The 142,867-nt window shown below is 44.0% G+C and overlaps 14 protein-coding genes across 14 annotated transcripts in view; 7 read left to right on the forward strand and 7 right to left on the reverse strand.

Annotated features, from left to right (window-relative positions):
* Window positions 1–3,198: 3,198 nt before the first annotated feature.
* LOC131294083 (leucine-rich repeat-containing protein let-4-like) lies at window positions 3,199–49,194 on the reverse strand. Its single transcript, XM_058322130.1, has 4 exons — window positions 48,382–49,194; window positions 43,721–44,309; window positions 35,054–35,220; window positions 3,199–3,204 (listed from the first exon to the last, which is right to left on the reverse strand). The coding sequence occupies exons 1-4, from the start codon at window positions 49,192–49,194 to the stop codon at window positions 3,199–3,201; spliced, it is 1,575 nt and encodes a 524-aa protein (XP_058178113.1).
* A 9,075-nt stretch (window positions 49,195–58,269) lies between these two features.
* Window positions 58,270–58,965, reverse strand: LOC131294084 (vasorin-like). The gene has a single exon (XM_058322131.1). It carries the CDS (start codon window positions 58,963–58,965, stop codon window positions 58,270–58,272), a length of 696 nt encoding a protein of 231 aa, XP_058178114.1.
* A 948-nt stretch (window positions 58,966–59,913) lies between these two features.
* LOC131294085 (leucine-rich repeat and death domain-containing protein 1-like) lies at window positions 59,914–61,020 on the reverse strand. The gene has a single exon (XM_058322132.1). It carries the CDS (start codon window positions 61,018–61,020, stop codon window positions 59,914–59,916), a length of 1,107 nt encoding a protein of 368 aa, XP_058178115.1.
* A 1,473-nt stretch (window positions 61,021–62,493) lies between these two features.
* Window positions 62,494–66,862, forward strand: LOC131281861 (uncharacterized). The gene is made up of 4 exons (XM_058311218.1): window positions 62,494–62,539; window positions 65,644–65,769; window positions 65,840–66,109; window positions 66,831–66,862. Exons 1-4 carry the CDS (start codon window positions 62,494–62,496, stop codon window positions 66,860–66,862), a joined length of 474 nt encoding a protein of 157 aa, XP_058167201.1.
* A 5,261-nt stretch (window positions 66,863–72,123) lies between these two features.
* Window positions 72,124–75,779, forward strand: LOC131294086 (inactive histone-lysine N-methyltransferase 2E-like). Its single transcript, XM_058322133.1, has 4 exons — window positions 72,124–72,157; window positions 73,457–73,726; window positions 73,807–75,666; window positions 75,733–75,779. Exons 1-4 carry the CDS (start codon window positions 72,124–72,126, stop codon window positions 75,777–75,779), a joined length of 2,211 nt encoding a protein of 736 aa, XP_058178116.1.
* A 2,709-nt stretch (window positions 75,780–78,488) lies between these two features.
* On the forward strand, window positions 78,489–94,167 carry LOC131292226 (tight junction-associated protein 1). Its single transcript, XM_058320794.1, has 4 exons — window positions 78,489–78,509; window positions 83,570–83,905; window positions 93,584–93,667; window positions 93,961–94,167. Exons 1-4 carry the CDS (start codon window positions 78,489–78,491, stop codon window positions 94,165–94,167), a joined length of 648 nt encoding a protein of 215 aa, XP_058176777.1.
* A 3,192-nt stretch (window positions 94,168–97,359) lies between these two features.
* On the forward strand, window positions 97,360–102,158 carry LOC131294087 (nuclear pore complex protein DDB_G0274915-like). The gene is made up of 3 exons (XM_058322134.1): window positions 97,360–97,376; window positions 98,908–100,315; window positions 100,377–102,158. Exons 1-3 carry the CDS (start codon window positions 97,360–97,362, stop codon window positions 102,156–102,158), a joined length of 3,207 nt encoding a protein of 1,068 aa, XP_058178117.1.
* A 16,393-nt stretch (window positions 102,159–118,551) lies between these two features.
* On the forward strand, window positions 118,552–120,588 carry LOC131294088 (calphotin-like). The gene has a single exon (XM_058322135.1). The coding sequence runs from the start codon at window positions 118,552–118,554 to the stop codon at window positions 120,586–120,588; it is 2,037 nt and encodes a 678-aa protein (XP_058178118.1).
* Window positions 120,589–126,979: 6,391 nt separating this feature from the next.
* On the reverse strand, window positions 126,980–127,996 carry LOC131280950 (nicotinamide riboside kinase 2). The gene has a single exon (XM_058310195.1). The coding sequence runs from the start codon at window positions 127,983–127,985 to the stop codon at window positions 127,179–127,181; it is 807 nt and encodes a 268-aa protein (XP_058166178.1). The 5' UTR covers window positions 127,986–127,996; the 3' UTR covers window positions 126,980–127,178.
* Window positions 127,997–128,400: 404 nt separating this feature from the next.
* Window positions 128,401–129,195, reverse strand: LOC131282084 (uncharacterized). Its single transcript, XM_058311478.1, has 3 exons — window positions 129,104–129,195; window positions 128,897–129,014; window positions 128,401–128,542 (listed from the first exon to the last, which is right to left on the reverse strand). The coding sequence occupies exons 2-3, from the start codon at window positions 129,009–129,011 to the stop codon at window positions 128,406–128,408; spliced, it is 252 nt and encodes an 83-aa protein (XP_058167461.1). The 5' UTR covers window positions 129,012–129,014; window positions 129,104–129,195; the 3' UTR covers window positions 128,401–128,405.
* Window positions 129,196–131,461: 2,266 nt separating this feature from the next.
* Window positions 131,462–131,958, forward strand: LOC131294090 (ninjurin-A-like). Its single transcript, XM_058322136.1, has 2 exons — window positions 131,462–131,503; window positions 131,584–131,958. The coding sequence occupies exons 1-2, from the start codon at window positions 131,462–131,464 to the stop codon at window positions 131,956–131,958; spliced, it is 417 nt and encodes a 138-aa protein (XP_058178119.1).
* A 1,751-nt stretch (window positions 131,959–133,709) lies between these two features.
* Window positions 133,710–136,542, forward strand: LOC131294091 (ninjurin-A-like). Its single transcript, XM_058322137.1, has 3 exons — window positions 133,710–133,892; window positions 135,635–135,949; window positions 136,162–136,542. Exons 1-3 carry the CDS (start codon window positions 133,710–133,712, stop codon window positions 136,540–136,542), a joined length of 879 nt encoding a protein of 292 aa, XP_058178120.1.
* Window positions 136,543–137,410: 868 nt separating this feature from the next.
* Window positions 137,411–139,012, reverse strand: LOC131294092 (calpain-A-like). The gene is made up of 2 exons (XM_058322138.1): window positions 138,965–139,012; window positions 137,411–138,886 (listed from the first exon to the last, which is right to left on the reverse strand). The coding sequence occupies exons 1-2, from the start codon at window positions 139,010–139,012 to the stop codon at window positions 137,411–137,413; spliced, it is 1,524 nt and encodes a 507-aa protein (XP_058178121.1).
* A 2,884-nt stretch (window positions 139,013–141,896) lies between these two features.
* LOC131294093 (calpain-A-like) overlaps window positions 141,897–142,867 on the reverse strand; it is a 1,644-nt gene continuing 673 nt past the window's right edge. Inside the window, exon 2 of the mRNA XM_058322140.1 lies at window positions 141,897–142,867. This exon is cut by the window's right edge and continues 490 nt beyond it. Coding sequence (XP_058178123.1) covers window positions 141,897–142,867 — 971 coding nt within the window.

A 142,867-nucleotide genomic window follows, 5' to 3' on the forward strand; every position in this document is an offset into this window, starting at 1 on the left:
TCCTGAACCACATCGATGTCTATTTATCTCCTAAAAAGAAGTAAGCTCGCGAGCGCAAGACACGAAGCGCTCGAACTGCGAAACTAGGTCGGCCAGCGGATGGTGGATCCGGGCGAAGAAAGAGAAACGGCAAACGATGGTGACGACACTGGACGACCAATTTCAATCCATCTCCAACCCGTCCGTACGATCTCAATGACCCTCAACCGGGTGCATAAATAAATAAACTAGATTCCAATTTGTTTATTTCGTGACCGGCGAGCGTTTTCGGCCGCATCGTAGCACTTTGCGACTGCAGCAAAATTGTCCAGTCGGATGCCGTTTGCAGCAGCGCGAAGAAGATGGTAAAAGAAACCGACCGACATTAACGTTACGCCGCAACAGTTGGGACCGTCGCTGTTGTGACCATCCAAAGGCAACTCTAGATTCCATCGAACCGATAGTGCGGCTCGGTGGGAGTATCTAAGCGGTTCAAACGGACCGCCATCACAGTGACATGTTGGTGTGGTTTCGTGAAACTAACGCATCCCACTGCAGCATGGAAATGTATCCATCCATTTGGCAAACCCTAGATCGAGAAGTCTGTCCTTCCTGGACCGCTAAGTACCTGCCGCCATTTGGGCAGTGGCAGATCGGAATTTAGATACAGAGATGCCGTACCGAGGCGACGCAAGTGACGTTCAGTAGTGACGTGGAAAGGTCTGGGAGTCACCAAAGACGGGCGATGTGGATAAGGTCAAGAGATGGAACGAGCCGCAAAGGTTTCGTTTGCAGACGAAAAGGGAGAAGTGATCGTTAAATGTCAGTTCTTAAAGGGTGAGACCATTTCGTCTAGCGATCTTTTTTATATTTGACAAATCAAGCCTTCTAAAATATGCTAGCCAGCTTTTCAATACTTGAAAGTAATTACAGAATAATTAGCAACGCGCCCCGTGCAATTTTTATCAAAGAATACGATGCACTATGTTCATTTAGTGTTTGCATAACATTTACTACAAAATAAACTAATCATTTTCACTAAAAACCTCAAAATCCCAGCGTGAAATATGATTTCAAGCACGCCATGCGCATCATTTTGACAAATTGAACCGTGCAGCCATTTTTATCGCACACAGCAAAGTCGCCTGGAATAGACACTACCGCGATTTCCATTTAACCATGACCCTTTTGGAAATCGAGAGTGACGAACGCCAAACGGACCAGTACCGGATGGCGATTGCATTGGAAATGAATATGCAACATGCTGGCATTATGGTTTCAGGATAAGAAGTGTTAAGCGGAGGTTGGCTGAGCGATGGCATGTCTGCGAAGAGAGTGCATTGATAGATTTAAGGCCCTCAGGCCTAAATTGCCTCATGGTGGGTTGAAGGATTTCAATCAGACAGAAAAAAGAGGGATCCATCGGATGAAATCACTTCTTATTTGATACGACACACTAACATCACTGTTTGATGCGGTTTTGTCTTCAAAAACAGGAAGGAACGGACAAAAGCCAATCTTTTCGTCGCGCATAGACGGGGTTCCGGGTACTGTTCGTTATTAATCCACTCGGTCGTATATTTGTGTGTCGTTAATGAGTTGAACCAGAAACGAAATAAGACCGACATGATGCCGTGCAATCTGAACCTCCCAAAATCTGGGGCCGCGGCTCTTTTGCGTTCGAAATAAGATTACGGAGCGACAGTTGAGCCATCAAACGACCAACTGCGAAATGGCCGTCACACGGGCGCATCCCCCTCCGCACCGGAAACCGTGTTCGGGTTTCGGGTATGGAAGGTATTTCAAGATGTGTCACCCGCCGGACGCGATGGTCATAAAACGGGCGATTTAACGATCGTCCGGATGGGGACGCCCGCGAGCTAAAACGTTCGTATATCCAACGAATCGCTGCGATGTTTTTTCCTCCACTTTGCTTTTATCAACTGCATCCATTTAACGACTGGAGTGGTTGGGATTTTATTTCTTGTGACTCCGGGTTGTAAATTATCGAGGAGTTTGTGTTTCTGAGCTTGGTCTTACCTGTGAGCTGGACGGAATTCCCGGGGGTGGGCGTTTTGCCCGGCCGGAACGGGTGCGTGGTGGAAGCCGGGATATAACCGCGCGGATCATCCATTAGCACGCTGTAATCACGCGGACTTCCGGTTGCCGAAGGTGGAGCGGGCGATGGCGCAGCAGGCAGTGATGAAGTCGATGTGGGAGATGATCCAGCAGCACCAGAACCACCACCAGCAACAGCAGCAGCAGCAGCAGCACCGGCACCAACATCGGGAGGGTTCTGGCCAACGTGCGTCCCATTTACGCCGGAGTTCCGGTCCGGTGGGGTGGTGTTATGGTGAAGCTGATCGGAGAAGTTCGTCGCACCGTCGAGCGCCGCCTGGCTGCTGTTGAACTCCTTGAACCGCCGATAGAACTCGACGTCCACGGCGTCCACCTGGACGTGGGATCGCTTCCGGGGCGCCTTGCCATAGCGCGATGCGTTCAGGTGGTTGCGCAGGTAGTGGCGCATGGCCGTCAGGGTGAGGTTGAATAGGTCGGGCCGGTTCTCCTCCACGGAGTCCGCCCCGGGGGCGCTTCCGAGGGCTGCGTCAGCTCTCCGGTGGCCATGTTGCTGTTTCTGCTGCTGCTGCTGCTGCTGGTCGAGCAAAGATGGCGCTGCTGCTGCTGCTGCTGGATGCTGCTGAACGATGGTGGTGGATGATGTTGGCGGCGACCAGACGAGACCGTGTTGATCGCCGGTGGATTCGAAGTGTTTCTGTGCCCCCGATGGCACCGCTAGGGAACTCGCCGACGAGAGCAGTGAAGTCAGCAGCATCAGTATGAGCCCGTACGCTCGGCTGGCCCCCGCGGCACCACTGGACACATTCTGGGGGGCCACTGCGACGACCGGTGTTCACCGCGATGGTGACCCACTACCACCACAGCTACCCGCTGAGGCAACGATGCACAACACCATATCGCCCCGCGCACACCCCGCACACACCGCACCACACTCTGGACAATTTCTTCACACTTTCTTTCTCTTCACTTCGTAACTTCCAATAACTTTCCCAAATGAACTTCCAACTATGATCGAATATCTAAGCTCACTACTTTTCGAATCTACTCCAGTGACGAGTTGACTAAAAATTTTCTCGGGTCATGTAACACATACACACACACACACACCGCCTACGCTTGTTTTTCGCACTTGTTGTGCCCTTAAACCTGCAAAAAATCAAATAGAGTGAAAAACGGGTTAATTAATTGAACAACATGAAAGAAAACAATCAGGAAACATTTTCTGAAGTAACTAAAGTTGTGTAATTCATATTCAGATTCATGAATCTGAATGATTCTTTGCATTTTGGAGATTCATGAATCTTTTGATGAGAGATCCCAAAGAAACAAAGATGCATCCTAAAGAAACATCAACCGATGAACATTTATGAGCACAAAATGGGTTAAAGGACAACTTTTTTTTGGATTCGTGACAGATCCTGGAGAGATTCATGAAGATTCATTAAGGTTTCGAAAGATTCATAAACGTTTGAAGATCGCATAAGATTCATGAATCCATTTGAATGAATCTTAGGAGAAAGATGTATATGAATGAATCTCGCCAAAAGATTCATAAGGCACAACACTAGAACTAACATATGTTTCAACCTAGTAGAAAATTGATTGATATAAATCCCATAATATTGAAACACTATAGAGTCAACTTTAAAAACTTCAATAGAAATGGAAAAAGGAAGAAAGATTTTTTATTTTATTTCTACAATGTTACACTGGCAAACACCGAAATTGAAAACAGTTGATTCAAAAGCAAAATTGATTGAAATATAAATATTAATGTAAACATAAACCTAGATGAATTTGGATTTTTAAGGTTTTCCATATTTTGAAACTAAATGATCTACTTTTGATTCAACTCAATCAGTGCTCTAATATGAAGATGATTTGCATTTCTAGAAATTAAGAAATAATTAACGCTACATGATGTATCCATAAATTTAAAAAAATATCAGCCACTAAGCTAAGGCAGAGGATTTTGTGGAGTTTCTAAAATGTCATTGATTTTCCTCAAAACCACGTCCCCCGCTCGATCAGCTTTTCCACCAACGGACGCCTACCACGTTTCGATCGGTTTCAATTATAGCAACGCCCTATCGCGTTGATCGAAACTGGTCTCGTTCCGTTCCCGTTTGGATTTTCTTTTTCCTTATCCTCCTGTCACCAAACCCTTGGGGGAGGGGTTGGGGGCGCGGGAAATCAAGCACTTAAAATACCACTTGTACGTTTGATTTACTACCAACTTAGTGGTCACTACACGCCGGGGAAGAAACGCAAACACACACATTTCCTCTCGAGCGACCAGAACGTTTCCCGAAGCGCTTGTTGGCGTTGAAGCGCGGGAAAAGCAAAGAAAAAAAACCCTAACCCACCAATGCTCGACCTATCAACTATCCTAGGTTCGGTGCCGCCAGGCTGGCCGAAAATTCGCATCGGCACCTCATCATAATCGTGTCGGCCGGCCGACTTTCGATCGACGGCAGGCCGCCGGACGGATTCGGACCATTTTTCGGACAGTAAAGAAGGTAGAAGGTGGGGGGAGGGAGGAAGTCGCGTCGTACAAGAAAATATATATTTATATTTAGCTCTCATTTTTCTCTGAGTGATGACATTTGCAGGATATTGTGAATCTTTTTTTCCTTCGGCTCTTTTTTTAAATTTTGTGCTAAAGTCACCGAGACGGTGAAGGGAGCGGTTGCGCGAGGGGGAAAGCGACACACCGTGAATCGAAGGATCGAGGGACGGTCGAGGATGTGTGCCAACCGAACCGGATACATAATTATGACTTCGGTTCGCTTCCATCGCCGGCCGAGTCGCCGCTAAAACTGTCCGGCCGGTGAAATGTCGAAATTGATTGAGATCCCGCGCGCTGCTCGGCGCGTAAGGTTACTTGCACGGATCTCTGCTTCTACATCGCGTTGGGTGGACTTTTATTTTCTTTTTCGGCTAGCTTCATTTTTTATTTATTTTTTTCACGAAATGAGACGAAAGTGTAACACGTGCAGCGTGGTATGGAAGCTGGGTATGTGTTTTTCTTTTCTTGTTATGCTGCCGCAACAGAAAGGGCAGAGAGAGGGAAAGGGAACGAGAGAGCGAAGAGAGGTTTCAGAAGATTTCCCGATGCCGCTCGACACGTTCGGCTACGCACTATCAGCCGGCCGATTGTCTCCCATCGTCTGGTCCGGGTCTCGGCTGCTGGCTGGTGAATCCCGTCAAAACAAACGCAACTGCGCATGTGCACAGCAACAAAAAAAAAGGGAAAAACATCATACACACACCGACGAAAACAACCAGCACCAGATTCCACGAGAAAGGCGAGATGAAATGAAAAAGAGCCCATACGAAAAACAACAAAATCTTTAAAATAAAAGATCAGTGCCACAACTTTGGTGAGATTTTTGAACGACCTTTTTTTTTAAATCTTTCTCCCCCGTCCGTCTTATTCCTTCCATTGGTTCCATTTTACCACCCCTTGCCCTGGCCGTTATGTTTCGGCGACCATTTTTTGCTCGTTTCTAGGTGAAAATAATATGAAAGAGAATTTTTCTGTAAATCCTCCTTGAGGGAAAAATAACGTTCTTTAAATAGACCGGACTGGTTGGCGCGTCGATCTCGCTTGGTGGTGAGAAAGGAGAGAAGCTCGCCCAGTGAGCGTTGCGCCTCGGGAGGAATGCAATGGTGGGGACGGGCGAAGTGAAAGCGGGCGGCTTCCCTCTTTCTCCACGCTGTCTCCCCGTAACGCTACCAGCCCAGTTGTTGGAGTTGGAGCCCTAGGGGCGACCCCAGCACGCGGCACTCTCCGTTGCTAGGGTGCGGAAAATTCTCTAGCTCCAGCACGAGCAGCTCGCCGGGCGATCGGAGAGTGTGTGTGAATGTTCCCGCGAGTTTCCCCGACCCAAGTGTGTCTGGCAGTGTTTGTTTTCCCCGCAGGTTTCTGCGATTTGAAAGATGGTTATATTTCGAAAACTTACCTTGAAGCTCTATCGCAAGTGGAGTGTCGGAAAGAAAGCAAAATTAAACACACACTTCCGCACGACGAACAGAGATAGGGTTAGGTTTGTTTGTCACCTTCTAGCTTCCTTCTGTCACCGGTGAGGATTTGATAAACACTGCTCGCCGCAAGCATACCCTCACCGTAACCAATTGTAACGCGCCACGTAGGCCACAAAAATAAATGAACAATTCACCCTCAAAAAAACTGCCATCCCGCGACACACGCCGGACACACACTCTCACACGAAGCGCATCGGTACGGTGTGGCGACAACGAGCTGCAAATGCAACGAGCGACCACGACAACTACGCCGACGATGGTGGCGGTAACGCACGGAATCTGCTGCAGTCGATTCAACTGGCCGCGCAACCGGTGCAAGTGCATCCACTATTTTGCATATGAAATGCGAATTATAGCCTTCCGCTCCGGCTGCCGCTCGCTACGGGCCGCCCGGTCCCCGGCGAATGATGCAAACGCACCGCTACGTACACTCACTTGGTACCGTAACAGCCCCACACTGGGACCGTTGTGTTGCCCGCTGCTGTTGGGGCCGCTTTTTCGGCATTTTCACAAGACTCACGAGGTCTAATAATAAACCGCGACTCGACAAAGATGGCAACTCGCGACAACTCGCACGACGATGGCAACACAGAAATGGCCCTGTCGGTTCCCGTTCCCTCCCGAAGTTGGGGTTTCCGGCGGCGCCACGTTAAATCCTTACTGCCCGCCGGTTGGCGCGGGAAAACCCGGGCGCGGATCGAATCGATCCTTCCGGATCCGTTGGCCGCTGGTGGCGGTACTTTCTCACACACAAAAACCGAACCCGTTTTGCTTCTGTCGGCACCGAAAAGGAAACACCCCGCGACGGTAGGAGTAAACCCAACCGAACCGATTTCATATCACCTCGATACTGGCGCGGAAAAGCACATGTGTAGGATAACTGCGTGTTGCGTGTGCTCGCGTGTGTTTGTGTGTGTGTTTGGATTTGAGCGTATTGGGGAACTATGGTAGTGCGAAGATGCAGTAGTGAGAGCAATCTCATCCCACGGCTAGCATCGCGAAAACACGCGGTTGTGAGACGTGAGACGTGACCAACTCGCACGCACACAACCGCCGCACGCCGCTATTCGCGCCCTACTCACACACGCGACGAACGCACGTCAAATAGTCATGGCCGCCGTCGCACAGCATCCACTACCCACGGTACAGGACGTCAGTAAGCACTCCCCGCGTCCCGCCCATCACCGTCTCGAAACGAACCGACCGTTATGTTGTGTCCTCACGCAACCGTTAGCTCCGCACTACTGATCGTCTAGTGCTGGCGGACGCTCTCGCTGCACTCATCCACGCACTATAGGCAAACGGCGGGGTGAAAAGTCAAAAGGTCAACTTTGTTTACGAACTAAATCTATAGAAAATATGTTTTCTCTTGCTGCAGTATGAAACTAACAAATAATATGAAATAATATGTATAGGTAAAGTAAAGATTTATGAAAGTCTATGCTGATATTTGTAGAAAACAGCTAATGAGTACAATTTAAAACATTGGTTGGTGTTGTAGGGATTAAGAGGGATATGAAGAGGGACAGAGGTAGATAGAAAGAAAAAGAGAGGGAAGTATGATGTATGTATGATCAAGCTTTGAAGAAAAATAAATTAGTCAGTTGAGTTAGAACTGTCAGCTAGAACACCTATAAAGTTAGAGTGCGACGTTTTAAATTAGTCCGAAAATCGAATTCCCTTCCGCCGGTCACTACATATATGATCGATTTGAAAAGCCATTTTTTGTTTAATCCTGGAAAAACTTTTGAAATAATTGCCTGCAATTAAAAATACCTCTTAACTTTTTCAATATTCTTAACCATCTGCCAATCATACAATACGCCCAACATTAATGGTTTATGGTTAACATTAAGTTATGTTATAACATTTTAAGAAATTTTGAAACAAAAGGTTTGCTATGAAAATAGTACGAATGCAATTGTTTTATCAGGTTTAATTTAGTATGGTAAATGATAAACACACTTGGCGTCTCCATTATGTTGACGCACTGGTGACTTTGATTGTAAAATGAATCATAAAACATAATAAATTCCAAGTATTGCAGAAACGTTTATTAACCGCAACCCTTCAGCATCGTTCATTCTATATCAGTGACCGACAAAGTTTCTCCATTACCACCAGGCGCCTCCATCAAAAACTACTATCTCCTATATTTCTAATGCTTTAACATGGTTCACCTTTAGAAAAGCCATAAGTTGATTGAAAATTGTCAGTATTTGATAATTGCATTCAGATGAACACAAAATAAGGTAACTTATAGCTTACGCGAAGGCCGAACGCGAATCACTTGTAATCAAATTGAAAGTTAAAAACAAAATTTTACTCTTTACCAATGTGCGGGAAAATCAAAAAACCTTATTTTATTGCATTCATTAAAATTCGAAAAAGATGTTGGAACGGTTAGAGTGAGAATTGTTGGATTTGGTTCATGTCACTGATGGCCTCTGTTCTACCCATAGTGTAACGCCATCGCGATGGTACCAATTTTATTACGCGCTGCGTGTTGATGTTTATTTTTATTTATTCGCTTCATTAATATTTCACTCTACTCTGGTAACGGTTTGCGAAAGTTTGTTGCTGATGTGAGAGTGGACTCTTCGCGATCGAGGACTTAGTGGAAGGATTTGCTGCAATTGTTTTACAAAGTTTTCGACGATGCGATACAACCGCTTCTATTTGTCTCAACCAACTATGGTTTGATCAAATTAGAAGCATAATTATTGTTCTCGAAGTTAAAGCATTAAAAGCGTTTTTCGAAAATTTTATTTTAAGTTTATACCCTTCAAAGCAAAATACTATTTTTTCTAAAATAGAGAGCGCAGCATAGCGCCGAAAGTGAGAAAGCGAATGGACAGCCCATCTCACCGGCTGTTTCTCATGCTCTTAGCTCTGCTCACTGCGAATGGAATTTCCCACTTCCCGATCATTCAGATCTCGCTGCTGAACCATTCGTGTATTATTCCGTTATCTTTAAACTATCAACTCGTAGCTCCTTGCGGATGTGATGTTCCTTCGCTCACACACTTCTATAATTTAACTATCGTTTGTCGGGACATAGCTACTGATTAGGACCCAAAAGTTAAGCCACAATTATGACACATGTGTTTACGGTGGTCTTATTTAGTACCGACCAGCACGAGTTCGTTAAATTTGAATCCCTTGCAGCATACCTATCCTGATCCATTGGCAAACGCACAAATCGGACTTTTCTGATCGTTCTGGTTGAACCTCAATTTGCTACAATTCTTTTTCATGTCTTTATACTTATCATTCTGCTTAGTGGTTGTCAATCAGGCTACATACTAAGTATCCCTCCGGTCGATAACATGTTAGCAAGAATTTTCAGTCCAACCTCTATCATCCACTAACAAAACACTTTCCATCAACATCAAAATAACACCTTTGTATCAATATGTCGTTTAGAAGAACGTAGATACAAATAACTTTCTTTCTACAAACCCATTTTACATGAACACATACATGAACACAAATGTTATTTTTGAAAACTAGAAACTGAACATTTATGTCAGAATTACCAGAACATAGTTTTGAAATGCGTTACAAGAATATTTTAAATATATAAAGAGGTACTTTATTATTGACATGCAAGTGTCTTTGTAATGTATATCAAAGTTCAAATTAAATGTATAGAAACGTCTTGAACGCATTCAATATCACTCATGCTTTAGTCACGAATAGCTAAAGTAACATTTCCCCCATAATTCAATATCCACTGCACAACTGGATCTACTTTCCATGTGGACGAATTACATGGCCGGCAATAATTTCCCAGTGGAAACCTGTGCACCATGACCTCATCTGCGTTAGACCGCTGCGTTCGGAAAGCCGTCCAAAAGATGATTATTCTGGCGGTTCAAAACCGCAACATGCCCGACAAAACCAAAACCACATTAGGCAGCTCCAGTCTGGTGTGTCTGTGCGTTCCCAGCTATCCTGAGGTGGGGGCGGAAAGGAACCATGGTGAGAGGTAAAATTGATTATTGCCAGCTCGTGACAGGCCCATGACGAAGATAGCTGCACCGCGTGTCGGCCGGAGAGGATGGGGAGGTGGCCCGGCAGAGTCGGCATAAAGCAGCTGACGACCGCCAAAACCGGTCGTACGCGATGGAAACCGGGAAATGGCAGGACCAACGATGGTCGCGTTGTGGCACTGGTGGACAGGGAGGCGGAGACGGTTGACGGTCACGAGCCACGAGGCAGTTGACGTTTCGAGGCATGTCTAGCCGCTGTCTAGACGCCGAGATACTTCACGGTGCACGTCGCTGCTCACTGCCTACGCCCTGTCGTCTTACCGCGTTTGCATGCTTGTTTTGGCCATTGTTCAGGGCACACAAACACACATACACATGCATATACATCAACCGTGGTTCAACCGAAGGGAAAGGCTCGTCTCGGCCGTGTCTCGCATGCAGTTGACGCTAGACACGGTGTTCGTGTCCCCATGCTAGGCGTACGAACAGTTGAAGCCTACAAGCGCTTGCCAAGTCTATTCGAGCTCAGTGGGCTGCACAACTGCACCAAGTCCTACCCCATCCGTCCCAGCGGAATGTCCCACAGGGCTGTGTCTGGTGTGCATATCAATGTCACCGCAGCAGTGGCAGAATTCGGATCTGGGAGGCGATTGTTTACTATCCTGGCGGCGTAGTTCCTAGCCTACAAACGTTTTTCGATGACGATGTTGCCGACGAGTTTGGATGCTTTTCACTTACATCCTCGCACTTGCTGAACCGTAAGATATCCTACCCGTGGCCTTGGAAGAATCCCCAAAGCGGATATGGCTTACGTTTCCTCCAGGTTGTTGATGTTGCCGGCAGGACTTTCGTGAACCCGAGCAAATGCGCACACCAGAATGCAGATTGCAAATTGCACTCGTAAGTTTGGCCTTGCAGACCAGACTCCATGGAGCTTGTAGGCTTCGCACCAACGCACACCGGTTTTGGGGCCGAACAAGACATGTAAAATATGGGCATTGTCGAGACAAGCTATCGGAGTCATTACTCACGCGTACACGTGCAATGGGCACCGGTTTTTCCGAACGACGTAAAAAAAGTAAACCGAGCAGCCCTGAGACAACCTAACAAATTGTGTAGGTTTTACCATCGTCCTGCAGCCAACGCGATACACCGTCCTCAGTCTGCCTTAGACCGCCACGAGATCCTACCCCGAGACCCAGCAGACGGCTTGACGCCGGTCTGGAAAAATTCCCGAAGTTACCGACGCCCGGCGTTGGCAAGGACGCATTATTGATATTGTTTGCTATCCGTGTTTCCGTGTGGCCAGGGCGAAGGGAAGTTATGCGTCGTACCCGGAACCCACGCACGTTTGCCACACGCGTACACACTTTGGTACGCGTGGGACGGCGGCCGAATTGGTAACGGAATGAAGCCATTTCGTTGTGCACTTGTGGACGTCTGCTTTCTTGAAAAGGGGATAGGGGTGAGGAAATATGTTCACGACCCAAAGTTCCACCGGTTCGCGGTGCGGGTGCTTAATGGAGCAATTTGTCGTGCGAGCAGTTTTTCGGGTGGTATTTTATCGACGACGCATTTGCGACCTTTCGGATGTATTAAAAATGACTCAGCGTGAGTGCGTGCCTGGACGCAAAAGAAAAGAAACTTCTCCACGATTCAGCAATCGGACAACGGGTTTCTGTACATTGCAAAAGTTTTTATAGCTCTTTCCAGTCATTGATGACCATCGCCAACCAGTTTAATGTATTTGGCCTAGTAGGTGGACAATAATGCATGATTTGGGAATCCGTTTTAGTGGAAAAGTGAAACTCTTTTTACTCATTACGTCAAGGGTCAAATATCACATGAATAATACCCCCCCCCCCCCCCCCCCCACCAACACCGCCCCTAAATCAAAATCGTTTTTCCATCTTTTGTAGGAAGATGTACCTAAAAGTATGCAAAGGATGATACAAATTCCGTTAGGTGAACCGTTTGAATTTGATGACTCCAGGTCTTTGACTACATTTGATGTTGACTACAGATTATGGTTGTACTGGATACATGAAGTCTCTCATGCATAACTCACATGAGGTTAAGAAAATTCGGCTACGCAATTAACTAACGGGTAAAAGGGGGGCTCACGGGCCTTCACAAATTTATACCAAAGAACGCTGTGCTCGCTGCGGGCGCACCTCCGTTTCATACTCATTTCTTCAGTCGAGTGCATTGGTTTATGCTGTCCATCTTGTGCAGTTTAACCGATTAGTTCAAACTACTACAGCTTCTAACGGAAATTCTAAGATATTCAAATTGAATAGATGTGTCATCTTCATCAAAGATTGCATGATCTTCAGGTACAAACGTAGAAAAATATGGTGACGATGCGATGGGGAGGATGCCTAATTTGAGAATTTACCTGAAATCGCCATTTATACCCTAATTAGACGAGGAATGTATCCGATTTTCTTTCGACTGGAATTTATATGTCAAAGTGGCGATTTGTTTACTTATTGCTTTGTTGTTTGCAACGGATTTTGTTCGTTACTCAAGGATGAACAATAAGCTAAATTCAAACATGAAAATGATCAAATAACTGCAAAACCCTTTTTATGGAACTTTACGTTATTACACGAGCGGACATTATTTTTATGTCCAACGCCCTGCCAGAGCCTACTTTGGCAGTAAAAGTCTGGAAAAATATGGCAGATAAATTCCTTGTCTAATAAGGGTATTTGAAGAAAGATGAAGAAAATTTTCTAGAATGTATGTACGATAACATTCAAGATCAACTGTAGGGGAACGTAGCGCATGTTGCATACCTTTAGGCGTTTACCACAAAGCACCGATTTTCGTTGAGTTTGTTTAACCGCTTTCATAAAAATTGGTTTACAATGAATTGGAATGGTTTGCAGCTTTGAAAGTGAAAGTAATATGTTCTAAATCTATTTGATAAACCTTACGATACACCATCTTGGTAAGTTTTAGCTTTGTACCCTATCCTGAATGAGTTTGTTCATCATCTTTACACCACCTGGAGTTTTCGTTGATTTTCCCCGAATGGCGACGATCAAAGCTTCACAATTCGCTCAGATTCACATCTACATAATCATAATAATTGTGTACGTTCCATCCTAACGACGTCCGGGTGTGCAGCACATCCACAGTCGGCCGAGACGTTAGGTCGAAAGTTAATTTCCTCTGTGTTTCGATAGCGTCTCGGCGGACGTGCCGTTCGGGCCGACTCCATCCAGTTTCCAACCCAAACCTGAAATTTGATTAAAACAATCCATTAGCCGACCGTTACACGTTTAGCATTCTCGGCATGTTTGCACCGTTTCGCCAGACGCGAAACGTTTTCCCAATCCGGAGCCAGGTGTTTCCGGTGCCAGACGAACGCGGCCAGTCGGAGATTGTTCCAGTCTTCCACCCACGGAACCTGTCCAGGATGATGCTTGCGTTGCCAGACGGATGGTCTCTCGGTGGGTGTTCCACCGGCATTCCGTAACGTTTGGGTCCTCTGCGTATGTGTGTGTGTGTTTGTGTGTGTTTGTCTGTCTCCCAACCTCGTCGCATCCGTGGCGTTGGCTTTCCATCGAAATCAATTGTCTTCGATGGTAGACTTTACTTTCGCCGTCCTTTACTCGCATGCTCACCTCGACCTCGGTTTTCTGCACATCGCAGCCTGGCTAACGGATGGATTTGAGGCAAATGTCTAGTCACGATAAATTTTCACTCGAAAATCCGCGCGTCTCAACGCCACTGGAAGTTGCGCATCTCGTCTTGCATTCATACACACCAAAGACAATCAAAACATTGGGAGATAAATAAACGTTCCATCGACTAGCGTAAGGATGGCGAACAATTTCTCCGCAGCACAGCATTCCATTTGGAAAATTATTCGGCGAATCGTATCAAGCTGCGCCTCTCCGGATGGGACCCCGCGTATAGTAGTTTTCCCATTCAACAGATGTTTTGATTCTACTGTAGAAGTAGAAGCGAAAGTATCGGGAAAACCAGACAACGTGATGATCTTTCAATGAAGACTGGTAGCTCTACCTTTTTCAGACAGAAAACAGAAGACACCCGTCTGAATCGTGTAGAGGTGAAAATCTCCAGGGATTTCCATTTGTAATCAATCGTCTATTTGGTTTGTCCTGGCGAGTGGCACGGGATTTGAATATTAAGCTCTAGTGCGAGGCGGTCTTTAGCGAATCAAAACATCCGTTTAATTGATTGGCGTGCAATGGAAGTGTGTGTTTCTTTTGTAAAAGGAAAACAAGGTATATTCAATTACGTAAGACTACTGAATGAAAATGAAAGAAACATTTTTAACCACTTTGAAATAAGCTACTCACCTTAGTTTTTTTTAAGTTCATTTTGTAAGAAAATACTATTTGCATAGCATCACTTTTTCAACCCATAATCATTGCCTCCAATTGTAAAAATAGCGGCATATAGATACAAATTATTTTGAAGTGAAATTTAAAACTCTATGAACTAAATTTCGGGGCAATGTTATGCAAAGGTATCTCACTCGGGAAAATAGAATAACTGATATTCAAAAATGATACGTCTAAGCAATGGAATGTTGAATTCTCTTCAATACCATAATAAAATTTAACTAGAACAAAGAAGAGATATTAAACTACACGTAGTTACATAAACTAAGAATTATTTCACAGACACAGACAAACAGACAATACAAAAATCTCATTCATGCATTATTGAAAACGTCTTTGTAACAGCATACTTCCAAGTGACCATCCAGACTTGAACGAATATTTCAAAACACTTTTAATCATGGTTTATCTATGTTGTCCAAGATGTCCACGATTGACCTTGAACTATCTGCCTAATGTGCAATTAAAAGAGGACCGGTAGCCGTTGGGTTCGACAGATCCTTCCCACCAAGTCCTCAATGTCGAGTTGTGAGTTCACAACCCCTTGATTGTTTTGTGTGTATCATCGTAACATGGGCAGCACAGCATCATCTGGAAACTTTCTACTGCCGATGGCTGCATGCTATGTTGCTTGAATGTACTCTTCATCTCGCTGACTCCTTTCTTCCGTTTCGTTCACCGGCAAAGTTCATGTCGTCTGCCATTATTTATTTACCTCCGACGGTCGGGCGAAGGACGATCCGAGGTCGGGCCGTGGGCATCAGCAGCTCGATTGGCATGGTTCTAACACCAGCACGCCCATCTCGGCGGTCGTAACGTCACTGAACGAAGGTCTTGCTAGCTCAGGCCACTGCCACCGAGAGACAAGAGCGTTCTCGCGCCGTGCTGGATTGCCGGGACATTTACATCATTACGCCGTCGAGCGAATATAAATGGCAGCATTATACACCGCAAAGCGCCAGGCAATGAATCGGATGAAGCGAAACCCGGCATGGGATCGTCACACTTTCCCGCAACAGCCAGCCAAGCGCCTGAAATCATCGTTCACGCTTCGCTGCAGCTGTCGAAGCAGCGTAAGAACCGAGAAAAGAGCATTCGACCGTTCCGGCAGGCTAAGCAACCACCTAAGCAGCTAAGCTCTCCATCATAACTCACCGGTATCATCTGCCGACCCACCATGCTTCGATTGGCCCATCCACCCAGCACTCCTCACCATCGGTTGGTGGTGGAGTGACTTTTCTGCGAAACTGAAGGATCATTCGTACGAACCCCGGGAAAGTAGTCCCAAGGCAGCCCAGAAATGTGTCCCTCGCAGAGCTTCTTCACCAGCCGTAATGGTGACGCGCAAGGAGAAGCACGTAAAGATGGATAGGACCCCCGAGGAAGGGGGCTGGTGTGTAATCGACATATGCGAGTCACATGTGCATTTGACAGGCCAGGTGGTCGATTCGTGGGAGGACTTTATGGGATTACACTTTCACTCGCTGGTGTCGCTTGAATGAGTTCATCGCGAACTTCGGAATGGATTTCTGCTATATTTGTACGACCAAATCGTCTGTATCGTTGCTAATAAACAGATATCTACATAAGTGGCTGGTATCTATTTCTGATACTTCTCGAATCTCTAAATATGCGACACCAATAAGGCAACACTTAAACGACTTCCAGTTCTACTCTCAGCGACATGTATTTATTAAAAACCTCCAGAATTGGTAAAGGAAAAAAATACCGAAGCTAACAAAAATATGTTCCAGAGAAGCAGAGGCCGCGGAGACTCAGAGAATCTTAGACATAATAAACTACCGAAATAATAAGTCACTTATATTTTTCATTTATGGATATGGACAGCCAGCAAGATTAAACAAGGTCTTTAGTTAGATTTTTGGTATACTTTAATAGTGCTAAACATTGCTAAATTTCAAACATATTTCAAACATATTGCGCGACCTTGCAAAATCAAAAGGCCCATGGTATATTTTTGCACTTTATATAAAATATTCTTTACTTTCAAAAGGATAGATTTGACCGCGAAAAACAACGAAGAAAATAATGAATTTATTGATGAAAATGATTAAAAACGAAGTTTCCATTACAAAATTAATATGCCGTCTAGGTTTAAGATTCGGGGGCCGTAATGAACAGCATGATTTGGATAGTTGGAGAAATGTATTTACTTGTTTGAATGACTTTGGTGAATATGATGTATAAAAGCTACATACATAAAACCATGCAAATAGCGTTATAGAAAATAACTTTGGGTAATGGAATATTAACTAATGATTCAAAATCACTATATGAGTTATCTGTTAATTATATCGTACAGAAGTGGTTTTGTAAGTTAAGAAAAATCAATCAATTGTTTGCCCTTCACGAATCACGCATTTGCCCTTGAAGACAATCGTTTCACCATTACGAAGGCAAGTTAATCTAAAACGGCTTCATACTCAAATGATCTTCAATCGAGATCAAATGTCGTTAGGCCTGGAAACTTCTCCCACACCGCCAATCATCATTTATCTTCTGTGGGCGAGCCAAAGTCCTCCTGGCAACACAATAATTGTTGACCCAGCGCAGGGACAAAGAAAGCGTGTTTCTTATTCAGTTCTTGCTTGGCCTGCTGCTCTGGAAACCCAAACTCGTTCTTGTGGTTGTTAAATCATGGTGGCTGCTTTGGCAGGGGCTCTACTCTGGATTTGGCGATCGAGCGACAGAGCTAAATGCCGAAAACTATAAACCGCGCCGCCCACGGCGTAGAGGATGGTCAGTTACTAAGCCCACCAACGATCTGTAGCTCCGATAGACAGTTCCGTTACATCTACAAACGTGAATCGCTACAACAGTTAACCCTTGAGTGCCGTAAGCACAGATATCCCTGAAGTGCGAGTAGAAAATAATGTTTGACATTTTGAAACTATTTCAAAGCGACACGTGGGTACTTTATGATGGTTACCATACGAGTAACAATTCATTTTTTTTACAAGTAGACTTCTCAATTGCGCAACGTTGCGTATGAAAGGAAATTTTTTGCGAGTATACCCATACAAAAAAAAAGTCTTTATAATGAGTATAATAAAACATGCTTCTAATTTTCACATCTCTCGAATTAGCTAAACTTAAATGAACCTCCTAGAATCACACATCTAAATTAATCTGTTTATTTTTTTTTGTGATCGAGTAATATTTTTTTTTAAACAAACATTCCATTCAACATCTTGTTTCCATCAGTTTTATGGCTGGACGATGTGTAAACTCATGTAATATCTTTAATACGTTAAACAGTAACCTTGTATACGTAAACCTTTAGAAATAATGTGTCTGATACCGTCTATTATTCAAGAATGTTGACACTAAAAGATCTGATGCCTTCAGTTTCCCCCATCCAATTTTACAGATGTCTATGTCTATTTGACGCAGCAAACCTTCGACCAGCTGTTAATTTGTATAAAGCTTTCATGTTCCTGACACGATGTGCCACTCCAAACGGTACTTAGCATCAGTGTACCATTGAATAGTTGTTTCTTAAATTTCATCGCATTGTCACAGCTTGTTGGGTTGCCGGCCATCATTAACCCTACCGTAGGAAAGAGTTGAAACACGTTCGAAGGCACGCTGGTCAGTCGGTTATTTCCCAGAGAAATGGAACGTAAACTCGGAAAGGTACATCCTGTGAAATTCACCTTAACAAGCTCATTGTCGTTAACATGCAGTACTCTTAGCGCATCGTGCTTGAGCGGACTTGAGGACGATAGGGATGCGATCATATTATGATCCAAACTCAAATAGCCTAACTTCTTCGCTTGCCGTATGGAAGACAGATCCACGCGCGTTAATTTATTCGCTCCTAAATCCAGTGTCTCCAGTGAAGGATAGTTGGTGAAATTTTGTGGAATGGAGGATAAATTATTACTTCGCAAGGAAAACGCATGGAGCACAGGAAACAACACCGCTTGTGGTTGAAAAGATGTCAGACGGTTGTTGCTTAACATCAACTCCTCCAGTGCCAATAACTTTACTTGGGTTGTACTTTCAACCCATATGATTTGATTGTTAATCAAGTACAACACGGAAAGATTTGCTATTTGAACAAAGAATGACATATCCACGGTGGTAAGTCGATTATTTGCAATATTAAGAGTTTTAATGCTAACAGTATGGTTTGTGCCGACTAGAAGATTGATTTTGTTGTCGCTTAAGTCCATGCGTGAGATCCTCTGTGTACTGGAGAACGATGCAAGTGTAAATTGAGTGAACTGATTTTCCGGAGCTTGTAGCCAATTTAGTTTTGCAAGGTATTTCAATCCATGAGGAATCTCTCTTAGAGGAGATTTGGATATGTACAATTTCTGTAAGTGGTTATTAGGCTGGATCAGGATCTCCTCCAGCACGGGCGCATCCGCAATGACAACAGATTCGGCTTCATCATTTCGAGATATGTAGAATGCTCGATCGTAGTACTTCTGGAATCTCAATTCGGCTGTGAAGCTAGACATTATTTGCACAAACGATGCCATCGCACCTATATAGACAGGAAGTGTCACTTTTTGGATGATGATCATTGTGTTTTTCTGTTCCAATGCCGAAACGATACTATGCGCCCATCCGTTTTGTGTTGTGTTGAGTCGTGAAATTGTAGAAGTCAACCCACCATAATTACCAAACAACTCGCCATCAACTTGCGGAAAGAATACATCAATTGATACACAATACCAGAAATATAAGTGCCACACTGTGGAAAATGACAAATATTAAGTAGTTCTAGTCAAAAAACACATAACGTAGATTGCGAAGAGAGTCTTACCACTGAAACTTATTGGAGATTTATACCCCATATTTTCTGTGTATCTGCAGACTGAATGGGGATCGTTAGTGCTTTTATACCCAACCATCCAGTCAATTTTTATAAACGTGACGCATTGGCCAGTTTATAAAATGTCATTAGATAATACTCATCTAATGAATCATTCGGAATAGAATGGTGAATGGTGTTTTAATACCCACAAGGCCATCAGGGACTTGCTTTTCTGTTTGCATGTTTAGACTTTCCGCTATTTAAAGAACAGAATACTTTTTTAAGCGCAGGATTTCGTATTTTTTTCGACAGTTTTCAGGACAAAATGTTCTGCTCCGTTTCACCATTTCAATGTATTTGTATTGATGAGCGATACTTTTCTCGGCGCCGTAATTTAACCAAGCGCGTTCATTTATTCTTCCCTAAATCCAGTAGCTCGAGTGCAGGGATGTTTGCAAGGTATCGCGAAATGGAGGTTCAAATCATCCTCCACAAACAAAGTGTTTGCAGGACAGGAAACATTACCAGATTCAGAAAGAACAGATTAACTATTTATCCTAAAAATGTCATATCCACGGTGGTAAGATGATTATTTCCAATATCAAAATTTTCAATGCCGAATTATGTCGATCAAAAGATTTGATCTTGTTTTCGTTGACGTCGACTGCCACGCTTATTTTGGTCGTTTTTGCCTGCAGACCAAGTTGTTTCTTCGCTGATGATCGTTAAACATATAAAAATGCTTATAAAATGTTTCATTACGCAGTTATTTTAAAACCAACCACAAATTAAGCTATACAAGAGATGAAACTTTGATGAACTACCAAAGGATTTGTACTTAAGAGTTTTCATTTCAAAGATATAGTACTTCATGTGTACGTGGATAGTCAGTCCTTTCGTACAGGGAAGGGTCCGGCCTCGGATGGGGTTCGATCCCACGCCGTCGAGATGGTGAGCCCCAGCGCCCATGGGCCGATTTTTAAACGGACCCCCAAAAATCCTAGTTATAGGATTATAATAGTTTACGTTGCATACTGTTCAGACGTTACTGTTGTTGTACAGGCATCAATAAATAAAACAAATTCTGCCAATTATTTTGCTATGTCTGTTCGTTATTTATTCATTTGAAAATGAATTCAATCTTCAATCAACCAATTAGTAGAACCTTTTCTTTTACGAAATTCAAAATTCGAATGATAAGCTCAATAGTACATTGCAGGAACAATAGAGGAAATGAACACAATACTTGTGTTTTGCGTTGGTTGAACAAATCATTGTTACAGGGTTTTCCATTTGATAGCACAAAATAATAAGATGATACCACAAACGCAGTACATGATTCCACAAACGTGACAGATGACAAGCCAAGTGTGGCATGTATACAACAATCGTGGCAGATGATATCACAATTGTGGGAGATGATAGCACGAGCCAGTACGATGGAGTCAGTGAAGTACAAAATCGCGCGTATAAACGCAAGTCAACGCGGGTCTACAAGTCTGTCGAATCGCTGTGGATTCGTTTATACGCGCGATTGACAGACCATCCGTACCGGCTTGTGCTATCATCTCCTACAATTGTGATATCATCTGCCACGATTGTTGTATACATGCCTCACTTGGCTTGTCGTCTGTCACGTTTGTGGAATCATCTACTGCGTTTGTGGTATCATCTGATTATTTTGTGCTATTAAATGGAAAATCCTGTATCGAGGTTTCTAACTAGATTTTATTCAAGTTATGCTATGTGATGCAGGCGGTTTGATTGAGTAATATGTGTAAACTCGTGTGATATTCTATCTGCGACATGCAGTAACATTGTATATGTAAACGCTGAGAATGAATTTGTCCCTTCTGTATAAACAGGATCACTTCGTGTTGTTCCACCAACTAAGTCGAAAGCCTTTTATTTTACGTTGCCTTCTGTTAGCCTTCCTTACTGACGCCTTCTGATTTTCTGATCATCAGCAACTTAAGTGAGCTAAAATTGATGAGTTTATCCCCATCCTACTTTACAGATGTCTATGTTTATTTGACGCAGCAAACCTTCGACCAGGTGTTAATTTCAATTAGGCTTTCATGTTCTCGACAGGATCCTCCTCTCCCAACCTTGTTTAGCATCAGTGTACCATTGAATAGTTGTTTCTTAAATGTCATCGCACTATCACAGCTTGTTGGGTTGCTTTCAATCATTAGAACTACCGTTGGAAAGAGTTGAAACACGTTCGAAGGCACGCTGGTCAGTCGGTTATATCCCAGAGAGATGGAACGTAAACTCGGAAAGGTACATCCTGTGAAATTCACCTTAACAAGCTCATTGTCGTTAACACTCAGTACGCTTAGCGCATCGTGCTTGACTGGGCTTGAGGTCGATAGGGATATGATCTTATTACGATCCAAATTCAAATAGCCTAACTTCTTCGCTTGCCGTATGGACGACAGATCCACGCGCGTTAATTGATTCTCTCCCAAATTCAGTATTTCCAGTGTAGGATAGTTGACGAGATTTCGCGGGATGGAGGATAAATTATTTCTTCCCAAGGAAAGCGTATTCAGCACAGGAAACGACACCGCTTGGGGTTGAAACGAGGTCAGTCGATTGTTGCTTAACATCAACTGCTTCAGTGCCGGAAACTTTACAGGAATCGTACTATCAACTCGTACGATTTGATTGTAATCCAGATACAGAACGGAGAGATTTGCTATTTGACCAAAGAATGACATATCCACGGTGGTCATTCGGTTAACTGCCAAATCGAGAGTTTCAATGCTAACAGTATGGTTTGTGCCGACTAGAAGATTGATTTTGTTGTCGCTTAAGTTGATGCGTGAGATCCTCTGTGTACTGGAGAACGATGCGAGTGTAAATTGAGTGAACTGATTTTTCGAAGCATACAGAACTTTAAGTCTTGCCAGGTTTTTCAATCCTTGAGGGAATTGGCTCAGGCCAGTGTTGCGAATGCTCAAATCATGTATGTGACTATTTGGCTGGATCTGGATGTCCTGCAGCACAGGGGCATCGACCAAAACAATTGTTTGTATCTCGGTATCTCGGGGTGTGTAGAATACTCGCTCATAGTACTTGCGGAATGTCAATTCGGCTGTGAAACCAGACATTATTTGCACAAATGACGCCACCGCACCTGGAGCATCCGGAAGTGTCACATTTTGGATGATGACCGTCGACTGTGCCTGTTCAATAGCCGAAACAATACTGCGCGCCCATCCGTTTTGCGTCGTGTTGAGTCGCGGAATCGTGCAAAGCCCCCATCCACACACTTGACCATCAACTAGCGAATAGAGTTCTATTGATACACAACACCAGAGATACACGTGCCACACTATTATCGGAAATATTGAAAACAAACAAAAGACAAATTACTGTTAAAGAACAAAAGGTTAATTGATTGAGAAATTTTTAAAGTCCTACCTCTGACACATTTTGAACCTTGTAACTGCATGCTTGAATATTAAAAAAACAAAAAATCTCTGCCCTGTCTTTTATAGTCCATCACGCCACGTTCTAATGCATGTTTAATATGGTAAAGTTATCTGATATAATTAACCATCATTATTTAGTAATTCTCGATCACGTGACTTCCGTTGTTAACCAGCATGAAAGGTTGTTGTTTATCTGTAAGTAACATAAGAACACTTGCCCAGATAAAGCTTTGACAAAGCAATGGGAATGGACATTTCTCTCAAATAAAATTTATGCACAATCGAATAACATTCTAGACTATGTTTAGGCGTGTTGTATTTTCTAGACAATCTACTACATATTTTAGCTTTTTTATGTATGGAGTTCTGTGTACACTAAAAACTCGACCAATACTGAACCGTCGCTTCTGAAACTTTTCACACATTAAGCTTAAGTGTTGAATATTTCCTTAAATTTCATACTGTTTGTGCCAATGAAGATTGTCAAACTCCAATAAATGTTCCACCAGTGGATTCTTGGATGGTAGTAAAACAATTTTGTTTTGGGTATTAAATTGACAGATCAGCATAACAGTTCAGGAAATGGAGTAAGCAGCACATTAGACAACCATTTTTATTATTGTAGTATTTTTATGATAATGTATGAGATATTGTGTTGAACACCAGGTTCAGTAATTAGTTTTATTGATCTCCAGATTAGCGCAAAATGTTCACTAGATATCATCAACCAGAAATAATAAGCCATCGCTGTCATATAAAGTAATGTAGAAAAAATATCTGAGTAAAAACATGTATTTAATTGGTTAGTAACCAATCAGAACTTCTTCGACATGTTTCAAATAATCTGATACCACCACTGATGGAACTGCATTCATCCAGATAATTCAATAGCTGCTAAAACCATCATTTACGAGCCAAAAGTTTCTTGACTATGCAACGCCATGAATATGGAACATTAAAAACGTATTACTTGAAAAAGCGGGTAAAGTTCTTGCAAAGTTGTTTAGGAAACAGTGTCGTTTTGTAAAAATAGGAGACGTAAAAGGGAAAACAAGTTTGAGTCACGAATCCATTGTCATTACACGATCTATATCTTTTTTCTATCTTCTCTGTACGTTTACGCTGATGACCTAATACTAATTGTATAAATTGCACATGTTTTGAATAAAGAGCTTTTTTCTTCTTGTTTTAAATTAATTTCAGAATGGATGGACCTACGTTAACCGACTGTATAGAAAGATGTTCGATTGATTCAATTTCACATCCCTCGCATTTACGATTTTCTCTAATAATTTAGAAACATGCTGCTTTTAGTAGCGAGTGCCCCGTATACAAAAAACAGGCATCAAAGATTGCTAACCATTCCCAATAGCAGCGATTGCTGGGGATAGGGCAGCGATATGAAATCATGTATTGCAATGCCGCTGGCCTGTCGTCTAGCTATGTTCTGTTACGCGACTCGGTAGAAATGATGCAACCTGCGTTGGTCCTTCTATCTGAGACGCATATAACGGAGTGCGAAGCATTTGATCAGTTTAGTATACCGGGGTACAGGGCCGTATCCTGTTTATCCCACTCACGACACAGTTGCAGTTTATGCTGGGAACTCGGTTGTCTTGAAGGTGATTCTAAACGAGTCACTGGAAGGCAACTGGTTTTTAAGGGTTTACTGTGACTCGAGGCATGGCGGCTGCAAACTATGGCGTTCTGTATCACTCACCTAGTTCAAGTGACCCACGATTTGTCGAAATTCTGGAGGCCTGGTTAGACAGGTTTCTAGATTTTGGCAAGCGTAATGTCTTGGTTGGGGACTTCAATATTGATTTGTTCAATGATGCGAGGTCCGAAAAATTGAAGAAGCTTATGGCCTCGATGTGCCTGAAGCAGAAGGTTAGTGCAGCTACTCGTATTACGAATAATAGCAGGACATTGATTGACCATGTGTACTGCAACACAGACTCAATTAGCGTGGTAGCAGATGCTTGTGCAAAATTATCTGATCACGAAACTTTGCTTTTAAACTTGAATGATGAACGTTTCAGGACAGTTCAAAAACAAGTTAAATGCTGGAATAGGTACTCTAAAGAGGGTCTTTGTCAGGCGGTCACTTTGGGACTACAGAGGGAAACTACAAATTTCCAGGAAGCTGCAGATCTATTGAAGGATACACTAGATAGTGCTATGAATAGTTTAGTTTATGAAAGGACCATGGAGACTAGATACTCTGGCAGATGGTATACGTTGGCTCTGGAACGTCTAAAGCGGAAAAGAGACAAAGTGTATAAAAAGTTTGTTCAGACTAATCTGGCTTCACATTGGTGTGAGTACACTAAGCTACGAAACGAGTACAGTAGGTCTTTAAAAACTACTCGTGAGGAATACTTCAGTAGGGAAATTAGCAAGCATCAGGGTAATAGTAGGGAACTTTGAAAACTTCTTAAAAGCATGTTGAAACCCGACGAGAATACCGCTTCATGCGTGAAATTCGATAACTGTTTCGAGTCCGATGAGGCGGTGATCGCAGCATGGTTCAACAACTTTTTTGTGAATAACGTCACACTTGTTAACAGCAACATTCCGACGGTAGACGAATCAGTCGAGCTGAGACAAGTTGATACTCCCAGGCATAGATTTTCTTTTCAACCAATAGACATGAGCAAGCTTAGGCAGATATGTTTTGACCTGACCAAAACGGCAGGAATAGGAAATGTAAATGCAAAAACTTTGCAGGATTGCTTTCATGGGGCAGGGGAGACGCTCCTGGATTTGATTAACCAATCGATGGAGAGGGGTGTTGGAAGGACCAATATCGAGACCCTTGTTGCTCACAACACTTAAACGATTCGGTATTGAGGGGAGGGAACTCAGTTGGTTCAGCGATTATCTGACAGGTAGATCCCAGAGGACAATTTTCAAAAAATCTGTTTCAGATCCCATTGAAAACACCCTTGGGGTTCCACAAGAAAGTGTTCTTGGACCAATTTTGTTTATCATGTACATAAATGACATGAAGCAGGTCTTACGTTCCTGCAAGATAAATCTGTTTTCTGATGACACAGTAATATTTATATCGCGAAAGGACGTGAAACAGGCAGAGTCCCTTTTAAATGCAGACTTGGTGGCTCTGGATGGCTGGTTGAAATACAAGAAATTCACATTAAACATTGGTAAAATACACTACATGGTGATGTCGTGGATCGGCCAGCTTTCCATTGCCATCAACACGGAACCAATTGACCGAGTCTCCCAGGTCAAATATTTGGGAGTCATTCTTGACGACGGACTTACATTCAGTGCGCATATTGATGGGGTCATCGCTAAGGTGGCAAAGAAGTGTGGTGTGATAAGTAGACTGGGGAACAACCAAAATTTTTTTGGGAAAGTTCACCTCTACAAAGCAATTATATCATCACATTTTGATTTTTGTCCACCAATATTGTTCCTCGGCAATCGGACACAGCTCAAAAGGTTGCAAAAAGTGAAAAATAGGGTAATGAGGTTAGTGTTGTGTTGTAGTCGGTACACGCCGTCTGCTGTTATGCTGGATGTCCTGCAATGGATGTCGGTAGAGCAGCGGATAGTGTATCAGACTATGATACTAATATTCAAACTCCTGAGGGGCTTGTTACCGGGGTATCTTGGAGAAAGAGTAGTTAGGGGTTCTGACGTTCACCGGTACAACACTCGTAGGGCTCATGATCCCAGGACGTCGAACTTTTCGTCAGTATTTGCCAGGAATTCACTATTTTGTAAAGGTATACAATGGTACAACAGCATGCCAAGAGAGATTGCCGAGGCTGCAAACGTTCGCGAGTTCAAGCGCTTGTGTGCCGTGTACGTTAAGCAGGTTGTTAAGTAGAACCCTGTAGAATGTGTAATGTCTCAAAGTTGTATTTTGTGAAATTTAATGTTTGTAAGCATCGCATTTGTCATCACGATCTCACAGATGATGATGATGAGATTTTTGTTTTGCAAATTTAAATGTAAATAAAAAAATGGAACAACATATCTTTGAGCCACGCGCGCGTAAAAGTGGAAATTTGAAGTTGATCTTTCTGTAGGAACTGCATCAGTCGCTCTTGTGCAATCACGTGACAGGCGCCTCGAATTCATCCATTGATGATTTTTTCGACGCGACCAATTGTCTCACGGATAAGGTTTGCTTAATTTGCAAATCCTGGAAAGTGGTAACTCCCCTCCATATGTTGGACAAGGAAGATACCGGCTACACGAATAGGAGATAGATTTCTATCTTTTGGAAGTTGTGTTAATCGCTGTACGCAAGGAAAAGAGAGCTGAGTAGTCTTTTTCGTGAAGGGTCACTTTGATCCCACCACTTCGTGATCGTCAAATATCTTAAGATAACCGCCATTCTCAAACCTGTGTTGGGGTAAGAGGTGGGACTCATTATCATCATTTAACTGCATGCTTGAAAGTTGAAAAAACAAGAAATCTACGCTATCTTTTATAGTCAACCACACCACGTTCTAATGCATCTTTAATATGGTAATTAAATTATCTGATATAATAAACCATCATTATTTAGTAATTCTCGATCATGTGACTTCCATTGATAACGAACAATGTTACAAACACTCTCTTACGACATGGAATATTTAAAAGAATTCTTAGGAATTTCGGGGTAATGTATAGAAAATCACAAATTTACTTTATATTTCCTGCTGCTTGTTACGGAGTGGACAAGTTGTGTTTGTAACTATTTGATGCTTTTCTTCTTATCCCGTTCTTTTTCCTTTGACAGATGCTGTTGCCAGTGAATGGAAATTATCTTTGAATCCCGAATACCGTCCAGGCGGTAAGAGCTAGCGGGATGGCTTTGAACATTTATAAATTGAGCATAATATGACAAACAAAAAAGTATTTCTGATTCCTAGAAACCACGACAATGCATGCCTTGAAAAGCAAAACAGAAATGTGAATATAGAGTCATTTTTGTTTCTACCGAGACCAGGTGTGAAGAAATGGTGTAAAAATTGGTGTGAAGAAGTGTCCAATAGGTTATTTATTTTCTGATCGCAAAGAGATTAAAATTCTTCTGTCGCCTTCTGATTTTCTGATTTTCAGTGATTTTTGAGAACAGAAAATTAGTTTCCGGTGACCCAACATTAGAGATGTATAAGTCTATTTAACGCAGCAAACATTCGACCAGCTGTTAATTTCTATTGGACTTTCATGTTCCCGACAGGATCTGCCTTTTCCAACGGTATTTAGCGTCAGTGTACTATTAATTAGTTTTTTCTTAAATTTCACCGCACTATCACAGCTTGTTGGGTTGCCGGCCATCATTAACACTACCGTTGGAAAGAGTAGAAACACGTTCGAAGGGACGCTAGCCAGGCGGTTATTATCTAAAACAATGGTAGCTAAACTCGGAAAGATACATCCCGTAAAATTCACCTGAACAAGGTCATTGTCGTTAACACTCAGTACGCTTAGCGCATCGTGCTTGAGCGGACTCGAAGCCGATAGAGATGTGATCTTATTTCCACTGAGATCCAACATGATAAGCTTCCTCGCTTGTCGTATGAAAGATAAATCCACGCGCGTTAAGTTGTTCTTCCCTAAACCCAGCATTTCCAGTGTAGGATAGTTGACGAGGTTTCGCGGAAGGGAGGATAAATTATTATTTACCAAGGAAAGCTCCTGCAGCTTAGGAAATGAAACCGCTTGTGGTAGCAAAGATGTCAGTCGGTTGTTGTTTAACATGATCTCCTTCAGTGCCGGAAACGTTACTGGAATCGTACTATCAACTCGTATGATTTGATTGTTATCCAGATCTAGTAAGGAGAGATTTGCTATTTGACCAAAGAATGACATATCCACGGTGGTGAGTCGATTATTTGCCATATTGAGAGTTTCAATGATAACAGTATGGTTTGTGCCGACTAGAACATTGATTTTGTTGTCGTTTAAGTGCGTAAGTAACAACCTCTGTGTACTGGAGAACGATGCAAGTGTAAATTGAGTGAACTGATTTCTAGGAGCATACAAAACTTTAAGTCTAGTAAGGTATTTCAATCCTTGAGGAAATTGGCTCAGGCCAGTGTTGCGAATGCTCAAATCATGTATGTGACTATTTGGCTGGATCTGAATCTCCTGCAGCACAGGGGCATAGACCAAAACAACTGTTTCTACCTCGGTATCTCGAGGTGTGTAGAATACTCGCTCGTAGTACTTCTGGAATGTCAAGTCCTTTGTGAAAGTAGACATTATTTGAACAAACGACGCCACCGCACCTGGAGCATCCGGAAGTGTCACATTTTCGATTATGACCACTGACTGTGTTTGTTCAATCGCCGAAACAATACTGCGCGCCCATCCGTTTTGTGTTGTGTTGATTAGTGGAATCGTGCAACGCCCCCATCCACATAGTTGACCATCAACTAGCGAAGAGAGTTCTATTGATACACAACACCAAAGATACACGTGCCACACTATTATTGGAAGTATTGAAAACAAACAAACGATAAATTTTCGTTTAAGAACAAAAGGTAAATTGATTGAGAAATATATAAAATCCTACCGTTGACACGTGTCGATCCTTGTAACTGCATGCTAGAAAGTTAAAAAGACAAGAACTCTCTACCCTGTCTTTTATAGTCAACCACGCCACGTTCTAATGCATCTTTAATATGGTAATTAAATTATCTTATATAATAAACCATCATTATACACTAATACTCGAGCATGTGACTTCCATTTATAGCGAGCATTATTACAAACACTCTCTTACGGCATGGAATATTTAAAAGAATTTTCAGGAATTTCGGGGTAATGTATAGAAAATCACAAATTTTTTATTTACTTCCAACTGCTTGCTACAGAGTGCAAAAGTTGTGTTTGTAACTATTTGATGCTTCTCCTCTTATCTTGTTCCTTCTTGACTCATGGGTACGGACTGTCTCTAAAATGCATAAAAGGCATTTGTTTGGCTGCTAGCTGCAAATTTACACTTAACCAAAAAATCTTTGACGAAGCAATGGGTGTGGACATATATCTCAGATCAAATTTGTGCACAATCAAATAACATTCTAGCATACCGATGTTTAGGAAAGTAGCATTTTCCATTCAATATTAAACAATGCGTTAAATTAAACACTCGTTTTGCTAATTATATTGTGTAAATAGTATTTCATGTGTGTTTAATTCAGTGCAAGAATCCTCAATCTAAGATTTTAGATGAAAAATAGATTCGTCATTAAAAAATCGACAGGTTTATCTTATATAATTACATTCGATTGATTCCGGTAAAATGATAAAATCATAATTTTAGCGTTTTAATGCGATTCCATTTTTTATTATTTCAATATTTTTACATTTTAATATTTTTATTTTTAATATTTTTATCAGTATGTGTGAATTTTTTTTAGTGATCATCAGGTTTAGTAGTTGAAATTTTACAATTGTTTTATTAATAACTATTCTTCTTCTTCTTCTTTTTGGCGTAACGACCTCTTTGGTCATCCCTGCCTGTTAAGGGCTTACGAGACTATTTTCCCTGTTGTACGTACGTGGATAGTCAGTCCTCTCGTACAGGGGGGGGTCCGGTCTTGGTTGGGATTCGAACCCACGCCGTCGAGGTGGTGAGCTCTGGCGCTCATGAGGCGCACCGAGTTTGCATCCGTAGTCCTTTTTCCGTCGCGTAGGTCTGGCATGATTGGTCCAAATCGGTTCTACATTTTGGTAACTTTTCGTTGCAATGATACAGAGGGTATAACCTTTTTTTCACGAAATTCTAAAATTCGAATAATATGCTCAACAGTACCTTGCAGGAACATTGGAACAAATGAATTAGCCACAAAACACAAATACATCATAAGTTTAACAAATCGAAGTTATCGAGATTTCTAACTGGTATTTTATTCAGGATGTTTTATATGAAGCAAAACTCACTTAACCTGATATGCTACGACATGATGTCTGCTTATGTCGTTGAGCGACACGCTAATGTATTGGATAATCTGTTTTATTTAGTACAACATACCTTCAACTGGTTGTTGACTTCTACTTTTGCTTCGTTTATCAGACACTCTCTAAAACTCCATTCGAACGCCAATAGCAGTCTACCTCTGGCCACTTGTTGCTTGTATCGCTCCAAATCTTCGCACGTTAAAACATTTCCTGCTAGATTCAGTGAAACTTTAGGAAACTGTTTAAACACATTTGCTGGTACTTTTATTAACATGTTGTAATCTAATAAGATGGTATGAACATTCGGAAAATAACATCCCGTAAAATTCACATTCTTTACGATGTTGCTGCTAAGCCAAATGGCATTGAGTGCATCAAGTGTAATCGGACTGCTTGCGAACACAGAGGTGATCTTATTATAAGATATTATCAACGTTTCAAGATTTTTCATGTTTCGCAGAAATGAGAGATCAATGTACGTTAATTGATTAAATCTTAACGCAAGAGACTTGATCGAACGGCATTTCATAAAACCTCTCGGAAGGGTAGTCAAGCTGTTCCTATCTAAATTGAGTATGGTTAACGCTGGAAAATTATCCACATTTGCTTGGAATGTTGTCAATTGATTACTTGACAAGTACAACTTTTGAAGAGCAGACAGCTTGATCGACGTTGCGCTATCTACTCGTATGATGCGGTTGTTGTCAAGAAAGAGGATAGATAGACCTGATATTTTTTCAAAAACGGCCATATTCACTACTTTGAGATGATTTTGACCGATATTTAGTATTTCGATACTAACGGTATGATTTGAACCAACTAGGAGACTGATTCTGTTCCCACTGACATCTACAGATGATAATTTTTGGGTACTAGAAAAAGAGCCAAGAGCCAACTGGGTGAGGTTACCGAAATTAGCATCCAACACCACCAGGTGTGTCAGGCTCCGTAACCCTTGTGGTAAACGTTTGATATTAGTTCTGATCAGTGTGAGTTGACGCAAGTGACCGTTTGGCTGAATCTGAAACTCCTCTAATAGAAGAGCGTTGTAAATAAATAGAAATTCTACTGCGGTGTCATGCGATATGTAGAATACACGCTCATGATACTTCTGGAATATAAGTTGCTCTGTGAGGCTAGAGATGACTTGGACGAACGATGTCATCGCACCTGGTGAGACGGGAAGCGCTACCTTTTCGATAGAGATCGATGCGCGTCCCTGTTTCAGCGCTGCGACAATACTGCGTGCCCAACCATTTTGCGTAGTGTTGAGTCCAGGAATAGTGCAATAGTCGTAGCTATCATTTTCACATAATTGACAATCAACTAGCGGAGAGCTGATCATTGATACACAAGACCAGAGATATACATGCCACACTATCGAAAATGAAATAGATGAAAGATTCTTGATGAAGAACAATGTAAACACCGAGATTGAATATATACATGAAGAGTCTTACCACTGACACGTGAATACTTAAGCCACATACTTGATGTTTATATCTAGACTGAAATGTGTTGCTCATGGTTTGGTACGCAACCATTGTACGTGGCGAATTGATTGAGTAATAATGCGTCATTAGCTAATATTAGACGCTTGTTGCTTTTGACAAAGAATTAATGGTGTTTTAATCACTCAACTGGTCGAGCCGAGTTTCTACCAGCTCTTGGAACAAATTATATAATGTCCTCAAAGCCTTATTATTCCGAGTCTGATCCCACGCTATCAAGCTAAAAGAACTGGTAAAACTATTCTCTTGTAAAATATCAGAGTTTAAAAAGGGATCACTCAATGATTAATTTATTTCACATGCTATTTCACTTCCACTGACGATGTCTTCATACTAACTGTTTTTTTTTTATTATTATTTAAATATATACTATAAACAACCGTTCGGATGTTTAATTCTACTTTAGTTCCATTTATTCCAAAAGTTCCAACTCTTTGAAGGTCCAAGGATTTATAAATGGCAGTTTTCCTTCCACGTAAATTTATTTTATCGATCTTCGGAAAACAACTTTTTATCCTGAGCATTTTTTTTTACCAAATGGATCAAAACAGAGATCATATTTGTTCTATCCAACTCAGATCGAACATTTAAAACGCGAACACCAATGGTTAAAAAAGAAAGAAAAAAGAAAAACTTTCCTTTGCACGCGAAAACTCAATTATATCAATTCATGAAGGATTGATTGAATTGATCAATTGGTGGATCAGTCCTCTTGATCTTATTAAATTCATAATACGACGCCTTCTGATTTTCTGATCATCAGTGATTTTTGTGAGCAGAAAGTGAGTTTACCCCCATTTATTTTCACAAATGTTTATGTCTATTTGACGCATCAAACATTCGTCCAGCTGTTCATTTCTATTATGCTTTCATGTTCCCGACAGGATCTGCTTTTTCCAACGGTATTTTAATATTTAATAAAGTGTACCATTAATTAGTTTGTTTTTTTTTCTTAAACTTCATCGCACTGTCACATCTTATTGGGTTGCCGGCTATGTTTAACACTACCATAGGAAAGAGTACAAAGTGAAGTGAAATTCACCTGAACAAGCTCGTTGTCGTTAACATTCAGTACTCTTAGCGCATCGTGCTTGAGAGGACTCGAAGCCAATAAGGATGTGACCTTATTTCCATTGAGGTCTATCACGATAAGCTCCTTCGCTTGTCTTATGAACGATAAATCCACGAGCGTTAAGTTGTTCTCCCCTAAGCCCAGTGACTTCAGTGTACGATAATTGACGAGATTTCGCGGAATGGAGGATGGAATTATTTCTTCCCAAGGAAAGTATTTGCAGTACAGGAAATGAAACCGCTTGAGGTTGAAAAGATGTCAGTCGGTTGTTGTTTGACAGCGACTCCTCCAGCAAATTGGATCATCAAACATTCGCAAACGCGGGTGAGTACATTATATTTTCCATTACTGAACGTGAAAGCGCATACGAAACGAAATTGTTCATAATAAGTTTACCCGTACAAATCATAAAATGTTTTAAAGGATATAATAAAATATGCATCTCACTTTCATATCTAGCGAATAAGCGTAACATAAAGGATCTCCCTACCATAACACATCTTCATTTATCTGTTTGCCTCATTTGTGTTTTAGTTGTATGGTTTCTTTTAAAATCAGACATTTCATTCAATATTTTGTTTCCATCACATTTATGGCTGGGGATTTTAATAAATTACGATGTGTAAACTCATGTAGTATCCTTTATAGGTTCAGCAGAAACCATGCATATGTAAACCCTTAGAATTAATTTATCACATTTGCCAAATTCAGGATCACTTGGTGACGAACGTGACGAACGCTTACCGTTTTAGGATGCCTTCTGTTAATCAAGAACTCTGATGCAATAATTTCTTCTGACGCTGTCTAAATGTTTGATCATCAACGACTTTTGTGCGCTGAATGTGAGTTTACCCCATGGGACTTTACAGATGTCTATGTCTATTTGACACAACAAACATTCGACCAGCTGTTAATTTCTATTGGACTTTCATGTTCCCGACAGGATGCTCCTCTCCCAACAGTATTTAGCATCAGTGTATCATTTAATAGTTGTTTCTTAAATTTCACCGCATTGTCACAGCTTGTTGGGTTTCCGTCCATGAATAACCGTACCGAAGGAAACAGCTGAAACACGTACGATGGCACGCTGGTGAGTCGGTTATATTCCAGAGAGATGGTATCTAAACTCGGAAAGGTACATCCTGTGAAATTCACCTGAACAAGTTCGTTCCTGTTGACAGTGAGTATCTTCAGCGTATCGTGCTTGAGCGGACTCGAGGCCGAGAGGGATGTGATCTTATTTCCATCCAGATCTAACATAAAAAGCTCCTTCGCTTGTCGTATAGACGATAGGTCAACGCGTGTTAATTTATTCACTCTCAATTCTAGTAGCTGGAGGGAGGGATAGTTGGCGAGATTTCGCGGAATGGAAGTCAAATTGTTGCCAGTCAAAAAGAGCTTCTGAAGTGCCGGAAAAGACACTGCTTGTGGTTGAAAAGATGTCAGTCGATTGTTGTTCAAGATCAATTGCAGCAGTGCCGGAAACTTTACTGGAATTGTACTTTCAACTCGTATGATTTGATTGTTAACCAGATACAGAACGGAAAGATTTGCTATTTGACCAAAGAATGACATATCCACAGTGGTAAGTCGATTAACTGCCATATTGAGAGTTTCAATGCTAACAGTATGGTTTGTGCCGATTAGAAGACTTATTTTGTTGTCGTTTAACTCCATACGTGTCAACCTCTGTGTACTAGAGAACGATGCAAGTGTAAATTGAGTGAACTGATTCTTCGAAGCATACAGAACATTAAGTCTTGTAAGGTGTTTCAGTCCTTGAGGAAACTGACTCAGACCAGTATTGTAAATGATCAAATCACGTACGTGACTATTTGGCTGGATCTGGATCTCCTGCAGTACATGGGCATCGTATAAAGCAACAGTTTCAACCTCGGTATCCCGAGGTGTGTAGAATACTCGATCGTAGTACTTGCGGATTGTCAAATCCTTTGTGAAAGTAGACATTATTTGCACAAACGACGCCATCGCACCTGGAGCATCCGGAAGTGTCACATTTTGGATGAAGATCATTGACTGTGCCTGTTCAATCGCCGAAACAATTTTGCGCGCCCATCCGTTTTGTGTCGCGTTGAGTCGAGGAATCGTGCAAAGCCCCCATCCACACACTTGACTATCAGCTAGTGGAGTGAGTTCTATTGATACACAACACCAGAGATACACTTGCCACACTGTTGGAAATATTGAAAACGAACAAACATCAAAGTCTTGTTAAATGACAAATCATATTAATTGAGAAATGTTAAGAGTCCTACCACTGACACGTTTCGAACCATGTAACTGCATGCTTGAAAGTTCAAAAACAAGAATTCTCTGCCCTGTCTTTTATAGTCGACCAGGCCACGCTGTAATGCATGTTTAATGTGGTGATTAAAATAATTGGATGTAATAAAATCTCATTATATAGCAATAACCGACCATGTGACTTCCGTTGATAACGAGTATGAAAGTCTGTTGTTTGGCTGTAGATTGTAAATTCACACTTATCCAGACAATCTTTCACCAAATTTGTGTACAATAGTAAAATATTCTAGCATGCCTATGTTTAGGCAAGATGCATTTTCTATTTTATTTTGAAAAAATGCTTTACATAAAATACTATTTATGCCAATAAATATTTTTCAACTGTAACAAACACCCACAATCTGACAATTTAGATAAAAAATAGATTCGCCCCTCAAAAAACCGAAGCTAATTCTTATTCAAATTTTACCAATGGAAGTTAATGTGCATGTGCGTTTCAATGTGCATCGACAGATTAACAATAATTCAATAAATGGAACAAGCAGATCATAAGACAATCTTTTTTACTTTTTTTGTGCTTTTTTTCAATTTGTATGAGATTTTTATTGATCACCAGATGTAATGATTGAAATTTTATACGTTTTTCTTTGAAATAGGTACAATATTTCCAAACAAACTTCAAATCATGTTTATTCGAAGTAGTATCCCTACGGCTAAGGGCCTTTCCACAATACTCAGGCAAATTATAAAGTCTTGGCCAATACAACTGATATCTGTTCTGTGGAAAATTCTTTGCCTGCTTACGATTCGACTGATCACTGTCTTGTTTTCTAAATCTGTATTTGATGTAACACATCTTCAACTGCTTGTTGACTTCTACTTTTGCTTCGTTTATCGGACACTCGTCGAAGCACTAAGGATAAGCTTATGATTGCACCAGGTGTTGCTGTCCTCAATTTTTCAAATTGATGTTTACTGAAAAACAACTCAACCTTTGTAGGTGCGATTTGTTTGTCAAATTTCTATTTACTTACTTGTTTAGTATCGAGTTGATACAAATGCATCACTCAATTTGGCACGTATTTCCAGCATCGACTTATGCTACAGTTGGTTTGGAATAGGAAAGTACCTGGTACCAGAAAAGGATCATATACCTGTGTGCTATCACTCAACTTTTCTTGTATATCTTCAAATCCATACGACGCGGTGCGTTTTGTAACGTATACAGTGTCATGGAACGGTTAGCTGAGTTTGGTACAAAGAAAGTGATCTTACACATCATAAGATGTGATTCTATTGTTATCGAATTGTAACTGCTCCAGGACTGTCACTTGGTTTACCAACTTAAGTCGAGTGACATGTGCACAGTTAGCAGCACATCACTTCCTATTATTTCAATAAAAACCGTATGATTTGAGCCGTTCAAAAGTTGATTTTGTTGTCGCTTAGACCCACAGTCACCAGAGCCTTTGGTTACGAGCAAATGATGCTAGCGAGAACTGAGTGAGTTACAAAGTTGAACAATGTCCACTAGATATGATCAACCAGAAATAGTAAGCTATCGCTGTCAGATAAAGTAGTGTAGAAAAAATATCGGGGTAAGACTGATATTCTGGGTATGGGTAAGACTAGGAAGAATAACTGCTTTCCAATGAGTTCTATATGGAATATGGAACATTCAAAACGTATCACTTGAACAAGCTGGTAGAGTTCTAGTAAAATTGCTCAAGAAACAGAGTATTTTTGTAAAACTAAGAGTCGTTAAAGGGAAAACAAGTTTGGATAACTTTTCGTAGAGCTTTGCTTCCATTGTCACTGCACGATCAATCTCTTTTTTTCCATTTTCTTTGTACGTCTTGCTGATAACTTAATACAAATTGTATAAATTGCACATGTTTTGAATATCAAGCTTTTTTCTTCTTATTTTAAATTAATTTCAGAAAATCATGGAGCGACGTTAACCGTCTGCATGGAAAGATGTTCGATTGATTCAATTTCATATCCCCCTCGCCATCCGCAGCGCCATCTGCGTCCCGTACTCCTCCGAAGATCGAACGTAGCATCTTGCGTTGAAAAATACCGTGTAGATCTCTTTCCAGTAAGGTCTATGTCTCATGTCCATAGAGTATAACAGGCTTTATTAGAGTCCGTTGAAGCGTCAGTTTTGTTCGCCGGGAGACTCGACCGGATCGTAGCCACTTGCGTAGACTACAGAAGGAGCGATTTCTAACGAAGATGAGCCTCCGAATTTTCAAGGACGTGTTAGATTCACATGTGAGGTGCACATAGATGACAGCAACTTTCATTCAACATAAACTCATTCATTCGACTTCCACGTCCATACTCCCAATCATAATATCCCCATTTATTTAGGGGCTCTTCAAAGTGCTACCATTACCTTTCAACCACCTCACCAGAGCTGGTGCAGCGAGAATAATTCCATTCAATTCAGGAGCTTGTTTGTTAAAGTATGGAAATCATGGAAATTTAAACAATCATAAATCCGGTTTGCTTCTATTTGGCGCAGCAAATATTCAGTTTACTGTCAACTTTTATAAAGCTTTCATTTTCCATGCAGAAAGCGCCTCTTCCAACGGTATTCATAGTCAGTGTTCGATTGACCAGTCGTGTCTTAAATCTCTCCGCACTTTCACAGCTTGTTGGGTTCTTGAATAAGTATAATTTCGCCGTAGGAAATAGCTGAAACACGTTCGAAGGGACGCTGGTTAGTCGGTTATGAGCGAGAGAGATGGTATCTAAACTCGGAAAGGTACATCCCGTGAAATTCACCTGAACAAGTTCGTTCCTATCGACAATCAGTATTTGCAGCGCATCGTGCTTGAGCGGACTCGAGGCCGAGAGGGATGTGATCTTATTTCCATCCAGATCTAACTCGGTCAACTTCTTCGCTTGTCGTATCGACGACAGATCAACACGTGTTAATTTATTCCCTGTCAAACCCAGTAGTTCGAGGGAGGGATAGTTGACGAGATTTCGCGGAATGGAAGTCAAATTGTTGCCAGTCAAGAAGAGTTTCTGCAAAGCCGGAAACGACACCGCTTGTGGTTGAAATGATGTCAGTCGGTTGCTGTTTAACATCAACTCCTTCAGCGCTGGGAACCTTACTTGGGTTGTACTTTCAACACGTATGATTTGATTATTGACCAGATACAGAACTAAAAGATTTGCTATTTGTCCGAAAAATGACATATCCAATGATGTGAGTCTGTTACGTGCGATATTGAGAGTTTCAATGCTAACAGTATGGTTTGTGCCGACTAGAACATTGATTTTGTTGTCGCTTAAATCCATGCGTGAAAACCTCTGTGTACTGGAGAACGATGCAAGTGTAAATTGAGTGAACTGATTCGCCGAAGCTTGTAGCCAATTTAATTTTGCAAGATATTTCAATCCTTGAGGAATCTGTCTTAAAGCAGTGTTGGGAATGTAGAAATTCCGTATGTGGTTATTTGGCTGGATCTGAATATCCTCCAGCACAGGCGCTTCCCACATTACAACAGTTTCGACTTCTGCATTTCGAGATATGTAGAATACTCGATCGTAGTACTTCTGGAATGTCAATTCGGCTGTGAAAGTAGACATTATTTGCACAAACGACGCCATCGCACCTGGAGCATCCGGAAGAATCACTTTTTGAATGATGATCATTGTGTTTTTCTGTTCCAATGCCGACTCGATACTACGCGCCCATCTGTTTTGTGTCGTGTTGAGTAGTGGAATCGTGCAAGTTAGCGAACCATCATTACTACACAATTGGCCGTCAACTTCCGGATAAAAATTATTAACAGACAAACAAGACCAGAAATAAAAGTGCCACACTGTGAAAAATAACAAACAACATTCAAACATTCTAGCCAAAAACACACAACATCGATTGAGAAGATGTCTTACCACTGAAACTTATGGGAGATTTAAACGCCATAATTTATGTTTGAATGCAGAGGGAATGCTACACGCGAATGGTTTTATACCCAACCATCCAGCCTTTTTTCGCAATTGTGGCATCTAGGCTAGTTTATAATACGTCTTTAGATAATACTCCTCTCATGATTCATTCGAAGCAGAATAAATGGTGTTTTAATCCTAACAAGTCCATTAGGGACATGTTTTTTTTCTGTTTGCATTACTAGACTTTCCGCTATTTAATGAGCTGAATACTGTTTTAAGCGAAGGTTTTCACTTTGCCCGCACATTTTCGAAACAAAATGTTCTGCTCCGTTTAATATTTTCAATGCATTTGCGTTGATGAGCGATACATCTTTTCATTAAACCAGACAGTTGCAAAAACAGCGAAAACATTAATGGATGGTCTCAAAAAGGAATAATTCGACTTCACACGACTTCTCGTTTATATTATTGAAAATAACCGTCTGGCGACTGATTGCCACTTTTGATTTATTTATTTCGTTTGTCCAGTGGCGTGTCGTCCACCTGAGCAACCTGTGCACTGCACAGTCATGAATTTTTAAAATGAATCACAAAATTATTTGTTAAGTTATGGTATTGTGATTTCCACCCGGAACAGTTGCGTTCAAAATCTACTTAACGCTTTACAGCGCTGCGCTGGGCTTTTCTGCTGGTGCACCGCTGCTACAAACGAGCTTCTTTAATCAAATAAAAACAGTTTTCTTAACCACAGTCTCATATTACAATTCTCATTACGAACGGTGAAGAAGCGGTAGTTTTCGTAATAGCAAGAGTTCCAGTTGGAAAGTCAATCAGTTTTGTTTACGGATGGGGACTTCCGCCAGTGCAGTAGCCAATCGTATATGCACACATTAGTTCTCTCGTGCATGTGTTGAATGCGTCCATGTGAAATTGTCAATGAATAGGTGCCTTTCCCGTGCACATTAGATTGTACCCAGGCCGGACCCGAGGTGAGTCTGACTTGCCAAATAAGAATTTGATTCACAGACATTGACTAACCGCGGATATGTTTATCGAGTAGATATTGGCGTTCGTGAAGTAAATTTGGAAGAAAATAAAACTTTGGAATAAAATCGAGGAAACAAACACGTAAATATAGTCACCAATTGAAAGCTGATTAAAAAATGTCTCAGCAGCCACGCTGGACTGGGTAATACTGCTGGTGCACAGCATTGTTATATTTAGCGTGAAATTACCAGTCCATTTGTGCATCGACACTGACCAGGACATCGTAGATGATCTGTTAAACTCATTTTTCAGGTAGATTCATTTAGTAGCAATTAAAGATTGCAGAACTAAATAGACCATTCACGGTTCCTCAAACTATTCTTTCACTTAACATCCTGACCAAATTCGTCGTCCTGTATCATGCCGTTCTGGTTCTAATAAACCACGTTATAAGGTTTACCTAAGTAGGTATTACTTTTTGCCTTTTGAAGATGCCCACCCATCTCATTTTCTCACGAGACGCCACTGCGTTTGTTACTTCCTGAAAGATCCAAGGGTATCTTCATCTTCTTCCTTTCTGGCCCGCTCACAGTTGAGCACGTGGTGCTAACCTGGTCTGGTCACCATTCATTCTCAAGGTAGCTCGATCCATAGCTGCAGCTCTCCTCCCGGTCGCATCCGATGTCCCTCAGGTTCTGCTCAACTTGTCCATTCACCGAGCTCGCTGAGCTTCTCGTCGTCTTGTGCCGGGTGGGTCGCTGATGAGCACCTTATTGGTGGGGCATCCTCATGACATGTCCCAATCAACGAATAGTGTCGACCTTTGTCACCGTCAAGATGTTCGGCCCGCCATACAGCCCGTCTAGCTTGTGGACCATCCTTTTCCTTCACACGCCCTGCTCACACACACACACCAAAGATAGATCGGAGCACGCACCGCTCCAAAACTACAAGACATAGACGTTTTCCGTAAGCATAAGAGTCCAAGATTCATGCCCATAGAAAACGACCGGCCTTCTGGACCTCAGGAGTTTGTGGAACCCATAGTAGGCACGATTCCCCTGAATAATGTGCCCCCAGATTTCGCAGGTTAAGATAGTGTCGGGGTAGCAAAACTCCTCTACTACCTCAAGTTCGTCACCGTCCACTGATATACTGCTCCCCAGCTTGACTCTGTCACTGTCAGAGCCTCCAACGACCAGGTACTTTGTTTTCGTCGCATTGATCATTAATCTAATCCTGGTAGGGTTCCGCCCGATAATGTCGATGTCATCCGCGAAGCCGAGGAATTGGAGCGAGCCGGTGAAAATCGTGACACGGATGTCGAAGCCCGCGCTCCTCATGACACCTTCCAGAGCGATGTTGATTAGAAGGCAGGAGAGTCCATCACCACTCCATGAGAACCACCGAAGGAGAAAGAAGTAGAAGACGTGAGTTTTAGCATGCGCTAAAACAGTTTTTATTAAAATTAAAATTGAGAATGTGACATTTGTAGCACTTTGGATGGTCAATGTTATAGAGGTTTCTTACTGGTATTTTATCCGAGTTATGCCTTGTGATGCAAAACTCACAACCCCTGTTATTCTACGACATGATGGCAACCTGGCTACATGTTGTTTATCGACACGCTACTGTCTTTGGTCATGCGTTTTATTATACCTGGTTTTTGGCTTCTACTTTTGCTTCGTTTTTCAGACACTCTCCAAAACTCTATTCCAACGTCAATAGCAGTCTACCTCTGGCCACTTGTTGCCTGTAACGTCCCAAATTTTCTCTAGGACTTTAGGGAACGGCTTGCAAACATTTGCTGGTACGTTTGTCAACATATTGTAGTCTAATAAGATGGTATGAATATTCGGAAAATAACATCCCGTAAAATTCCCCGGTATTACGAACGGCTGACGGATGTCTCTTCGGAGAGAGGCCTTGTCCCACTTGGGGATGTCGTACCACATAAAAAAAATCACATTCTTCACACTGTTGCTGCTAAGCCAAATGGCATTGAGTGCATCAAGTTTGATCGGACTGCTTGCGAACGCAGAGGCAATATCTTATTAAGAGATATTATCAAAGTTTTGAGACTTTTCATGTTTCGCACAAATGAGAGATCGACGTACGTCAGTTGATTAAATCGTAATGCAAGAGACTTCGAACGGCATTTGTAAAACCTCTCGGAAGTGTGGTCAAACTAAGGCAGCTTGATCGACGTTGCGCTCTCAACTCGTATGATGCGGTTGTCGTCAAGAAAGAGGATAGATAACTCTGCTCATGAGCGGCCCATGAGCCTCGGCGGCGTGAGTTCGAATCCCAACCGAGACCGAACACTTCCCTGTACGAAAGGACTGACTATCCACGTACAGAAAGGAAAAAAGTCTTGTAAGCCCTTAACGGGCAGGCATGACGCCAAGAAGAAGATACTTCTGGAATTTTAAGTTGCTCTGTGAGGCTAGAGATAACTTGGACGAACGATGACTCACCATCGCACCTTGTTTCAGCACGCGTCGTCGTGACGGTCCGCCAGTTTTAATCTGTTATTTGTTAATTATGTATTTTAACGGGCTAGGATAATAAAGTATTTTTTTATTCCCAAAATACAAAAGTTTCTAAAAATTGAAAATAGAATAAATGAAAGATTCTTGTTTAAAAACAACGTAAATCAACATCGAGATCGAGTAGATATATGAAAAGTCTTACCACTGACACTTGAATACTTATGCCACATACTTGATACAACATCGATACAACAACACTGCTAAATTTACCTTTTTACTTCATTTGTGGTCGAGTGGAATAAAGAATTAAAAATCAAACATTTAATTCAACATCTTCTTTCAATAAGTTTTATGGGTGGAGATTCCAACAAACTAAGGTGTTTAAACTCATGTAACAGCTCTGATACGTTAAATAAGGATCACTTCGGGTTGGTCCGCCAACCGTGACGGGCTCCTTTCGTTTTAGGTTTCTTTCTCTTATTCAAGCCCTCTAACGCTTCAAGATATTCTGACGCCTTGTGATTTTTTGGTTTTTCAACAATTTATGTGATCTAAAATTGAGCTTACAGCGATGTTTATGTCTATTTGACGCAGCAAATTTTCGACCAGCTGTTGATTTCTATTTCGCTTTCATGTTCCCGACAGGATGTATCTCTCAGAACGGTATTTAGCCTCAGTGTACCGTTAACTAGTTGTTTCTTAAATTTCACCGCACTTTCACAGCTTGTTGGGTTGCCGGTCATCATCAACTTTACCACAGGAAAAAGTTGAAACACGTTTGACGGCACGCTGGTTAATCGGTTATATTCCAGAGAGATGGTATCTAAACTCGAAAAGGTACATCCTGTGAAATTGACCTGAACAAGCTCGTTGCTGTTGACGGTGAGTATTTCCAGCGCATCGTGCTTGAGCGGACTCGAAGCCGATAGGGATGTGATCTTATTTTCGTTGAGATCCAACACGATGAGCTTCTTCGCTTGTCGTATGGAAGACAGATCCACGTCCGTTAATTTATTCTTCCCTAAGTCCAGAAACTCCAGCGTAGCATAGTTGACGAGATTTCGTGGAATGGAAGTTAAATTATTACTTCCCAAAGAAAGCATCCGCAACTCAGGAAATGAGACCGCTTGTGGTTGAAACGATGTCAGTCGATTGTTGGTTAAGTACAATTTTTTCAGTGTCAGAAACTTTACCGGGAATGTACTGTCAACTCGTATGATTTGATTGTTATACAGATCAAGAATGGTAAGATTTGCTATTTGTCCAAAGAATGACATATCCAATGATGTGAGTCGATTATATGCCATATTGATTGCTTCAATGCTAACAGTATGGTTTGTGCCGACTAAAAGATTGATTTTGTTGTCGCTTAAGTCCATGCTTGAGAGCCTCTGAGTGCTGGAGAACGATGCGAGTGTAAAATGAGTGAACTGATTTCTCGGAGCATACAAAACTATAAGGCTTGCGAGGTATTTCAATCCTTGAGAAAACTGGCTCAAGGCAGTTTCGTAAATATTTAAATAAAGTATGTGACTATTTTTCTGGATCTGGATCTCCTGCAGCACAGGGGCACCGGCTAAAACAATAGTTTGTACCTCAGTATCTCGAGGTGCGTGGAATACTCGCTCGTAGTACTTGCGGAATGTCAATTCGGCTGTGAAAGCAGACATTATTTGCACAAACGACGCCACCGCACCTGGAGTATCCGGAAGTGTCACATTTTGGATGATGATCTGACAATATGTGGATGACTTAGTCTCTACAATCGCCGAAACAATATTGCGCGCCCATCCGTTTTGTGTCGTGTTGAGTCGTGGAATCGTGCAAAGCCCCCCTTCACACACTTGACCATCGGCTAGCTGAGAGAGTTCTATTGATACACAACACCAGAGATACACGTGCCACACTATTGGAAAGATTGAAAACAAACATACTATTGTTAAATAGCAAAATGTAAATTGATTAAGAAATAATTAAAGTCTTACCAGGGACATGTTTCGAACCTTGTAACTGCATACTTGAAAGTTTAAAAAACATGAATTCTCTGCCCTGTCTTTTATAGTTAGCCATGCCAAGTTCTAATGCTAGTTTAATGTGGTGATTAAAAAAATCTGATATAATAAAGTCTCATTATATACCTATACCTGAACATATGACTTTCGTTGTTAACGAGCATGACAGTTTTTTGGCTTTATTTACAAATTCACACTTATCCAGATAAATTTTTGGAGAAAGCAATGTCCATCCACATTGCTTTCATTCGGATCAAATTTGTAACATTTGAATAACAAGATGGTTGGGCGTGTTACATTTTCTATTCAATATTAAACATTTTTTAAAATAAAATACTGGTTGTGTTTAATACATGTTGTCCAACTCGTACAAATGTTCCTTCAATGGATTCCTGTCTGGTAATAATATAATTATATTGGCGTATTTATTTGAATCGAGAGATTGACATAACAATTTAATAAATGGAACAAGCAGCCCATTATAAAACCATTTTTATTAATATAATATTTTTATAAATATGTATAGTTTTTGTATTGATGGTGCAGTAGCTGATTTTATTGATCCCCAGGTCAGTGCACAATGTCCACTGAATATGATCAACTAAAAATAGTAGTGTTGAAAAATTGTCTGTGCAACAAAAATGTATAATTGGTTTTCAATCCATTCAGCATTTACTGTTACAAGCAGCTTCTGGAGTCGTCATGAATGAAGAATGACCTGATGTTTTATAAATTGGGACGTATCACTTGAAAAAGGTAATATAATTGGTAATATCCAGGTAAAATTGCTGATGAAATAGCGTCTTCTTGTTAAAAAAGAAGGCGTTAAAGGGCAAACAAGTTTGATTAGATTCATCTCGATCTTTGCCTCCATGTGTTTCACACGATCAATCTCTTTTTCTATATTCGCTTGTATGAAAATAGTTTCAGCAAAAGAACTGACCAACGTAAACCGACTACATGGAAAGATGGTGAAGTGACTCAGTTTGATATCCCCTCATTTATAATTTTCTCTTACCACCATAATAATTTTCTCTTTCGATTAAATACAAGATCTTGATTCTTAAAGTATGATATCAGAGAAATTTGAACAATCATCAATCGGGTTTGCTTCTATTCGGCGCTGCAAATATTCAGCGTACTATAACCTTTTCTTAAGTTTTCATTCTTCATTTATTAAGCTTTCATTTTCCAGGCAGAAAGCACTTCTTCCGACGATAGTCATCATCAGTGTTCGATTGACTAGTTGTGTCTTAAATTTCATAAAACTATCACAGTTAGTTGAGTTATCCGATTAGTATGATTTCACCGTAGGAAACAGCTGAAACACATTCGAAGGCACGCTCGTCAGGCGGTTATGAGCCAGAGAGATGGCGCGTATGTTCGGAAAGGTACATCCTGCCGAACTCTACTCGAAGCCAACACGGATGCGATCGTATTTTGATCCAAATTCAAATTGTTTATCATCTTTACATGTCGTATCGATGGCAGTGGTGTACTAACAACTCGTATGTTTTGATTATTAACCAGATTCAGAAAGAACAGATTAGCTATTTGTTCAAAGAATGTCATATCCAAGGTGGTAAGTGGTGGAATGACATCAATCACACTCTTTTGAATAAATAAAACAAATCCTACCAATTCTTTTGCTTTGTCTGTTGGTTATTTATTCATTTGATAATGAATTTAATCTTCAATCGAGAACCGTTTTTTTCACGAAATTACAAAATGCAAATAATATGCTCAACAGGACCTTGCAGGAACCTTGGAGCAAATGCATTAGACACAAATCACAAATACTATATTGGTTAAAAAAATCAATGTTATCGAAGTTTCTAACTGATATTTTATCCGGATTATGTTATGTGATGCAAAACTCACTTAACTTGATATGCTACGACATGATGGCAACCCGGCTCCATGTTGTTTATCGACACGCTACTGTCTTGGGTCATGCGTTTTATTTAGTACAGCACACTTTCATCTGGTTTTTGACTTCTACTTTTGCTTCGTTTATCAGACACTCTCGAAAACTCCATTCGATCGACAAAAGCAGTCTACCTCTAACCACTTGTTGCCTGGAACGTCCCAAATCTTTGCACATTGTCCTACTAGACTCAGTGAAACTTTAGGAAACGGTTTGAAAACATTTGTCGGTTCGTTTGTCAACATGTTGTAGTCTAATAAGGTGGTATGAACATTCGGAAAACAACATCCCGTAAAATTAACATTCCTCACGCTGTTGCTGCTAAGCCAAATGGCATTGAGTGCATCAAGTGTAATCGGACTGCTTGCGAACACAGAGGTGATCTTATCAACGTTTCAAGATTTTTCATGTTTCGCAGAAATGAGAGATCAACGTTCGTTAATTTATTAAATCGTAGCGCAAGAGACTTGATCGGACGGCATTTCATAAAACCTCTCGGAAGGGTGGTCAAGCTGTTTCTACCTATGTTGAGTATGGTTAACGCTGGAAAATTATCCAAATTTGTTTGAAATTGAATTTTCAATTGATTACTTAACAAGTACAACTTTTGAAGAGCAGGCAGCTTGATCGACGATGCGCTCTCTACTCGTATGATGCGGTTGTCGTCAATAAAGAGGATAGATAACTCTGCTAACTGCCCTATTCACTACTTTGAGATGATTTTGACCAATATTTAACATGTTGATACTAACAGTATGATTTGATGCAACTAGGAGACTGATTCTGTTCCCACTGACATCTACTGCTGATAATTTTTGGTACTAGAAAAAGAGCTAATTTTTTTTTCCAGGTGGAATTTTTTCATCCAGGTGAATTTAATTAAATTCATCGCAAACATTTTATTGATGTTTAAAAAACAACATTTTATCTTGAGTTTTTTTTTTCAACAAATGAATCAAAACAAAGTTCACGGATAACTAACGATCATATTTATCGTATCCAACACGGATTGAACATTAAAAACGTGATCTTTGATTTGGTATCATTTCCAAGTCACGTTTTAAAAAACGCGGTTTTTATTCTACGTTACACCAATGGTAAAAAAAAGAAAGAAAAAAGAAAAACTTTCCTCTGCACGCTATAACTCAATTCTATCAACTCATTAATGGCTCAGTCCTATTGCTCTTATTAAATTCATATTACAACGCCTTCTGATTTTCTGATCATCAGTGATTTTTGTGAGCAGAAAGTGAGTTTACCCCCATAAAGTTTCACAGATGTTTACGTCTATTTGACACAACAAACATTCGACGAGCTGTTAACTTCTATTAGTCTTTCATGTTCCCGACAGGATGCGCCTCTCTCAACTATATTTAGCGTCAGTGTACCATCGATTAGTTGTTTGTTAAATTTCACCGCATTATCGCAGCTTGTTGGGTTGCCGGCCATGAATAACCGTAACGTAGGAAAGAGCTGAAACACGTTCGACGGCACGCTGGTCAATCGGTTATATCCTAGAGAGATGTAACGTAAACTCGAAAAGGTACATCCCGTGAAATTCACCTGAACAAGCTCATTATCGTTAGCACTCAGTACCCTTAGCGCATCGTGCTTGAGCGGACTTGAGGACGATAGGGATGTGATCACATTGCGATCCAAATTCAAATTGTCTAACTTCTTCGCTTGCCGTATGGAAGACAGGTCCACGCACGTTAATTTATTCTTGCCTAGGTCCAGTGACTTCAGTGAAGGATAGTTGACGAGATTTCGCGGAATGGAGGATAAATTATTACTTCCCAAGGAAAGCGTATTCAGCACAGGAAACGACACCGGTTGTGGTTGAAATGATGTCAGTCGATTATTGCTTAACATCAACTGCTCCAGTGCCTGTAACTTTACCGGGATTGTACTTTCAACACGTATGATTTGATTATACATCAGATTCAGAACGGAAAGATTTGCTATTTGACCAAAGAATGACATATCCACGGTGGTAAGTCGATTAACTGCCATATTGAGAGTTTCAATGCTAACAGTATGGTTTGTGCCGACTAGAAGATTGATTTTGTTGTCGCTTAAGTCCATGCGTGAGAGCCTCTGAGTACTGGAGAACGATGCGAGTGTGAATTGAGTGAACTGATTTTTCGAAGCATACAGACCATTAAGTCTTGTAAGGTATTTCAATCCTTGAGGAATCTGGCTCAGCCCAGTGTTGTAAATGTTTAAATCACGTATGTGACTATTTGGCTGGATCTGGATCTCCTGCAGCACAGGGGCATCGACCAAAACAATAGTTTGTATCTCGGTATCTCGGGGTGTGTAGAATACTCGCTCGTAGTACTTGCGGAATGTCAATTCGGCTGTGAAAGCAGACATTATTTGCACAAATGACGCCACCGCACCTGGAGCATCCGGAAGTGTCACATTTTGGATGATGACCGTCGACTGTGCCTGTTCAATAGCCGAAACAATTTTGCGCGCCCATCCGTTTTGCGTTGTGTTGAGCCGTGGAATCGTGCAAAGCCCTTCTTCACAAACTTGACCATCAGCTAGCGAAGAGAGTTCCATAGATACACAACACCAGAGATACACAAGCCACACTATTGGAAATATTGAAAACAAGCTTACGATAAACTCTTGTTAAATGACAAAAATCCAAATTGATTGATAAATATATAAAATCTTACCACTGACACGTTTCGAACCTTGTAGCTGCATCCTTGTAAGTAAAATTAAAAAAACAAGAGTTCACAGTCCTGTCTTTTATAGCCAACCATGCCACGCTCTAATGCTATTTTAATATGGTGATGAAAATGATCTGATGTATTAAACCGTCATTATATAGTAATACTCGATCATGTGACATTCATTGATAACGAGCATGAAAGGCTGTTGTTTGGCTTTAAGTTGCGTGTTTAGACTTATCCAGATAAATCTATGTCAAAGCAAGGGGTTTGGACATTTCTCTCAGATCCAATTTGTGCACAATTGAATAACATTCTAGAATACCAATGTTTGCGGAAGATGCATTTTTTGTTCAAAATTAAACGATGCTATAAATAAAATTCTCCGCGACAGCCGAGCGCCTATGGGTGGGTCAACGGCATGGGTTCGTATCCCAACCGAGACTGGACCCACCCGTGTACGAGAGAACTGACTATCCACGTACACATATGGGAAAAGTCTCGTAAGCCCTTAACGGGTAGGCATAACCAACACGGTGGAAATTTTATCTGTGGAAATAAATGTTGCCCAATTGGTGTTTCATGTGCATTTTATTTAACGTAAAACCCCACAGTCCAGCATTTGAGTTGAAAAATAGATACATCATCGGAAAGATGAAAGCTTCATCTTATTGAATTTCCGCAAATGAGTTCCTTTAAGTCAAATTATTAGTAATTTTGGCTTTCAATACGAATCGAAATTATTAATATAAAAATTCAATAAATGGAAGCTCATAAGACAACCATTTTTGCAATTTTGGTACTTTTATCAAAGTATGAATACATTGACATCGAGCAATAAAAGTGTGTCTGGTTAAAATTGTGCATAGCGTATGCTACAATAGGTTGTAGATTTACTTATACAAAAACATGTAAATAGTGGAAAAGCAGATGAGAATTACCTATCACAACATATTGTTTGCAAATTTATAAAAATAATTGGAAATTAAATCTAAATCGAAATCCAAGCGTTATAAATTATAAAACAAATCAAACGTTACAAACTATGAACAAAACAAATAGGCTTCAAACGTTAGCAATTAAATTTTCCTCCTATATCTCCCATGTAGTTCAATTGATATTCGTGGTAAGATTTATATCCGAATTGGCAAAAATAGCAGAATACTTTTTTAGAATTTTTCTGTTGATAAACATAGAAACTATATAGCAGAACTGCAAACATGCATTGTTACGAACGGCTTGTATACACCCTGTAACGACGCAGATAAATGTAACGGGCTGGGCACCTAAATGATTTTTTATCCGTGGATTTCAGTAGCAAAAGGATATTCAAGGGGGCTCTCATATTACCACCTACCCCAAAAATAATAAAAATGCAAAATGGGTATCAATTTCGAGTTATTTATGGTCTCTAAATCGAATGGCTTCACTCTTAATGTTCAATTCTGCCCTCCTCTTTTTCAGCTAAACCATAGCCATGCTCACAAAAAAGTGAATATTCTTATCACATGTATGCAACAGCATTACGCAAAATCTACCAAGTCCATCTGTACTTGGCTGGAATGTAGCTAATTTTTTATTGTTTGGAATGCTCTCCTTCCCTGCCCCCCTTTTGAACAACTATCGCTTGAAATGATGAAAAATAATAATAATTCGTCAATTTTGGAATGGGTTCTTACAACAATTGGACCACATACTATTTTAAAATGTAGCCATCATTTGATAATATTTCATTCATTTGGCGGAAGGAGAGAGGGGGGCTACCATTCTACCTTCTAGCTCAATAATGGTTACAATGCAATATCAGTATAATTTTGGTACAATTTAGGGTCACTAAATCGAATGGTCACAGATTGAGTGCTCAATCTCATGTCTCCTACGTAATAAATATTCTCAATCATACAAAATCAGTCTAATCAATTCAACCAAACATAATTATAAGAAAGCCAATTTTTCAAGTGTGAAATGTCCAACATTCTTATGCCTCCTTGCTGCTTATAATTTTCGATCACCTGAACGATAGAAAGTATCTAAAAAAAAGATGATGCCACCTTACGACAGATGCGACGGATTTAAAAAAGACAATATTTAACACCGTAATTATTGCGAGGTGATGGTAGAAGTGCTCTAAAATAATCGTCGATTATCTGTTGACCTGGTCCATCTGTGGCTTAGGCACAGTTTGTCTCATACTTGCTTTAATGGATTAATTTTAAATGCTGCACTAAGCTGGAAGCACAATGAATGCAAAATGCAATGAATGCAAAATGTATATTTACATGGTTTCGTCGACTAAAGGTAATACACAAATTTTCACCACATAGCAAAATTTAAGATTGTAAAACTGAAAACTGATTCTGAATGCCAACACCCTTCAATTTGGAATTTATTTCTACCCGAATGAAATCGGGTTAATCAGCTAGTATGAGTATAAGATCAATTGTTTGTCCTTCACGAATCACGCATTTGCCCTTGAAGACAGTCGTTTCACCATAACGAAGAGAAGCTAATCTAAAACGGCTTCATACTCAAATGATATTAGAACGAGATCATATGTCATTCTGCCTGAAAACTTCTCCCACTTCTCAATCACTTCAATCATCATTTATCTTCAGTGGGCGAGCCAAAGTCCTCCTGGCAACACAATAATTGTTGACCCAGCGCAGGGACAAAGAAAGCGTGTTTCTTATTCAGTTCTTGCTCGGCCTGCTGCTCTGGAAACCCAAACTCGTTCTTGTGGTTGCTAAATCATGGTGGCTACTTTGGCAGGGGCTCTACTCTGGACTTGACGATCGAGCGACAGAGCTCAATGGCGAAAACGATTAACCGCGCCGCCCACGGCGTAGAGGATGGTCAGTTACTAAGCCCGCCAACGATCTGTAGCTCCGATAGACAGCTTTGTTACATCTACAAACGTGAATCGCTACAACAGTTAACTCTTGAGTGCCATAAGCATAACTGCTCCCGAAGTGCGAGTAGAAAATGATGTTTGACATTTCGAAAATATTACATAGCCACACGTGGGTACTGGATGAAGGTTACCAAGCGAGTAACTATTCCTTTCTTACAAGCAAACTTCTCCATTGCGGAACATTGCGTACGAAAGAAAATTTTTCGTGGGTTTAATCCAAATCAAAAGAAATCAATAATAAAACGCATAGAAGCAGCATAAATCGGCCCATGAGCGCCGGGGCTCACCACCTCGATGGCGTGGGTTCGAAACCCAAACGAGACCCTCCCCTGCACGAGAGGACTGACTTTCCACGTACAACAGGGAAACAAGTCTCGTAAGCCCCTAACGGGCAGGCATGACCAAAAGGTCGTTACGCTAAGAAGAAGAAGAAGAAGAAGAAGCAACATAATTTAAGGCATTTTCATTTATCTGTTTGCTTCCTTTTTTTCGAGCGGTATTTTTTTTTAAATCGAACATTCTTTTTTTTTATGTGGCACGACATCCCCTAGTGGGACAAGGCCTCTCTCCGAAGAGAGTTTGTGTGACCGAAAGACGGTATATTATAGATCGGTGGTCAGCCGTTCGTAATACCGGAGGGTGCCAGACTCGACATTCGATCCCACACCTGTGGTGTGGTGTTTCCTCGCGCTACCGCTGCGCCATGGGCACCTCCAAAAAACATCGAACATTCAATTCGACATATTGTTTCCATCAGTTTTATGGTTTTGGATTTTCATAAAAACTAGCAAAACTAAGGATCTCTTTATGATGGTCCGCACACAGTGACGGACCTTTAGTTTTAGGATACCTTACGCTATTCTAGCTCACTGATGCTTCAACTTCTCCTGATTTTCTGATTTTCAGCAATTTTTGTGAGCTTAAATTGAGTTTGTGCAATCCAAATTTACATAATTTAAGTTTATTTAACGCAGCAAACTTTCGACCAGCTGTTAATTTCTCACGTAAAAACACGTTCGACGGCACGCTGGTCAGTCGGTTATATCCCAGAGAGATGGTACTTAAACTCGGAAAGATAAAACTGGCTCAGGCCAGTATTGTAAATGTTCAAATGACGTATGTGACTATTTGGCTGGATCTTGATCTCCTGCAGCACAGGGGCATCGACCAAAACAACTGTTTCTACCTCGGTATCTCGAGATGTGTATACACAACACCAGAGATACACGTGCCACAAACTATTGGAAGTATTGAAAACAAACAAACGACAAACTATTGTTAAATTACAAAACGTAAATTGATTGACTAATGTTTAAAGTCCTACCAGGGACACGTTTCGATCCTTGTAACTGCATCCTTGAAAGTTAAAAAACAAGAATTCTTTGCTCTGTCTTTTATAGTCAAGTATGCCACGTTGTTATACATGTTTAATGTAGTGATTTAAATGATGCGATTCAATAAAGCCTCATTAAAAAGAAATATCTGATCATGTGACGTCGATTGATAACGAGCATGAAAGACTCTTGTTTGACAGTAGATTATATATTCACACTTATCCAGATAAAAGAGGCAGGTAGGGGCATTTCTCTCAGAGCATATTTGTATACGGATTCAAGAATATTCTAGCATACCGATGTTTGGGCGCGTTGCATTTTTTATTCAATATTGAAACTTGCTTTAAATAAAATACTATTTATGCCAATAAATTTAATTTCTTCCAATTAGAGTCGGAAAAATAATTCTTTGGCGTATATTGCGAATCGAACATATTAACATAACAATTTCATAAATGGAGCAAGCAGCTCATTAGACAACTTTTTTTACAGTTTGACTATTTTTATCAATATGAGAGAGATTTGTTGGTGATCACCTGGTGTAGTAATTGAAACTTTCTTCTTCTTGGCGTAACGACCTCTTGGTCATGCCTGCCCCCGTTAAGGGCTTACGAGACTTGTTTCCCTGTTGTACGTGGATAGTCAGTCCTCTCGTACAGGGGAGGGTCCGGTCTCGGTTGGGATTCGAACCCACGCCCGTCGAGGTGGTGAGCCCCGGCGTGGGCCGATTTTCTAACCGGCGCTACCGCTCGGCTGTCGCGGACCTATTGAAACTTTACAATTGTTTTTACTTTAAATCAAACACAATATTTTCAAACGAAATTCAAAACATATTCAAAGTAGTACCCCTTCAATTATGGACATTTGCCTAAAACTCAGGCAAACTGTTAATTCCTGTCCAATGAAGCTGATATCTGTTGTGTGAAAAATAAATTTGTCTTGTTTTCTGAAGTTGTATTTCGTGTAACACAGCTTGAATGGTCAGCTCGATGCGCCAACGATAAGCTATTGATTGAATTAGCGATGTAAGCTGCCGTTAATCACGTTTATCTCGTCACGTCTTTTCATGTTAACAATTTTTCTGCTACACTGATTGTATGAACTTTATTTGTGGTACGTTAAGTCAATCTTTAAGTCACATCCTTCAATTCAACAAACCTAGCGTCATCCCAGAGAGGTTCCATTACTATTGGGTTCACACCAATTGATTTGTTAGAATGATTTAAATATTACAGCAAACGACCGTTTGGTTGTTGAGTTCTACTTTAGTACCATTTATTTGGCACTCTTCGAAGGTCCATGGATATGCCAGTAGCAGTTTTCCATCGGTCACCTGTTTCTTGAACTTCATCAATTTGTCACAGACTATTGCGTTACTCGCCAAATTCAGTACTCCCGAAGGAGTGTTGAACAGTTTGAACAGGTTCGGAGGTACGCTTGTCAGCCTGTTTTCCGCTAGTGACACCTCTTGGACCTTTTGTGTTCGAGTGGTATAAAAATGAAATGTAAATCTGACATTCCATCCATCGTCTTGTTTCCATCAGTTTTATTCTTGGGATTTTGAACTCACTTAAATTGGATGTGTAAACTCCTGTGATATCTTTTACACGTTAAGTAGTAACCTTGTAAATGTAAACCCTGTCACCTTTATCATAAATGAATTTGTTACTCTTGCCAAAATAAGGATCACTTCGGGCTAGTCCGCCAATCGTCGATGGACCGCTTGTTTTACGATGCCTTATTCAAGCCCTCTGACGCTATAAGGTCTTCCGACGCCTTCTGGTCTTCTGTTTTTCAGCGAATTTTGTGAGCTGAAATTGAGTTTACTCACATCTAACTATACAGATGTCTATGTTTATTTGACGCAGCAAACATTCGACCAGCTGTTAATTTCTATTGGGCTTTCATGCTCTTGACAGGATGCTCCTCTCCCAACGGTATTTAACGAAAGTGTACCATTAACTAGTTGTTTCTTAAACTTCAACGCACTGTCACAGTTTGTTGGATTCCCGTCCATGAATAACCGTAGCGTAGGAAACAGCTGAAACACGTTCGAAGGCACGCTGGTCAATCGGTTATTTTTCATAGAGATGTAACGTAAACTCGGAAAGGTACAGCCAGTGAAATTCACCCGAACAAGCTCATTTCTATTAACATTCAGTACGGTTAGAGCATCGTGCTTGAACGGACTTGAGGCTGATAGCAATGTGATCATATTACGATCTATGTTGAAATTGCCTAACTTCTTCGCTTGCCGTATGGAAGACAGATCCACGCGCGTTATCTTATTTTCCCCTAGGTCCAGTGACTCCAGTGAAGGATAGTTGACGAGATTTCGCGGAATGGAGGTTAAATTATTACTTCGTAAGGAAAGCGTATTCAGCACAGGAAACGATACCGCTTGGGGTTGAAACGATGTCAGTCGATTGTTGCTTAACATCAACTGCTCCAGTGCCCGAAACTTTACAGGGATCTTACTATCAACTCGTATGATTTGATTGTTATCTAGATACAGAACAGAAAGATTTGCTATTTGACCAAAGAATGACATATCCACGGTGGTAAGTCGATTAAGTTCCATGTTAAGGTGTTCAATGCTAACAGTATGGTTTGTGCCGACTAGAAGATTGATTTTGTTGTCGCTTAAGTCCATGCGTAACAACCTCTGTGTACTAGAGAACGATGCTAGTGTGAATTGAGTGAACTGATTTTTCGAAGCATACAGACCATTAAGTCTTGCAAGGTGTTTCAATCCTTGAGGAAACTGACTCAGGCCAGTATTGTAAATGTTTAAATCACGTATGTGACTATTTGGCTGGATCTTGATCTCCTGCAGCACAGGAGCATCGACCAAACCAACAGTTTCAACCTCGGTATCCCGAGGTGTGTAGAATACTCGCTCGTAGTACGTCTGGAATGCCAAGTCCTTTGTGAAAGTAGACATTATTTGAACAAACGACGCCATCGCACCTGGAGCATCCGGAAGTGTCACATTTTCGATTATGACCATTGACTGTGCTTGTTCAATCGCCGAAACAATAGTGCGCGCTCATCCGTTTTGTGTCGTGTTGAGTCGTGGAATCGTGCAACGCCCCCATCCACACAGTTGACCATCTGCTAGCGGAGTGAGTTCCATAGATACACAACACCAAAGATACACGTGCCACACTACTGAAAATATTGAAAACAAACAACGACAAACTATTGTTAAATTACAAAACGTAAATTGATTGAGCAATGTTTAAAGTCCTACCAAGGACACGTGTCGATCCTTGTAACTGCATCCTTGAAAGTTAAAAAAACAAGAATTCTTTGCTCTGTCTTTTATAGTTAAGTATGCCACGTTTTAATGCATGTTTAATGTAGTGCTTTAAATGATTTCACTTGATTGAAATGTGTTTCAATAAAGTCTCATTAAAAAGAAATATCTGATCATGTGACTTCCGTAGATAACGAGCATGAAAGGCTTTTGTTTGGCAGTAGATTATATATTCACACTTATCCAGATAAAAGAAGCAATGGGTGGGGACATCAGAGCAAATTTGTATATAAACCAAGAATATTCTAGCATACCGATGTTTGAGCGCGTTGCATTTTTTATTCAATATTAAACATTGCTATAAATAAAATACTGTTTGTGATAATAAAATTTGTCCTACAAGAATTGACAAAACTTAATTTTTATCTTATTTAATTTCCTCCATTGAGAGTTGACGAAATAATTCTTTGGCGTTTAATGCGAATCGTACATGTTAATATAACAATTTCATAAATGGAGCAAGCAGCTCATTAGACAACCATTTTTGCAGTTTGACTATTTTTATCAATATGTGAGAGATTTGTTAGTGATAACCAGGTGTAGTAATTGAAAATTAACAATCGTTTTTACTTTAAATCAAACACAATATTTTCAAACGAAATTCATATTCGTATAATTCAAACATATTCAAAGTAGTACCCCTTCAATTATGGATATTTTCCCAAAACTCAGGCAAACTGTTAATTCCTGTGTAATGAAGCCGATATCTGTTCGTTGAAAAAAAGTTATATTGTTTTGAGAAGTTGTATTTCGCGTAACACAGCTTGAATGGTCAGCTCGATGCTGCAAAGATACACCATTTTCGAGCCCAGGTAAGCATCGTTCAACTGCTTCTGTATCACTGTTCAACCGTAAGTAAACATTTGACGTATAACTGAAATACTGTTGCTTATCTGTGCATGATCCAAACGTAAATGAATAAAGTTCAATCGCAACGAAACATTCGAATTGTAAGCTATTGATTGAAATAGCGAAGTAAACTGCCTTGAATCACTTTTATCTCGTCACGTTTTTTCACGTTAACAATTTTTCTTCTACAATCAGTGAAATTGTATAAACTATATTTGTGGTACGTTAAGTCAATCTTCCTAATTGGTACAGCTAAATTTACTTCATTACATCTTTCAATTCAACAAACCTAGTGCCATCCCTAGAGAGGTTCTATTACTGTTGGGTTCACACCAATTGATTTGTTAGAATGGTTTAAATATTACAGCAAACGACCGTTTGGTTGTTGAGTTCTACTTTAGTTCCATTTATTTGGCACTCTTCGAAGGTCCATGGATATGCCAGTAGCAGTTTTCCATCGGTCACCTGTTTCTTGAACTTCATCAGTTTGTCACAGACTATTGCGTTTCTCGCCAAATTCAGTACTCCCGAAGGAAACAGTTTGAACAGGTTCGGAGGTACGCTTGTCAGCCTGTTTTCCGCTAGTGACACCTCTTGGATGTTCGGAAAATCGCATCCCGTGAAATTAACCTGCCCAAGGTCATTGTTGTCAATACGGATGCTTTGAAGAGCATCGAGTTTGATCGGGCTGCTAGCCACCACACTTGTGATCTTATTTTCACGCACATCTAAATGAATCAGACCTTTCGCATTCCTCAAGGATGACAGATCAAGGCGCGTTAACTTATTGCGTCCCAATTGTAACGACTCGAGCAGAGGGCACTTCATTAGATTTCTCGGAAGGGTGGTCAAATTGTTTTTATCTATTTTTAGTGTTTTTAACACTGGAAATTCAATTCCTTCTGGCTGGAATGATACCAATTCGTTATTCGATAAGTTTAACTCCGCTAGAGTGACCAGAGTTACCGGGCTTGTGCTCTCTACTCGTATGATGCGATTGCCGTTAAGAGCAATATATGATAGATCACTTATCTGCTCAAAAAAGTCCATATTCAGTACGGTTAGAAGGTTTCCATTTAACATCAGTTTTGCGATGCTGACGGTGTGATTTGAGCGCAGAAGGAGACTGATTTTGTTTTCACTGAAATCCACACGAGCGAGTTTCTGCGTACTAGAGAAGGCCCCAAGCGACAACTGTGTAAGCCGATTTAACATACAATCGAACAACGCCAGCTGTGACAGGTTCCGTAATCCTTTTGGCAAACGACTCAGCTTGGTATCATAAATTATCAGCTCCTGTATATGATCATTTACCTGAATCTCGAATTCTTCCAACTCGTGAGCTTTATAAATCGAGAGTGATTCTGCTACAGTGTTTCGAGATATGTAAAATACACGCTCATAATACTTTGCGAATGCAAGTTGCTCTGTGAGCCTAGAGATAACTTGGACAAACGATGCTATCGCACCTGAAGAGACGGGCAGTGTCACGTTTTGAATGGTGATCACTGAACGTTTTTGTTCCAGCGCCGTAACAATACTGCCTGCCCAACCATTTTGAGTCGTGTCGAGCCGTTTAATCCACAAATATGACGGGGCTCCAGGGACCTCCACTAGGCCTACAGCTGCCGGATAGAGTACAGCTGATAGTAACCAGCAGCGATAGATGCACCACACTATCAAGAACCAAAAACACACGGTATAATGTTACTTTTTTTGTTCATATTATTGAACAATCGATTCCTACCTCTGACACCATGCAGACGCTTTGGTTCCATGCTTCTCACTGTTTTAATACCTGAAAAATCTTTCACTCCTTTTATAGGCCTGGACTAAGGCAAATTACATTTTCTGCCCCCGACAACAGTGCGCAGTTATCGTTGCGCAGTTATATTGGGTTACATTAAAAATGAATTAGATTAACGCAAATGAACATTGGCGGTATTCTTACTTCCCTTTCATTTCTAGTGATTTTATTAGCTGCTTATTATCAGTAGATTATTCCACGCAACAGGCCTTTTCCTGCGAGCCTATGAAGAAACCCCCTTTCGTCGGACAGGGCGCACTGCCCCAAACTGAATTGACGATTATTTTACGATCTTTGAGTTCTTTACTGTAGCTCAAAAGGTCGGCACACGGGAACTGATGTCCCTCCAAATTTATACGTACGCCTGGCAACAGCTGGAAGACGTTCGAGGGAACTACTGTAAACTTGTTGGATCGCACAGCGAGCGTGGTCATGTTGGGAAAATTGCACCCGGAAAAGTTAAGACGCTCGAGCTGATTTTTGTTAAGCAAGATGATCTTCAACCTGTCGTGACTAACTGGGCTCGAGCATATGATGGACGTGATCCTGTTCTCGCCCAGCCAAAGCGAGTCCATGTTCCGGGCTAACCGTATGGAGGCAAGATCTGCTAGTACAATTTTATTCCGATTCAGGTCCAACCGCTGCAGCGCAGGATACTTGGCCAGATTTCTAGGTATGCTTGTTAAATTGTTGCCAGCTAGAAGGAGATCCACTAGGACAGGAAACTCCATGCCCGGTGTTTGGAACGATGACAACTGGTTTTCAGCCATCGAAAGCTGTGCCAAAGAGGCAAACGAGACTGGCTGTGAGCATTCGATTCGAGCGATACGATTAGCCTCCAGGTTGAGGTAGGTAAGATTTTCTATCTGCCGAAAAAATGCCATATCCACGACCGACAGCTCGTTGCCACTCAGTTCGAGCATTCCAATGTTAACAGTATTCCCGATACCGACCAAGGAAGCAACCCTATTGCTCGACAAATCTACGAGGGAGAACCGTTGCGAGGACGATAGTGAGCCGAGGTTAAACTGCGAGAGCTTTCCCGCGCAAACCTGCAGTATCTCTAGATTGGCCATGTTGCGCAATCCACGGGGCAAATATTCGATCGCCGTTTTGTAGATGTACAGCTCACGGATATGCTCATTTGGTTGCACGAACACCTGCCTCAGCTGTGGCGCGCTGAATATGCTCAGCCTTGCCGATGTGGTCGCTCCGGACACGTGGAGCTCACTGTCGTGAAACCTATCGAACTGGAGCCACCCGGCTAGGGTCGATATAGTCTGAACAAATGCAGCCATCGCCATCGGCGACGCCGGAAGTTTCACGTTGGCGATTGCGACCGTGAATCGAGTTCTGTTAACAACGGACGCGATATCCGTTGACCAACTATTTTCAGTTGCGTTCAGTCGCGTAATCAAACAGTAGCTGGTTACTTCTCTTTGGCATTCGAGCCCATTAGCTGATGATTGAAGCAGAACTAACAGAATCCATATGTGGGAGAGATAAAGCCCTACGAAATAGACAGCAAGAGTTAGCAGGATCTTAAGGATTGAGTAGGATTATCAAAGTAATACCTTTTCTGTTGAAACCGCCTTTGGAAGAATAAAACTTTATAGCATCCATTTGTAAACTAACCCAGTCGCATCAAATAGCAGTTCCTTTATAGAGAGTTGTTTACCACATTCGGCATTGTTCGCTAATGAGCTACTAAAGTCATAAAAAGCAATTTCATGCTTCCTTACATTTAATGTGATGTTTCTAAATATGACGTCTGAATAGCACGTAGCTGTTGTGATAGATGATCTATTAAACTCTATCTATTATTAGTAGAAGTCTTATGTATTTTACGGAGTGTGTTGATAACATTGGCCATATTCAGTATAATTATAACAGTCTAATTCTTTTTTATATATTTTGCGAATAGAATCGTGATCGATAATGCCATTAACGTGATCGATAAAGTTTTCGAAAGCACAGCTTCACGTTATTTATTTATAATGGATTTATGTCGTGTTAATGATGTATTTTAATGTCCCTATATTTAAAAGAAATCGTTATGTAGTTTCTTCTATATGATCATACTTCAGTACGATAATAGGAAACTTTCAAGCATGGCGATAGTTTGTGCCTGCATAAAATACCTTTGCCACCGGGGGGTTAATATCGGCACTAGCGAACTAGTACCAACAAACAAAGAAATCAAACGCCAAACTCGATTTCAGAGATACATCCCCTCCCAAACGATTTGGTCGTTTAACATTAGACGCGCGTTTGTGTACGAATCATTTCATTATTTTTTTGTTGCTTTATTTTCTCGCCACTTTCAATCGTCATAAACGTTCCACTTCCGATCGGTCAACCCAAGAACGCTGCCCACTCCGCCGAACAATCGGAACCGCAAACCGCCGCCGATGAATGAATGGCGCGATCGTGGTGGCCTTCTTCTTGGCCGAGTCGCTCGAGTCGCGACCGGACTAAGCGTTCAGTTAACGTCGGTACATCGTTAGCTCCGGACGAGCCGCCGGGCTTCCCTCCCTAGCAGTGCAGAGAACAGTGGTTTGCGCGTGAAGCTCCGATCGGACCGAACACCCCGAAACCGGAACTCCCCGGGTCGCCAGCTCAGTGTCACGGCGACAGAAGTCTGCAGGTGGCGCAGTACGTAATCTCCGTACCCTAATCGGGTTTGAAACGGTTCGGTAACAGACGCTCCGAGGCAACGCAGCCCAGCTCATCTACGCTATCCGTGCTTTTTTCGCCTAACCCCAAACGTGATGGACCGGAGTGGCCGATTCGCGCTAGCCGGGATGCTTTTGGTCGGTGAGTAAATCGAAACATTCAGCTTAGTGATACCACTAGCGAACCTCATTATCTGCTCATTACGTGCGTTATTATTTCGTTATTTTTCTTCGGTTCGGAAGAATAGTGACAAACAGTTTACCGGAGCGTAGTGTACCGGGTATATCAGAATTAAAATTGTAAAGAGTCGACATCAGTTAAATTCTCACAAAGTTGTAGTTAGAGTTCATTTTAATTTATTGAAATTATTTGGAAGCTTCAGCGGTTATACAAAGCACAGTGATTTGCAATATTCCCCTCAATCTAAATGGAACAGCTTAAAAAATATGCTGATCATGCCGCAAATGCCGTAAAACAAGGAACCTGTAGATAGATAGAGTAAAATTGGCCAAAATTCCTCACAAGCGTTCCATACAGCGCCGGGTTAGTTCATATTATTTTTATAAAGCTTTTTACTGCTCTGAAGGGAATTATTAACCATTAACCAAAACTCGCTGTAGCTATCTAAGCAGTTCAAGTAAATCAATAATATGGGAAGTTTAAATTATTTTCTAACAATTGTATAATATCTCGATTTGTTTTAGTGAGTTTGGTTTGAACTGTATGCATGTCCTTGTTGACTTTATATTGACACCAAAACGGAAGCTTTGCATAAGTCGGAAAACGCAAACGAATTAATTCCGAAATTGGTTCAGTTCTTTTGGTGTATGCGCGTTTTCTCATTTGGAAAACCCCCTTGTGCCTCCCCCCAGCTTAACCTCGAGAGCGTACGATACATAATATGCGTGCGACCGTGTGAGCCGAGTACGGCAGCTCGGAAGGTTTTCAATGTGAAGGACCTTCGTCTACGGAGCCAAACGTGCGCCACCACATATGACTCATTTGGTGCGCGATTGTTCCGGATGAGCGACGTGGCCACACGTGCACCGATGTGCTTGTTTGCATACGTGCGCACGGAACCGTGCCACGGCACTGTGTGCGGTGTGCAGCCAGCGTCGCGGGAGAAGGGGACGGAAAATGGCTACGCATCCTCATGTTTTTCACGTCTCGAGCTTTTTGCACGGTTCTACCAACGGCTGGACAGATCCTGCGGCCCTGACAGACGCGTGTCTGCAATGGAGCGAAGTGTTGGCGGTCCATCATTTGAGGTGATGAAACAAGATAACGGATAAAGACCCTGACGTGTTTCTCTTCACCTTGTCGAATGAATTTTTTTACTACTTAAGAGCTATTAACCCTACAGAACTTGTAGGCTTACTCATACTTTCAACGATGGAAACGAAATCTACCTGCACTGTGGAAACCAAATGTTATCAACAGAAGTTGAGTTCATTTTCGCTATTTGTTTTTTTTTCTTAGTACTGCCTGGTCACTGGCCTTGGCCACGATTTTGCTGGCTGCTGAACAATTTTTCACTGCTTCGGTGCAATTTTCTGCCGAACCAGACACTCGTCGAATATCGGTGGTCAATAATTACCGAACGTGATCTGCTTTTGATTCGAGGCTAATTGAATCCGTCTCGTGTTTGTTTTGTTTTTCTTCAACCCCATACCTCTCTTCCTCCCTCTCGTCGGTGTATTTTCTCCCACATTTTCCACATTTCCCCGATAAGAGCAATGCTCCGGCAGCCTCATGCGTATTACCGTACTCCCCAGCCGGATGTAGAGGTAGTTCGTGATTTATCCGCTCCGAAGACGCACGCAGTTGAATCACACCCGAGCCGGTGGGGGTTGTATTTTCCTCAGACGAACGGCAAGCTAAGACATTTGCCTCTAAAAAAACGAAAAACAACCGACAGTCAACTGAAATGACGTATGGTTTCTCTTTTTTCCGATATCTTTTGCTTTGTTTATCGTTGGCGTAGCTAATGATTTCTCTTCGCCCCATCGGGCGAAACTGCAACAGGTTCAAGCACCTTGCGATGGTTGGCCAGTTCTACCTCTCTGATTTGGGTTTTACGGAATGATCAACTCTGGAACGTTCTGTATCCCGAGAAACTGAAGGTTTATATTTCATCTAAACGTTATCTAAATGTAAATGTTTGTTACGAAAAATAAGACCATATTAAAGGTTTTTAACTGTCTCAAAAAGTTTTTCTTGTTTCACTTTCCCATATTTCATTTACATCCGTACATCGAAATATAATTAATTTATGGGCTTTTAGTTTATTTGTTTGAATGACGGATTGTAGCTAAAAAAGAAGCAAATTTTTAAATTTTCAAATTACTTTCCCAATTGTTGGTGGGTTGGAACGTATGGAAACTTAATTTCTCTATCGTTTGTATGGTGGCCTCGCAATAATACCGTTGTGTGATTAGTCATCTGTATGCTGTTGTAATTGTTCGCACCAATCCATTCCGTTATGCAATAGACGAATGCGTCCCAATCGAGCGATTTCCTTTCGTCTATGATCGCAAATAGTCGCAGCCGCACACTGTTTAAAGTCACTAGCAATCCGCTCGCATTAAGTAACAGGTCGCGCGAAACGGTGCAAAATGGAGGCAAACGGCAATGGCTGCCAATATTGACTTGGTGGATCGGCACACGAATCGCCGAGCGGCAGAGGGAAGGTAGCCCATAAATCAACGTTCAAGTTCAAGGAACACGGTGGACGGGCCGCCGAACAACTTCTGCGACTTCAGGCCGCAAGTCATCGTCACGCCGGTGTACACGTGCGCGTTTCGCGAAGTCAATGTCCAGCGGAGACAGCTCGTTTGTCGGCCGGGGGAAGCCAGGCGCGGCCGTTTGTGTGTTAGTCGGTGGAGGTCGATCGGTGGTGCGATTGATTTGAGCCTTTCCGCGATTCGCAATGCCATCATTACCGGTTTATTAGGGGCTCCTCTGGTCTAGGTTGGCTCTTCGGGAGGGAGTTGGTCGGTTTTGTCTTACGTGTCTAGCGCTCGCTAATGGCGTGCTAGAGGTTGGAGGACGGTGGGCCTTGGCGGGCAACGGTTATTAAGGGTGCAATAATATCCGGTGCAATAAGGCCTAAACCCTAACCCGCTCGCCAGCCAGCTAACGGTGCCGGCGAATTGGAGCCCGGATTAATTCTCATAAATACCCACCGCGTGTCTTAAGCTGTGCCCGCGATTGACTTTGAATTATCTCCCTTTACCATCTTCCAGCAACTTTATTGCTGCTGGCGACGCTTCCAGAGTCGAGTCGGGCGGAGGCCACTGCTGGGCGAGTCCGGCGCCAGAGCCCGTGGCTTCACCGGGCCCCGAACACCTTTACGCTGGGCAAGAAATTCGGTATGTAAATCATGGCCACTTCAACCTCACCGAACAACGCACCAATTGAGCTTTCCCGCTACTCCGCCAGCGCGCAACCGACCACTGTCGAGCACGACACTCGCCCTGGAGACGAACACGGCCATTCCGGTGCGGGCCGTCAACCTTCCGCCGGTAAAGCAACAGCCCGTGGCCGAACTTGAGACGGACAGTAAACCCGCTACGAGATCCCGAGCGTTCTACGACTGCATGTCGAGCTGCCTGACCCTGTCGCAGTACAATCCGGTGTGCGGCACCGACCAGACCACCTACCACAACGTGTACAAACTGGAGTGTGCCAATCGGTGCGGAGCTAGTCCAAGTGAGTGAAATAATCTTAGCTCATCCCTAAATTGCTGACCTACTCTTTACCATTTTCAGTCGAAGACTTGCAAGATTTTTTAGAAACATTCGCTTGATTGTTTGCTTATGCCTACTATAAGATCAACGACTTTCAATTATCCAAGTTTGATCCAAGACATCATCAATAATTTAAAAAATTTCATAATTTTTGAAAATCAAAACATTCTTTCTTTCGTATTTTTTAAAATTACTTACTTATCAACAGCTGAATCAGATAACTTTCCTTGTGTCGTGATTTCACGAATTATTTCTCTATTTCAATAGAATTTAACTTCCAAATTCATCTATTAGTTTCATTTTTACTATCCACTCTCATCAATCACAAGACTGATGGTTCAATCCTTTTCGTTTTTCAATGTCTACTTTGTTCCATCTTTTTCCATCTGCAGATCCATCTCGGTTCAGTAGTAGGCCATCGCTCTTCTAATTTTCGTTGCCAATTCATTCGTTTATCAATTCGTTCATTATTACTATTTTTCTAAATATTCATCTAGCTCTTCTCAATCCCTACACCATTTGCATTTTGAAAACAAAATAGAAAAATGTTTTCTAGATATTTGTAACAGTAATCAAGAAACCCGGCTACTTTAACAAGAAAACTATCAACAAGTATTTATCTATCAACCAGACTGTAGTTCAATTATATTTATTTTTTGTTTTCTTTCGCTTTCCTTTCACAGGAGTTTCAATCCACAAGTCGGGCATTTGTTAGGCAAACCATCAAATGCACCGATTTCGAGAAACACAAACCGCCCACTGATGGAACATTTCCTTTTAGATTAGATATTAGTGATTTATACGAAAAAAAGCAGAAGAAAAGTGTTTCGAAGGAAAAAGGGAAATTTATAATTTATTTCTAAACATACGTCTCGGAAAGGGGCGGTGAAAAATGTTAAATAAAATTTGAAGAAAACAAATCTATAAAATCTTTACCACCGTGCCGTCGGTTTTCCCACTCGCCGTAGGATTTTCTTCAGGGCACAAGTGTGTTTTCCGCCTACCTCCATCCACCCCCTTACCAGTCGGGGGCAAACTTTTTTTTAATGAGGAGAAAATTTCAATCTCGACGAATCCAACCGTGTGCTTTTAACGAGATATGACGTGGATCGTGCCGACAGCTTCGGCGCGGGCCCGGGTGACACTCCGGTGTGTCCAACCGAGTTTTCCGGGGGAAGCAGCCAAACGAGAGGAATCACTTGCGCAACCGTCACGTGCATTCACATCCGGCGGCGCACCGGGGTGTGTCGTTGGCGTTATGATTAATTAGTGAAGTTTAAAAGCCCGGAGGCAGGAAAGGTAAACCGTGGGGCAATTTGTTTCGGCCATTTGAGTCGATTTGGGGTGTGGAAAACCTACGTTACGCAATGTGGGCACCCGCGCCGTTCGATCGGTTTGCTTTCGTTCGGATGCTCGATTGCGCCTCGTTGGAGTTAGGGTATCGACGTACGTATCTGGTCGTTTTGTAGGAGATTAAATGAGGTGTGGAACAACCAGTTTTTCTCCAATGGACAAAAACAAAATTTTGCTTCCGATTTCACACCATCAAAATCTCACCCTTTTGATGGTGTGAAATCGGAAGCAAGCAAACATAAAAATAATGTGGTACAAAGAGGAGAAAATAAACATACTAATATTTTCAATGTAGTAATGACAATGACAAGAGATTTTATTCAATGATCTTTGATCGATCCTGATTTAATCGATCGATTATTTTGCAAACCTATAAGAAGAATGAAATATGTTGAAATGCAGATTATTTAGATCTATGCAGTAAAGCCGAAAAACTAAATAAATCCTATGTTCGTTGGCTAGACAAACCAGTTGATGGGGAATGAAACTAAAAGACTTGAATGAATGAAACGAAATACTTTAAGTAAGCTATGGTTTATCTTCCATACCATAAAATGACGTTATGATGTAATTTGTATGCCGTTCTCTAATGCCACAACCTATGTTTCCATGCCAAAAACCCTTTTGCGCGAGCGAACTAGGTCACCACATTGAACCGGATCTCAGATAACTCGAAAATTGTACGTTTCTTGCTCCGCACATTTTCCAACTCTTCGGGCGCCCTACGCCCTCCTCATAAAACGGCGCATATTTTGCACCGGACAAACCCACGGCATGGAATCGGATGCTGCCGCCTACAAGTGACCGGTCGGTGGTGCCGTTAAAAATGCCTCTTTCGCCATCGCCGCGGCGCCAGATCGCGATGACGATCGAAACGGAAGCATTTGATTACCCCCGAAAAAAAAACGCGAACGAACGAAAGAAAACTAATACGAAAGAAATCAACACACCCCCGTACCGGTGGATGAGAGGCCATGAATTATTTCAACCACCGAAGGATGGGTTGAACTTTGGCTCCAACAACAGTGGCACTTTGAAGTTCCAGGGGAAGGGGCGCTTGTGTGGGGACGGTAGGCGGAAAGAGGAGAAAGGAACGCCAAAAATCATGTCAATGCAATTGGGCCAACTCTGGGTTTCTTTCACCATTGAAGGCTCTAGTTTCGATGGGGGAAACATTACTATTGCCCATTTCATCTTTTTTCGCACCTAAGATTCTTTATTTCATCGCAATGTATTGGATTAAGGTAGTTTAATGTCTTTTGTTCAGCATTTTTATGGCCATAAATGTTATGATTTATGATGGGTGGCCTTTAACCGACATTGTAAATTTTCGATTGTTCGACTCTTGTCCTAAATATCTCATTTAAATTGATCACCCTTTCTGTTTCCTGCTTTTAATTTTATCTCTAATCATTTTCATTAACATGGCCACGCGTTTGCAATCTGAGTAAAGATGTACGCTCCAACAATGGCTTTCTAATCTTTCATTTCCATCTAATTTCACGTCGATGGAGAATTATTTTTACGACACCTTTAGCTGGCAACGCATTTCGGCCCAATCAGTGCACGTGAGGACTGCAATATAAGTGCCAGATATGCCTTCTGGCGTTCTGTGTAGCAATCGTGGACCGGCCAATTTGTACACTTTGAAGAAGATTGATTCATCGCCGCAGGCGGCAAAAGGTCGAGACCGGAGGCGTAAGACAAACAACACTCACCCATCAACCCCGAACGGAGGCGTTTATCTCCGATTCCGATCTACATCTTTAAGCGTGTCGGAGCATAATGAGTGCCACATCGTTTGGCCCATCATTCTTGGCGACGCCATGCATTGGAAGTGTTTTGATTTCCGTTCAAGGGGCACATCTTTTCGTTTATGCTTCGCGGAAGAAACGTGGCTCTCGGTCAGAAAAGCCCTGCGGTAGAAAGTGATGTGATCGCATGAGGGAACCCTCGGGAGGCAAGGTGAGGGCAGCTGCATATCTTATTCACTCTTGAACCGCTCGAATCTTCCATTGCGATGCGTACTTTATGAAGGAAAACGAAAGCGCTTCACTACGCAATAAAAATAAAAGCAATTTAAACCATCTTCAAAAAAAATTCGTTGAAGCAAGATGTTGAGCACTGGCCGCACTCGGGTTTGAGTAAACCAATTTAATACTATGCATTGTTTTCAACAATAAACCTATCAAAGATGAACTGATAGAAGTTTAGGTTTTTTTCTCACAATATCGGGGATTATTCCAACAATTTGTTTTACATTAACGGAATATTTTAAACTGCCGAAATTTGATGATACTGTACATCACATGTGGCAAGATTATTACATTTCGAAACCTTTTCCAATACACAAAACCTACACACCTTCTCATGGGGCAATTTCCGTGTGGTTTTCTCTCTTTTTCGGACGGACGTATTTTCCATATGGGGTTATGGAAAGTACATTATACTTTTCCCTGGTGCTTTATTGATCCCTCCGAATGTTTACTATTTTTCTCTCGTTCATAATTAACTCCGGCAGCCGCACATATGTGCGTACGCGCGCAAAGGCAGAGAAAGTGATCGCGTCTGACCTCAAATTTAATTTCGATAATGCACCTGCCCGATCTAGCCTCATCACCAACGTCGTCGTCGTCGTCGTCGTCGTTGTGGTCGACGTCGCCGCCTTCGCTACTCGGCACAAGATATAATTCCACCATCAGGGAAAAACAGCGCCCGGAAAAGCCACCGAACCGGCTGGGTAATGTTTTTCCTTTTTCAATTTCAATTAATTTTGTTTCAACACATCGCGGGCCCATTAAAACCGTTCCGTTCGGCGTGTCCGGGACGAAAGCCGGGACAATTAATGCGCGTTTAACGAGAGAAAAAATAAAACTTAAAAAACCTCAAATACAATTGGCTCCCTGGCTGGGCAGGCTGAACATCAGGCCAACGTAAAGGCTAGAGGATGCGGGTAAAAGAAAACAGCCTACTAAAACAGTGCTTCCATCGAGCACCCGGAAAAGCACGGTGCAAAAGAAAAACGAACCCTTCCGCCGAACTTCGGATGCAATTTCCGACGGCAGATAAAGTTTCATAACAAAACGCAAACATCGCGCGTGTCAATGGCTCTAGGGAGAGATTGTTTTCAGCTGCTAGTGAGTTTCCTTTTTCCGATGCATGGATAAAAACAACCAGATATCACTTTTCCAGCAGCGAAAATGTCAGCCAAGCTTGATAACGGTGTCCGTGAATGTAATTTCCAAGCTTGTGTGGAAATTCACTTTCTACAAGATCTCATCAAGCATTAAATCACATGGTGCACTGCAAAGCCCAACTTAGTTATCCATGGAAAAGCAAGAAACTAATAACAAGAATAAAATAAACCCTGTTGTAATAAAATAAATTCTTAAATAAAATAAAATATAAAAACCTCAACCACCAAAGAAATGGTAAAAATTATGTCAAATTACTAACGATTTTAACAAACCTCAAAAAAGGACCCAATCATTGCCAACTACTGTAATAAATCAATCATCGCGCGGATCATAAAATGTTACTTATTTACACCAACCATATTTTATGAAATGCCCTAGGAAAATAATAAACCGAATGGAGGTAGCATTGTTCGTTCGTTGCGAAACAACAATAAATTGGCGCTGGAAGAAAACACGTGCTGCCACACGAGGGAACGCTCGAACAGGGCCGAAATTCACCTTTAATCAGGTTGCTAATGCATGGTTTGCGCATCTCGTTCCACTCTCATGGCCGGGCTAGCGGATTTTCCCCGGGCGCCTAACGCGTGCTCCAAAATTCACCCCAAATTCGTGGGGAGGGGAAGCGTTGAACGACGCCTGCGGAAAAGCTCCAATAAAGAGCGAAAGAAAGAGGGAGAGAGAGGGAGGAAAAAGGAAACAGTGCGCGAACAGCCGAAGATCAACCGGCGGCGAACGGTGTCAAGAAAGCAGCGATCGAAGCAGGCAGGCCCAAAAACTTGCTATGCATGTATGCGGCCCAGCAACGCACACCAAGCCGAGCCGAGCCGACCCAGTCTACCCCCTTCGCGATGGAAATTGGGGAAAACGAGGGATGCTGGCGCCGCCGCCCGGGGACGTAAGGTTTCAAAATTTTGATCACACCCCGGCCGTTGGTTTATTCACTGGCCAGAGCTTGCCCGGGAAGGTTCGAACATTGTCCCGCAGAACGCGGTGCATGGTGGAATAATCTGTTGGTGTGTAATTTTTAATCCGGTGAATATTTGCCTGTGGACCATCTTGTGTTGTGCAAACTCTCTTTTCATCGCGACACAGCGTGAACATATTCTGTGGCATAATTTGTGAAACACAAACACAAAAGCTTGCTCTCGAGGAGAAGAGGAAAAACAGTGCATCCGTGTGTTGGTGGTTCAGGAAGCGGAATCACAAGTTCCTGCACAAGAACACAGAAACGATTCGTGCGGTGACAGTGAATTAAAATATTTTACCACAAAAGTGTGAAAAAAGCCGAACCAAGAGGGAAAATTAATTTGCACGTGTTAACGCCCCATTCCGATCCGTTGGCCCAGAACGGCCCGTAACGAGAAACGCAAACGACGAGACACAGAAGAAAAAATAACCAGCGACCGAAACTAACGTGGCGGAAAACATGAAGTCATTTTGGGTTTTCCTACTGCTAGCAGGTAAGACAAAACGTTCCCAGACTGTGGTAGTGGGAGCTCGGATGAGGATGTACTCGGATGTCCTGTTCCTGGGTAAAGCAATTTAAAACATACAGACGCGCTAGTTTGTATATTGTCACACTTCCACTTTGGCGATGCAGACTGACGTTGGAGAGCTCATTATTTGCGATTGTTTCATTTAATTCCTTAGTCAACCGCCATGCATCACAATCCGTCTGGATCTGCATTCCAGCTCGTAAAACAGCATATTTTATTAAATCTCTATACAGGATAACGTACAGAACGATGCAGACGTGCGGAAGAGAATTAAAAAAGGAACGGCAGATTGTATTCTTCCATTCTTTTCCATAGTAAATGTTTTCAAAAGTACTCTTAGACGTAAATTGAACCACATGAAACAGAACTTATAAAAATAAATTTGAAGAAAGGATGAACATCCTTGAAAATGTGGACAATTCCTTTCATAATCAACAGCACTCTTTTGGTTTGTATTACATTTGAATGCAAACACTCGTAGCAATTGAAAAATGCTGCTGTAGAAAATATTCCACAAACACTTCAATATTGCTACATTGAGAAGATGCACTTAAAGTGTTTCTAATTGTGCTCATATATCTGTTCTTCTTTGCGCTTATACACGTGAATCAAATGAAACTTATAAAATTTAAGACATTCAAATATTTTCTTTGGAGAAAAAGAGTAATTTTTCCACTAAGATATTGTTGTAGAGTATAAGCACGACTCTAGTGTTTATAACAAAAAATAATGTGTTTATGATTCAAGAAAATACAATACAATTTCAAGAAAAATATCTGAACTCAAGTGACCGGTTACTTCCAATCAATTGTAAATGCAAAAACGGTTGCCCCAGTTTGCTATCCTTTTTGGAAATTGATTTAATTTCGCTCATATGCCGAGACACGATCGATTCTGCGTGCGAGAGAAAGTGGCGTAATTATGTGCAAAAGCTTTCCATCAAACTGCCTTGGCACTGGCAGAGTGCTCTATCGAATGGAACTGTGTTCATCGGAAAAGAATCGCTTCACATCGCTTTTACTCGCCCAAAATAGTTCGTCTTTCTTTGCGTTGAGAAGCGGCAAATCATTTCGATTTCATCGATCTGCAGAGCGCAATTTTCGACATCGACGGCATGGTGGTGGTGAAAGTGGCGCGGTGTCCAATTTTCCTATTACGCTGCCGGACCGTCCTCCGGACCCGTCAGCATTAGGGGTGCTTTTCATCGGTGATAAAAGCCAGCCGCTTTTCAATCGACCATTTTTCTTTTCCCTTTTCGCTAAGCCGTGTCAGTGGTTCTGGCGGAAGAGAGGCAGAAGCCGAAGGTGGTTCACTCCGCGCCGGCGGCTTCAGTTGGGCCGCTGGGCGACAGTGTGGCCAGCCCGACGACCGTGACCGAGTACAAGAAGACCATCATCCGGAAGCCGAAGCGCTCGAACGGGGAAATTCCGCTGCTCATCATCCGGCCGGTGGAGAAGCGGCGCAAGGTGTACTTCAAGGAGCCGACGGTGAAAATTGCGTCCGGCGGTGTGGCCACGTATGGCACGTATCCTGGTACGTAAGCAATCGACTTCGGATTGCGGTGAGGGTGTTGATTGGTATGGCTGAGTCCTTACTTTCGCGTGCATTTTCAGAACTACATACGAGTGACGGGGAGATGTTCACCCTCGAGCACATGCTGCCCATCCTCAGCCTGGAGGGTATGCTGAAGGGTTTCCCCAAGCACGGTGCCCCGGTCAGCCACAACCACTTCGTGCCGTCGCCGCAGTTCAAGCCCTCCGACATCCATCATCTGCTGGCGCCACAGAAAACGAAGGAAGAGTACCACCACCAGCTGGCGTTTGGGAACGACAAGACGCCCTCCGCGCTGAAGCCCAGCCAGCTGCTGTCCGTCTCGCACAAGCCGTCGGAAGCGATCCCGGCCCAGGCGCTCCCATCGCCGCCCCCGCCCAACTACGTACCGGCCGTAAATTCCGAAGTCCAACTACTGAAACTTGGTCAACCACAACCTTCCTTCTCATCCCTGGTTTCACCGCAGGACAAGCCGGCCTTCGTCAAGCCGGAGCAGCTGCCGGCGAGCTTCAACTTCAAGGTGCAGCAGCAGGAGGAGGTCAGCCACTACAAGGTGAACGCGATCCCACTGTCGAAGCCATCGCCGGGCGACCATCACCATCACCACTACCAGGCTCACCATCATTTCCCGTCCGGTGGAGCAACCAGCTACGTCGGCAGTCAGGCCGAGGCGTCCAAGTTCAGCAAACCGCAAGCCGCCCCGGCGGCCTTCCACCATGTGCAGTCGCCGGTGGGCGAACACCAGTGGCACGAGGTGCCCAAGAAGCTACCCCAAGTGTCCGTGTCGACCAACTACTACAACCCGAAGACGATCAATGCCGAGCAGGAGCATGCTCAGAAGCCTTTCGCTAACCAGGCGACACCATCATCTACGCCGACCGTTCAGACGCACCTGAGCTACTACTTCCCCAAGGAAGAGTCCGCTCCACAATCGCACCAGGTCCAGCACTCGCCAACCTCCCATGGCGGACATCCACATCAGGCGACCTCGTACAGCAACGTGCAGGCTGGAGGAACCACTGGTGAGCAGATCGAATATGTCGTCCAAAAGGCTCCGTCCGTGGTGGACTCACCGGCCGAAAAGCCACTCCACAAGACGTACAGCTCGCACATCAAGCAGAAGTACCAGAAGCAGCACCACCACCAGCAACCGCACGTGTTCATCCAGAAGTACTTTGAATTCCCGTCTTCGAAGAACCACCAGAAGAACGTGGTAACCGAGTATCATGGAACAGGGCACAACGATACCACGGGTGATCACCCGCATACCTTACCGGAACCTCAGGCTTACGCAGCCCCACAGTATCTACCTCTGCCACAACCCCAAGCGCTCCAGCAGCCTCAGCAACACGCGGTACCGACGGTGTCGGGTCCTACGGCTCAAACGCTCCACCAAGCGACTGGCCACCAGCACAACGTTCCCCAGTACCATGTAATGCAGCCGCATCATCACCATAACCATCACCATCACCATCCGGGTGCCCAGAGCTACTGGAAGTTTGGACGTCGCAACCAGGACATTGTGAAGCCCGTCGTAGAGAACGTGCACGAGCAGGAACCAGCGCCGGATAGCCAGCATGCCGCGTCCGGAGCAGTGATCCGTCAAGTGAAGCACACAACCGTGCTAGCCACGAGTGTCACCACCGAGACTCCAGTCCCAACGAAGGACTCCAAGGATGCGACGACAGCTCAGGACCGCATCGACGAACCGGTAGGAACGCATCAGCAGACGGCAAACTCTACGGCCAGCACGCCGAACTCCGGTCCGACCAGAACTCCGAAGCAGATTCAGAACAGCTGCGAACGACGCTGCATCCAGAACACGGTGGCAGTCCAAACCAACGAGCCGGTTTGCGGAACCGACGGCGTTACGTACTCCAATCGGGGAAAACTTCGCTGCGCCAGAACCTGCGGAAAAGATGGTACGTCCACGAGAATAACCGCGCACGATCGATCGTTTGAGAAATCCATTTCCTTTTTCTCCACAGATCTTGAAATCCGAGCTTACGGCAAGTGCACACCCGGAAAGGCGTAATTACCGTTTTCGGCCCTTTTTCAGTCCAGCCCAAAACAAACCGCGACGACCTCCGCTCCCCCCGTAACGTGCGGTGGTATCATTTCCGCTTTCACCCATCACACTTGGTTCCACCGATTTTGGTTACCTGATCGGAAATTGTGTAGAAAATTATTATCCGAAATCATTAGACGGTAAGGCGCAGACGGTTTTCCCCGGCGGTGGAAAAACAAAAGCTTCGGTTCGGCCCGATTTCCAACGCTCATCACCGGTCGGTTTGATCGGCTGGAAAAAAAACAATCTTGCGGTCGTTCCGGAGGGAAGGAGAGTTATGCTTTTCTTTCCTTCTTTCTACCTCCCTGTTATGGTCTGATCTCTCTCCTCCTTTTTTCCTTCTACGCTGGCTCATCTTTCCATTGCTCATCCTTCATCTTTCACCTGTAAATCGATCGTGGATCGAGGCAGACCACCTCCCACCATTCGGTCCGCAGCATCCGTAGGTCAAGTAGCGTTAAGTGAACTATTTATTTATTTCTTCGTAAGCTGCACACTTCGCCGTCCGAGCAGGCGGTGGAACGTACTGCCGTGTTGTTGTTACCATTGTTGTGGTTTAGTTTTGTTTTTACTCAACGGCCGACGTCGAATCGACTACTCGAGCACATTCACCTACTCTGCACACACGCCTAGCTGATAAGTTTATTTTAGCAAATACCTCTGGAAAAAAAGACACCTTCCTTCGCCCAGCGTGAAAGGAGATGAAACTAAAGATATACGAAATAAATGGTGATGATAATTTATTTGACGGCGGCAGAAAATTGTATTGGTAGTAGAAAGAAATGTTCTAAACAACGTAAGGCAGTTCAACCGCTTTATAAAGTGTAGCAGCAAACGTTCGTGCCATTTTTAAACCTCAATTGTTATCAAATGTCCGATCTTGTTGGATGATTATTAGATTAATTTCGGATGATTTTATTAAAAATTTATTTTTCTTCCCAACACGGTCAGTTGATAAAATTATTTTAAAAACAACCTGAAATAATTCGAGAAATATTTTAAATCTGCAGTAATTTGAAGGAGGTAGCGACATCTGTAGGATCATTCACGCAACTCTAATTCCGTTATCCAAACCTTGATCTTATTAACCTTGTTCGAAAGCCGACTATTGATTGATCGTTGAACCTATAGTCGATGAATTTTCTTAAACATTACGAAAGATGGAAAAATCGTACTTTGGACAAAGTGCAAAAGCATTGTGTTAAAAAGACCTTTCATTTGAGGTGTCATATGTCCAACCTCAAAAAAGATATTAACGAATTGCACCAAGGATTGAAAAAGCCAAAAATCTCTCTCTCTCTCTCTTCTGTTGGCTCTATCTTTCAAATAATTTTGTAATAAATAAACTAAATTGTTGGTCTTAAAAACCTTTTTAATTGGTTAATAGAAGCTTCTAACACGATATTCGTAAATTTGTTATTTCAGCATTAAACCTCTATCCCGCACAGTTTTCTTTTCAAAAACTAAGATCTTCTTAGTAAAGAAGTAAATCTCGTTCAAACGATGTTGTTAGGCTTGAAGAACGTTAATTACGTTATAAGGAAATTATTTTACAATGATGATTTGGCAGTGAAGGGTGCTCACGGTTGTTTTGTTGTCATTTATTTTCATTTCTTTAAATTTTATTTCGGTATCCACCTTGACAACTGATTTCTAGAACGGATTTTCAAATATATTTGTTCGCTCAAAAGAATCCGTTTGATGAACGGTGGAGAACGAGATTTGTTGAGTAGAAACTTTCTACACTAGAACATTTAGTGCTTTTCAGGGAGAGTAGAAATGGGAATCTCTTTCGCGCAAAATGTTACAATTTCTCTCCCTATCGCACCAGCATGGTGCACTATGGGAAGGAAGTATGTTATAAGTGCTTTAAATTACAATCTTTTCAATCCGAAATGGCATGTAAAACATTAGATACGTATATGAAATGAGCAGCAATGGAAAACATGGATATCGCCACTTTTGAATTTTATTTTCATTTAATATAATGTATTCCACTATTAAAGTGTCCCAATTTTGTCCACTCCTCACTAAATGGTTTGGCTCAATGTGACGATTTCAGCATGGCCTCCGCTCCGAACGATGCTCCATAATCAGTGTTTTCCTTACGCTAGCAAACACCGAGAGAGAGTGAGAGAGAAAAGGGTATGCCGTGTGCGCGCTGATGTCTCTCACGGTCGCGGAAAATCCTGCCAGCGAGAACCACTGTTTTCCATCGTCGTCATTCGTCGGTCGGTCGGTCGGTCGCTTGTTTTGCTGCCCGGAAGCTGCACAGCGAACGCGAGTGAAGTACAAATTTCAACCAGGAAATATTATTTACAACGGTGGCCCCAGCAAAGTGTGCTTGTGCGGGCAAACAAGGTGGCTCGCGGAGAAGCCTTTCGTCAACAGTTGAAATAAGAGCCAATGCAAAAACATACACACTCGCAGCGTAGATAAAAATACGAAAATCAAGTGCACATTGCGCAAAAGATCGCCCGTGACGCGGCGGGGTGTTCCGACGGTCAGTGTCTCCGCCGTGGCTGGTGAACGCGGGGGGGAAATCGTTGCCATTTTCCACCCCTGTGATGCAAGAAAAGTGTGTTCGATAGGTGTGCAGCACGCAACAGCAGCAGCAGCAGCAGAAGAAGCAGCAGTGCGAAGAAAAGCCGACAGGAAGAAAGCAAATCCTGCAAAATGTCGTCCACGAGCGAGCAGGTATTGCGCATCCCGTCGGTGGGGGAAAAAAAATATACGCCCCGTGCTAGAATCAAGGAAAAACCTTCCACCGTCAAGTCGTTCCTGTTTCCGTGTGTCCTTTTGACTTCCCGTCTGATTTTCCGATTCGACGACCATAATGAAGAGGGCGCTCGTGTCTTGTGCGTGTGTTGGATGTGCATGTGTGACCAGTGGGTGTGTGTGTGTATGTTGGTTTTTGTGTGTGCGTGTATGTGTGTTGATTTTTTATCCATGCAGTTGTAGTAGTGTGTGTTGCAACGCAGTCCGCAGTAATAAAACGTGAATTTTCGTCCTTCGTGTAAAAATGTAAATAAAAACTTGTCCGAACCGAATGAGTTCTACGTATTTCGAGAAGAAAAATTGTGGACGGTGTGGAAAAACTGCTCTGACGCCCATCAAACGTGTCCCCAACAGTGTGTGCTTGTGAAAGTGAGGTGCACATCAAAACAAAATCCCGAACCTCACCGCCCAGCGCTCATAGAAATCATCGAAAATGAACAAGGATATCTGTTGATTGAAAACGAGCCAATGTGTTGTGCCATTGCTGTCACACAAGATACCTCCTGCACCGGTGTATTGGTGCGATGTGTCCCTCCAGATTCGAATGACTAATCCATTGGACTCTCCTCCCCGTCGCTGCCGTACCAACCCCCATTTTCCGGAGCCCTATTTTGCTCGTGTGCAGGAAACACCCAGCAGCGATAGCAACAACCCCTACCTCGAAACGATACAAAGTTTCGCAGCGAGCTATCGCTGGCCGATTTAAAGCCGGAGGGTTACCATAAATATTCTCCTCCCCTCAGATCCTCCCCACCCACACCAGTTTGACCCGGCGTTGCAGTTCGAAACCGACACCCCACCCTGCGAACCGTTCCAGGTGACCGCGGAATTTCGCCCGACAGGTTCTTTGTTCGTATATCGTATATGAATTTATCGGTGTCACAGGCGTGGAAGGACGTCCGAGACGAGTTGGCCGAAGAGTGGGCTACAGATCGTTGTCTTCGATTTCACAATACCACAAAGGGCAGAAAAATCGTCTAATCGATTCGAAAAACTACTCAAACAAGAAGGCTTTGGTGGAAAGCCTTCCATCATAATCCTTTAATGGAACGTACTAGTTTGCAAACCCCTTTTCTCCTACGGTAACGACGTACCATTTTCCGATGGTCATTGACACCGCAAAAGTGAACGTTTAAAATGGAGAACACTAACTTTACAGAACACAAAACTCCCCCGTTCGTTTTCGTTTGCATTCGTGACGTAAACCATTGTTGATGATTGGTTGTTCGCCCGAGCGAAAATAGGATAGAAAGTTTTCCCGTTGCGGTGATGTGATTACGTTAATGCACGTTCGCAAATGCAATTTCTGTAGTTTTCTCCCCGCGAGTCCTGCGTGTTTGGGGGAAAACGGTACGGGAACGCGAACACCAGCACTCAATTTCCTCCGATGCACGATGTTCGATTGCAGGTTCCGGTGCATTGGTGCATTGCACTAACACACCTGCATCATACGGTTTCCATGGTCGACGCTCGCTGTCGTCATCGTTTGGCAATGACGTAGCAGGTTCCGGATACAGTGTACACCCCCGCCCTCCTAAGGGCCCCCCCGTCCGACTTGGGCACGTTAGCTTTATTTTTTAATTAATTCTTGTCTCCTGCTGGCGCCCTGCTAGCGAATAGCTTAATTGGTTGTCAGCGGGATTGCAAGGCCGAAGCCGAAGGACACAGGGAGATGGAACCTTCCAGGAGGCTGGCTGGCAACAGGTCGTCCGTCATGGCGTGTTAGATGCAGCCTACCTTTTGGCGATGCTGCCGTGAAGCTGGTGCTGAGGGGGGAATTCAATTACTCCCTGTAATTATTTCACCACACAAACGTAAACTGTTACGGGACATTTCAGCATCCATTTACGATGATTGGATTCTCCCCCGGACGGTGTACTAAATGTTGTTGGTTTCGATTTTTCGGAGATTGGTTTTTCGAGTCGATTAACTTGAACATTTATTTGGCACGTATTCAATTCACCGTGTTGGATTCATCGATTATTATTTGCCGGTAAGGAACAGCATCGTATAGTCTAAAGTTATTCTAGTGTCTGTACTTTCTGAAACAAACAGCCAGAACAGCAAGTCCAAGGTTCATCACTCCACACTGCTTTCGTCAGAGCCAAACACATCAAATTGTTTCAACAACAGCAATCTAAAACAGGAACTAGAAGTCCTATCGCGGCTTGTGGTGATTATTTTACCGACGGCTGCCGATAGTGCACGACCTCCAGCTTAACCTCGCGGCCGGTCTGAGGTTTGGTTACAATCGATCGTACGATGGGTACTACTTTCCAAAAAAAAGCCGGCCCAACCACAAATTCCACTCCGTTAAGCATCATCTCAGACCTCGGGGCGGTTGGAGCTGCCGTTCGATGCTGCGGCTTGGAACTATCTCTCGAAACAACGCCACCGGAACGCGGGCGCCAAACTCGGTCTCATCCCACTCGCCGGATTGCCGACTCTTATCAGCGGTAACATTGAAACACACAAAACCACAAACACACACACACACACACACACGCACACGTGCGACAATCTTCCCAGTCTCCGGAGAATGGCGCGAAGATTGGCGACCGCAGTTGCCACACGCCGTCTTTTGTCTATCGGGACGATGATGGAGTGTCGTGTCTCTTTCATTCGCGTTCGGGTGTGGATTCTACGGAACCGCCAAGACAAGATTACGACCACGGCTGTGGGCCATCGTTGGCAACTATCTCCGGCGCCGCCGAGTGGGAGAATTGAGCAGAAAAGCGTTTTGACGCTAGATTAAACTGTAATAAATAAAATTTAAAGCCGGCGACATGGTTTTCACCGCGCCACCAGTGCCAAGGCGAGGCTTAATAGCGTTGCCGAGACCTTTTACTTTACTTGGCCGAACTTGGCAGGGTAGGGTAATGGGGGGTACAGATGTGTCGTACCTTGTTTTAGAAAATTAAAATCAAATAATTCTCGGCTAATTGTATATATTCAAAAGTTACGCACTACAACAGGGATTGGAGGTGATCTCGTTTAATTTTGAAACACTAAATATCGAACAGGATAAAATTTTTAAAAAAATTAACGCTTCCTAAATAAATTTTATAGCAATCTTTAAACGATATTGAACAAAAAATATTAAGCTGTGACTATTGTACAAAGAATGAGTTAGTCTCAGCCTTACCTCACAAGGCCTCTCTCCGGAGAGAGTTTGGGTGACCGAAAGACGGTATATTATAGATCGGTGGTCAGCCGTTCGTAATACCGGGGGGTGCCAGACTCGAGATTCGATCCCACACCTGTGGTGTGGTGTTTCCTCGCGCTACCGCTGCGCCATGGGCACATCTACATTCTAGGGTTTACCTTTTTCTCGAACTAACAGAATGTAACGAAATTGGAAGTTTAAATTTTTACTAATTCCAAATAAATATTCTCCATTTAAAGGAATCTGAAGGCAACAAACAAAGAATATAAGATAAGGTTTTTTGTTAACGTTATAAAATCATAATGATAAAACTCATTCAAACGTTTGGAAAAGTGTAATTAAAACCACGAAATGAAGAATTTAGATTACACTCAACCTTTGCAAAAAGACAGAAGAATCTCTCTTTAAACGAAGTGAACTGTGAAGAAAGGCATTTCACAATCGGAACCTTTCATTGGATATGGCTGATGTAAATGGAAACACACTATCGGTACGTGCCCCAGCCGGGCATCGAAGTGTTTTACACTCGTGAAACTTTCATTAATCCCGGGTTTAATCTTCATCCCCCCCTATTGCAAACGCTAACGCGGTGGCTACAGATTCGCGCTTCTGGTTGCACAATAACACACCACGTAATCCGCAATATGGAATGTGTCTGCGGCTGGATTTAATGGCCGATCGCAACCAACCAAAATCCAGCCCCGCTTTTCCGGCCGGGAAAGCCCTTTCGCAACGGATAAAAACCCGGCAAACGGCAGACACGTCCACGGTGCTGTGTGTTGAAGCCGTTTCCATTACAATTTGTGACTTTCGAGTGATTATGTTTGTCCGTGCGATGTTTTCTTTTGCTCCCATTGTTGTTATGTTTTCCCCTTCGGGAAAAAAGTGTATCAGTCAAAGGGCATCAAAGGGGTCAAAGGCGGCGCGGGTTGGTTTGAAGCGTGCACCGAAAGGGATATATACAGAACAAAGCGACGAAAGGAACACTGCGCGGCGAAGGACTGACTTTTTCGCTGCCTATTTGCTCTCATTTGTGGTTCGCTCGAGCCGTGGGACTGTTCCGGCATTTCGTGTTCCACAACGCAGAGCAAAAGACGCTGCTCACCAACAATGGCCGCCGGGGCACCGTATGCACATCGCCCGTAACATAGTGCTTCCTCGTGCTTTACATGGTCCATTGGGGATTCGAGAGTTGTGTCATTTTTCTGACTCCACCTTTTCTTTTTTTGTTTTCGTCCTCTCTACTGTTGTGGTATCATTTATGGATGGAAAAATCAGTATTCGGGTAGCCTTCACTCCTGCAACTCCGGCTGACGTAGCTTTGTTATCGTTTTGTATGCTCCATCTGAAGCTGGAATCGTGAAAAAATCTTCCTCCTCGAGAGACCGACAACGTCGACAATCATACGTAAACCACAGCTATGCATAAACAGAAAAAAAACTCTTACACACACAACCCATTTGGTAGCAAGATGGTCGATGCAGAGGCACTCCTCGAACCGCAAACCGTTAGAGTGTTGGAGTGGAATGACAAAGCTGACATTCCGAAAGTCTCTTTTTGCAAGTCCTTCCATTTACCTTTGGCTGCGGCGTTTTTCCACCCGAGCGATGAGTTTTTCCGCCCTTTGTACCTGTAATTCAGCCGAATGATTTCAACTTTTTACATCGTAAAATAAAACCAGAACCCTTCACTCCCATAAAACGTCACACTGGTGGAGTTGGGGGGGAACAAAACAAATCCCGCAAATCGTGCCCAGGACCGAAGGTACTGACGCATTTTCCATCCTCCTTCGTTCCCGGACGAATCTCGGCAGAACTGCGAGGTGCAGCTGGCGGCCGAAATCGAGGTGCTGAAGGGCGCCCTGGCGGACAAACACTCGCAGCTGCTGGCGATGGAGAGCGCCTGCCTGCAGGAGAGCGACCGGCAGGTCGAGCTCGAGGACAGCATCATCGCGTGGCAGGACAAGTACGAGCGGCTGTACGAGTCGCACAAGCGCGTCCAGAAGCTGAACCAGAACCTCGAGGACAAGCTGCTGAAGCTGGTTGACCGGAATTCGGGTGAGCGGGCGCAGCTGACCAGCGACGTGGCCACGCTCAGCGTCCGGTTGGCCCAGGCGAACTACAACATCCAGAGCCTGAAGCGGGAAATCGTAAGTATACGACAATCACTTATTTTTTTATCTTTCAGTATCAAAACTTAAACGATGGGAGCAATGTTTTTGTATGCCTTCGATATATGTATGCCTTCGATATAGATTTATTTTAATTCGATTTTCTCGATGGAGGCGCCCAGTTTCTGATAAAAGTCCGCCCAAGTCCGCCATGAGTGTTTTATTCCGATGGATGGTTCAATGTTGACCACGAAAAAACACCACAAAAGCATTTGTTCCAAATTTTAAACTATTTTTTCCGTGTCGAGGTCATCGATTTTATCCCTGCCGTTCCTCAACCCGTGCCCCCTGTCCGGCCCGCTGCGGACATGATTCGATTACCAATGTTGTCCACGTCCGTGGCACGGCTTTTGCCTCGAGGCTCATCGTTCGAGAGCCGGACAGGCTGGTTGGCTCGTAGTAGTGAGCCTCTGGCGACGTTCGGACCGACTTTCGCATCCCGCCTCACAATCGAGCCAATTATCGCTGAACTTAGACAACGGCTCCGGCTCGGAACGATCGCTCGATGACTCATTGCGGGGAGCACGGGGATGAACGAAAGACCATGGCAAACATACCGCCATGCGAAACATGGCAAACATACCGAGTGGTTGACCCGATTTTCAATTGTGTGCTGAAGTGACATTCATCGGATAACATAATCGAGCACATTGCGAGCGGGTTGGGAAAATCGAATGCACATTAAGTTTTCCCGGTGATGTCATTGCGCTTCGTTTTCGAATGCTGGACCGACGAACTATATTGTATTATCTTTCATCTGTGTGTGTGAATATTGATTGAGACCACAACGAATAAAACAAACTTATGCTAGCCACACTTTTAACTCATCGTTTTTATTCAAAATCAAACCACAGGGAAATCGAATGAAACACATTTTTAAAATGCTGTTTAGAACGTTCTATTCGGAAAATCTATTTTTATTGACCATCAACCCCTGGCGCAGTTCAACCTGTTGCTCGGATAAGTGTTTCGCTCCATATTTCCCGCTCGATTGCGTCTTTAAAACAGCGTTCGTAATGAATCATATTTTCAGCCTTTTTGAAAAAGGGTCATCCAATGTATTTGTGTGGCTGTGTGGATAAGCACCCTTTCAAGGATACTTCCAATATAAACTGGATACCGTTGAATAGATCCTCCCCGCATCATCCAGGAGGTATCGTCCATTTTCCCTCGTTCGCTCCGATTTGTTCGATCATCGCCCTTTCCACAGATTCCCCCTGAGAACCCAATTGGATTGGGCCCGGTTTTCCCGGTTCGTCGAGCCGTCGTGGATGAATGATGGCCTGTGGTGGCGGTTACCGGGCGGTTGGGGGACTGTGTGGAAACTGTACCAAAATAGAACCGCTCGCAGGGTTGCGGTTAGCCATCCGTAGATCATTGCTTGGCACAACAACGACAAAAAAGAGGAGGGGACGCTTATCTTCGGGGTTTTCCAAAGCCCGGTTTTCGAGCTTGGGCTGAGTGACAGCACACTAAATTGATTTATAGGAAGTATTCGGCTTGGAGACGTGAAAACGGTGACACCTAACTGCGGGAGGAAGTTTGGAAAGTAGGATGATCGAACGAAGGTTTAAAGCAGCAATTAAATTATAGACGTTAATACGTTAGAAAGGATGGTTTTTCCTATCCAATAAACGTGGTTAACTTTTTGGGGTACTTGATCCTAAAAGAGTATTAACGGAAAGTTTGTTGTTTTGAATGTTTTAACGGAATGGAACATCTAAAACAATTAATGTTAAGATCTACTACATATTTTAGCTTTTTTTATGTATGGAGTTCTATGTACACTAAAAATTCGACCAATACTGAACCGTCGCTTCTGAAACTTTTCACACATTAAGTTTAAGTACTGCAGATGTTGTTGAAGGTTTGTTTCTTATCTCAGTGGAAGAACGCAACGAACAATTTTCATGAACTGTTGTTCAAACCCTATCGAAAACACCCTTGGGGTTCCACAAGGAAGTGTTCTTGGTCCAGTGTTGTTTATTATGTATATAAACGACATGAAAAAGGTTTTACAGTCATGTGAAATCAATCTTTTTGCGGACGATACAGTCTTGTTTGTCTCGCGGAAAGATTTAAAACAGACCAAGGAGCTTTTGAATGTCGATTTAGATGCCTTAGATCAGGGATGTCAAACATACGGCCCGCGGGCCACATCTGGCCCGCAAGAACATCGGATCCGGCCCGCGGCCCCTTTGAAGCAATACATCGAAAGTTTGGATCTTTGAGTATTAGCTTTGGTTTGAATAGCAAAATGTTTTTTTGTTGAATCGAATGAATTGCAAGAGAACTGAATGAACTTCAATTTAAACCATTTCTATAAGAAAGTGACATACAACTTTGATCCACATTACGCCGATATATCGCAGTTGACAAGAGCAAAGATTTCGCACAGACTTTCGAGACAAGCGAATAAATAGTGTTTATACAAAACAAACATCATGAACTACAAGAGCATTCTGAATAAAATAACAGATATGGAGCAATAAGTTAGCTGTAGTAATAACGCTCATTTACTTTTTTTTAATCTTTACCAAAATGCACAATGGTGTTAAAGAAAATTTATCTTTTACTGAAAGTTGTAAATTTTATAAGAAGTAATATAATATTTACAAAAATTTGAAGGTGTTAAATTTTGACTTTTGGATTGAAAAAAATTGACTGTTTGGAACAAACCACACTGATAGATGACTTTTGGATTGAAAAAAATTGACTGTTTGGAACAAACCACACTGATAAGAACATATTTTCATCAATCCAAGTTTGGCCCGCAAACCTATTTTGGGGCGAAATGTGGCCCACGAGGTCAAACGAGTTTGACACCACTGCCTTAGATGGTTGGTTAAAATACAAGAAATTGGCCTTAAACATCAAGAAGACCAAATTCATGGTATTGTCTTCGAGACAAATTACTGACCAATCAGCTATTGTCATCAATCAGGAACCAATCGACAGAGTCTCCCAGATAAAATATCTGGGAGTTATATTAGACGAAAAACTGTCTTTTGGGCCTCATATTGACAATGTCACCTCAAAAGTGGCAAAAAAGTGTGGTGTGATTAGTAGATTGGGCAACAATCTGAATTTTTTCGGAAAAGTTCAGCTCTACAAATCGTTAATAGCACCGCACTTTGATTTCTGTGCATCAATTTTATTTCTCGGCAATCAAACACAGTTACAGAGACTGCAGAGGTTGCAAAACAGAGTCATGCGAATGATTTTGTGTTGCGGCTGGTATACTCCTTCGGTTGTTATGCTCGACGTCTTACAGTGGATGTCGGTCAAGCAGCGGATAGTGTTCCAAACTGCAGTCTTTGTGTACAAAATTTTGAAAGGCCTGGTACCAACGTATTTGGGGGAAAGGATAGTGGTTGGGTCTGACGTGCATCGGTATAACACTCGTAGTGCCGGTGAGCCGAGACTTCCCAGCTATCTGTCCGGAAAGGCCCGAAATTCGTTGTTTTTTAAAGGAGTACAATGGTACAACAGGATGCCGAGAGAGATTAAACAAGCGCGAAATCTAAGGGAGTTCAAACGCCTTTGCGCCGTATACGTGAAGCAGGTGGTCTGACGCTGTGCTTGTAATGTATTTAGTAAATGTTGTAGTTTTTGAGCCCCGTAGTATTGCATTTGTCAACACGGTCTTTGACTATGGTGATGATGAGTAAAAAAATGAACAGGGACTTTTTATTTTTATTATTTAATTTAACTTAATAGAATGAATGAGTCTACATAGTTTTGAGACACGCGCGCGTAAATGAGGACAATTGGTGGACATGGCTGTACGAAAAGAACTAGTAGTATCTACACATCTCGCTGTAGTTGGGTCCCTTTCTGTTCTTGATAGTGGCACCACATTATCAACCAATGGTAATTGGCGGTGTGAACTACAAACAGAGCAGAAATACCCTTTTACACTCCGGAAGGTGGTGCCTCGTTACCTTGGGGGACTCGGCGATTTGCCTTTTGAGGTGATTGCTCGGGACCGTTGTATGCAAGGAACAAGAACAGGTCCCTTAAGTAGTACTGGTGTGTTTCACCACAACCATTGATAGCTGGCGGTGTTAACCAAATCTGTGCGAAAATACCTGCCCTACTCCGGAAAGTGGTCCCCTTTTGCTAGTTGGGAAATCTAAGATGTACCTCTTTGTGCAATTGATGGCGACCGTTGTATGAATGGAGCAGAGATGGATGCGATTGTTATGGAGAGTAATGCCCCAATGCCCCCTCTCGTTTGATGATTAATATTCAATATCGCAAGATACTTTCGTCCCTCTCAAACCTATGTAGGGGTAAGCGGTGGGACTCATCATCATTTCATCATCATCATTTTGATCACAATTTTGTAATAAAATCATCTAAATTTTACAATTTAAACTCAGTTTTACTAACACAGACACAACAAGCATGTAAACAAATGTCAAAGTGTATCCAACATAGTTTTTTTTTGTTTTATGTGGCACGACATCCCCTAGTGGGACAAGGCCTCTCTCCGAAGAGAGTTTGTGTGACCGAAAGACGGTATATTATAGATCGGTGGTCAGCCGTTCGTAATACCGGGGGGTGCCAGACTCGAGATTCGATCCCACACCTGTGGTGTGGTGTTTCCTCGCGCTACCGCTGCGCCATGGGCACCCCCCATCCAACATAGTTACCCTAAGGTTTATACATCAAGGGGAATTTGATGAAATATCAAACATTTTAAATATGTCGTTATTGTAACTATTAAATTCAAACATATCTTTCAAGTATTAGTCAAAACCATAATACTTTTCTCAATCTCTTCGTCATCGAGCAACGCCGGGGCGTCAAGCTAGTACTAAATATTCCTCACCAACGGTCGGCTCAACAATATAAAAGAATCAACTAGCTTGCAACAACCATTTTTATTATTGTCTTGAGATACGTGTCCAAGGCTCCTGTCACTTACCACAGAATCGTCCCAATAATCTGCTGAGTCCGTTGAAGCAGAATAAGTGTCCCCGGTGTGCGCTCTTTTGCTTCACTGGTCCGAAAAATTGGGACTATCTAGAAAGAGCCAAGTGCAAAAATAAAAAAAAAAACAATCCACCAAATCACCATCCTTTTGCTGGGGGAAACAAAACGGTCACCGAATGGGTGATGTTGACGAACGTGCCGAATTGTAACCGGTGGTTGTTATTTACGCCAAAGGTGGGCCGATATCGGTAATCCGGCATATTCCAACGGTCTGCCTCGATCCGCCAGGCGGTAACGTGTTCCCAAGGGCGGAAGATAGTGACGACGGTAACGAGCAAACTGTCATTCGGTTGAATGGTGCAAAAATATGCGACATTTCGTACGCGACTGCCAAGTGACGACGCTCGCCGGCCCCAAGTAACGAAGCTTTGCTCGCAAGTTCGCTAGCAGACGGGTCAAAAAGCACACCAGTGGAAAACAATTTCCGGCTGGGATGTGCTTTTTATTTATTTCCTCCCATTCGAACGCCTGTCAGGGACGTGATTTTACAGTCGCAATTTTTTTACATTTTTGTTTTTCACCGGGAAACCATCATTTTCCCTCAGACATGTCGCCTTTTGCAAGTCTCGCATAAACCTGGAGTTCTACTTTTTTCCCTACGAAACACAATGGGAATGAAAGCATGCGAGGAAAGATCATGACAAGTTCAAAAACCAAGGCAAACAGATGTTCCGTTTTGTAAAACCTCTGAAAGTCTCGTCCGGAAAACCGATGAGTCACAGTTGAAATCCTCTTGACCTAGATATCAGATTTTCCACCGAAAACCATATCTGAACACTTCTGGCTGTAATGTGCTGAGAACACGAAACGATGTGGCCAATTGAAACGAATTCGGAAACATGTACGCAGACGAGCTGCTTCAACAACACGAACAATGTTATAAGGATCTTGGTTCAAGTGACAGTTTTTTATCGAGCTTGTGATATAAGTTTTAGCTCTGATAAAGAAAGTGGTTTCCCGATTAGTTTGCGATAGAATCAGGAGTAATTTTTAATGATAAATGTGCCCTACATGTTGCTGAGTTGAAATCAAACAAATCAATTCAAAAGGGAGCCCTCCAACAAGAACAGAAAGTTGATCTAAATTGATAGAACCTACCGGATCATTTTGGAAAAGAAGCCCAATTTTAATACCTTTCTGTGAATTCCACGTGAAAATTCTACCAACACCTGCAAAGTAAGCATTCTTTTAAAGAAGTTGCTGTTCTGCTTATTTTTCCTATTTTCCCACCCTCGTTAAACGAAACCTTTAACATCGGGGTCGAGCGAAAGTCGCGCCCAACAATAACGGGGAAGAAATATGCCGAAACCCCACACTTCTCGCGGGAGGAAGTGAAGTGATAATCCTTCGTCCTCCCCCGGGATGGGGCGGACGTCCTTCTTTATTCGGGAGCGTCGGAAAGGAAAAAGGTCAGGTCATGCGGTGATCGGTTTCCGTGTTTACGAATATTTGGCCAACCGAGCGAGTATCATTTTCCCCGCGACCGCTTCTTGTTGCACCGATTATCGGAATGGGGAGTGTACGTGGCGGAGTGGCGCGTGAACAGAAGGGCACCAGCCAAAGGATGGAACGGTTTATTTGATAACCGACCACTCGATGGATTACGTTTCTTTTCTTCACTCCACCACACCCCCCCTTTCGGCCGCATTGTATTGTAATCCCCTGGGGATGTTGGTAACCGTGCGTGAAAAAACTTCTTCAGCGAGTTCTTGTGGAGATTTTTCCACCAGAACGCTGGATCAAACCCACCCTCACCTGTTCTGGTCGTTGGGCGATGGATTGGGCGGTAAATTGCTGGAACGTTTCTTGTGCGCCGGAATCCAAAGATGGGGCGGTTTCAAAGAAAAGTCCCGGCTCGCAGGGTATCTCTTCCAACGCGAAGAAGGTATGTGAATAATGGATAGGATAAACCCTTCCAGTGACATTCTCTCTCTCTCTCTCTCTCTCTGTTTCTCTCTGTCTTATGAAATTGAGTTCGTTCGTGGGCCTTTCCTTCCCCGTCCTGTCGAATGGAGTAATAAAGGATGTCGCTTCGTCAGCCTGCGTAACTGGGTGTCTTATTTCTGTTATTAAGGACACTCCGGGTCCTTTCAGTCGAACAACATCTTTTTACATTTGCTTATTTTGTTTCGCCTTACATTTTTCCAGCAACGAGGCGGAGAAAAAAAAACAGTTTCTCTCAAAATGAATGTCACTGATTCCTCGGCGGTAAGTGTGGAGAAATCCCACCCAGACCAGCACCCCCTTCACAATGACCTGCGGGAATGGTGGAAAATTGTTTCCTACATAATTAACCGACGAAACACGGGAAGCGAGCAGTGCGATAGTGTGAGTGCAAAAGAGATTAGATTTAAGGCTGTAATGAACGGCTTAAAACGACGGCACGGCCCGTGCGGCTGATGGAAATTAAAGAAGTGCCTGTCAAGATGAAATGATTATGCTGATTGCCGCGAAGAGCTCGCCGAGAAGTGGCGAGACACGTGTCAAGGACGACGAATTTGCCAACTGCCAGCACACTGTCAGCAATTCAAATGAGTTCACCAGGGTTACGGTGACGAGAGCGTACTAACCTAAAGTTTATAAATTGTTAAAGGATGCCATTCCACCGGAGAAGAAATAAACAGTTGAAGTGTTGTTGAGCTTGGCTTGTTCTGAAAAATGATATTGTTTACTCCCGTTTTTGTATCTGCGAGATATTCTTAGGGCTATTCCGAACTATTTCTTCAAAATTTTCGTTGCAAAAATGAATACAAACACACTCAACACTCATCGTTCGCGGCGAACGCATACATCATACTCCAAACTCGAGTAATCCTCCAGCATCGGTCGTTAGCGGGCCGTAATTGAACTCGGACAAATATACCACTGATGAATCTCATCACTCATGCCACCAAACTACCGTCTAGAACCACCAGATCCACGAAACGTAATTTCATATCCTTGCCGGCGGTGCAACCTCTCCTTAGAGCCGGCGGAAAACGCAGTCCCCGGTGGCCACCCGGAACCATTTGCCGTGCGGAGCGTAACGGCGTGTGTACATAATTAAATTTTTCCATTCTTCACGGGATTGCTGCTCCGGGGCGGAAAACGTCCTTTCCGGCAGCGATATTGCAGCATTTTTTCTCGAGACTGTGCCGGGGAAAGAAATATTCCCATTAATCTTCTTCCATCATTGAACGCATGGTTGGAAAAGTGCGAACAAGTAACCCCGGGATGGAGGAAAATACTACTTCAACCATCCGGCTGCGTACGCATCGGACGCAGAAAAGTATGTTTGAGGATATTGTTTTGGAAGTGTGGGCGCTCCTGCGCGTGCATTACGTTGAAGTTGGTGCCTTTCTGCTTCTTTACTTCCCCTCGACAAGTGCTGGTTTTTCCGATACTGAACGAATTCTTGTGTGCGACCCCATTCTGACTCACCCACTTTTGCAGGACGTTAGTGTGAAATAAAAAAAAATGTGTACACATTCAACGCTATTGCTGAGCAACCATTGACTCACACAGGACGCGGGGCATCGACCTTTACAAGGGGGAAAACACGTTCATGACCTGGAATCTAATAAAAGGATCATCATCCATGGATCTCGTTTTAAAATATTTTGCTCAACAAAAACATCCTTCAAGTATACTATGAACGATATTTCATTTGCTTTACTGTGTGCCATAATTGGAACTGGTTTTTAAAAATTCAACGTTATTTTTCTATTAAAACTTTTTGTTCATATTTGTATGTATTGTTTTTGTTTATAGTTTATTGATGTTAATTTATTATTCATTTTCTTTTTTTTCGTATTTTCATATTTTCCTGGAAATTTCAAATAGTCAATTTTAGTCATGTTTAACTGTACTACCAAATTGTACTTTCGATTATATATTCAAGTGAAAAGAATGGTTTTGAATGCCATTTTTAAGAAATGAACACCCTCGAACGTTGGTTAATGAGCATTCACTAGATCATTGCAGCAACCCGACGTATTTTTTATTCATCTCTAATTTTCTCGCAGGAATCAGGAAGAAAAATCCATCTTCCTAACATTACGCACTGCTTCCGAGGCGCGCGGCGGTAGTGATTGGCGGCCGGGAAATAAATTAGAGACGATGATGGAGTAACCTATGGGGTGGTGGAATAAAAGAAAAGGCCAAAGGGACCCTGACGTTAACGATCCCGGCTCCGCGGGGTCATGGAACGCCGTCCAGCACATGGAGAAAAAAACGGGGCGCTTCCTCGAAATGGATCAATCTTTTACTACTTTCGCAGCACTTTTCCTACTCAGACGCGCGATGCTGCCGTTGATGGATTTCGTTGATGGCGAACATCCGCCATCCCGCGCTGTCCCACCCTTGCCCAAAGTGCACCCGGAAATGGTTCCTTGTGGTTGATTGAGCACGGTGGCAGGGGGCCGGAACAAGCCCGCAAGGCTTTTTTACGCCGACGTAAAGATTTTTGCTTTCGGTTTGGTTCTTCAAACCGCCAAGGGATATATTATGACCGCGAGGCAGCGCAATGAGCGAACGAACGATCCTTCCACCGAACCGTTCGCAATTTAGCTAACACAAGTGAAGTGTGGAGTGGTCGATTTGAGAGTTTACACTTGGCCACTTTTTGTTTGTGCCCGTGCTTTTAACCACCACTTCCTCTTATCTACTTTCTTGCAGGAACGCTACAAGACCGACATCAGCGTCGCCATACAGCTGCTGCAGTGCAAACCGGACAGCTTCGTCTCGCCAAAACTTTCCTCGGTAAGTGAACAGCTCGGGTCGGCAAGTTTCTGCATTCACGACCATCACTCATTCATTCATTCCTCCGTCAGCGAGCTTCAAATGGGACACATTTGAAGGAAATAGAACGAAAAGTTGGTCCCGGAGACGGACCGGAATGAATAAGTTCACATTGAGGTTGAAAAATTGTTTGTCAACTGTTGGATAGCGTGCTTTTGAAAAATGTTATTAGATACTTTTACGATAGCGTACACATTGTAATTCGCTCATCGTCGCTCGCTTTTGCACTCCTTTTCTTACATTTTTAATTTCAGCTTCCGATCGAGATCCAGTCGAAGGTTGCCACCTACATGCGCCTCGACACGAACTCCCACTCGGACTCGGAGGGCAGCACGAGCGGGGTCGGTATGGCCACCACCAGCTCCTACCACGTCCTGCCCGCCTCCGACAGTCCGCCCACCATCTGCCCCTTCCCCCCGACCGCCATGGTCTATTCCATGCGGGGACTCGGTAAGTGTTAGTACACGAAGAGTGTAGCCGCTGCATAGTTTGTTGCCTGCGCAAGTAGACCCCGACCGTTGTGCTCTCCCTTCCTGCTGCTGCGGCCCTTTGCCTTTGCCCTGCCATTGCCTGCATGCCGTACGATGGCTGTAAATATGCTTGACGAACCTCTGGCGTACAGCGACCTCCGTCATCAGCACCGAGTAGTGTTAGACACGTCCAGCCCTCTGCACAAACACACACACACACAAACTCTTCGTTTATTATATGTCCTTCCAAACACTTCACTACACCCTTCTTCGTTCGTATCCTTATTTCGTTCGGTTTAGTTGATCTACTCGGCGGCCATACACTTATTCTCCCAAACCAATTTAAAGAGATAATAAATTGGATTTCTTCGCAATTTATTTTCCACTAGCTCGCGACACTTTTTCCCCACGACCTCTTCTCTTATCCATTTTGCTTTTTTTCCTCCACACTTTTTTTCCTCTCCAAACACCCTGACACCCACTGGTTAGTGAACTGACCCGTACTTATGCTAAAGCATTCAGCTTCATTAATTTCCATTATCTTGCAACCGCGTTTGCCAGCGTGCCTCTGACCAGTATTTACTTTTCCGATTGTTACACTTGCTCCCCTTTTCCAAGCCACCGGGTGCTGAAAATCAGTGCAGTTTTTCCAAAAAAAAAAGAACTACCCTTTTTTCGTTTTTCCTAGAAACAATTATCCCAAGATCCCTTATCGTCGCTAGGTTTCAGCGTAGTCATTATGAAAACTTTCCATTCATTACCTTCCGTCCGGTCCCATGCTTTGCGTTAATTAGAGCGTTGCATTTTCCCTTCGGTGAAATAAGTTTTTCCTTCCTCCTGTGTGTGTGTTTTGATTTTTTCTTTTGCTTTTTGTCCCTTCTCGCCACACCGAAACGACATATTCCAGGATGCGGCACAAAGTTCCTGCACCTCCCGAAGAAGCTTTCATGTTTCCCTTTAACGTAACGCCCTTTTCAGTTCGTAATGCACGGCCACGGCTGTCACTGCACAATACCTGGTCTAAATTCTCCTTTCCCAAGCCTCCTTGTTCGTATTTGCACGTGAAGGTAGCACAAACGAAGAGCGGGTACGCTAGAATCCATGTTGGCACGCGCTTCCAGGATGAAAATTATGCACAAAGTACACTTTCTTCACATCTTTAGTTCGTAGTACCACCTAGCACGTAGTTAGTTGTAGAAGGTTAAAAGTATGTTTAGTATGTAAGGATCCGTTAGTGGCGTAAGTAGAATTAGTTTTGTTTACCGTAATCGGGTCGCTGTACCAGTAGAAAATTACATTTTGCTGTCTTTTCCGTGGTTTGCTCGTGGTAGAACAACTTTCTTTTATTGCATATTCGTTTAATCAATGGCACCGACTATGGACTAATAAAAAACTTCGCTAACTGTATTAATGAATTAATCTGGGTTACAGATGCAAAACTTTCAAGAATCTTTTTTTAATGGTCCAAAAACGATGGTCATGCTTTCTTCTTCAGTTTGTCAACCAAATTAAAGCTTTCAAAGAAACTCTTGCATTGAAATGTTTTACTTTTTCAAAGAACAACACAACTATTCTCGAGTGTATTATCAAACGTCCAACCGTGGAAAGCTTACCATTACTGGAGGCAAAGTACCTCGGTAAATGGGGAAAAATAGTTTCGTTCTAAAATCCATTCTTGAATGTTGGTTCAGTTGATGCAAATTTTTCGAATGTTCCTTGGAAAAGCATTTTAATTTGTTCCCTCAAATTTAAAACAAAAATTTAAAAAGCTCTTTTCCATTTTGTATCTTAAAAAGTGTTTCTGATATCTTTGTGTTTGTCAAACCTACTTGGAAGGGAGACATATTAGAGCTTTTCATTTTGTAAAAACGTTCGAACGAAATTTATATTTCATCTTTTCCACGAAAGGGATTGTGTAACCCTTTTGTTGGCCAAGATTTCACTAGAAATACTATAAAAAGTTTTCATTTGAAGTACATTTACAGATTTGCAAAATGCAAATAATTTCATATGATTTCGTCTGTACTCTCCACCGATTCGTCCTGTTATACAAGTTTTCTGTTTTGTACGATTATCACGGATTTAAAATGGTGCTACTATCCATTATTTACAAACCTGACAAACATGCTACCGGTTCAGAACTTTAGCATCCCGTTGTTTCGCTACACGGCACGGTCAGAGAGCACAAAAAGCACGCCGGGCAAAGGGATTACGGCTAATGGTTTCCCGGAACGATGATGATGTAAACGTTACGGGCAGATGTGTGCATTGTTACCGACGCTGGCGTACCAAATCCATCGATGTTGCAAGGATAAACAGTGTCCGAAACTACCTTAGTTGGATGGCTGGATCGTTGCACCTTGCAGGAAAATCCATTTCACGTCCGAGATGGATAGCCGGGGGATGGTAACCAAATGAATGGATGAATAAATACCATTTACCCATTACCATAATTTCATTTTAATCAAATCATCTGATGCCCGTGGGTGTGTGTGGTTGCCTGTTCCGGAAGGAGTGATTTGTCTGCTTGCACCGTTTTCGGTGGATCATCTCATCCGCCCGCCGGAACAAAACTTTTCCATCCACATGCTATTTGCACTACAAAACTCTCGCCAGCAGCCAGCTGCTACTTTCCCTGTTTGCCTGTTTTGGGTGGCTTGCAGAAAGACAAACAAAAGGCCACGAACCCGAATGCCGGAAAACTTGTGCCCCGAAAGTTTAAAGGTAAATCAGTGTTGATTATGCAAAACCTCTGCCGCACGAGAGGCGAGCCGGTAGTGTCGACCCGGTTTATCATAATCACCCGAATCTGCCATTGATATTTGTTTGGGTCAGTGTTTCCCAACCAGCGGCCAACGTCGCTTAGTTGGTATATTTCGATTCAGTGGATTTTTTGTGAAGTTTGTAGTTTTGAGTCCTCAAAATAAATTTAAAATCACATGAACTCCAGCAAACTGTTACTGGTATTTTTATCGTCCGGAACAAGTCCAAAATCGCTATCAATGGCACGGCTTGCCTCCGATCCACCCATCCACACGCACAAACGGGGGCTAAATTATTGCCACGACTGTCAACAACAATCACTCCGGATTTATGCGTCCCACGGAAGATACACTGGTGAATGGGGATTATTTATTTAGGGAGACCCTAGCTCACAGACACTCACACACAACTTACACGAAAATGGCACACCAGACTCGGTACGGACGTTTTTGTTTTAGTTTTGCAAAAATTCATGTGCAGCCCAGCGGAGTTTATTTTATGTTGCTCGGGGAAACTTTCCCCATTACCATAAACGCCCGTGAAAATGCTCCTTTTCGTGAGAGAGGGCGGGAGGTAATCGCCCGGTCAGGATCTGGCTCTTGGGTGGGTGGATGGTGGAGCCTAGAGGGGGACGGTAGGCCACTGGCAGAATAATGTATGGTGTGCACCAATTTATCGGTTCCTGTCTAGTATTTCACTTTCCTTCCGCGCTCAGTTCCGCACCGTTGATCCGTCCGTCCGCTTGTTTCCCGCCGCTTGCGCTAATGTGCCCCTTAAGAACCCCTGGGTGGTCCCGCGGTTTACGGTGCCGCCATTACAGGGGGAGGTGAAGTTTCCTGCTCCGGCGAACCGTTTTGCCGACCGGAGTCGCGTGCTTCTTCGTGGCGCTTTGTATTTTCGATTCATTTATTCCTCCTTCGTCCATTCGCCGGAACCAGGGACGTGGTTTGCGAGGTTCGCGTGCCCGGTCAGGACTCGTCAGAGGTCGAGGCCCCCTCTCCAACCCGCCCGCAAAGCATGTAACAAAGCGAAGGAAAGCTTGAAATGACGGGCGACGACCGATCGAACGCCCGAAACGTTTATTAATAGAACTGTATATTTTCTTTACTTCTAACGTCAAACCGACCGGTCTTACACCGGGTTCACATGTCCGTGTCATTCCTTTTCGGGAACTTTTGTGTTGTGCCGTTTTTTTCTTTCGACCATCCGTTTTGTGTGCTTTGGTATTCCGGCTCAACCCCGGTTGAACACTTCACAAACGCAACCGAGCCAATCGACGTTTCAACTGTTAAAACAATTCCTCCCGGAACCGCCTGAAAACGTGCACATCATGCGAAAAAAGGGCCAACCATTTAGCACACACTAAACCCTCGCTGGCGGGATCGTTTTCGGCCGAAAATCAGAAACGGAAGGTACACGTACACAGAGCACCGAAATGTATCCCATCGCTGCTTTTACGGAACAAATCAATACTCCACCAAACCCACCAGAACCATACGCCATACTATCGGAGGAGGACGGCAAAGCGGTCGATCCTTAAAGCTCAAAGCAATATAAACAACCAAGTCAAAAAAAACAATACAAAAAGAGGAAAAACAATGGACCATCCAAGCACGCGTCGGTTTTTTGGACGGACCGAAGGAATGTTTCATTAGTTCTCACCCGAATGCACACGGGAGCGGTTTAGTGGTGCAGTGTCGAACGAGAGGACACGCTCAAGTTCTTGGTCGAACTTGGTAGGAGTGAAGGAAATCCGAAGCTGGCAACCGTTTGCTGATTTACGGCAGTTTCATTTCAGGTCGACCTTGCAAGAATAATTTTAGTAGTTGCTTGCTTCCTTCCGGAAACCGGACGACGGAAGGCTGTTTTGGAGTAGCGCTAAATGTAAACTCGTAGTAGCCTTTGGCACCACGGAGTGGTTGCATGTTAATCTAGATTAAATGTCGTAATCGTGCTGTTCTTTGTCAGAAGCAGTCACACCAGCACTTCCACTGCCGTTTTGATTAACCTATTTTTCTCTCTCGTCTCCCTCCACGACTCGCACGGTTCAATCTGTTGTATCCCGTGGTGGTTGAACCGAACCAATACAGACGCCAACCTGGACGGGCAGCCAAAGGAGCACCAGCATCAGCAGGCGGCCGGCAGTAAGCAGCAGCACTCGCCACAGGACGCCACACTAGTGCCGCTCGGCAGCGCCCACACCAACACCGCCAACTCCACCGACAGTCTGCTCGGGGACAGCCGCTCGGTGGCGCCCCCGAACGGGCAGAATGTCGTGTCACCGTCGGTGATGGCGCGGTTCCTGGAGGACGAGCTCAAGTCGAGTGACGCCCTGCTGCTCGGCACCCCGATCAAACACTGTGATACGTGCGTCTGCACGCGCAACGTGCCCGGCGGGGGAGACGGCGGGGCCGGCAGCAACGAGGGATCGCTCCTGCTGGCCGATCTGCTCGGCAGCGAGCAGAAGTACTACAGCGTCGCGACGCAGACGCTCATCAAGGGCGAGACGAACAACTCGCTCTGCCTGCGCTGCAACAGCAACCTCAACTCGCCGTCCCACAACAACAGTCCGTACATCATGAAGCTGATCAAATCGAGTGACAGCGTCATCTCGGAGACGAAGAGCAGTGTATCTGACTATCTCACCACGCCGGACAAGGTGTCCCCCACGGGCGGAGGCAACGCATCCGGGGGCAACGCCACGTCCAACGGGGAAACAAACAGTCTAGCCGAAACGGGTACCGATCCACTCGCTACGATGCTACTTCCGCCGACGAAAAAGGACGACCTGATGGTAAATCCCATCCTGGGGCACCATCGGCTTGCGACGCACGACCGCTCCAGCGCCAACGGTCCATCACCGGGTGATCATCCTCACGCGCCGCTGCTTCTCGGCAAGCCTACCAATCCGGCCACTCCGTACGCTTCCGCGAAGCTTCCATCGCACGTTGGTGTCAAAAAGCCAACGCCTCCGCCTCCACCAACGCCTCAATCGACCACCAAAACTATCCCAGGCTGCGGTTTAACGCAGTCACCGCCGGAGCGGGGTGGACCACCGCCTGCACCGCCTCAAACAGCGGCGACCCGCAACGAGTCTAAGTTTTCGCACGACTCACCCTCGTACATCATCAAGGACACGGACCAGATGAGCGGAAGCCACACGACGCCGAAGTCGACGTACGCGGGCCAAGGAACGATCAACCAGGTGGGCGCCAAGTACGGCACGGCGTCGGCAAGCGGAAGTGTCGGCAGTGGCCTTTACCACACCGTCGGCAGTACCAACAGCCTGTGGAGTCGCACGAGCAGCAAAGATCCGGAGAAGGACGGTGCGAAGATGTTCGAGATCTTCAACCGGAACCTCATCAAAACGATCAAGGTAGGCTGAGTACGTGCGTTTACTTTCGAGATCTTTCGTTAACAATAATTCTTACTTGTAGGCGGAAAACCCGAAGATGTCCGGACCGCGAATTTGCGCCCTTCGGATACAGAACGGTTCGAGCAACATCCTGCTGGACAATCTCATCGACGATGCGCTTGAGGGAGTGGACTCGAAGCCACCGACGCCGGTGATGTACACGCGCCGAGCCAAGTTCCTCGACGAGGAGTTGCTGCTGGACGACGATCCATCGATCGGACTGAACGGTGCTATCAAAACTACTAACCTGCCGACGGCGGCCTCTTCTAGTGGCGAATCGGGTGTGCTGGGAAAGCTGGTGGAGACGCCCTCCAAGCAGGGTGGAGTGGGTGATGTGACAGCAGCGACCGTAGGAGGTTCTGGAACTGGAGTTGGCGATACTGCGGAAGGTCATGGGCACCTGATCGACGGCAGTAAGGCTGGTCGTGTGGACGATGCCGCTGGCGGCGATGGTGGCGCTGGGAAGCAGGTGTGCAATATGAGTACCACCACGAGCCCACACTCGTCCGATCGGTTGTGTACGATCGGGGAGGAGGTGAGCAATCTGCTGATCAACACCAAGCTGGGCCCAACGCGGCTCGACCCCAAGCCGCCAAGGCTCGACATAAGCGTGAATAAACTGGATGGGCTGGACGTCACGTCGAAGAAGTCCTGCACCCAATCGAGCTCCATCTCGAGCGAGATCGACATTCAGGAGAGTGCGATCCTGCGTCGCCAACAGTTGTCCCGCGTGGCCGAGTGGGTGCAGAACAACTCCAAGCTAGGCAACTCGGAGAACCTTAGCCACACGGAGTCGGACCACGAACCGGCAGCTAGTCGAGCGGCGTTGCTTACCGACACGTTGAACAACAATCCCCCGGCGACCGTGAAGACTTCCTCCGCCCGTACATCCGTCCTTGCGCACGCGGACCAGAGCAAACCTCTTCCAACGGCGATGGCTGGCGATATCCGGATGGGTCGGATCAACTCCACGCAGCCGCTTGGATCGTACATTGGAGGGGAAACATTCGCCCGATGCAACATTCAGACTGGTCCACACAATAATAACAACAACAACAACAATAATAATAATAGTCCACACCATAACCCTCCCAATTCGACGTTTGCTCAACTGAATGGCGCTGTGAAGGTCGGAGGCGCCAAGCATGGATATAATAACGCCCTGCATAGCAGCATGTCTAGCGGTGGGTTCCAGCATCGCAGTGCCACCGCCGGTCTGATGCTGGACTATAATAGCAACGCCACCGGCACAACGACGGCAGGTACCGCCTCCAGCAGTACGGGCGTTCCCTTCCAGTGTCCACCGGCTTCCAGTGCGTCCGGGGCGATCCGGAAGGGTAGCTACAGCACATCGGGCCCGCAGCTCCGGGACGGTGCGCACACCGAGTGCCTCGTGGAGTCGGTTGGCGGTCCTCAGCCACCTCCACCATCTGCCGGGGACGCCGCCAACGCCGCTGATGACGACGACGACGACAGCAACAGCATCGATCTGGCCCAGATGGAGTACAACGTGAAGCAGTTCCTGCTGAAGCAGAACGAATGGTCCACGGTGCACACGCGGCGACCGTCGCTCATTTCTTCGTCCGCTTCCAGTGTCAAGGGTCGCGACGAACCGCTGAGGCCGGCCCCATCGACGAAGGGCCTATTTCCGGGCACTGCCGTCGCTCAGACACCCCACGGCACCTATCCCAGTATGACGCCGACGGGCGGGGGGCTGGGGACCGTCGGTGGTGGCAACTACCACACCCGAACCGGTAGCAACAAGTACCCCATCAATCCCCATCGGACGGAGACGAACCTGTAAGCCGGCGGGCAGGACAGGCCGGATGCATATACCGAACGTTGCTTACTGATATATTGTTGATCGCGTAGACGCTAAGTATCTAACTCAATACACCCAGGAGGGCATTAACACCACGGAGGGCTATATACCGTATCCAGCATAGTAGGAACTCCGGGCTATCCAGCAGCTCCCTAGTCGTTTAGGATCATAGTGTAAGCGGCGTACAAACCCGTGTCTGTACGCGAGTGTGTGTGTGTGTTTACATCCCACACCTGGGTGGAACAATGTTCGAAAGGAAATCAAAGTGCTCATTTATGTTTAGACTTAATCGCCAAATTTCGCTGTAGTAACTCGTCCAACTCAATGTAGTGCAGTGAGCTTTATCGGAAAGGGATGGCACAGAATGGCGGTGTCAGTTGGTATTATCAAGTCGGAAGTCGAGAAGAAGACCTTCGGGAAGCAAGGTGGCTTTTATACTGATTTATCGAGATAAGTTCAACAAGTGCCACGATAAGTGGCAAGTGGTTTTTCCTAACGTAATGTACATTTTTTTCGAGATTATTTTAAACTATTTTAAACAAATGTATGTTCAATGTTTTCAGAATGTGGTTTTTAAGTCAGTTCATCAAATCAAATCAACGTGCAAACATGTTCCTTTAAATTTAATTGAAGAAAAAAAGAATTGCTTGTCACTTCACACAAATGCTTTTGCCACGTAGACTAATGTTCTGTATTGTCTTCTATTTTATAACAATTTTTACTTCTACGTCACATACGTGAAACCAGTGTATTTTTAGCATCTAATTTCTTACTGTGATTTCAGAGCTTGATTTACCTACGTTCGGGTGTAATATTGCTCACCGACCGAGAACGTAAAAGATTGAAACGATAGAGATAAACAGAGAAAAATGCGAATGTGACGAGACACGGCTCATCCAAACCGCCATTTTGTGCACAAATGAAAGAGCGAATTAGTTGTACGAATTTTCTTCCCGTTTGGCTTTAGAGAACGAGAAAGGAGAGTGTAATATCTGTTTGTAAAAACAAAAACCATATACGGAATGCGCAGGGTTTGAACTGAAAAAAAAAACGGAAGAGGGTAGCAAAAATTAAAAACGCACACTAGGTATTCGCAGGAAAAGTGACCGAACGCACAGAATACGTTCTTTTCCTCGCAACGCAACGAGACGCTTAGCCAATATAGGGATCGGGAAGGGCGAAGGCAAGAATGAACACAAACGCAACACGCTCCACTAAACACTCACCATGTAACCATGCGCCTTTTCTCCTTAGACAAGTGTCAAGTGTTCCACACACCGTTCCGGACTAACGAAAGGGCGCGAGTATCGAGGGGTGATCGAGGTGGTAGAGATTAGAAGCTACTGGCCGACAGTGGAATGTTATAATGTCTAAAATAGGGCTTTCGAGGGGCAACCAGCTAGAAGATCGTTATACACGGAAGATAATAAGCATATTTATACCAGCCCACTCACTGAAAAGAGGGAATGTCCAGCAGACTCTTGAAGACCTCGTCGGACATGTATCCATTAAGGGAAGTTCTACATTTCAGCCCACGCTTGAGATAAGCAGATTCCAAAACAACCCAAATTCTAACCAAGTGTAATCCCGTTTGAAGGAGGAGGAGGAGATGCCTATAAAATAATACCAAAACCCAGGAGCGTGTGCGTGTGTGCGCGTGTGGACGTTGGGGGAAGAGTAGAGATAAGCCGCACCCGAGTTAAACCGAGGTGCAAACCATTTAAACGGGTTTATAATAGCCCCTTCGCTTGCGTGCGTTAACATTCATATCTAATCGCATTTATCAAACTGAGCGCCAAGTTAGATAAATCGGACCGAGAGGTAGCTAACGGCAAGGATGCTGACGTGCAACATAAACCACTTTATATATATACACACACGCGCCATGCATAGGTTACCGAATGCCGTTACAATGCAAAACGCATCATGAAGAACGCTAGGCAAACTGGCAGAAGAAACGCTTCTTATAATAGAGTTTTGTTTCTTAGGCTTTTTTTTAAAACGCTCATTTGTTTCCGTTCCTTTCAATTAGGCGGGGTATTTAATTTGTTAAACGAAATAACGACAACACACAAACAGTAAGGTACAAACTAATCCACCCACAGAATGTGACTACCTGTTTGATGGCTTCATGTGATATAACCAAGTAGATTAATCCTCGGTACGGAACCCGCACGCACAGAAACGGCAATGTAACGCGCCGGCGACTCAAGCTCAGCTGCTCCGCTTCGTATACGCCATTTGTTGTCCCAAAACGTGATGTTCTACGAACGTTACCTGCTATATACATACAGTTACTCTGCACTCGCGCCACTCGCACTGAAACAAACCAAAACAAAAAAAACGTAAGAGAAAATCAAACAAAATACCACCACCACTTAGATGAATTGTTTGCTTATACCGCAAGGGAAAAGGACGACGGGAAGGAGTGTATCATCATATACTATTGCTCTAACCATCTAATCTAACTGATAAAAACAATAACGCTTTAATTTGAGACGATCAACTCTATTCTATCGTAAACGTATCTATTTACATGTGGCACTGTCGTTCCATTCCATCCATCCATCCCTGTACATCATCATCATCAGCATCATCATCATTGTGGCTTTTTTAACTCTCCCTCATCAACCTTCGTCAGCGTCTTATCTCTGCTTGCCGGTAAGAAATGCGATCGTCCAGCAACAACATTCCATTCCGAAGAGCATCAAGACATTCCATTTCCTGTTTACCCGATTGCTTTCGGTGCCACAACTAATGGCAATCCCGATGATAAAGCAAAACCCCTGCACCTTCCTATCGGAATCCATCGGAAGTACATCGAGGCAACATGTTTATACTTTCAGGTAGTTCCCTTCGCCATGGTTCTTATACGGGAAGCGATCCTTTTCCCCAGGCAGGAAGCTTAAGAATCGTAAAAATTGTTTCCGTTCGACCGTAGGGATTTTTGCACAGGAAATCTGTAATGTAAAGTTTCCGCTGTTTTTTGTTTCTCAATTCTCCATTCCACTTTTACCTTGATGGGTCCTTTTCTCATGGTCATTGTAATTGTTTCTGTTTCAATACCTTTCAATCACGAAAACCTACTATTTTTTTTTGCATTCAACATTGGGATATTTTTCTTTTCTCTGTGTGTTCTGAACACATTCCCAACCGTTTCGGAAGTAAGTCTTACAGACAAGGATCAAAGTCGTCCCCAACCGCAACGGCACCCTAAGCAATAACGATCCATTTCTTCCATCAGCAGACGTTCGAACTAGTTTAGCGTACCGTCTAAGTGTCCTATATGAATAAATATATTTAGTTCTAGCTAACAAGAAATAGGCAAGAGGCATGAATGAAAAGTAAAAACGGACCTTGAGCTGGGGGGTTAGAGGAACTTTACATAGCTAGCGAAATGTATTCAGGGGGGGTCGAATGGAAGTGAAACGGAATGGAATCGCGGACGAGGGCAGGCTTGCAGAAAACTGAAAGCACAACGGCATCAACAATGTAACTGGATGGCACAGTGAGTCTGTGTCCGACTCTGAACCGGTAACTCTTTCCAACCAATATTATCCAGATCCTGATTCCTTTTGCTCCCAGTAAGCAATAGATGATAAACCGTACCGATGATATTTTGTTCGTGAAGGAATGAATATGCTATTATTGCAAAAAAACCAGAAAATAAATGTGTTTCCAAAACTGAGCACTTGTTTGAGTATTTATTGGTAGTTTCTAGGGTATGGTGTTGCTATAGATAATGTGTCAATTAAATCCGGATTGGCCCTCTCTTATTATTAATATGGTTATAAATTAAATTAACATCCTCCCTGCAACGACCACATAATTTGAACCAACTTACCCTTCTAAACATCAATCATTATCTTCTTTTTCTATTTATATCTTCTCTTCACCACAATGCATTCCCCAGCGAGTCTGTCCACATCATAAACCATCCCGTGGTGAACCATAAAACTGCACCGTGGGTCCATATTCCGATGCATAAGGTTTTGTTTCGACCCAGTTTCGTCCGAATCGACCGCATTTTCCACCCGGTCGGATAAGTGTTTTGTGCCAGAAAACTTAACCGGGCCCGGGAGGTGCCTTCTGCCCATCAGTTGAGCTGAAGAACTAGCTGTAACTAGCAGTCTACACCTTCGTGCGCCGGTAATGGGTAATGCTTTTAATGCTATTAAAACTATTAGTTGCGTAATTAGAACCGTACGCACGCGGGATCTGTGACGAGCCGCACGAAGAAGACGAGACTGTGCAGGAAGGAGAAAAACCTTCGTATGGCCAATTATATGCACTTCGCTAGATGAACTGGCCCAGGATAGGTGGAGAAAAGTTATTAAACAAAATTGAAAGAAAGACTGGAAACGTCCCATACCCATTTTGCCTACCATGGGCAATTGTATATTGCGCTCGGTTCAAGCGCACCACAGCGTTTACCTGCCTGAAGCCTGAAGAACCATCCTCTGGTTTGCGATAATGAATATTCCATGCGACCGAACCGATTTATTATGTGGCGCCAGCGACGGTCTCGAGCTTTAAGTCTCAATTGCTTGGACAGGACGGAGCCCACAACCACAACGGGCCCGCTTCGGTACAACAACACATACAACATCGGCACATCGCACTTGTTGCCGGTGGACATCGGCCAAAACGGGGTAAAAGGTGTGTACAGCTCATTAGGGGTTATCATGAAATCGTCGTTTCGTTTTAGCGGTCGCTAAAGGCGCTCATTCGTCGCTAAGGGTGCTCATTTGTTCATTATAATGAACTTTTAGCGACTGAAATGAACAAATGAGCACCTTTAGCGACCGCTAAAACGAAACGACGATTTCATGATAACCCCTATTGTTTGCTTCATTCTTTTCTCCAAACGCCGTTTAAACGAAGGAGTAAACATTGACCGGCCCGGGGCAAATCGGCACCATGCGAAGAAAGTGGCAGGGTGACAAAGGAAAGGATCGAGAAATGGGGCACCGGAGGCACTATAAAGGCGATCCACACGCAATTCTCCCCTCCAGGCCTGGCGCTATCGCCATCGGGTGGATCCGATCGCACTTTCTTTCGATCTCTTACTCGGTCAAAGTCAAAGTCGTGTCTTTCTCCTTGTGACGCGCGTTCAACCGAGGGGCTTCGAGTTTTGTGGGAGGAACTAACCGCAATGATCGCGATGTAAATGTGTTCGGAAAACTTAAACTAAGTGCATTTTTATCACCCAACTTCCTGGCACTCTTTTTCATGAATATGAAATGTATTAAATTTGATACAAAAGAATCCGACGACCTAAACTTAGATTTTATCAGATTTAACTAATCCCGACCCATGCCCATGTATTATGGGGAAAATATCTCTTATGCGAACAAAGATAGTAAACAAGGAAACTGTCTACACATTTATTAATGATCTGTAATAAAATTCTTAAAGTTCAAGTTCAATTATAGTTTCTTAAAGTCAAGTATAAGCTTTCTATTATCCTTTCTTTTGAATGCAACTAAATTTTTTTACTTTCTCTGACTATCTTTCTTAAAAACAGCATTTTCCAGCAGTAGCCTGCAATTTACCTCCGATCGTTTTGCTTTCTTTGACAAACTCACCCCTTTTAATATGTTTCCCTTTGAAAGATATTCTGTATTGCGGCAAAAGGGAATCAGAAACCGATTCAGTGCACACTAAGCTTCCACTGTACGGCGTTCTTCCGTTTGCTCCCCAACCATCAGCGCTCGATTTCGCAACATCCGATCGCGTCTTCTTGCCCATGAATTGCACCAAGGAACAATAACAATACCAACAAACAGACCGACAACCCCAGCAACAGCAACACTCGAAAGCCCTCTCCGGCAAGATGGAAGATCTTGCGCGGGGCACGTATTTTATGTGCGGATTAATTTATGCAAACGATTCGTGTAAATTATAATACGTACATGCGAATGGGTTTCGCCCTTACAAAAAGGGGGGCACGACACGGTGGCGCGATATGTTTCACACGATTCGGGTTCGTCGTCTGCTGGCCATCGCGGGCATCAGGGTTCTGCCTGCCGCTCGGTCCGGGATTGCTTCCCACCTGGGCCTTCTGGCCGGAAGGCAAACGTTCGTCTGCGGATCGGTTTCCTTCTTCGACTTCGGCCGGCTGTTGACCCCGGCCGGGCTGAGTCGCAACCGCGCAATGGGCTTCAGAACCCTGCCACGCCAAGAGGCAACCATGATCGCCATTCCCGGCTCCGGTGTACAATATCTGATCATATATATTTGCTAGCCCGCACGCCGCTGTCCTGGTTTGATTTTCCTACCTTAATCAACCCCGGTCCCTTTTTATTTCCTCTTTGTGCTCCCGGAGTTCCAAAGTGAGGTTCCTTCCTCTTTCCCTCAACTGCTACCGCTCGACTCTGCTGTGTTTGTGTATGTGCGTGTGTACAAATTTTCGCGCATTAATTACGCGCGACCACAAGCTGTGAGATTAAGCTACGGACGTGCTAAAGTACCGCTTAGGCCCTCCCAAAAAAAAAAAGAAAACCAAAATTGATCCAACGTTTTTCCCGCCCCAGAGAGAGATCCCGACGCGAATACGGGATTAATCATGTAACCGTATATACCCGTGTGCGGCCACTTGCGTCGCTTTCCGTCATAAATAATCTTAATTAACAGTGATGTTTTCTCAATTGTGATCCTCGTTTTCCTTCGGTCTTCCACCCGAAAGAACCCTTTTGCCAAAATTTGGCCCCCATCGGGGAAGAATGAAAGGAATGAACGATGGAGCAACCATTTATTGTTGAGTTAAGTCCGAGAAAATATGAATCGCTCGGTTTAGGAATCAGAATCAGAAGAATTAAATGAAAGCGAATTCACAGTAGTTTTGAAAACCAATAAATGAAATTTAAAGCCACTCGAGCGCGAGGATCAAACCGTTCATCAAAAGAATCAATTTGCATATTTTTAAACGGGTGAACTAATTACGATTACGTCCTATGGAAAACCCCAAAAGTGCATATGCTTTAGCAAAATCATTTTGCAGTTGAATTAAAGAACACCTTTTTCCTTGATGGTGTTTAGAGATTAAAGATTGTAAAGAAGATCTACAAAGATTCCTCTTAACGAAAGATCTAGCAAGAAATTCCCATCATGTTCTCCTCAAAACAAGGAGCATTAATAATATTCCGGCTGCAACAACATCGACCATTTGGATAAATGTCTCCGTGTGCGCACCGCTTTCCTGCCCGACAGAAATCTTGCACACGCATCGTTAATAAGAACACGCGTCCATTCGTGCTGGAATTAATTGAATCGTTATTTTGATTGCAAACAAATAATGCTGCTGATTTATGGCGCGCTCTGCGGAAATGTAATTCCTGCTCGGCGTGGCAGAACATGACAAAAAACCAGCCCTTGGGGAGCTTGGATTTCAATTTTCCCGCACCAAACAAGCGTCATTTATCAGGTTGTCCCTGATGGCAGCCCAGGTCCATAAAGGTGAGATTCTTGCCCTGTTCAACGACACCGCCGTCGCAGACAGCGGCCACTGCAGCTCGCATAGATCTCACTCCGTTCTCGATCGGGGCACGCCCGGCCCATGATTGATCATGACCTTTAACCGCAATCCACTTCGCCAAACCCCACGGCTCCTAGATGGAACGAAGCGAAGAAGGAAATCGACGACTCCGGGGAATGACACCTGCAGCAAACCCCGACGATCGCCGCTCCTGCCAATCTGACGTCGATCGGTCATTGGAAATAAGGAAATTGTTCTTCGCGCAGACGGGATGCCTGCATGCCGGGCACGTACGATATTTTGCGCGAGATTATCGCTCGTTAAATTGCGATGCATTAAAGAATGTCTTTCGCTTTTCACTCGGGCGTAGCGTGCCGGTGCTGAATGCCCAATCAGCCGGCGCACCAGATCTGCCAACGGCGCGGGGCATTTGGTATGGGTTGCACGTTCGCTCGATGCTCGATCCAGGAACCGGCGACCATTGGCGATCGTTTCGGTGTCGGCCGAATAGTTTTGCCATGTCAAATTCATGTCCGCCGCTGGACAAAATGGATGCAATTTCAATGCGATCGAACGCCCCAACCGGTGGCCTGGCGCATCTTGACTGCAGAATGACGCACGCATGGCGGGTGCGTCCTCCGGCAGGATGCCTCCAGTCGGGCAGGACTACTACCACTTTCCTTTGCTGGTGCGGAAAGGGAAGCAGTTGCACTTCAATACGTCGCTGAATACGATTGACCGAGTTCAATTAATCAAGCCCGGCATACGCGATTCCGTGCACTTGCGAAAGCGTTCGTTGAACTAACCCTTGGATGGCGTGATACCTAAATACAAGAAGTATGTGTTGTTTAATTTTCTACTCCACATTTACTAGAATAGTTGTCTTGTATTCTTTACTTTACAAAATTGAAACATAAATCAGCTTAATCACACTGAATAGACGATAATTTAAGTCAATTGTTAACGCTGACATTCTAAAATGTATGGAATCAGTAATCTTTTTTCAGCTTTTTGGCGTACATCCAGTCCCGTATTAGCTGAGTATAGAACTGACGTCGCCTACAAGGTCGCCAATTATGACGGGCCTTGTCTTAACTCTCAAGTAAATGTCAAGTACCAAAATGGATTGTTTTATTAAACTTGCATAGGTCTTAAACAAATGGATTGCATGTGTTACTTTGGGCTCTCTGTAATATACTACAGTGGACTACAGATTTTGTGAATGACTCTCTCGCTATACAACACATAAGTGTGTCTTGCTCGACATTGCGAAAACAACTCTCGATTACTTCGAGTAAATTAAATAAAACCAGTAAAAATTCAATTATTTTCTGGTTCGTTTTTCAATTAATTTAAAATAATTATTAAAACCATCAAAAGTGAGAACATGATTTGTCAGCTTTCTGAAGCAGAAAGCTTATTCTGGAAAACGAATAAGAAGTACAGACCTTCAGTAAAAATAAGTTTATGCTGCAGTAACAATGATAGTTCAAACATTAGTCAAACATCATAATTAAAGTTATGGTAAAAATGGTACTCAAATTTCCGCTTCTCTTAACCAATGCCTCCCATAGTCACATACTCAACGAAGGGTTAGCGAGCAAACTATTTTCTCAGTACAATGCTGGTCGAGTAATACTCGTGTCAATGCCAAGGTCGAAAAACTTCACTCCATTTACGCTGTGCGCGGTGCAGCGAAGGGTCGTACGATGCCTTACCTCGCCAATTCTAGCAATGGACGCCTGTTTTTTTTCCTTCTACTCTGACGGTATGCTGTACAAGCGCAGCATGATTGCGGTTTCTCGGTTTCTTTTTCGTTTGTCATCTATCGTTTCTCCTTACCAAGGCGAGACGCTAACCCGGACGGTAAACAACCGTCCCAGCGGGGGGACGCTACGATAAATAAAGTTAGTATCCGGTATCGGAGCCTCGATTCGTCCCGCGTCAGTTTTGGCGAACATTTTTACAAATCCCTGGGCGCCGAAAACGTCTTGCTTTCGCCCAAGCCCACGAGCCACGAGCCACGAATTCCCGCAACGCCAGGCAATCACACTTTCCTTTTATGATTTTACACAACGCTCGCCGCCGTTTTGTGTTCGAGATTGGGCTGCTGGCGACGGTCGTGTTGCTGTTTGTGACCTAGATTTAGGCCCGGTCCCTAAAATATAAATCTTGACGCGCCACACGACCTAACGAAGGCTAAAAACAAACCGACAAGAAAAAAAAACACGGTTCCTCCGGGTCGCCCAAAGGGGAACCAGCCTGCTTGAGACGAACGCCTAACGAACGGGTCGACCTAACCCGTGCGCACTTCCTGCCTACAACCACGGAAGGCGACGCGTCCGCCCGGTCCCAGAATGTTTCTAACCACTCCGCGTGCCACCCGAGCTGACAGGGCACGATTCGATTGACGGGACTTGCGGTCATCGCACCGAACGAAAGCAATCCGTCAGCTTGGATGTTGTTTTTCTTCTCTTGCCCGAGGCGTAGCCTTGCCCGGTGGTGCGATGTTTACGCGTCCCGAGCCCCAGGAGGCTGAGCAGCGCAGATCGCTGGGCAGGGATCTCCACTCGGTGACCCTGTTTGCTTTTATGATGATCGATTTTAACAAATACGATTGAGGTGCAAAATAAAACCTCGGCCAAGATAAAACTGGACTCGCAGCGAATTTCACCCGTCACACACATGCATTTAATCTTGTCACAGCACTTCTCGGAAACGGACGAGAAATTCGCCGACGAAGCCAAATCTTCCACCCTTCCGGCTCTGACTTATGGTGTCCATTGGAAGGCGAAGGATGGAGGGGGATTTTTGTTATCCGAACAAAATACCTTTACCAGCTTAAACCTTTCATTGATGTTGACACAATTTCATTCAACGAACCGGAAGTGGAGCAGATTGATTTTAAGCGACATCGTCAATCCTATCACGATTTGGCAATTTAACACACCATGAACAAAAATGGTATGTAAAAGAAAAGAGTGTTTTGGGAATAAAAAAAATCAGTGCAATGAAAAGGGTTCGTTACTTGCACACATGTTGAAGGCTTTTGATTGACTTCGTTCAAAACTTCCTTCGTAGTGGGATCTTTTGCAGGAGAAGCGATGTTATGCTGCAGCTTACAAAAAAGAAGGGTTGCGTGCTAAAAACAACCATATTTATAATTTTTTAACCGAATTTTAAGGACATTTCAATAATAAAAATTAAATTAAATCATGTCATTAAAAAGTTCGTCACTTACCGTCAGGTTGAAGTTTTTTTATTGGATTCGTTCCAATGTTCATTCGAAATGGACATGGAAACAAAAAATGTTTTATGTAAATACAAAATCGCGTTTATGGGATGAAAAAATATTCGAGAGGACAGAAAATCATTACAAAAAGGTTCGTCACTTACGGTCAGGTTGAAGTCTTCTGATTGGCTTCGTTCTAATCTACCTTCGAAGTGGAATCTTTCATAGGAGAAACGGTGTTATGCTGCAGTTTACAAAAAGTGTATTCCACTGAAAAAGGCATTCTGACAATACAAATAATATTAAATTATTCTATCAAAAAGGTTCGTCACTTAAACTCTGGTCTGAAGTCTTTTGATTGGTTAGGTTTAAATGTTCGTTGTTGTATTCAAGTGAAATATTTTAAAGGGAAATCATAAATTTGCTTTAACTTAAAAAAGTTTGTTTAGTGTAAATACAACATCGAGTTTATGGGTTGAAAGAATATTTGAGAAATAAAAATAATTGACAAACAGGTTCGTCATTTACGCTCAGATTGAAGTCTTTTGATTGCGTTTTTTCTAATCTTCGCTCGTAATGGGTTCTTTTGACGAGAAAGCGATGTTATGCTTCAATTTACAGCAAAAATAGCCATTGCAAAACCCGCACCACCGTGTACAGCGATGACGGACAGAAACAGCACAACAAAAGTCCTTTCCAGAGCCACAGTCGAATGCTTTATACAGAATTTATTTTTAGCCCTATTCAGCAAGCATCCTGAACGATCGAGCCGTACAAAAACAGGCCCATCGGCCCACTCCCTCCCAACGGGGCCTCATCTACCGATGAGTAAAAGAAAAGAACTGGATCCTTTTAAGAGCTGTCTTTCTCTGGCAGTTGGACGAACGGACGGACGGACGGATGCTCGCCAATGGAGAAATCAGTAACAACGCTAACCACAGGGGCACCACGATAACAATAATACTACCAACAGCAATACGCACGTACAGAGCAAACCGAACACCAGCGGGAGATGCAGAAATGCCATTTACCAGTGGCAGGCCCTGGCGTCGGTGCATCCTCAGCGCAACGCAATCGCAGCTGTACAAAATTGCATAATAACATGCATCGGTCCAGCGGAGCGCCGTGATTTCTGTCCGGTGTACCTCGGCACTTAGCGCATCTCCTCGGACACCGGACACCGCGGAGACTCACACCGCTGGAGACGGCGCCGACCAGCTCGCCGGCCAGCGAGTTGGAGGAAAAACTTCTACGGAAGCTTCTAGCACGGGCACCATGACCGTGCACCATCCACCGGACAGCCCGGGTAGGGCCTGCTGCTGCAGTTCTGACACGGGGTGGTCACAGCCGATATGAACCTGTTTTGGAATCGGCGAACGAACGGACGGAGACGAACCGAACGAACACCAACAACCGAGGGCATAAATTATGATTACGATGGAAGAAAGCGAGCAAGCGAAGATAAAAATAAAACACTTTATCTTGCATTTTGCTCTCCGTCTCCCAGGTTTCGTGTCCACTCCGGCCGGGCTCGCGTTCCGTTCTTCTGTTCCTTCCCCCCTTTCCCGTGCATGCCCTCGGCAATCGAATGGGTTTTTCCACCGCTGCATCGGACTGGGCGGTGACTATTATGTTGCATGTTTTTCTCCTCAATGATTCTGCTCGCCCGATCGCGATCGTTAGCACCGCACTGTTTTTCAGTTTCCCGCACACATACACAGACCGATTATTTATGCCACAAGCCTTAACCACAGGCCTCGATTCTAACGTGACCACAGGAGCAGAGGGAGGGAGCAGCGGAGGGAGCAAAAAACACAACATGACGGACAGAACCTTTCGCCCGCCGCTATCTCCTGCCGGTGCGTCTAGATTTATCTATCCACCTCCCCGCGGTCCGCCAGCTCCTCCGCGGGCAAGGGCGGATGGAAAGAATGTCACCAGCGCTCGCCCGTTCCGAGCTCGAGATCAGTCAAATCGGGACTCGGGAAAATGGCTCCATTACATTTTATCACCCGCGCGAATGTAACCGCCCCGGGCGGGACAGTTCTTTTTATGGGTGTAACAGTTCTTTTTCGGTTTGGTCTCTAATGGTTCGTCCGCTCCAAGCGACAAACGAGACGGCGTTGCATTCTGGCCCCGGGTTAGTCGCCTCTTTCGTCACTGGAACCAGCTCCGAGGGGAGGAGAGATAAATAGAACCTGACACGGGCGCACGGGTCCACATCTTCTCACTGTCCAGCGAGAAAAAAGGTGACGATATCGTAGAAAACGAAACGTCGCCATCGAAAACCAGTCCGTGTTGTGCAGGAAAGCATAAAAACAAAGCATAGACATTCCATATCCATAATGCGCTGAATAATGTCATGGCATGGAGAACCCAATCGGTCGCATTCTTCGACTGACTCACGCAAGCTGAGGCTGCCCTCGGTGGCCAACGCATTTTCAACGCACTTCGATTCGCGGTCAGTGACCGCGCAGGAAGGTGGGTGATATATCCGTATCGATTGCGTCTAAAAATAGTGACACACGTTCGGGGGGAGGGCGACACCACCTCTTCAAGGGAACCCGCTCGTGGGCCCGTGCCGTTCCGGGCTTCCAACATCGAGAGCATTCGGGACGGCTTGTTGGAGAGAAATTTTATTGATCTTGAAGTCCCGTTAGCCGGCAGGCCCGAAGAAGTGGGACCCGGTAGGAAAAGGTCGACCGGCCAGTCCACCAGTCCCGGGCGACTTTGTGGCGAAGTGTGGTAATTTATTCTGAGACGTAGGCATCAAGCGACGAACCCTTCTGCCTCGGCGGGATCACAGGGCGCCCAAGATTTCCCTTCTTCGCGCCCAGCTCTCTACCACAGCATCCCGTGGTGAACTAATTTGGCTACGTGCGACACGAGCCTGCCGGCCCCTGCCAAACCCCTGCGTCCTTCTTCTGCACGCCGCGGCATCAGGTAACTAAGTGGCAGATAGATATAACGGCAGATCTTGTTCAGAGTCCAGCTGTCCAGCAGAGGCTACGAGCGGGTCATCCGTGTGGTGTAACGGGGCGATGTGTGACCAGCTTCTCTTCCTCGATCTCCTACGGGCATCACTACCGGCCGCATCATTCCACCCGCAAAGAGCGACACCGGGCGAGCCAGACTTAACTGCGACTTATCTGTCATGCGGCTAAACTTTGGCTCCGTTCTATGTTTTACCGCCAGCAGCCATCTCCTCCACCTCTCCGTCGATCCCTGCACCGCAGAACTAAGGTTCCTCCACCCGTTCGTCCAGTTTCAGCTCTCGAGCTGAATGTCTTTCCCGTTCCCGGCCACTTTTATAACGTCCAATTACGTCGCCCCGGAAAGTGGGGGGGGCGAGAAACAATTTACCGACTTCAAAACAACCCCCCAAATCATCGCGGCCGCCCATTAGTAGGGCCCCATTCTTCGAACACACTCATTTTGACGGGTAAATTCGGGACCCACTGCTACGTCGTAAAGGCGATGGATTGAGAGTCCCTCCGGAGCCGACCGACTGAGCCTCTTAAGCCAGCACTCTAAACATACGGTTTTATTCGCACACGACACTCGGCATCCTAGGCGATTGTATAACGGGGTAAGATTTTTGCGCCTTTTATTGCTTTATTCCCGGATTCCCGGTTTTATCAACCGACTCTCATGAGAAGGTGCAAAAAGAAACTCTTTGCGGCTGGGAAAATCCACGCTCCGATTGCCGTGCAATATATTGAACGGCTTTTCTTTCAGGTTCGCGGAAAGGTTCAATGACTTTCAAACCAAATGCTTTTGGTTTTTTTACAAGGAGTGTGTACTGTAAAAAGCCTTGGCGCTAGAACTGCCGAGAGTCGAATTTGTTATGTGTATTTTTCGGAATTTTATTATGCTCGCACGAACTGAAAAGAATCGTTCTACTTGTTTTATTAGTATGAAAAACTGGAGAATAATTTAAAAGGACGAAAAACGAGTGTTGTTCCAATAAAATGTGGTTTAACGATTACGATCACCCTTAGAGCTGACCTGTTTCACAAATGGAGCGAACGCTGTATTACTTATGGGTACATCAACCGCTGTGTAAAAGCTGCAAAATCTCAAGTGTACAATAAAATCCTACTACAAACGTACTCGACACATCGCTCTTGCATTAAATTTTATTAGCGTCCTACTGTATGTTATGTTTTATGTACCCTCCTCCAGGATTCCAACCCCCTTCCACTCGAGCATAAACAATTCTTGTCGGACAGTTTGACGATCGTTTCCAGTCTCGGGCAAACGATCCATCAGGGACGCTTTTCATCAACTCTTGTGGTTCGCAATTGAAAGATTCTCTTGTAACCCTTCTTACACACACACGCACGCGCACAAGCAGGCTATAATAATCATTATCGTCCCCGGTCCAAACCCGGTTAGTGTCCCTTGGGTAGGTAAAAATATTACATCTTTCCCTCCGCCGAGCGGATGAGTGGCGCGATCGAGCCCGTGATTTTCCGGCCCCGGTAAGCATTTCCAATTGCTAATTTATGATTGTGTGCTGCAAAACAACGCAAATCCTGCGCGTGTCCTGCGCGGTCGACCCGAGCGAACACAGAGATAGCACGAAGCGGTGCTACGCTTTCTTAAGCGTTAAGTTCATCTCCTCCAAGATTCACCTCCATCGCTTCGGTGAGACGCAAGGTCGGTGGGAAGGAATGCAGAATGGCACTGTCGGCTGCACCGGACCGAAAGGAGCTCGCGTTCGAATGTCGAATGTTGATCTTTCTCGTGTGCAAATGTTCTTCTTCTTGCAACCGATCGGTCCGGATTTGTTCAAACCTTCATAGCCCTGCCAACCCCGATGGGAAGGGACGTACTGTGTGCGGTGGGGGAGCGGATGTGACCCTCTCACTCTCTCCCGGGGAAGCGGGAGCAACCGTCGTCCTCCATGCCATTGCCACCTTTCCGATCCGTTGCTCTTTCGATCGCTTTCTTTCGTTCATTCTTGCTCTCCTGCGACCCAACATAAATGTCCAACCGACCCGTTGGGGGGAGGAGAGAGTGAGCGAGGGGGATGGCCACTCGGTGCGGCACACCAACCGTCGTCGTCCACCGACGGGTGACAGCGAAAAACTCCATGCGTGCTCGGGCCGGGAACGAAGAAAAAGGAACAGGAAACGGGTAGAAAAAAGGAAAGTGCGGCAGCGAAGGATGGAAGAGGAACGACGTGGGACGACAGGGCAAACACACACACACACACACACACACGTAAACACTGGGGTGATGCGCGAAAGCTTCGCATATCACGGGACGGGACGGAGCGAAGTCGAAGCGGGCGATGGCGGCGAGCGCGAGCGAGAGCGGACGAACGGCGCGCACCTAACGGGTCATCGGCTTACCGGTCCCCGGGGGACGCGGACTCGGGCTCGTCGATATAAAACCGAGCTTCTTTCTCATTTTACATTCAGTCGGAGACATTAATTGGCCAAGTGCAGATCGCCGCGGCCCCGCAAGAGAATTTCCCCCCGTGTGACGATCGTTTTCCAAGCCCCGAAACACGAAAGACTTGTGCGCCAGTGCACGCCACGAACCCGACGGTGTGTTTTTTTATTTGTTCCGGTGGTTGTCAGTGCCGTGGTCAAAGAGTGGTGCGTGGTGCGGTGTTTCCGGTAGCGGGTTTGTTTTTTCGACAATTGACTGAAACGATGCGGCAACTGTTGGTCGTCTGTGCCGTGCTGGCGTGCGCCTTCGGAGGGGCGCTGAGTGCATCGTTGACGCGCACCGGCCGCGAGGAGGCGCCGGTGGTGCCGGTGGCCGACGACGTCGTCGCTCAACCCGGCGAGGGCGTGGTGCTGGTGGCGGTCGAGGAGAAGGTGGTCGAGCCGGTGGACAGCCAGAGCAAGGCGGCCGAGCAGGTGGAGGCGGCCGAACCGGTGGCCGTGCTGGTGGCCGACGCGGTCGCCGATGAGACGGTGCCCGAGTCGGAGGTGGTCCAGGCGGTCGAGCACGCCGTGCTGGAGGAGAAGCAACCGGAGCAGCCGACCCAGGCCCAGCTGAAGGTGGCCGTGCCGGTCGAGGCCGAGGAACCGGTGGCTGCCGTCGTCGCCGCCGAGGAACCTGTTGCCGTCGCCGCCGCCCCCGAGGAAGTGGTGCCCGCCGTGGAGTCGCTGCGCAGCGTAGTGCCCGCCGTGGAGGTGTTCGAGCCCGTCGCCGTTGCCACCGTCGTCGAAGCCGTCGAGCCCGTCAAGGAGACCGTCGTCGAGCCGGTGGAGTCGCTGCGCAGCGTGGCTCCGGTGGCCGTCGCCGAGGAGCCCGTCGTTGCCGTCGAAGAAGTAGCCGCCGTCGTCCCGGCTGAGACCGTGGTGCCCGCCGTCAAGACCGTGCCGGAAGTGATCCTGGAGAAGGCCGAAGAGAAGGTTGCCGTGGTCGCCGCCGAGGAGGAGGTGGCCGCCGTCAAGGACACCGTGGTCGCGCCGGTCGAGTCGCTCAAGTCGGTCGAGCCGGTGGTGGAGGTGGCCGAGCCCGTTGCCGTCGTCGTCGAGGCCGTCAAGCCGGAGGAGGAGGAGAAGAAGAAGGATGTCGTCCCGCTGGTCAAGTCCGTGCTGCCCGCCGCCACCGTGCCGGAGGTTGCCGTCGCCGAGGAGAAGCCCGCCGTCGTTGAGGCCGCCGTCGAGGAGAAGGAGGTCGCCCCGGTCGAGTCGCTCCGCTCCGTTCCCGTCGTCGAGCCGGAGGCGGTCAAGGTCCCGGTTGCCGAAGTCAAGCCCGCCGTCGTTGAGGCCGCCGTCGAGGAGAAGGTGGTCGCTCCGGTCGAGTCCCTGCGCCAGGTTGCGCCCGTCGTGCCCGTCGAGGAGCCGGTCGCCGTCGTCGCCGTCGAACCCGCCGTGGAGAAGGTCGTCGAGGAGAAGGTGGTCGCCCCGGTCGAGTCGCTCCGTCAGGTCGCTCCAGTCGAAACCGTCAACGAGCCTGCCGCCGTCGTCGTGAGCGAGGACAAGGAGGAAAAGAAGGAGGCCGTCGTCGAGAAGGAAGCCGTCCCCGCCGTCAAGGCCGCCGTCGCCGTGCCGGAGGTGCCCGAGAACGTTGAGAAGCAGGAAGCGCCCGTGGTCGTCGAAGAGCCCGCCGGTGTCCTCAAGTCCGTGCCGATCGCCGAGGATCTCGTCCCGGTGAAGGAAGTCGAAGCCGAGCCTCATCAAGCGCTGCGCGGAAACGAGGTGCGCCAGGAACCGGGCAGCTCCACCACCCGTCCCAACTTGCTCCAGCAGATCATCCAGCCGGTGAACAACTTCATCCAGGGCACTCCGCTCGGCCAGGTCCTGAACCGTCCCGGCCAGGCCACCGCCGCTCCGTCGGGCGAGAACGCCCCAGAGGTCGCCCAGGACGAGTCGGCCGCCGCCCCCGCGCCGTCCACCGCCGCCCCGAACATCGTGCAGCAGCTCGCCCAGAACGTGCAGAGCTTCTTCAACCCGAACGCTGGAAATAACGCTGCCGCCGCCACCGGCGACAACGCCGAAGCGACCACCGCCCGCCCCAACATCATCCAGCAGGTGCAGAACGCCGTCGGCTCGGTGTTCAACCGACCGGCCACCAACGCCGGCCAGACTGGCGAGCAGCAGCCCGCCAACCCGATCCAGAACATCGTCCAGAACGTGCAGAACTTCTTCCGGCCCTCGACGGAAACTCCGGAAAAGGCTCCGATTAAGGCTCCGGTTGAAACGCCCCAGACAGAGACCGCCGCTGCCGCCTAGGACGAGGACGGTGCGCTAGCAAAGCAACATAGATAGACCTAGGTAGATAGATGATAGCGGTAGAGACAGAAACCGAAGCAGAAGGAGCGAGGGAGAGAGAAAGAGAGAGAGCACATGCCACTACTACACATCGAATACTAAGCCATATCCACAAGCGAAAGCGAGCGGGGGCAGAGGAAAGCACCGCACTCCGGGAAGGAACGGGGGCGGAGGGCACGCTAGTTCCTTTCTTTTTCTAAGGAACCCCAAAAACCACCCGAAACCCCCTCCGGAAACAAAAACAAAACCGGCCTCTCGAAGACGACGGGAGCAAACCATTCGTTCATCTAAAATTATTTTCTCACACATAAACACACACACAAACAAACGCATGTCATGTCCCACCCCCGGGGGGCGTAGGCAAAACCCCCTTGCGAAATCGTCGATGGTGAAACTACTTTCCTAACTTATTTATTTAACAATGAAAAGCTTCCGAGACGCAGGAGACGCGAAGCGTACGAAAGAGTTGAAGGCACCGATGGCGACGAACCGAGAACGGAGAAGCGAGGGCGATGCGAAACACCCGGGAGTGGGAGACGGAGGGACCGAGCCACATCTTTCCCCTGCAGTTGTATGTTTTTCCTTTTTTTTTAATTTCCTCCTCACGCGACACTTTAATTTATTGCACTTGTGATTCTCAGCGCAACGTAGGAAAACGAGGAAAACGAAAAACAAAAAGAAAACGGGCAAAGTTGAAAAGAAGCACAGGATTCGAAGTTTCGAAGGGTTGGTGGTACGTGTGAAGAAAAAACAGTTTCAGGGCAGAAGAAATGTATTGCATAATGCTAGGATGGTTGCGAGAAGAGGAAGAAAACAAACGAAACGACGAAAGAGGAAAATTTTGCGAGCAAGCAGACACGGACAGCAACAACAAAAAAATGAATAAAATGATGTAAAAAATAATTTTAAAACATGTCCAACTTGGTAGTTTATTCGCTGGCAGGAAGAAACGGGGGTAGGGATCGCTGAAGATGACGCGATCGCCGTTGCCATTGCGGTGTTTATTGCGCCCGACAATGGTCCAATGGACGACCACGAATCTAATTTATCCTCTGCACGATCTTAGAAATTGCACCCCGACACGACACGGCCAAACACGTCGGCACATAATTGCGCTTCGTTTACGGGGCTGCCGGGAGGCGGAGGTGGTAAGGTGAAGATGGTAAGCATTCCGCGGGGCCGATTCTGCAAACCCCTCGAAGGCAGAAGGGTCCGTTCTGGGCCCGGTTCGCGTCCATTCGCGGCCAAACGGCGACGATAATTTTCTCTTCTCGCGCTTTCCTTCTACGGACGTCGACGTCCACCGACAGCCGACGCACACAACGGCCCATTAAGCGTGTTGTGGTCAGCTGAAGAAGGCTCCCAAAACGAACCACGCGATAAATTGCACCGTCTTCGGAGTGGTGACGTTCCCCGTACGTTCTTCGCCACCCGCTCCCGGGCCCTTCGGTGTTCGGCGCTTGTAATGACCTGAGGCTCTACCTCTCCGTACTCCGTGCTCGCCACGTCAAGGTCAAGTTCAAGTGCAACGAAAGTGCCCTATCGAGCGATCGGAGAGTGCATTGTGTTGGATGCACTCGCCTGCAGTCCAGTGCCCTCTGCCCGGGTGATGTTATCGATGAACTAGTCCAGCCTATGCAGCGAGCCCTTTGTCCCTACAGCGAATCGTTGGGCGTGGAATGCCCCCCTTAGGAATGCCCATTATTGTCCTCACGGGGAGCTATTTCAATTTAATTCACTTCGGCCGCACTTGAACTCCTCAGGAGAGATAGAAAATTGGTCATAGAATGGGAGTTGATCATCTCATATTATGCTGAGAAGAATTACTGCAGCGCAAAACGAGATTATTCGGTCTTCCATATTGTTTCTCTTGTTTGACTCATGTTTTGTTGAAGCTGATACAAATTTTCCACGAGCCTTCTCTAACAACATTTCCAAGTCATAGGGTCTCCTTTCGCAAGTGGAGACAGATTATGAATTTAAAAACCTAAAACCACGCGTCAAACATGCTATACACTATTTATCCCACGTTTTCAATTACCCGATGTGAAAAACCACACATAAATGATACAATAAAATATTTCGCGAGATTCAATTCTAAATTTTACATTTATACTGGAGTACTTTGTAAGTCCTAGTAAAGTTTTATAGTGGGTCATATATAATCCGTTAGCGTGCGGGGCATTGGTGATCCCTGTTTTGCATCAATCTAATGATTTTCAAATTGTTAACCTTTGTAGCAAAATTCAAACTTTCGTTAGTTTCTTCTTTATACACATAGTTGTTAAGTAACGATAAGAATTTTGAAGTATGTTTTGAAGAATTTAATGAAACTGCATTAGACTTATATTTTTGTTTTGCAAACTATGAAAGACTGAATAATCTTAATCTCACCAAAACTTACATATGGATGAGAGAACCATACACTGGAGTGCAACGGATGTATACCTTGGCCTAAAATTAGACAATAAATTAATATATCGCCCTCACCTAGACACAACGAACATTACATTGGATAAACTCATAAGATTATTATATCCACTTGTAACAGAAAATCAAAACTCAATTCTAAAACCAAATTACTGGTATATTAAACAATAATACTTCCAATGATACTTTATGCATCTCCAGTATGGTTGCAGTGTGCGAGCACACACAAAAAGAAGTTGCAAATCAGAGCAAACAAGATACTAAAAATGATGTTAAACCTTCACTGGAGGACCCCTACAAATCGTGTTGTGGAGCTAGAGCTAGAGTGGAACGTATCAACCAATACAAATATATCCAATACAAATATATCAACAAGAGCTAAATGTCTCCTATCAATACATGAATTGATTCGTAACTTAGTCTCATAAGCAAATAAACTAGTTTAAGATTAAAATAAGTAGCAATAAATTAGTATGTAAAGTGTTTCAACCTTCCAAGCAACAACCAGTTCATTAAATAATCTTTAATCATCCCTTCAAGAGATGTAAGTAAATTCTTAGTAGCTGTCATCCTGTTAAGGAAAATCTCTACACATGTAAATATGTTCTACATAATAAAGCTTTTATTTCCTTTAAAAAAAATCACCAGGCACGTGAGTAAACCATGCTATCAAAATTAAAACTTGAGTAAAATTATAACGGTAAAAATTTACGAGGATTTAGTGTATATAAAATTAGGTTTGAATACCTTTCAAATATTCCCAATCGATCAAATATTTTCTAGCACAATTTATGTTTATCGCCAACTTTCTTTTCCACAAAACTATATTCTGCAACATCGTCTGGTCTCTCTTTTTGAATTCTATAAGATCAATCAGCTCCCGAAAGGGCTACTCTGGACGACCTCAGCTCGCAAATAACATATTCGTCAAAAAACAAATCCAACCGTTTTCTATTTTCCATGCAGGATTCTACTGCACATCTAGATCGGTATCGGTTGTTCAAATTCTGTCGACAGGCCGCGAATTCGAACTACCTTCCGACCACATCCGTCGGTTGTAAATTATATCTCCAATATCTGCCATCTCGCTGCTCAACACAATGACCCCGGGGGCGACCCTGCTGGACGCTTGGCCTGCTCGCAGCCCCATCAAGTAATCCCGAGCACTCAGCAGAAGAAAAAAAAATAACAAAAAGGAAATGGGACCGACACCAGCTTAGACCATCTTCGGCGCAAGGGTTGATTGTGCCCCGGCTCGGCTTTGCTCGGCGGATACCAGCAACATGCATCTTAGAACCAACGTTCGCGGTGTTCGTTCCTGGCTTGGCCCGCTCGTTTCTGTCCGCCGGCCATCGCTCGCGATCACATAATCATATAATTGGCTGCAGAACGGGACGGAACGTACGAGTCCGTATGCTGTCCCGCTCGCGTGACGGTGGACCCCATGATGCAAAGCGACCCACGGTGGGGTGGTGGGGGATTTCGCCAAGATTTATAGGAGTAAGTTAATGAACCTGCGGCGAACCGTTTGCAAGAGCATTTGAACCGCGCTCTTCTTCGTGCACGCGCCTACCATCCTTCTTCCTTCAAGGCTCCGGTGCGAAGAATCTGCGTGTTCTGATCGTTAACTTTGGCATCCTTTGGCGATCGGCAGCGCACAAACCAATCCCCAGCCCTGCATCCCGTCGGGCTGAGGAAGATGAAAAACCGATTTCCGAGCCGTTTGGTTGGAGCCACCACACTAGATACGAGCGCGTGCACAGACGGCTCATTTCGCATCTTGATGGCTATTTGCCAGGTTGATTAAAAAGCTCGATGGTGCAACTTCGGGTGGGGGGGGGGGGGGGAGCGTGTTTACCTGGACACGTGTCATGTGCATATGTAGCCCTTTGCATGACGCCCTCCGGTGCACTGGTGCGAACGGGCTCGTCGAGAAGGAGATTTATGGAGGGCACTTATGATGCTGGAAAAGCAAATATCCTAGCTCATGCAGTCGAGAAACGCACACGCCCTTCCGATTGCTTTCTAGCGGACGTACCAAGCGTCCAGCAGCATAGATCTGCCAACGTTTGCCTTCGCGATTTCCCTTCGCAAGATGGTGGAGATAAACGAGAATTTTATTAAGCTTGTCAATCAACCTCCGGTTCGGTTGGCGTCGGAGTCGGAGGATATCGCTGGGAAATGTTCTTCACTCTGGTGGGAATATTGTCGGGCGATTTACTGCGGTTGTCAGTGCGCCCGTTGGACGGACAGATGAAGTCAAATTTTAATGACTGCTCTAGAAATAAACGGAGAAAAATGGGATTAAATACGTTGCCACCGATGGGCTGAATTGCAAACCATTACCAGGTACTAAATGTACGCACATACGACACAATGTTTCAGCTCGTTTTACGATTCCAACGACTAAGGAAACTCTCCTCGCCCGGGAACCCAGACGATGCACAGCTCCAGTTTTATTTTTGCACCACCCGCCACTTCGCTTTCTTCCTTCGAGCTGATTCCGAACGAAAGTTTGCGAAAAGGTTAACGCTCTTTACCCTTCGAAAGTCTCTGATTCCGTTTTTCGGCAGGGAAGCCAAGTTAATATCATCCACGACAACAGGATCCCACGTTTATCGCATTCGAATTGATCCCCGTGCTGAGGCCCGAAATTTACCGCGCACGCAAAAAGGCACCGGGGATCGGATTTTCTTACATGTTTCTTTGCTGCTTGATCTTTACCTCCCGTTATATATTTTTTTCTTTACCTACCCATACGCATGAATTAAACATTTCGTGGCCTGGCGCCGGAACGGAAACGTACCGCCGGCAACCGACGGGGTTGGCTTTCGATTTCGTTTAAACTTTCATCCCGAAACTACGGCAGGGCGTCAGGGGTTTAGTGATTCCGGTTTGGTTTTTGGGGAGATTATGCTCTGTTGAATGCATCGTATGTGAAAAATAAAAGTGCCCTTAAGCAGAATTTATGCGAATTTGTAGCGCAAATGTGTAGCTATTTGTTAATGCAAATCATGGACTAACTGAGAACGTATCAATGCAATGGTTTAGTAGAATAAAACGCTAAGATGATGATTTGAGTCTTTTTTATGGAGCTAATTTTTTTTTAAAACCATTTGTTAGAAGATATTGTAGTTTGCATTGGTTGTAGAAGTTCGAACAAGTTATAAATTCGTTGTATGGAGCACATGCTGTTTCAACCATCACGTGCTTTTGAGGACCAAATACAGGAACGATTCCTTTTATGATCAATTTTAAGAATCTTATGATTTTTAGTGCACAATTCCGCCTGTATTATTAACGTCATCATCCAAATAGCACAACGGCATTCGTGTCACAGTTCGAGCTTCCTCCATTGCGCCCTGCCGGAGCTACTTAACGAACACTTGCGCAAATAAAAAAAAACCCCAAATTTGTACCTCGGCCCGTTTTGGCGCTTCACAAATAATTGCCCAGAAAACCGGTTCCACTCATCTCGCCTGCGCCCGTGCCGAACGAGACGGATACACGAAAGGTGAAAACGTTTGGCGTTAACATAAACCCCAAAGCAATCACCCAGGCCAGCCGAAAACATAAAAGCCATCGTCACGCGACCAAAATGAAGCAATACGTCGGAATGGATGGGGGGCGAGGAGGGGCTTTTTGCTACGCCAAGGGCAGTAAAATCTGCAAGTGAGAAAGAAAGTTATTTACATATCGCATTCGTGAACCGAGCCCGGCGAACCGATGCTAAGTGCTGCCAATTGGGGAGGTTCAAGTTGACTGACGGGTCGAACGGGATTGATTGATTCCTTTTCGTTTCCAGTGAAAAATGCAGTGACACAAGGGGGGCAGGATAATCCCCAGTTTTCACGAATATTCGGACGTTTTCGTAAACAAACTTTTGGTTTAAATAAACAAACGCGACGCGAGATCGGTAACGTATTTAGTCATACGAGCTTTCTTATTTTACGAATGTTTATCAAAACAATAAACACCAGGACGTCCTATCTTGACGGTTTACAATGTAAGGAACTTGCAGGAACCCGTTAGTGGAATCGTTTACAATGATCGTAGTTGTTGTACTGATTAATTATGGTTAAACTTAAACGCTAACCCTATCGAAACCAAATCCCCTCCGCTTACAGTAAGTCTTTTACGCAGTTTAGCACGTAGTTGAAAATGTTCTCCTGCGGTATCTCACCGTTCAGGATGTAGATGTCCTTGCGGTCCTTAAATTCTTGGAAATGCTTCTCGTACATCGGCCATACGCACATCTCGAAGTAACCGACTACGTCCGGCGGATCATAAACGCGTTGCAACCGCCGTGCGTAGCACCGTTCGTACGGCAGGTGGATATGGAACTTAATGCTACACAGGTCCAGCGTGAAAGGGTTATTGAAAATGAGGAACCCTTCCAGCAGTAAAATGTTCAGTTTGATGTTCATATTTTGGTATGATTCGTTCTTTGATTTTTTAATTAAATTCGTCGTCCTGCCGCCACCGTTTTCGTCGTACTTGCTGAGGAAGTTGCTCAGGAAATGGTCGGCAAAAATGTTATCCTCCTCATCCTCTACCATCGAATCGACGGACTGCTCGCCCCCGACAACGGTGCCCTCGTCGGCGCTCTGACGTAGCTGGTGGCAGTTGTACAGGATAAATTTGTGACCGAGGATTTTCATGATATCCAGGCACATCCGTTCCATGTCGATCGAGGAGAGGATCTCCCAGTTGATGTGATTCAGCTTCTCGATCACCGTATGCTTCGGGCTGTCCACCGGCAGAAAGTAGTCATCCTGGCACAAACTAACCACCTTGTTGAGGGTGAGGTTCTCCTTAAAAAAGCCTTTATTTTGCTGCGACGCAAAGTACGTCTCCAGGGACTTGGCGAGCGTCGTTTTGCCACCGTTCGTTACGCCCGATACACCGATCACTAGCCACGTTTCCATGATGCCCTGTTACTGCAACGAAACGACACAATACGAGACCAATCAATTACTGAACTAGTGGTGAATGCTGCAATATTTCTTCTGGATGGTGACGAAAATGAGGGGGGATAAGAAGTCGGCACAACTGAGCGAACTGAAGCCTTCATTTCCAGGTTTTGATTACATTTCTCGCGTACTATAACAAAACATAACGACTTAACAACACGATGTGTGCAAAGTGAAATCCTTATCTTCCCACAGAAGACGCTTATATCAATAACTTGTTATGACAATCTACACTCTGATGGTTGTTGTTTACCTAATAAAATCTGAAGGATTAAACGGATCCCAAACAATTTTGCTTCACCACCAACCAGGGTCAATGCCCAAAGGAAACTAAACTTATCTAGAGTGTGGTTCACGTTCTTACCTAATTGAAGTTTAGCGAACAAATTGCAGGTGCTCGCGCAAATGATAAACGGAAAATAACGACAGCCCGCCGACCAGCACCACGCCGAAGACAGCCGGAACGATAAAGGCAAATTTCATCGGTGGAAACAGCGCGTAGATCCAACTTTCTGAAAAAATAAAGAACACAGAATTAGCTCAATTGAGGCAGCTCAGAACACTCGCAAAAGAGCACGCGGAGGCCAATTCACTGGTGGCAATAAAACCAATTAGACCGTCATCGTTATCGGCTTCAATCTGTGAGCTGTTGCCTGTGTGTACGTGTGAGCGTGGCTCGCCACGGATCGTAAGCGACTTCAAGGTTATCCGCTGGTGCTGCTTTTTGATCTTCGCGTTTTGACCGCAAGCATCGATGGTTGTGATCGATGCGCAAGATCAACACTACGACACACAGCAGTTCAGATTCTACATAACGTTGATGGAAGTTGTAGGTTGGTGTACCGTTTGCCAGCTAAATGTATTACCTTCGCTTGCATCAATCACCATAAACGGCAGCACAGCAATCCAGAAGACGTAGTAGAAAAACAAGCTGAATGTTGCCGCCAAAATCAGCTTTCCAAGCGCCGCATTCGACGCCATTCACTGTAAGTGTGGGAAAATAAAGTAATGTTGTCGCTATTTTGGAACACGGCGGCCTCCTGCTGCTGCACTGCGAAACGCCACGGACATACTTGATCTTATCGGTCTCGCGCAAAGTACTCGTAATAGATTCTGCGATGCTTCTTCCCTGCGATGGTTTTCGTGTTTCGGCACAAAAAACGCACATCGTGCGGAATGACGTCGTCGCGATGTAAACAAAAACATCCAGATTAGTGTTGGCAGAATCGTGATTCGGAAGATTCGAAGATTCGATCCCTAGACGGATTCTAAAGATTCAAATCCCATTTGACGGATTCTAAAGATTCGAATCCCATCTGACGGTTTCTAAAGATTTGATTCGATTAGGATTCGAATCAGATTTGATTGGTTTAGGACTTGATTTGATTCTGTTTTGACTTGATCGTAAACTGTTTGAATCGACTCACAATGGTTTGAGTCGAATTAGTCACATATCGAGTCGATCTAGAGACAATGTAATTGATTTAAGTTTACTCAAATGGGTAGAATGTCCAATGGACATAGATTGAGTTTTTGGTACGATTTGCAAGTTAGGCTCTAGAAAAATTCCTGGAACCTATTTTTTACAAAGAAATACAGTAGAATGTCTATTATCCGAGTTGTTCTACCCAACCAAACCCATTTCATCAGGACCAGATCATTTTTACCGAATTCTGAATCGGATTCTGGGGATTCAGATTAGGATAAACCATTTCCAGACCAACATTGATTTGTTTACATGATGATGATGATGCTGATGATGATGATGGTGGTGATAAATCCCACCGCCTACCCCTACATAGGTTTGAGAGGGACAAAAGTATCTTACGATATTAAATAGAAATCATCAAACGAGAGGGGGCATTGCGGCATTACTCTCCAGAACAATCATATCCAACTCTGCTCCATTCATACAACGGTCGCCATTGATTGCACAAGGAGATACATCTTAGATTTCTCAACTAGCAAAAGGAGACCACTTTCCGGAGTAGGGTAGGTATTTTCGCTCAGTTTTGGTTAACACCGCCAGCTATCAATGATTGATAGTGTGGTGAAACCCACGAGTACTACTTAAGGGACCTGATCTTGTTCCTTCCATACAACGATCCCGAGCAATCACCTCGAAAGGTAAGTCCCCCAGGGTAAAAGCTTCGGAAATCTATCGGTTCCGGTGGAACAAGGTACTCAATACTTCGAATAGCCGATTAGGCAAAAAATTGCCAAATTGTTAATAACTTTTGATTCTTTGAACCGATTTTCACGATTGACCCCTCAAATGAAAGGTCTGCTCAAGACACACAACTTTAGCGATAGTTAGATTTTCCAGGCTGCTTAGTTTTTGCGAAATGACATTGTATGGGAAAATGGCCGAAACAGCCAATTTGCCTATAACTTTTGATTCTGTGGACCGATTTTTACGACAGACCCCTCAAACGAAAGGTATTTTGCAGATCAACAACTTTGTCGAAATAAAGGCTTATCCATCGTTTCCAGTTTTGAAGAAATTAATACTGCGTCATGGCCCGGTCGACCGATACTCTTCGAAAACATCAAAATGTCATTTTCATACTGGGATCCAGGCCGACAGAGTTCGAAAGGTCCCGATGCGCAATCTCTCTCTTCGAAAGAGAGATTTTGCGATGTTGCGAGAGCATTTTCAATTCTCTTTTCTCTCTCAAATTGTGCGCATAGTGGTGGGTAGTTTCCTCGGAACTGAAATGAAACAGCTCCCCCTTGGAGCGGATAGCGATAGCGATCCAGATGGTCCTGGGGACCATCCAAAAGCTCGATTTAGCCTTTGGATCAATTCAACCATTGATTGTTAAAGTAACAAATAATATGAAAAATCGGTAAATTTGGTAGGCACACATGATATGATGGATTGGGACTCGGATTCGAAGATCCGGATCTCAGATTCAGTTTCCCCATCACTAATCCAGAAGTGTATATATTTGAAGGTAAAGTCATTCAGAGTAAAATGACATCGAATGTCATGACTTGACATAACAAATACTATTGGTACTTATGCTAGCGCCATCTAGTGGTCGTTGCTAGCGCCATCTGGTGAGCCCCGACTCTACTACTCCCGGCTCGAACCGGTTGGAAACGGGAACGCATGATGTTAGCGCCCTCTAGTGTACTAAACCTCCAGCTCTGAGGCAGCCTGAGAGTATGCAATACGCATCATAACTACATATTACACGCCTGTAAGGTAGGCAACCTGCATGGCATCCTCCGACAAAGAGTCTCGGCGACATGAAATTTAGGTCTGGGACGGTTATTTTTGTTTTGGCTGCACCGACGGAACACCGTCGGTTTCGCGTGTTTTCCTTCTCTTCGTTAGTTGCCAGTGGGAAATCTTGTGGTTCGGACGCACTTGCGTGCCGTGCTTGCTAGTGGTTCACGTACGGCGTGACAGATTTTCAGTGAAAATGTCCCTTGCCAGCAACGACGAAACGCTTCCCACCTCCCCAGTGAGTAGTTAAAGTCGTTCACGTGGTGCGAACCAAGGGGTGAACTGTTTAAGTCCGACACTATTTTCGTGCACCATCAGGTCGGCGGCCTGCAGCCTGGACTGGTGCCGGAGGTGATACCGAACGTGAACGTGTACCAGCAGAAGAAAACTCTCGCGCAGGGCATGATGGACCTGGCGCTGCTGTCCGCGAATGCCAACCAGATGCGCTACGTGCTGGAAACGTACGAGCGCCATCCGTACTACATCTTCAGCTTGCTTTTCATCTCCGTCAGCCTATTGGTGCAGGTCGTCGTCGGTATCGGACTCATCATGAACAGTCGCTACGACGTGAACGATCGTAAGGAGATCTGCAAGGCGAACAAGATCAACGACCTGATCACGATCGGCATCTTTATGATTACGCTTGTGAACGTACTGATCTCTGCATTCGGTGTTGCCCCACGGGCGCCGTAATAAAATGTGCTACTTTTTTACATTTCGTTTGCACTTTGGTACTTCCTTTGGTCACTCAGAAACAGCATGTGCGTGTTCCTTTGTGTTAAACTTCGACCCGAGCGACCCTTGCTGAAAAAGGACATCGTCAACTGTCCCCCTGTTAAATTCACTCCCTCAACGTCCGTTCTTTGAAGGGGGAAACCCCATTGCCTTACCTACACCTGTTCAGCGTTAGTCATCAAAATCGATCGGACACTCCGTTCCCCTATTTTTAACTTTGTTCGTCCTCTTCATCAATTGGATAGTTGGTTTGTTTCGCCGTTTTTTTTCCTCAGACATTTTTGATACTTTTGCACACGTTTTAAGTATAATTTACGCCACGGCAAAGAACAGAAAGGGAGTGAATATTTTTATTGCCTATTTGCACGAACCGGTCCGCATAAGTTTTGCTCCTCACAGTGGTGTGAGATAGCGTATTGTTACATCAGTTGGTAAACAGCATTTGGCGCCATTTAATTAGAGAACCATGGATTGTACGAGCAACGGTGCCAGTTTTTCCCAGCTTTTTTTCCACAATCCAAGGAAAGATAAGCCAAAATCTTCAAGGTAAGAAGATTTGGCTAAAAGACATATACGCAATAGATAAGTTTTGGCAAATAAATTTGCAACCATCCACACTTTCCGCTCGTTATCGCTCGCTATCAGCATCTTTTTACAGCTCATGCAGCTTCCCAAAAACCAGCAGAGTTTTTTTTCTCTTGACCATTTCCACATTTCACAGTCCAACTTAACACGCACACTTAAGCCAACAATTAAAACTTACCCAACGAAGTCCACGATTCATCACGGTGGTAAAAATGACAAACGTCTCACCCGCTAAGGATTTGCCAACCGTATCCGTTGGCGCGCACATGGACGTGCTAATGTATGGAGACGAAAGCAGATCTTGAGTCGAAAAAAGAGTTGCCGCCGAAACAAGACCACGGGAGTGGTTTCTAATGTTTGCACTACTGTTTAGAACGTGGCCGTTCTTTCCGTTACCCTACCCAACATGAATTCTGACCAAACACGTGTAAGATGGTAAAAACGTACGTCGCGGTGTCGCGTCAACAACCAGTTTGGGGTTTAAATCACTTCAAAAAAGCGTCCACTCTTGCGGGGCCCACCTTCCGTAGATGGAGACGCTGGCCGACATGACGTTCGTACGGATTCCCCTGGAAAAACCAGCATTAATTGGCCGCCGACACAAACACCAGCCCCGGGGAAGCCGCGAAACAAACACAACACCGTCCATAGTAGCGGCATTCGCCACTGTTGCCCTTTTTTCGCGATTTTTATATAAAACTCATAACAATTCGCGACGCGTTCCCTCAGTCTGGTGCGTGCGGCGATCGCGAGAGGTTCGGTTTGTCATTTTCGCGGAACAGTGGCTGTGCCTGTGTGTGAATGTTTGCTTGTGTGAATCGTGGACGATCATCATCTTGATTAAACGGCTGATTCATAGGAGACAGTGTGTAGCGCGATCGTGTTCAGTCAAGTGAATCCCCCCGCCGCGTGTCGGCGAATAAAAGGCACACAATTTTCATGTACATCCATTAGCGAGTGGCTAAAACCAATTGTTTCACAAATTCTTAACCTCTCGGGCGACCCAAGCCGACGGTGAATAATTTCTGCCAGCGGCCACGAAAGCGATCGTTGGAGTCGAACGAAAGTCGAAAAGAACGCGTCACAGTTGAACCGGTTTTACCGTTCTTGAAGAGAGAAGAAAGATGGCATCAAACGCCGGAAAAGATTCGGCGGCAGTGGAAATAAACATCGAAAGTAGCCCACTCGACACCCCGGATGCTGTGGACCGAGCCACCCCCGCCGCACCCCCCGTGGACACCGGAAGGGGTCGCCGGCTGAACGCTGGAACGGCGGCGAACAACAATGGCCGTAGCCGTTCGAACAGTGTAAGTATGCGTGTTTAGATAATCGACGGACGACGATCGCGACAGTAGTAGATCACGGTCAATGGCAGCTGGAAAGAGGGCAAGTGAACGAAAACAAAAACACCACGCCGTCGACGTGCGCGCACTTATTCCGCTTCCCCTAGGCGGAAATTGGAACGCGCCACGTGTGACACGTTCGGATGCCAAACTAATTGTGCAATTTAAAAAGTATAAAAATTCTAACCTTCATACGATGAAGGTGATCTTCACGTTAGAGGAAAGGAATGCGAACCAGTGGCTTCCCTTCGAGATGAGACGATCGTGTTATTGATAGAAGCTTAGCCCTATTCGCCAAACGTCGCCGTGATGATACGAAAGGAATGAATGTTGAAGTAAAAACCTGTCTTGGGGCCGATAGCGTTCTACGCAACCGGTTTGTTTCATTCGCTCTGTTGCGGCGTCTACTGGGCATGATTATGGTTTCTATCGAGCCAATGACAACATTGTTTTTTTTATAATGTTTATTCACGAGCATGACGTAATCGTGGTATGCTGTGTGCATATTTTTATCATTCGACCTTCGTCAAAATAAGATACATTTGAATCGTTCCTTCCACAACGAATTGTGGAAAATTGATAGTGTTTACGAAAATGGTTGATAAAAAAACTTCAGCTTCCCTTATAACTTACCACACACCTTTTAAAATTAATTTTCATCTTAATATTTAAGATCAGTTACTTCAATTGAGACATTGTTTTCGTTCGTTTAACATGTAGCTATGTTTTGTCCGCCGCCAATTAAAATATTATTACTTGTCACAAATACGTTTACAAAATGCATCCATTATCACTCTTACGATTTCCAAAATTTACGATTTAGGATTGAAGGAAAAGGAAAAAAAGTGCTCAAACCACTTCAACCGCTGTATAGAATTTTTATTCTGTATTTTTATGCACCTGCATGCTCAAAACTGACGTTGTTTGAATTTATAATTTATTTCGCGTGATTTTAATAGTACCATCGTCAGCAATATTTATCAAATCAATGAATTCATCGACGTATTCGCTAACTTTGTTGGTTGCAAAGAATACAAAACAAACCGTCTGCAATTATCAATGGTGAATTTGTAAGATTGGCCTCGCAACTGTTTTGTTTATGCTATTAGAACGTGATAAGACTTTTGAAACGGCTGCTAATATAAACAGCATTTCCGATAAGGTGCCGATTGGGAAAAATGAAATACAAACCAAAAAGAGAAGCATAACAAACAAACACTGAATTACGTTCCATCCGTTTCGGATTAGTGCTACGAAGAAGACTGGAAACACAGTAAAATGTGAGTGCAAGACGGAATCAGAACAACAAAGAACCGCAGAAACGTTGTTGTCCATATAGACGCCATTTGAGGACTAGAGATACGAAGCCAAACGTGACATAATAGCATATTTTGTTTCCTTTACACGTCTTATCGTTTACGTTTGACGACTACATGTTGAGTTAAAGTGTGACGTAAGGTATTCTACAAAAAATACATAAGCGATTTTATCATGTATATTTGCATTACATGCATGTTGGGTTGAAGAGGGTTGCCGACCGAGTTGCGAAATGGAGATGAAAGCAAAACTTTCACCACAATAAACTGCATATGCCGAATTTGGGCTGCTGCGCTGCGTTCAATGACCTCATCTCATCTCGAGGAAGGGGTACCACTCTTCAGCTTTCTTTAGAGTAGCACATAACAAGAGTGTTTTTTCTTCCACAGCGATCTCCAGGGCGGCGAGCAAAGCGAGACACCGAGAAGGCCCGTACCGATGCGATTCCGCTGCTGCCAACGGCAACCGAAGGAAATTTGCCTCGCCCGGAACCACCCATTGCCGGACCGGAGTTTGACGATGAAGATTCGCTGGATAACACGGGCGATTTCGATGACAAAGACAATCGTGGCATCGACAGTGGTTTCCTGGATCCGGTGGCCAATGGTACATCCGGTACAGGAAGCCGGCGACGCGCGGGGCGCCGTGACGAGCAGCCGAGATTTCCGTACGCCCCAGGATTTGCTCCCGATGGTACACGAACGGTAAGTGGAAATACATAACGCTATAGACTGCAAACGAACAGATCGTTTTGTACACACCATTACCATGCGTTACGCGTTTGATCGTTGCGCCTGAACGTATGCAAAACACAACACTTGCAATCGGATTTTTTGAACTCCTTAAATTCTTGAATCCGTTTTCTCCTGCATTTGGCAATTAAACATTTATTATTTATCTATCGAATTTATTACAGGTTCAGACAACGGAAGGCGGTCAGGTGATTCCAGATGTAAATGTGTATCAGCAGAAGAAAAATTTAGCCCAAGGGATGATGGACCTGGCTCTACTGTCTGCCAATGCCAACCAGTTGCGGTACGTGCTGGAGTCGTACAAGCGTCACCCGTATTTCTACGTTAACCTCACGTTCATCACAACCAGCATCATAGCGCAGGTGGCCGTTGGCATCATGCTAATCTGGAAGAGTCGGTATAATATTAAAAACGAGAATGATTTTTGCAAGGCGGACAGGATCAATAACTTTGTCACGATCGGCATTTTCATCATCACGATCGTTAACGTACTCATTTCAGCATTTGGTGTGGCTGAACCTCAGACCAGTGCAGCCGTTGTGTGACTAAGATAAGAGATAACCATAGGATAAGGGTTGAATCTATTATTTAGTCAGTAAAAGATGTAAAATGCACTTTCAAGGACAATTTCAATTTCATATTGAACAGCACAGCTTTCTCGAAAATGGTGTAGATTGCTTTAAAGTGCACCAATCACAGCAAAAGTTGTTCAAAATAAGAATCTCATAGCATAGATTTGCACGCAGCATAGCCGTAAAATGACGATTGATCATTACTTCATCTCAGATGGTGAATTAATGGTTTAATAGAAACATAAAAACATATAAGAATAAAATGAATTATTGTAATGAAAACTATGAAAAACATTATTTACTTTCACTCGGAATCTACTATATCACTAGGTAATTTAAAACTCGATATCCATAATTTTCCTCATCAAACTGTACTGAGAATAAGAAAAAATAGAGTTGGTGCCTCAGTAGCTTGGTCGTATCACGACCCAGAATGAATGTGTAAAGTGTAGTTCTGACGTAGTCGAAAAAGTCCTTTCACGCTTGGCTTAGCTCCTAAACAGGTTTAGATGCGATTACCATGGAATAGTTGTAAAACATATTTTTCGGTAACCCCGACGAAGCCGTTCACATTCATGAAGAGAAGAAGAAGATACGCCAGCCAAGTGTGAAGATTTGTATGATTTGAATAAAACAATGTTTGCGTTTCAATCAAAGATAAAATATATATTTTGCACGGTTACATGGTATGATTGGACACCAGATCCTTCTCGTGGTTGTACGAGAGTAGTATGTACTCAATAAGTAGGTTGCAATAATTCTCTACCAATGATAAGGAGAGGCTGCTCATAATGAATTGTAAGATATTTTGAAAACATCGAAGCAGTTAGTCACTTGTGATTTAAGCTTCATCTATCTGATTCATACATGTCAGCGTGATATCACCTTCTGAAATAACTCGTACGAAAAAGTCGGCCTCCTGCTGTGGTTTCCAGGTATAAGGCACTAAAACGTACTTGCCAGCTGACAGCGACTTGTTGAAGATAATTTCGCGCCTCGTAACAAAAGAAGTATCGTTGATGGCTTCGCTGTTGTCAAAGAAACTTTTCGGCAGTGGTCGCTGCGTTAGATCCAAACCTTTTGGTACCGAGAAGATGGCGAGTGCAATGGGATATTTTTTTCTGCCCAAAGCGCGACCGTACTTTTGCATTAAACCTATAATCGTGTTAAAGCTCTTCTCGGAGTTGCTTGACTTTTCAACCTCGTTGGACATGTGAACCTCGTTGGACATGTGATTTTCCAGGGTAATAAGATATTGAGGATTCATGTAGAAAGTTTCCTCATCCGAGCCACCAGCCGTGCGGTCACGAATCCACTTGCCATCTTGACAGACCGTTGTCCAGAATGATTCTTCCTGGTTCTGCGATTCAGCAAAGTCGTTAGGTGACTGATAACATATCGAAATGTCAACAAAATATTTGACAAAGTGCTTTATATCCATCCAAAACTCGCCGTCTTCTTTCACTACGTTGAGCTTTTTAATCTTCTCGTCACTCACTACTTTCCACATGCCGGATTTGTCACTCCATACACCGTTCCACTCACCTGCACCCCAAGGGTTGCGAATACAAACAAGCATCACATCGTTCTGGATCGGCTTTATAATCTTCGTGACGGTATACTCGTGTCCGCCGAAAATATTAACTTTCTTCATATCTTCTCTTCCTAGCGTACTAGTTATAATCAAACACTGCTGCTGTAGGGATCGTTGAACCATGGTGAATAACTTCTCAGGATTTATCCCTTCGAGGGTGTAATTTTTGTACAGTCCACCAGTAAGATCGACCATCGCTTCATCTCCCAACCCGCCTTCCAATGCTTCGTACGAACCGTGGAGCTTAGCATACGCTTTTTCCAGCAGAGGAAACCAAAACTCGTTTTCCGTGGAAGTTTCCCCGTACATCAATATGCCTTTTCCGTTGACAGGCAAACGATCGTCAACTACAATTGTTACCCACTCGCCATACTGCCAAAAGCGAAAATAATACTTTCCCTCGTAGTCGTCGGCATCAAACTCCACATTGTCCTTCGGAACAACTTGCACAAACAGCTTTGGAACATTGGCAAGACTGGCGCACGAGGCTAAAAACCAACAGTCGCCTAGATCTCCCTGACGAACATCGAAACGGGAAAACCCATCTACGAAGAACTTCGGATTGTCCATAATTTCCTTCGGCCTTTTCCATTCTAGCTCTTCCTTGCCACTTTCTCCCTTACTCCGATACAGAGAGGAAGTATTTGCCGGAAAATCAAGATCTTCGAACAGTTCGTTTTCGACCGGCGGTTCGTCTGAGATGGACTCAACATCTTCATTGCGCTATGGAAAAGAAAACAAAGAAAACAGTTCCATTCGAAAACGTAAACATTCAAATCTGTGGATCTTTTTAAAACAAACCCTTTTGGACACATTGTCTTCCTGGATGTTTTCGTCACGGTAAACCATTTTGAGGTGGTCGTACTGGTTACTTCAAAAGTTAGTTAGATCTAAACGAACACTTTCAGAACCTGAGCGGCTACTGACAAATTGTGTCTGACGCGAGTGCCTTTTTATCCATAAGTTGACGTCATGGGCAAACCTTAACTAAAGAGCAACTCTACTGGGTGAACAGGGATTACCAATACTAAACATGTAATAAGACAAAGACAAACTACTAAAAAAGACACAAAGATCTTTATCACCTCCTGAAACTTTAATCTTGAATATTGGGCAATGACTAGATGATTTACAGTTTAGTTTGCTTATACATATGCCTTCAACACGTTGCCCTAAGAAAGTTGTTCAACCGCAAATTTAAAATGACCGTTCAGTGTGAACAAGTTTATCAGCCTGGTTACACGGGCTACGCAATGAATTTCCGTACGTATGACCTATACAGGATGTTAAATACAACAAGATTTTCAAACGTTACATTGTTGCTCCTACACGAGTCTCACCTTTATCATGTATGCTATGCTTCTTGAATGAGAAATGGGAAGTTCTCGTTTGCCCTTGTTTCAATACGGTTTTAATAACCTGCATACCTGTTTCATTGTATTTGTAGAACATGAAGAAAACTTGGACGTGCCGCTTTCAGCAGTGCCCAAAGAAAGGAAATGAAGTCGTTTAACATGTTTTATTTAGTTGAAGTTTTCTAAATCCAGTTAAGTAAAAATATTTCGAAGCATTGATAACGACACAGTCCAATAACAGTACTCCGCTTAACGAGCTCGAATACGGCAACCATTAGGCAACCAAAAGCCTTCTTTCGTTTTTGAAATTTATTTGAAAGATATTGTTGCGAATTCAACTCACCCCATGGTAGGTAATGGTGGAACCGACTCCTGGTCACGCCTGATCAGCTATAATATATTTTAGCTTTTTAATATGCAGTTTTGTGTACACTAAAATCTTGACCAATACTGAACCGCCATTACTGAAATTTTTTACACATTGAACTGTACATAAACAATTTTTATACTGTCCATAAACAAGTACTTGTTTATTACATTTTCCATAAACAAGTAGTGTAATGAGCACTGCACAGGAACTGTTTACAAAATTGGCTGCAATGTGAAGAAAGACAACAAAGGGGGGCTATACAGTGGAAATCTTTATCAGCTCAATACCGATGTACAGCGTACGCTGTTGATAACGGCCGGGCATAATACCAACTGCATTTGCGTGTGGCATCGTCGCTTGGGTCACAGAGACCATAATACTTTGAAAACCATCATGAAGAAGGAATAAGAAGTTGGATTAGGCATACGTGAGTGTTCTGTTGACTCGGTATGTGGTGGTTGCTTTGAAGGAAAAATGTAAAGAACATCATTCCCGAAAACTTCAAAATCTTAGTTTAGCGCGGTAGGTGACTTGATCCATACACACTTATCTGGACCATTCGTCGTCTCGACACCAGGTGGGAAGCGCTATTTCATAATCATGGTAGACAATTTCAGTCGTTACTGTGTGTTATATATGTTAGCGCAAAAGGCGGAAGCAACGTGGAATTGCAACGATTCAACGTAGTAATGGGCTGTACAGCGTATCTCTGGCGGGATATATTGATAAAATTGATACCCGATTGATATTGATTCGTACTTCAAGATGCCAAGGGTGCAAACAATCTGATGGATGCTGAGTTCACGTCGACTATCGATTGTAGTGCTTCATTTCATATGTATGTGCAACACCGGATATAGTTGTAAGTCCTTAAATCCTTGGCAGAAAGGTTTGCGCACCAACTTTAGCTGATTGGACAGCTGTTAAATGAGTGCTTCGTTTTCTGAAGATGACCAAAGATGATCGATTGGAGTATGGTAACGAGACAAAAGGGCTCTTTGGATACTCAGATGCTGACTGGGCTGGCGATTCAAAAACACATAGATCGACTTCAGGATATGTATTGAAGTACGCAGGAGCAGTGCCGTGGGCACGTAGGCAACAACATTGCATGACACTATTGTTAAGAACGGACGATATGTTTCGCTCATTTTTAGGGTTTCACTTGACCGAATTATGGAAGAAAATAAAATTTGAAAGAATGTAGGTCGAATACCCCCTTTAAAGTGCGACGAGATCGCCAGGCACAGAAAATTCGTGCCAGAAACATATTTTTTTATGTTTTATGATAGGGAACCTTTAGGAAAACTTGCGCGCTAGAAGGAATTCAGATCAAGTACGAGGAAGATCGTACTTCCAATACTTTTAGTTTAGGACAGCGCGAAGGACACCCTACTCTCGCGTCGATAACTGCTATCGCGGTACCAACGGGACGCGCCCGTAAATCTCGCTAGTCTTAGAACTTACATGTAAACTCTCGGTACGGTCGTGATCGTGATCCTAAATAAACATAAAAATGTAATGTTGCGGTTGTAATTGAGGAGTATTTTATAATCTGTAGCAATCTAGCAGACTGCTATTCAGGTATAAAAGGCAGGTCCAGAGAAGGAATATAGCAGTCTGTCGCTAAAAGTTGAAGGAATACAAATTTGATTGAATAATTATATAACCAACAAATACCCCGAAATGCAATTACCATGGAATAGTTGTCACACGCATTTTTCGGTAACCCCGACGAAGCTGTTCACATATATGAGGAGAAGACGAAGATATGTCGGGGCCAGTGTGAAGATTTCTATAATTTAAATAAAACAAGGTTTGTGTTCCATTCAACGATAAAATATATATTTCGCACGAATACTCAAGTCTAAATGGAAGTATAATTGTTAAAAATCGCGTCCTCCTCGTGATTCAAAAAGTTGTCAAAAAGTTGGTTGCAATAGTTCTATACCAATGATAAGGATTGTAAGATATTTTGAAAAGATCGAAGCAGTTAATCAGTTTTAATTTAAGCTTCATCTATCTGATTCATACATGTCAGCGTGATATCACCTTCTGAAATAACTCGGATAAAAAATTCGGCCTCCTGCTGTGCTTCCCGGGTATACGGCACTAAAACGTACTTGCCAGCTGACAGCGACTTGTTGAAGATAATTTCGCGATTCGCAAGAAGGTAAGCATTGTTGATGGCTTTGTTGTTATCAAAGAATCTTTTTGGCAATGGGCACTGCGTTAGATCGATACTTTCTGGCACCGGGAAGATGGCGAGTGTAATGGAATATTTTTTTCTGCCCAAAGCGCGACTATGCTTTTGCATTAAACCTACAATTGTGTTAAAGCGCTTCCCGGATTTGCTTGAGTTTTCATTGTGAACCTCGTTGGACATGTGATTTTCCAGGGTAATAAGATATTGAGGGTTGCTGTAGAAAGTTTTCTTATCCGAGCCACCAGCCGTGCGGTCACGAATCCACTTGCCATCTTGGTAGACCGTTGTCCAGGATGATTTTTTCTTGTTCTGTAATGCAGCAAAGTCATCAGGCGACTGATAACATATCGAAATTCCTTCAAAATATTCGATAAAGTGCGTTACATCCATCCAAAACTCGCCGTCTTCTTTCACTACGTTGAGCTTTGCAATCTTTTCGTCACTCACTATTTTCCACGTGGTGGATTTGTCACTCCACGGTCCGTTCCACTCACCTACACCCCAAGGATTACGAATACAAATAAGTTTCACATCGTTCTGGATCGGCTTAATCTTCGTGACGGTATACTCGTGTCCGCCGAAAATTTTAACTTTCTCCATTCCTGGTTGTTTTTTGGTACCAGCAGCAATCAAACAATTCTGTTGTAGGGATCGTTGAACCATGGTGAATAACTCCTTTGGATTTATCTTTTTGAGAGTGTAGTATTTTTTCAACCCACCAGTAAGATCGACCATCGCATCTCCTCCAAACCCGCCTACCAACGCTTCGTATG

The sequence above is a fragment of the Anopheles ziemanni genome, chromosome 2 (genome assembly GCF_943734765.1).
Source record: "Anopheles ziemanni chromosome 2, idAnoZiCoDA_A2_x.2, whole genome shotgun sequence".
Taxonomy (NCBI): domain Eukaryota; kingdom Metazoa; phylum Arthropoda; class Insecta; order Diptera; family Culicidae; genus Anopheles; species Anopheles ziemanni.

What these genes read in the sequence shown, in the direction of transcription:
- LOC131294083 (XM_058322130.1), bottom strand. Translation starts at nt 49,194, where the DNA reads ATGTCTGCTTTCACAGCCGAATTGACATTCCGCAAGTACTACGAGCGA. An exon ending in ACGATAATGAGCTTGTTCAG is followed by an intron (nt 44,310 to 48,381) that starts GTGAATTTCACG and finishes CCGAGAAATCAG; the next exon opens with TTCACTCATTTTACACTCGC. An exon ending in TCAGGTCAATTTCACAGGAT is followed by an intron (nt 35,221 to 43,720) that starts GTACCTTTTCGA and finishes CGGATGCTCCAG; the next exon opens with GTGCGATGGCGTCGTTTGTG.
- LOC131294084 (XM_058322131.1), bottom strand. Translation starts at nt 58,965, where the DNA reads ATGGACTTTTTTGAGCAGATAAGTGATCTATCATATATTGCTCTTAAC.
- LOC131294085 (XM_058322132.1), bottom strand. Translation starts at nt 61,020, where the DNA reads ATGGCTGCATTTGTTCAGACTATATCGACCCTAGCCGGGTGGCTCCAG.
- LOC131281861 (XM_058311218.1), top strand. Translation starts at nt 62,494, where the DNA reads ATGGACCGGAGTGGCCGATTCGCGCTAGCCGGGATGCTTTTGGTCG. An exon ending in TACGCTGGGCAAGAAATTCG is followed by an intron (nt 65,770 to 65,839) that starts GTATGTAAATCA and finishes CTACTCCGCCAG; the next exon opens with CGCGCAACCGACCACTGTCG. An exon ending in TCGGTGCGGAGCTAGTCCAA is followed by an intron (nt 66,110 to 66,830) that starts GTGAGTGAAATA and finishes TTCCTTTCACAG; the next exon opens with GAGTTTCAATCCACAAGTCG.
- LOC131294086 (XM_058322133.1), top strand. Translation starts at nt 72,124, where the DNA reads ATGAAGTCATTTTGGGTTTTCCTACTGCTAGCAG. An exon ending in CACGTATGGCACGTATCCTG is followed by an intron (nt 73,727 to 73,806) that starts GTACGTAAGCAA and finishes GTGCATTTTCAG; the next exon opens with AACTACATACGAGTGACGGG. An exon ending in CAGAACCTGCGGAAAAGATG is followed by an intron (nt 75,667 to 75,732) that starts GTACGTCCACGA and finishes TTTTCTCCACAG; the next exon opens with ATCTTGAAATCCGAGCTTAC.
- LOC131292226 (XM_058320794.1), top strand. Translation starts at nt 78,489, where the DNA reads ATGTCGTCCACGAGCGAGCAG. An exon ending in AGAGCCTGAAGCGGGAAATC is followed by an intron (nt 83,906 to 93,583) that starts GTAAGTATACGA and finishes ACTTTCTTGCAG; the next exon opens with GAACGCTACAAGACCGACAT. An exon ending in TCTCGCCAAAACTTTCCTCG is followed by an intron (nt 93,668 to 93,960) that starts GTAAGTGAACAG and finishes TTTTAATTTCAG; the next exon opens with CTTCCGATCGAGATCCAGTC.
- LOC131294087 (XM_058322134.1), top strand. An exon ending in ACCTCATCAAAACGATCAAG is followed by an intron (nt 100,316 to 100,376) that starts GTAGGCTGAGTA and finishes TCTTACTTGTAG; the next exon opens with GCGGAAAACCCGAAGATGTC.
- LOC131294088 (XM_058322135.1), top strand. Translation starts at nt 118,552, where the DNA reads ATGCGGCAACTGTTGGTCGTCTGTGCCGTGCTGGCGTGCGCCTTCGGA.
- LOC131280950 (XM_058310195.1), bottom strand. Translation starts at nt 127,985, where the DNA reads ATGGAAACGTGGCTAGTGATCGGTGTATCGGGCGTAACGAACGGTGGC.
- LOC131282084 (XM_058311478.1), bottom strand. Translation starts at nt 129,011, where the DNA reads ATGGCGTCGAATGCGGCGCTTGGAAAGCTGATTTTGGCGGCAACATTC. An exon ending in GGTGATTGATGCAAGCGAAG is followed by an intron (nt 128,543 to 128,896) that starts GTAATACATTTA and finishes TTATTTTTTCAG; the next exon opens with AAAGTTGGATCTACGCGCTG.
- LOC131294090 (XM_058322136.1), top strand. Translation starts at nt 131,462, where the DNA reads ATGTCCCTTGCCAGCAACGACGAAACGCTTCCCACCTCCCCA. An exon ending in AAACGCTTCCCACCTCCCCA is followed by an intron (nt 131,504 to 131,583) that starts GTGAGTAGTTAA and finishes GTGCACCATCAG; the next exon opens with GTCGGCGGCCTGCAGCCTGG.
- LOC131294091 (XM_058322137.1), top strand. Translation starts at nt 133,710, where the DNA reads ATGGCATCAAACGCCGGAAAAGATTCGGCGGCAGTGGAAATAAACATC. An exon ending in GCCGTAGCCGTTCGAACAGT is followed by an intron (nt 133,893 to 135,634) that starts GTAAGTATGCGT and finishes TTTCTTCCACAG; the next exon opens with CGATCTCCAGGGCGGCGAGC. An exon ending in CTCCCGATGGTACACGAACG is followed by an intron (nt 135,950 to 136,161) that starts GTAAGTGGAAAT and finishes AATTTATTACAG; the next exon opens with GTTCAGACAACGGAAGGCGG.
- LOC131294092 (XM_058322138.1), bottom strand. Translation starts at nt 139,012, where the DNA reads ATGGTTTACCGTGACGAAAACATCCAGGAAGACAATGTGTCCAAAAGG. An exon ending in AAGACAATGTGTCCAAAAGG is followed by an intron (nt 138,887 to 138,964) that starts GTTTGTTTTAAA and finishes TCTTTTCCATAG; the next exon opens with CGCAATGAAGATGTTGAGTC.